The 144179-nt window shown below is 40.9% G+C and overlaps 1 long non-coding RNA gene and 2 pseudogenes across 1 annotated transcript; 2 read left to right on the forward strand and 1 right to left on the reverse strand.

The window, feature by feature from the left end:
* Positions 1-46806: 46806 nt before the first annotated feature.
* LOC129543030 (uncharacterized) lies at positions 46807-105174 on the reverse strand. The gene is made up of 3 exons (XR_016038951.1): positions 105070-105174; positions 92898-93425; positions 46807-46956 (listed from the first exon to the last, which is right to left on the reverse strand). It is a non-coding gene; the product is annotated as an uncharacterized LOC129543030 (long non-coding RNA).
* On the forward strand, positions 71873-72388 carry LOC148775886 (large ribosomal subunit protein eL21 pseudogene; annotated as a pseudogene).
* Positions 94283-95063, forward strand: LOC148775887 (acidic leucine-rich nuclear phosphoprotein 32 family member D-like; annotated as a pseudogene).
* Positions 105175-144179: the final 39005 nt, after the last annotated feature.

Consider the following 144179-nt stretch of genomic DNA (forward strand, 5'->3'; position numbering starts at 1 on the left):
GCCGTAAAAAAATTTCCCTTATATTTTCTTCTAAGAATCTGATAATATTAGCTCTTAAATTTAGGTCTTTGGTTAATTTTGAATTAATTTTTATATATGGTATAAGGCAAGGATCAACTTCATTCTTTTGCACATGGTATTTAGTTTTCCCAGTACCATTTACGGAAGAGACTGTTCTTTCCTTATTTATTGGTCTTGGCCCCTTGTTAAAATCAATGGACTAAGAATGTGAAGGTTTATTTATGGATTCTAAATTTTATTCCATTGCTCTATATGTCTCTTGTTATACCAGTCTCTTCGTCTTGATTACTCTATGTTTATAATAAGTTTTAAAATCAGGCAATGTGAATCCTCCCCTTTGTTCTTCTTTTTCAAGATTATTTTGGTTATTGTGGATCCCTTGAAATTCCATATGAATTTCAGTATGGATTTTTCACTTTTGCAAAAAAAAAAAAAAAAAAAAACAGAAAAAAACAAACACATCCTTGGGATTTTGCTGGTGATTTCATTGAATCTATATGTCGATTTGGGTAGTATTGTCATCTCAACAACATTAAATCTTCCAATCTGTGAACACAGGATTCTTTCCATTTATTTAGATGTTCTTTAATTTCTTTCAGCAATGTTTTATATTTTTCTCACTTATCACATTTTATGTTGGTTGTTTGTGGATAGTAGGAAGATAGTGGCACATTTCTAGAATGCAAATAAGAGGTTTCAGATATAGATTCTTATAAAATTTACCTGTAAATGGAGAAAGCAACATAGTATTTAATTTTAGTACCAGAATCGGTGTCCCTAGTCATGATCTTTTAGGATCCTTGAATTAGGAAAAAAATAAGAAACGTGTCTGGGTTACAGAGTCTCAGATTTTGTTGACCTCATTATGCTCAATAGGTCACAGTGAGATTTACCCTATGTTGAATTTGACTTAAAAAAATTCACAAATAATTTATTGCTGAATCCATGTTTAAGATTGCATTAACTTTTCTAATTCCATCTTTATCAGCATATTCATATTACAATCTGTGTCATAAAATCATTCAGGGAAAATAGGTATTTGACTTTCTGAATTCCTGTCTGTCTTTCTCATACCCTAGTTTAGTCATAATCCTTCAAACATTCAAATTTACTGGCACGTGCCACTTCCCCCTCCCCTGCCATCATTAAGTTAAACAATGTTCTGGGAAGACGACTTAAGTTACTCAGATTTTACTAAAAAATTCAGGGAATTAACATTCTCAGATTTTTCTGTCTCTTTAAATACAGCGTCTGGCTGTACTCCATCCCAAGAAAGAATGACTCCAAACCTTTTTCTTTAGATGATGGTTCTGCATCAAAACAGTCCTTAATAAAGAAAATGAAGAACTATTATTTATACAGTCTTTTCAGGCTTAGAGGGGAAAAAAGGCAGATATTTGGGAACCAAAGCAAGACAGTAAGAGGGGTGCAGATTTAACTTCCTAGCCATCTGCAGTTCACTTTGTTGACCTTTGTAATGTTAGCAAGAGTCTTCTAATATTATCCCATATATTGACGTCCCTTACTATCTTGGCACCTAAAAATCTGTCACCTGATTTAATCTTCATAATAAGTCTGTAAGACAATATTATGTCTATTTGATAAGAAAATCAGCCCCAGATGTATTGTATAACATGAATAATTCCCGTGGTCATGCAGAGAGTAAGTAACAGGGCTAGATTCAAACTAGAGTTATCTGGTTCCAGAATCCTTGCGCTTGTCTTGTCATTTTCCTAATCTTGGCTTCATTAATCCTATATTTTGGGACTAAAAATCCTTCATTCCTTGATAAGTATTTGGCACACAAGATCCGTGGCATCTATTTCTCTTTCTACTATGTACCAGTGATTCAGCCTGGTCAGTGGGGTTCTGAACCACCAGGACAGCACTAGATGGAGGGAAAGAGACTAAATGGAGGGTTGCTGTTGACAGAAACAATAGGAGTTGGTTGGCCATTGAGTGGGTGGTGCAGGAGCAGGAGGTGTCAAGAAGAGTCAGCTTGCAGGCTCACTGACAACCATTTTGCCTTTTACATAGTGCCCTCCAGGGTCCTCTGTCCGTGGGATTCTCTGGACAAGAATACTGGAGTGGGTAGCCATTCCCTTTGGGGATCTTCCCCACCCAGGGATCGAACTGGGGTCTCCTGCTTTGAAGGCAGATTCTTTACCATCTAAACCTCCAAAGAAGCCCCCTTTCCATAGTAAATCTTTTCATTTCAGAGAAGCATGTGCCATCAAAAATGCCCTTTTCAGAGGTATTCTGACCCTCAGTTGTTTATAATTATAGTCTGGGAGCAATTGGAGGGCAGCGACACATAACACTTCGGATTTTGCTAGAGCGGAACAATCTTGAATTGCGTGTGCCCTGAAGGAGGGAAGTCTTGGCTCTGAGAGCACTCAGCGTCTTTGACTTACTGCATCGTTGCTTCATAAAAACTTGAATAAATGACTCACATAAAAGTCTAAAATGCCATTTACATTTTCCAGTTTTACGTTGTTCCTTTCTACTGGAGTGTAGTAGCCTTTTCTTTGTTTTCTTAATTATTTTGATCTACCCGTCACCCAATGTGTTCTGAGAACCGAGGTGCCTCCACTTCAACCACGTGATTCAGCCTGGCCATCACTGGCCAGTCAGAGACTTGTTTCGGGATTTTTGCATTTACAAGTGGAAACAGATGGAAGTTTATTGTCAGTGGAGATTCTTAACGTCAATGTGGCCGTATCTCCTGTCATGTGGGGTAGGCAATGAAAATGGCTTGTAGTGAGATGCATGAATGAGAGACAGGCAGAGTACTGATAGTGTATATATTCTCGGTCTTGTTTTCAGGGAAGCTTACTTCACCTCTTTCTGAATTTGGTTGTACAACCATTCCTTGAATTCTGTCCCCTTTCTGCCATTTGGGTTTCTATTAATATAATTTACAGTCAAAAGAGTCCTGCCTAAAAGGGGGAAAGTTTTGTGCAGTAGTGCTGTTCCCAAGTTTGGGGCTCCAGAAGACTTTAGGATAGATTCCTTGCAAATATCGAAGTCTTCTATACTGTTTTCAAGCATTAAAGGTTTTCATCTAAGTTTACTGGTGATCTTTTAAATAAAACCGTTTGTGAAATGGTAAGAAACTTAGCCTCAGCTATGCCCAAGCCTATTCGAGTAATTTTAATGTTAGCTTACTTTTCTCAGGATTAACTAAGAACCTGAGAAAAAAGTTGGTTGACTTTCAAAATGTTTTTTTTTTTTTTAAGTTTCTGAGATAAATAGGACTATCATCAGCTTTTGGGTTTAGAGGGTGGAGGCTGGAAAGTGGTTTGACTTGCTAGATGTCAAGGTTCAAACCCAGGAAGAGGAAGACAGTAGGAAGGCATATGACTCTCAGCTGGAGATATATATATATATATATATATATATATATATATATATGTATATATATATATATAGAGAGAGAGAGAGAGTGTGTGTGTGTGTGTGTGTGTGTGCTCAGTCTTGTCGAGTTCTTTTGCAATACCATGGCCTGATGCCTGCCATGCTCCTCTGTCCATGGGATTTCATAGGCAAGAATACTGGAGTAGGTTGCCATTTCCCTGTCCAGGGAATCTTCCCGAGCCGGGGATCGAACCCAAGTCTCCTGCATTGACAGATGGGTTCTTTGCCACTGAGCCACCAGGGAAGCCTAGTTGGCTGGAAAGCATAGGACCAATGCAGGCATCTCTTTAATGACTACACTTTCCTGCCCGGGAACTGTGGACGGTTCCACTGGGCCCATCCTGTCTAGGTAATTCAAAGTGACCTACAGTCATATAGCATCTTCAGCATTATAGAAGAAGTTTTTAAAAAATATAGTATTCTTATATTTCTTGTTTACAACTGTAAAATTCTTATGCTGCCCATCTCAATTTCCATTAGCTTTTTTTTTTTAAATGTGAACCGTTTTAAAAGTTTTTATTGAATTTGTTACAATACTTCTGTTGGTTGTGTTCTGGTACTTTGGCCGTGAGGCATGTTGGATCCTAGCTCCCTGACGAGGGATTAAACCAGGATTCCCTGCCTAGGAATGCCAAGTCTTAACCATTGGGCCACCAGGGAAGTCCCTCCTTTCTTCATCATTCAAAGTTTCTGGATTACATAAGAATAGTGGTTTGACTTGGTTTTTATATTCAAGGTGTATACAACATATACATCTTTCATATTGTATGCAGTAGTTTTTGGTTTTTAAAAGTAGTCTATACTCATTAAAAAAAATCGTAATGCACATCAAAGCGTAAAGAGTAGGGAAAAAAAAAAAAAACACCCATGATTATACAACTTGAAGCCGGCCAAATTCACAATTGGGCATATTTCTCAGTGGTGTCTCGGGGGAGTAGTTTCCAAGCTTAACTTGGCAACCAGCCAGGTATCTGTTCCAGACTGTTTGACCTCCTGGGCTTCACTAATCCTTTAATAGAAGTTTACTTAATCAACTCTGTCCTCCCTTTTCTGCCCTCCCATAGTGAAAATTAAAGCCAGCTGCTGCAATGGCAAGCCACTCCAGTACTCTTGCCTAGAAAATCCCATGGATGGAGGAGCCTGGTAGGCTGTAGTCCGTAGGGTCGCTAAGGGTCGGACACGACTGAGCGACTTCACTTTCACTTTTCACTTTCACACATTGGAGAAGGAAATGGCAATCCACTCCAGTGTTCTTGCCTGGAGAATCCCAGGGACGGGGGAGCCTGGTGGGCTTCCGTCTATGGGGTCACACAGAGTCGGACACGACTGGAGTGACTTAGCAGCAGCTGGAAGATTCTGGTAACTGATGAGGATGGGGGGGTCATGAGCATCCTGGCCCCTGTGGGGAGGCAGAGCAGTGGGCTCTGGCCTTGGTGAAGGATGGGCACCTGGTGAGGACGTGGTTCATCTGGCAGTGGCTCAGAAGCCCTGGGTGCTGCCAGTGCATGAGCTGTGGGCTCTCTACTCTCCCAGTGTCCCTGTGTTCACTGAGCTACCCAGAGCTTAAGTCCACGCTCCACCCAGGGCAGGGAGGCTTCCTGCAGAAGCCAGGTTCCTCCTCATCCTGCTCTACCTTGTTGGGGGATGTTTTGCATCATTTTCTTCATTGTTTTGAATAGGAAGACATTCTCGTGGTTCAGAATATGTCTATGCCTTTTAGACAGCAATTCTCCCAGCTGCCCTGAGACCTTCAGCCTCTTTTTACCCTCCCCTATTCACTGCAGGTAATCAGCTTGTTTTTAAATTTTTTCTTTTATTGGTGTAGAGTTTCTTTACAGTGTTGTGTTAATTTCTGCTGTGCAGCAAAGTGAATCAGCCATATGTATACACATGTCCCCTTGTTGGATTTTTGTTCCATTTAGGTCACTGCAGAGCACTGAGGAGAGTACCCTGTGCTATCCAGTTGAGTTCAGTCATCTGTCAAGTCTGACTCTTTGTGACCCCATGGACTGCAGCACACCAAGCTTCCCTGTCCTTCACCAATTCCCGGAGCTTGCTCAAACTCATGTCCATCGAGTTGGTGATGCCATCAAACCGCCTTATCCTCTGTCGTCCCCTTCTCTTCCTGCCTTCAATCTTTCCCAGCATCAGGATCTTTTCCAGTGAGTCAGTTCTTCGCATCAGCTGGCCAAAGTGTTGCAGTTTCAGCTTCAACATCAGTCCTTCCAATGAATATTCAGGACTGATTTCCTTTAGGATTGACTGACTTGATCTTGCAGTCCAAGGGACTCTCAAGAATCTCCTCCAACAGCACAGTTCAAAAGCACTGTACTATGTGGTAAGGTTCTCATTAGTGTATATATGTCAATCCTGGTCTCCCAGTTCTTCCCACCCTCTTTTCCCCCTTGGCGTCCAGACATTTATTCTCTGTCTGTGTCTCTGTTTCTGCTTTGCTGGTAGGTTCGTCTGTATCATTTTTCTATGTGATATTTATCACTTTCTGACTTCACTCCGTGTGACAGCTATTAGTTTTTGTGTGTATTCATTCAGAGTTAACGAATATTAAAGCAAATACAGATATACGCTTTTAATTTTTTTAATTGGAGGATAATTGCTTTACAGTATTGTGCTGGTTTCAGCTGTAAAACAACAGTGAATCAGCTATAAGGATATACACATCCCCTCCAATATATTCTGTATTTTCATTTTCCCCTTCTCACAAACAAAAGGATGCATTGTATACACATTTTCTATACCTTGCTGGTTTTTTTTTCCTCACCACTTAATATATCTTGGAAACTTTCAAAAATATCGGTGCATTGAAAGCTTCCTCAAGCATTTTTTGTACCTTCAAAATCTTTCACTGTTTATAAGGAGCATAATTTATTTAGCCAGTCCTCTGTTCAAGGATACTTGAGTTCTTTCCAGTCTTTTGTTATTTTGAATAACGCTGTAATGAATAACTGCATATATATATATATATATATATATATATATATATATATATATATGTTATTTCTTAAGTATGGCTAAAGGATAAATTCCCAGAAGCTACATAACTGGGTCAAAAGAAATAATTCAGTTGTCATTTTGATCTCTGTGCCCACATTCCTTCCATAGGGGCTTTTACCGATTTTTCTTTCCACTGGGAAATTCTGAGAGTACTTGTTTCTCTTGGGGAATTATTACACACTGCTTACATGTTATTTTGGAGTGTTCTTCAGTTGTATTAATTTGGATATTGTCCTCCCAATTAGATGGCAAGTTTATTGAGAGCAAGGGCCAAGCATTTTATTGCTTTTGAATTGCCTGCATTTATAAAAAATACAGTACGGACTCCAGTGTTCTTGCCTGGAGAATCCCAGGGACAGGAGAGCCTGGTGGGTTGCTGTCTATAGGGTCGCACAGAGTCGGACACGACTGAAGTGACTTAGCAGCAGCAGCAGCAGCAGCAGGAGTACAATAAATTGGTGTCTAGTGTAATTTGGGAGAAGAAGCCAATTATACCTTAATGATAAAAAGATTTCTATACTTGGTTAGAATTAAGCTGAACTGATTTCTCTCCCTAAAGTAATTATGAGGTCTTGTTTCAATAATTATGGAATAAATCTTGAGATGAGGTGTTACAGCAGATTCACTTGCTGACACGTGGGTTTCTCTCCTGGATCTGTGTCATTTTTTGTTTGTTGTTTTTAATACTTATTTGGCTGTGTTGGGTCTTAGTTGTAGCATGCAAACTGTTAGTTGCAGCATATGGGATCTAGTTCCCTGAGCAGAGATCAAATCCAGGCCCCCTGCACTGGGAACATGGAGTCTTAAGCCCTGGACCACCAGGGAAGTCCCCGGAGTGTCATTTTACCAGATTCAATCCAGTGGTGACTTGGCATCAGCCAGTCTAATTGAGAGCCTGTCCTGTCACTTCTTTTCCTCTCTGTGTGCCAGTGCCTGCCCCATGATAAGCAGGAGAACAAAGAGCTGCTTTCTAACTTTGTATATCAATTATACAAATTATAATGACACAAGGTAAACACTGGCTTCCCAGTGGTAAAGAATCTGATTGCCAATGTGGGAGACGTGGGTTCGATCCCTGGGTTGGGAAGATCCCCTGGAGAAGGAAATGACAACCCACTCCAGTATTCTTGCCTGGGGAATCCTATGGAGAGAGGAGCCTGGTGGGCTACAGTCCATGGGGTGACAGAGACTAAGACACAACTGAGTGACTGAACGACCAAGAGTGTAAACACTGCGCCATTGCAACTTCATCTCCCTGCATCCTAGCAGCAAACATGTCCTAATGGAGTTTCTGTCCTCTCAGTTTTTAACATGTTGGATTCCCCCACACGTATGATTCTATACTGGTATACAGTGGCCTTCCAGCTTTTGCTTGCATAGCATCCAGGGGAATTTTGTGAGATTACATGCCCCCTCACACATTTATAGCCTACATCTAAAACTTTATTACTGGTTTAAATAGCTTGTAAAGGATATATTTTATAGTATATTGTCAGTATTGACCTTAAAAAATAATTGTTCAGCATACCTGTACACATCTGTGTATCTACGTGTGTTAAGCTTGTATACACACAAATGATACTTATCCATCATACTAAGGAAATATCCCTCTATTCTTTTTTTTTTTTTTTTGCTTTTTTTTTCAATTTTTATTTTAATGGGGCAAGTTTTCCTCTCTTTATTTTCTTGGGTTTTTTCTTTAACATGCAATAAAATCTGTCAATTTAAAGTGTAGGATTTGATAAGTTTTGGCTATTGTATGTAATTGCATAATCTCACCACAAAGTATATTCATGTTGATGCTGTATTATCACATATATATCACACATGACACATATTATATAAATTGATGCCAGAACCCCCTGGCAGATACCAAAATCCAAAGATGCTCAAGTTCCTTACATAAAGTGGTGTCATATTTGCATATAACCTATACACAGCCTCTCTTTAAGTCATCTCTCAATTACTTATAAATACCTAGTACAATGTAAATACTATGCAAATAGTTTTAAATTCAATGTAAATGATATACAAAAGGTATTTGTCAGTGTGCAGCAAATTTAAATTTTGTCTTTTGGAACTTTCTGGAAAATTTTTTTCCCATGTATTGTTTTTTCAGTTTGCAGTCAGTTGAATCCACAGATTCAAACTTGAGCATGTGGAAGGCTGACTGTATATATCCAGATTTGTGCATATACATATGTGTGACGTGCATACTCAGAACTGTTATGTAATTCTTCTAAATGTATTCAGAGGAGTCTGACAGTGTTTGATACCCAGCATCATCCACTAGAACAATACAGGAACAAACTCTCCTTAACATCAGACCTTTTTATCATTCCTTTTGCCCCTTGAACTTGAATTTCCATTCCACTTGTCACAGAAACTTTTCTTACATACATTTCTATGCTTGAAATCCTTTACTGGTAGTCTTATTTACTAATAAGCAAAAATATTAATATTTTTATTAATATTAATATTAACTCATTGATATTAATATATATTTGTTTCCTATGCTTTACCTCCTGTGCTGCTGCTACTGCTGCTAAGTCGCTTCAGGCGTGTCCGACTCTGTGCGAACCCATAGATGGCAGCCCACCAGGCTCCTCTGTCCCTGAGATTCTCCAGCCAAGAACACTGGAGCGGGCTGCCATTTCCTTCTCCTTACCTCCCATGACCATTGAATAATTTCTTCTGATGGAGCTGTCATTATAGTAATACATTTGGTAAAAATAACAATTTATTTCAAATTCAGTTCAGTTCAGTTCAGTCGCTCAGTCGTGTCCGACTCTCCGCGACCCCATGTATCACAGCACGCCAGGCCTCCCTGTCCATCACCAACTACCGGAGTTCACTCAAACTCATGTCCACAGAGTCGGTGATGCCATCCAGCCATCTCATTCTCCGTCGTCCCCTTCTCCTCTCGCCCCAAACCTTTCCCAGCATCAGAGTCTTTTCCAGTGAGTCAACTCGTCGCATGAGGTGGCCAAAGTATTGAAATTTCAGCATGAGTCCTTCCAATGAACACCCAGGATTGATCTCCCTTAGAATGGACTGGTTGGATCTCCTTGCGGTACAAGGGACTCTCAAGAGTCTTCTCCAACACCGCAGTTCAAATTAGCAAATAGTAAATATAAAGTTACATTTTAGTGGAAATACATTCCTTAAATGACTGTGATGGGCTTTTTATCACAGTTGTTCAGTTGCTAACTCATACTCAACTCTGTGACCCATTGACTGCAGCATGCCAGGCTTCCCTGTCTTTCACTATCTCCTGGAGTTTGTTCAAACTAGTGTCCATTGGGTTGGTGATGCCATCCAGACATCTCATCCTCTGCTGCCCCTTCTGCCTTCAATCTTTCCCAGCATCAGGGTCTTTTCCAATGAGTTGTTTCTTCTCATCAGGTGGTCAAAGTATTGGAGCTTCAGCATGTATTATTCCATTAGTATTCAGGGTTAATTTCCTTTAGGACTGACTGGTTTGATCTCCTTACAGTCCAAGGGACTCTCCAGAGTCTTCTCCAGCACCACAATTTGAAAGCATCAGTTCTTTGGCACTCAGCCTTTTTTAAGGTCCAACTCTTACCGTACATGACTACTGGAAAAAACCATAGCTTTGACTATATGGATGTTTGTTGGTGAAGTGATGTCTCTGTTAATAAACTGCCTCGTTTTGTCATAGCTTTTCTTCCAAGGAGCAAGCATCTTTTAATTCCATGACTGCAGTCACCATCTGCAGTGATTTTGGAGACCAAGAAAATAAAGTCTGCCAGTATTTGGGGTTGGTAAGTAGTCTTTGCTGAAGCGAGTCAGAGGTCACCATCGATTTTATGTCTTAATGAAATTACAGAAGATTTTTGTTCATATAAAAAATAGCTTGGGATGGAAAGCATTTTGTTACAACACTCTCAGTTAATTCTTTAAACTCATTCTGAGTCCCAAATTTTATTTCGGTCTATCTATCATCAAGAATTATTTTTTGGAAACTTCCTTGGCAGTCCAGTGGTTAAGGCTCCAGACTTCGATGCAGGAGGCACAGGTTCGGTTCCTGGTCAGGGAACTAAGATCCCACATGCTACAGAGAATGACCCTGATGCTGGGAAAGATTGAGGGCAGGAGAGGGGGCAACTGAGGATGAGATAGTTGGATGGCATCACTGACTCAATGAACGTAAGTTTGAGCAAACTCCAGGAGATAGTGAAGGACAGGAAGGCCTGGAATGCTGCAGTTCAAGTAGTTGCAGAGTTGGACATAACTTAGCAACTGAACAAAAAATACCGCACATGATAAATAAATAAATGAATACTTTTCACGTTCTGCCTGTTTGTAACTCTAATGAGCCTCCTCTGGTTCTGTTGAACCTCCTGGTTCGCACAACCACATTTAATCTATCCTTATAGTTGTTCACTGCTTCTGCACCGGCACTGGTTGTTCCCGTCTTTCTTTCTGTTTGACTCCCAAGAAAACATGCCCTCGTAAGATTAGGGTGGGTGAGAGGGGTCCTGGAGAATGGAAAAATTTGTTTATCACAGTCAGGATCTCAGACATTGTTGAATTTATCTCGAATACCTAGAAATTGATTTTCTGAAACCACCACTGCCTGAAACGGAGAGAAAGTTTGCTTGCTCCCACTTGCAGCCCACTATTCCCTGAAATCCTGATGGTGACTGTAGCCCACCAGGCTCCTCTCTCCATGGGATTTTCCAGGCAAGAATACTGCAGTGGGTTGCCATGCCCTCCTCCAGGGGATCTTCCCGACTCAGGGATTGAAACTGAGTGTCTTACATCTCTTGCATTGGCTGGCAGGTTCTTTGCCATTAGTGCCACCTGGGAAGCCCATTATTTCTCGAGTTGTTAATTGTTATTATAGTGATCATTAACTGTTACTGTCAAGGGGATATTGAAGGACAGGGAAGCCTGGCGTGCTACAGACTGTGGGGTCGGAAAGAGTCCGACACAACTGAGTGACTAAACAACAACTTTAATGATCAGAAAGCATCACTACTAACAAAGCTAGTGGAGGTGATGGAATTCCAGTTGAGCTGTTTCAAGTCTTGAAAGATGATGCGGTGAAAGTGCTGCACTCAATATGCCAGAAGATTTGGAAAACTCAGTGATGGCCACAGGACTGGAAGAGGTCAGTCTTCATTCCAATCCCAAAGAAAGGCAATGCCAAAGAATGCTCAAACTACCACACAATTGCACTCATCTCACACGCTAGTGCAGTCATGCTCAAAATTCTCCAAGCCAGGCTTCAGCAGTATGTAAACCGTGAACTCCCAGATGTTCAAGCAGGTTTTAGAAAAGGCAGAGGCACCAGAGATCAAATTGCCAACATCCGCTGGATCATGGAGAAAGCAAGAGAGTTTCAGAAAAACATCTATTTCTGCTTCATTGACTATGCCAAAGCCTTTGACTGCGTGGATCACAATAAACTGTGGAACATTCTGAAAGAGATGGGAATCCCAGACCACCTGACCTGCCTCTTGAGAAACCTGTATGCAGGTCAGGAAGCAACAGTTAGAACTGGACATGGAACAACAGAACTGGTTCCAAATAGGAAAAGGAGTATGTCAAGGTTGTATATTGTCACCTTGCTTATTTAACTTATATGCAGAATACATCATGAGGAACGCCGGGCTGGAAGAAGCACAAGCTGGAATCAAGATTGCTGAGAGAAATATCAATAACCTCAGGTATGCAGATGACACTACCCTTATGGCAGAAAGTGAAGAGGAACTCAAAGGCCTCTTGATGAAAGTGAAAGAGGAGAGTGAAAAGGTTGGCTTGAAACTCAACATTCAGAAAACAAAGATCATGGCATCTGGCTCCATCACTTCATGGGAAATAGATGGAAAAACAGTGGAAACAGTGTCAGACTTTATTTTTTGGGGCTCCAAAATCACTGCAGATGCTGATTGCAGCCATGAAATTAAAAGACGCTTACTCCTTGGAAGGAAAGTTATGACCAACCTTGATAGTATATTAAAAAGCAGAGACATTACTTTGCCAACCAAGGTCCGTCTAGTCAAGGCAATGGTTTTTGCCGTGGTCATGTATGGATGTGAGAGTTGGACTGTGAAGAAAGCTGATCGCCGAAGAATCGATGCTTTTGAACTGTGGTGTTGGAGAAGACTCTTGAGAGTCCCTTATACTGCACGGAGATCCAACCAGTGCATTCTAAAGGAGATCAATCCTGGATGTTCATTGGAGGGACTGATGCTAAAGCTGAAACTGCAATATTTTGGCCACCTCATGCGACGAGTTGACTCACTGGAAAAGACTCTGATGCTGGCAAAGGTTGGGGGCGGGAGGAGAAGGTGACGACAGAGAATGAGATGGCTGGATGGCATCACCGACTCTATGGTCATGAGTTTGAGTGAACTCCGGGAGTTGGTGATGGACAGGGAGGCCTGGCGTGCTGTAATTCATGGGGTCGCGGAGAGTCGGACACGACTGAGCGACTGAACTGAACTGACTCATTAAATGGAAACTAGGTCATTAATATTATTAAAAAGCAGAGACATTACTTTACCAACAAAGGTTCATCAATCAAAGCTATGGTTTTTCCAGTAGTCATGTATGGATGTGAGAGTTGGACTATAAAGAGTACTGAAGAATTAATGATTTTGAACTGTGGTGTTGGAGAAGACTCTTGAGAGTCCCTTGGACAGCAGGGAGATACAAGCAGCCCATCCTAATGGAAATCAATCCTGAATATTCATTGGTAGGACTGATGCTAAACCTGAAACTCCAATACTTTGGTCACCTGATGAGATGAACTGATTCATTGTAAAAGACCCTGATGATGGGAAAGATTGAAGGTGGGAGGAGAAGGGTACGACAGAGGATTAGATGGTTGGATGGCATCACCAACTCGATGGACATGAGTTTGAGTAAACTCTGGGGGTTGGTGATAGACAGAGAGGCCTGGCATGCTGCAGTCTGTAGGATCACAAGGAGTTGGACAGGACTGAGTGACTGAACTGAATTGACCATTATTATTAGTATTATTTTGACCCAGATTCAAATCATCTGAATCTTCTCAAGTCAATTCCAACAGTATTCCCTATATCATGACTAATATCCATATCTCCCTGGGTCTGTCAGATTGGCAAACATCTCATAAGTACCAGTAATGTATAGAGTAGCCTTGCCTGCTCTCAGAGAAGCCGAGTCCCCGAGGCCCTCTATGGTTAGCTCTCTTGCTCTGAATGGCAATTCAACCTTCACTACAGTAACTATAAGGCAAGCTAACGTGATTGCGATTATATGGTGCATCAGGGCATTGGGACGTTCTTTTTTATGACATCATTGTTCAAGTAGTTACCTGCATCAGTACTTAAAGTGGAGTGGGTGTTAATATCATTGAGCTTGTCAACTCTTGCTTTTTTTTTTTTTTTTTAAAGATATTTTGATGTGGACCAATTTTGAAGTCTTTACTGAATTTGTTACAAGATTGCTTCTGTTCTGTGTTTTGGTTTTTTGGCCGGGAGACATGCGGGCTCTTAGCTCCCCCACCAGGGAGGGAACTGGCACCCCTCTATTGGAAGGCAAACTCTTAACCACTGAACCACCAGGGGAGTCCCTGCTCTTCCCACCTTAGCAAATGCTTCTCTCTGCGTTACTTTTGTTAACTGATATGTCCTCCATTACCTCTTGACTTTAAAAAGTACACCTACAAGCTTTCAAGAGTTTGAGAAGAGGTGTGTGTGTTCCACAAATTCAGGGGACAGTGGAGAGGAGAAAAGAGGTAACCTTGTCATTTTTGTAGAGAACATGGAGAAGATTCAAGACAATGGACAGACATGGAAGAGGATCCTGCAAATCATAGAGTGTGTGTGCTGTTTCTGCTTCTGATATCACCTCTAAAGTTTTTTACTCTCAGATAATAACAGAGAGGATCCAACATTACAGTAGATTATAAGTTTCCTTTCTGGCAAATCTCCACCCTGACATCTCTTCCTGGGCTGACAGTGAAACAGGGCTTAAATCACTGGTGAACCATTGGATCTGAATCACCTCTACCAAGATGTCAAGGTACAGACATCCTGTAAAAGGGGTTTAGTACTGGTTTCTAGGAGTAGTGCTGATTTTTAATGAAGTATTGAATTAAAAAAGTAGTGAGTTAGAAACTTTTGTCCAGTGCTGTATGAGCTAGGAGTCTCCAGAGAAACAGAACCAATATGTGGTGTGTGTGTGTGTTTATATATGAAGATATTTAGTGTAAGGAATTGGCTCATGTGATTACAAAGGCTGAAAAGTCCTAAGATCAGCAGTCAGCAAGCCAGAGACCCTGGAGAGCTGATTTTTTTTTTTTTTTTCTAACCTGAGCCCAAAGACCCAGGAAAACTGATGGTATAAGTTCTAGTCCAAAAGCTGGCAGGTTTGAGACTCGGAAAGAGCCAATGTTTCAGTTTTGAATCTGAAGGTGGGAAAAAGCCTGATGTCCCAGCTAAACAGTCAGGCAGAAAGAGTTCCCTCTGACTCAGCTGGTTTGTTCAATTCAGGCGTTTGTCTGATTGGACACGGTCCACCAACATTAGAGATGGCAATTGCTTTACTTAGTCTACCAATTCAAGTGTGACTGTCATTCAAAAAGACTGTCCCAGACACACCCAGAACCATGAGTGACCAAATGTCTGGGCCCTGTGCACCACCACCCCTGCTTAGCCCAGTCAAGCTGACACAAATTTAACCATCAGAGATGCTTCTTTCTCCACATTATTTGGTCTTTGGATAATCACTTCAACTTTTACGAAAAGAAAGAAGGAGAGAATAGGATGAGAGCAAATTGTTTTCCTGACAACCCCACAGCTCCTGCTTTAAACGTTGGGTGGATCCTTTACTCAGATTCACCTGATGTGAACACATCAGTCACTGCATTACGATAAAAGTACTAGCTACTCAGATTTTTCTTTCCACTGGCACCACTCTAAGGAGAAGGTAGCCTCAGGAAAGGAGGATTACAGAAGTGATTTCTTAACTTTGAAAAAAATCTTTTGACCACACCACATGGCATGTGGGGCTTTAAAGTTCCCTGGCCAGGGTTTAAACCTGTACCTCCTGCATTGGCAGCATGGAGTCTCAACCACTGGACTTCTACGGAAGTCCCGGAAGTGATTTCTTTATTGTAGGTGTGCTCTGCCTTTGCTGCAGTTATTTTTCAGATAATAGATTGTGTCTTAGAACCTTAGTTTTTTATACCCAGTTTGTGTTTTCCCTTAAGTAATATGGAGGCACTGGAGGCTTTGAAGTGGGTCATTGTAATGAGTATTTGCTTTCCTTAAGATACTTCTGTTGTTCAGTCATGTCTGACTCTTTGTGACCCCACATGTCAGGCTTCCTGGTGTTTCACTATCTTCCAAAGTTTGCTCTGACTCGTGTCCATTGAGTCAGTGATGCCATCCAACCATCTCATCCTCTGTCGTGCCTTCTTCTCCTCCTGCCTTCAATCTTTCCAAGCATCAGGATCTTTTCCAATGAGTAGGCGCTTTGCATCAGGTGGCCAATATTTTGGAGCTTCAGCATCCGTCCTTCCACTGAATATTCAGGGCTTATTTCCTTTAAGATTGACTGGTTTCATATCCTTGCAGCCCAAGGGACTCTCAAGAGTCTCCTACAGCACCATAGTTCAAAAGCATCAATTCTTCCTTATGCTATGGTTTTCTCATTTATTTGTTTGTTTATTTTTGGCTGTGCTGGATCTTCGTTGTTGCTCACGGGCTGTCTCTGGTTACAGAGAATAGGGGTGGCTCTTCGTTGTGGTGTGTGGGCTTCTCATGCAGTGGCTTCTCTTGTTGCAGAGCAGGCACTCTAGAGTCTGCAGGCTTCAGTAGTTGTGGCATATGGGCTTAGTTGCCCTGAGACATTTGGAATCGTCCTGGACCAGGAATTGAGCCCATGTGCCCAGGACTGGCAGGTAGACTCTTAACCACTGGACCACCAGCGAAGTCCACAATATGGTTTTCTTAAGGCAGATCAAATTAGTCTCTGTTGGTGGTAATGATCATTGGATATAGCAGTTATATCAACCTGACTTTACCAGTTCTCAAAGTATGTTTCCTGAGGCAGCAGCAGCATCTGGGAATTTGTTAGAACTAGAAATCTCAGTCTCACCCCAGACCTACTGAATCAGAAACTCTAGAGGTGGGACCCAGAGATCTGCATTATAATAAGCCTTCTCGGTAAATCTGATGTTTACTCAAGTTTGAGAACACCTGACCCAGTATATTTGCAGTTAAGTTGCTTGCTAATGATGTATGTAATCTTAAGATTGGGCAAAAAGCTAGAGAGACAGCCAATTATAACTCCAGAGAACTGCAAAACTATCCAGATCACATTCTTCCTTTGAGCGGATATTTTCATCACAGTATGGTAAATGTAAGGCTTGCTCAGTTTGGCCAGATGTCCTTTGATGTGTTTTCGTTGGTTGAAAGAAGGCAGGCTCACCCACTAATGACTGTGTCATACCTCAGTGTCCTTTCATAGTGCAGTAAAGAGGATCCGGGGTTCCTCTCTGAAAAGTCTAGGACAGGCAGACCTAGTTTGCTCAATGGTTAAAACACAAGTTGTGCTTCCTGTGGTCCAAATGGGGAGAAATGGATGAGGGGGATGAGACCTCTGCAGGTAAATTTCGTATTGAAGTCCTGCCTCTCAGCATTTTCTTCTGTAGGCTTACAGAGCTTCTGAAGATTAAAGAAGTTCATTTAAAGTGGACGGTGATTAAGCAAACTTATTGTTACTGTCAGCAACTGCAGGACTTACTGCTTCCAGCTCTGCTCAAAGAAAAGTCTTTTAGGGCCTGCTGCTTACCTGGGCAGCAACTACTGCGGAGAGAGTTATTGTCACAGCTTTTCTTCTCAGAATTGAGTAGGGGGGGACAATTACTCAGGAGGGACAAATATTCCTGTTGCTGGTGGTAATAACAATTTGATATTGATGTTCTTTAAAGACACATGTAACATGTACAGCACAGGGAACTCTGCTCAATGTTATGTGGCAGCCTGGAAGGGAGAGGAGTCTGCGGGAGAATGGATACCGGTATATGTATGGCTGAGTCCCTTTGCTAAGCACCTGAAACTATCACAACATTGCTAATCAGCTGTACTCTAGTATAAATAAAAAGTTAAAATACATGTAACAATTTTTCCTTGCAGATTCCAAAGACTGCATATATCGCTAAAGGCACAACAAATTACTTCCAAACTGAATTAGGTATTTCTGCATGTAACTCCCTAAGCTTTTCCCTTTCATAGAATTGAGTACAGTGTTCAGATTATCTGCCTACTTGCTAGTCTCCTTATTAGAAGAAGAATTCTAAGAGGGCAGAAGTGGGTTTTTTGTTTTTTTTTTTTGACCTTGCTCATTATATCTGTGATGCTCCTCGCATCATATGTGTTCATTGAATTTTTGTTTAGTGAATGAATTTTGTGATCACCCCTAGGTGTCACAGCCTATGTGTGGTGCTGGCTATAGAGAGGCACATAAGGCAGGCTCCTGGCCATCAAGATATTACAGTCTTGGGACTTCCCTGGTGGCCCAGTAGTTAAGCATCCACCTTGCAATGCAGGGGCCACAGGTTTGATCCCTGATAATGGTGCTAAGGGTCTTCCCAGATAGTACTAGTGGTAAAGAACCTGCCCACCAATGCAGGAGACATAAGAGACGCAGGTTCGATCCCTGGGTTGGGAAGATCCCCTAGAGGAGGGCATGGCAACCCACTCCAGTATTCTTGCCTGGAGAATCCCCATGGACAGAGGAGCCTGGAGGGCTACAGTCCATGGGGTAGCAAAGAGTCAGACATGACATGCTAAGTCAGAAGCGACTTAGCATGCACGTCTGGGCGCTAAGATCCCACATGCCACAAGACAGCTAAGCCTGTGTGTGGCAACTACTGAACCCTCGTGCCACAACTGGAGCGTGGGCTGCAAGGAAATAATAAATAATTTTTTAAAAAGATACTATGCTCTTGTAGAAAAGACAGACAAGAGTGGGTACTTCATAGGATAAGGAAGACTTCACTGAGGAACTGGCATCTAGTGGGCTTTTGTAGGTTGAATAGAAATTTGCCAGGAGGACAGCTGAAGTGGGAAGGCGTGAGGAAGGCGTCAGAGTCAGGCACCAGGATGGGTCAGGACACACAGTTGTGAAGCTGCATGGGCCATTCCCAGGAGTTGATTCAGTGCTAGTGAAATGCCAGCTGTGAATTTACAGAGGGAAGAATGGATGGGAAATACACTCCAACGCGAGGCCAGTTAAGGGGCTTAGAAGTTAGCCTAAGGACCATGGGATTCATTAAAGGGATTTAACCACGGAGTTCATGAGGTGGCCGCTGAAGGGTGAACTGCTTAGGAAAGATGAGAGTTGACAGGGTCTGCCCCAGGGTGGTGGCGGACACAGAACCGTCTGTAGACTGGAACTGACCAGAAGGAGGGGAGAGGAGAGTTGAAATGACCACACTGGGGACAGAGCTGCCCTACTGTCCAGATTTCAAAGAATTTTTTTTACAGTTTATACATTTCTTTCTTTGCCTGCACTGGATCTTAGTTGTGGCGCTCAGGCCCTTTAATGGTGGCATGTGAATTCTTAATTGTGGCATGTGGGACGGATTGAACCCATTCCCCTGCATTGGGATGGTTGTGTCTCAGCCACTGGACCACCAGGCAAGTCCCTGTCCAGATTGCTCAAATCGATGCACAGTGGGTGTACGAGGAGATATTTGGCTCATTCTCAACATACAGAGTTAAGAAAACTGTGCACCATTATGATAGAAAGGTCCAGAAAGACGCTGGACACTCTGGAGGCTCAGAGAAGAGACCAGGGATGGGGTGATCCTCAAATTTATTCACACCTGTGTTTGAGCAGATACATAACCAAAGCAGCCTGTGAGTGGCTGAGATCACTTAGAGAAAGGATGATGCTCAAGAGAAAAAAAGAGGCTAAGACAGAGCCTTGGGGAGTCAGACATGAAAGGGACAGAGGAAGGCAACCCAAGATGGTGAGGAAGTGGAGGTGTGGAACATAGGCATTGTGCCAGGCTTATGTGCTTAGTCATGCCCGACTCTCTGCAACCCCATGGACAGTAGCCCGCCAATTTCCTCTATCCATGGAATTCCCCAGACAAGAATACTGGAGAGGATTGCCATTTCCTCCTCTAGCAATTCTTCCCAGCCCAGGGATCAAATCTGTCTCTTGTATCTCCTGCACTGCAAGTAGATTCTTTACCTGCTGAGCCGTCAGGGAAGCAGTGCTTCTCAAAAGTGCTTCAGAATCACCCGTGGAGCATGTTACAGCACAGATCTTGGGACCCCTCCACCCCCCACCCCACCCGCAACACACACACACACAGAGGAATTCTGATTCAGTAGGTCTGGTGTGGGCGTTAGAACTGCATGTCAGATATTTGAGGGGAGCTTTTGTTATCATACTGTACACATGTTGTATTTATTGGCATTTAAAAAATAAAACATTTTTCTGTAAAAAAAAAAAAAAAAGAACTGCATGTCAGATGTGCTCCGATGCGGTGCTGAAGATGTTGGTCCACAGACCACCTTCTGGGCGGCAGATTGTGAGGAGAAGGCAAAGAGCTGGTGGGTGCAGGGTGGCTTGAGGTTTATGGGGCTGTGAGGATGTGGGAATATTTGTAGGTGGAGGTGAAGGATGTAGCTGAGACAGGGAGATGTTGGACACCCTGGAGAGAAAGGGATGGTCAAGGAAAGAAATTCAAGGACGAGAGAAGAGGAACTGCCCTGAGAAGGTGGAGGTGCCAGTGATCATGGTCCCAGTGAAACTTTGCGCAGGCCGTCATGTCCCTTGTGAGCCAAAACCCCCTTGAGGAAAGGGTTTGCCTGTGCCCCCCCTTATCTCCCACCTGCTCCAGTTGCTGTTCACCTTCACCCCTCTGGCTCTCCCACTGCGCCCAGGGCCCTTTGTCTCTCTGCCAACATCCTCCTGCGTACAGATGTCACTTCCGCGTACAGATCCATAAAGAGGTACCTTGCTACAGAGGAACGCTCAGTAATGAATAAACTTTCTGCAACATAAGGCATTTCAAGGATACATGAAAATTTCAAAAAATGTTTGATCATTGTTCTTAAAATTGTGTTTCTAACACCTTCTTACTAGACTGTCGTGAAGCTGTTTGAGAGCACCCCTGGTGTGTCAGTCCTTGGCACCGCAACCAGAGCAAAGCAAAAAACCCTGGCTCTCTCCCCTCTGCTAACCAAAGCTCGCTTCCTCGTAGCCTCAGAGCCTGCATCCAAACTAGAAAGGCTTCAAAAGTCACTTCATATGATAAAAACAAAAACAAAAAACAGCTATCACCCTGACGATAGCTGTGAGCAGCTACTTGCCAGTGTGTGTCACACTGTCTGAGTTCAAGACAACAAAAACTTTTTGAAGGCTGGTCCTAGAACAAGCACCAGGAGAGGCACCGAGACCCAAAGATTAGAAAAATACTGTTCAGTTTCTGAGAGGCCCTTCATGTCCCTCTTTTTTCTGAGTCCTGAACCAGGTGATAGAGGAAGCAGACTGAGATGAAATTATCTCCTTCCTTGCTGCTAACGCTGGTCTGGAGGATATAGCTTGGACCTGGGGGAAACATGGGCATCTCATCTTCCTCTATGAACTGAACTTCCCCCACACAAGTAGGCGAAGCTATGGGAAAGCAAAGGAAACTTCTTTTTTAATTTAATTTTTTTTTTTAATTGGAGGCTAATTACTTTATAATATTGTATTGGCTTTGCCTTACATTGACATGAATCTGCCCCGGGTGTACCTGTGGTCCCCATCTTGAACCCCCCTACCACCTCCTCCCCATATCATCCCTCAGGGTCATCCCAGTGCACCAGCCCCAAGCATCTTGTATTATGCATAGAACCTGGACTGGCGATTCATTTCACATATGATAATATGCATGTTTCATTGCCATTCTCCCAAATCATCCCACCCTCGCCCTCTCCCACAGAGTCCAAAAGTCTGTTCTATACATCTGTGTCTCTTTTGCTGTCTTGCATACAGGGTTATGGTTACCATCTTTCTAAATTCCATATATATGCGTTAGTATACTGTATGGATGTATTTCTTTCTGGCTTACTTCACTCTGTATAATAGGCTCCAGTTTCATCCACTTCATTAGAACTGATTCAAATGTATTCTTTTTAATGGCTGAGTAATATTCCATTGTGTATATGTACCACAGCTTTCTTATCCATTCGTCTGCAGATGGACATCTAGGTTGCTTCCATGTCCTGGCTATTATAAACAGTGGTACCATGAACATTGGGGTACACGTGTCTCTTTCAATTCTGGTTTCCTCGGTGTGTATGCCCAGAAGTGGGATTTCTGGATCGTATGGCAGCTATATTTCCAGTTTTTTAAGGAATCTCCACACTGTTCTCCATAGTGGCTATACTAGTTTGTATTCCCACCAACGGTGTAAGAGGGTTCCCTTTTCTCCACACCCTCTCCAGCATTTATTGCTTGTAGACTTTTAGATAAGGAAACGTCTTTGTCATTACTGCATGAGCAGAGATGAAGGTATATGGTCTGTGGGACAGATATCTCCAAGAGAGAAGCTCAGAAGGAGCATGGGCAGTGTGTGTGTGTAGTGACCCTGTGTGTGTATGCGCACTCAGTCATGAGCGACCCCGTGGACTGTAGCCTGCTAGGCTCCTCTGTCCATGGGATCTCCCAGGCAGGAATACCAGAGTGGGCTGCTATTTCCTGCTCCAGGGGATTTTCCCAACCCAGAGATCAAACCCAAGTCTCTTGCATTGCAGTCAGATTCTTTACTGTCTGAGCCACCAGGGTAGCCCTATACCTAGTCTTATTAATCATACAAGTACTTTTTTCTTCCTGGAGGAGGAAGAAATAAGGGAAGCGAGCAGAGAGAAGAGTAGAAGTTGTCTTTTCAGTACTGTGGACAGAGACTATTTCCTATGTTTTTTAACAATGCTCAGTTTCTTTTTTTTCTTTTCTTTTTTTAAAATATGTATTTTGACGGTGCTGGGTCTTAGTAGTGACTCACAGTGTCTTCATTGTGGCACGTGGGCTTCTTAATTGGGGCATGTGGGATCGAGTTTCCCGAGCAGGGATCAAAGCTGGTCACTCCCTGTATTGGAAATGCAGAGTCTTAGCCACTGGACCACCAGGGAAGTCCCTATTCTAAGTTCTCAGTCAAAGAAGACTAGAGGGATGGGAAGAGCATGGTTTCTCCATCACCCTCCAACTATATAATCTCTCTCTCTCTCAGTTTCTAAATAACTTTATTTATTCTTGGCTGTACTGGGACTTCATTGCTGACGGGCTTTTCTCTAGTTGTGGTGAGCAGGGGCTACTCTCTAGTTAATGTGGCTTCTCATTGCAGTGGGACACGTCTCTTGTTGTGGGACACGGGCTCGAGGTCTTCAGTAGCTGTTGCAGCTCCCGGGCTCTAGAGTGCAGGCTCTATAGTTGTGACACATGGGCATAGTTGCTTTTCTGCTGTATTAGCAGGCAGATTCTTTACTACTGAGCCACCTGGGAAGCCAACCATAGCACTATTAGCCCATGAGTTTTATAATTAGACCTCTGGCCAACTGAGGATGGGGCCGCCCTCCTGAGATACATGTCTTGGAAGTGATAAGACAGAAATGTCAGGGGTTATATTCCAAGCATCAAGGGCAAGTGGTTCAATTTTAGATACCTTTCCCTCGTGTAGTGCTTCTGTGCCTGGCAGCCAGTGGTGGGCTTTCCAGTTATGCCTGCACAGGGGTCCATAAAGGGACAGAAAGAGTCATTTATCAGATTAACTCCACCAGTGTGCTTTGCTCCGAACCAAAAACTTAGTTTTCTATTCTAGTTCTCAGCTCAAGAATGTCCAGCCGTGTTTTGTGGGAGCCCAAAATTTAGCATCAGAATATTACAGTAAAACCATGCCAGCAACATAAAAATTGCCTTGAATTAGAATACCGCTCCCATGATTAAATTCCAAAAGGAATTTAAGTTCCTACCTCAAGAAGCTTCAACAAATAATTACAACCCAGTCTAAGCATTCGCTTCCCCAGTGGCTCAGTGGTAAAGAATCCACCTGCAATACAGGAGATGTAAGAGATGCATGTTCAATCCTTGGGTCAGGAGGATCTCCTGAAGGAGGGCATGGCAACCCACTCCAGTATTCTTACCTAGATAATCCCCTGGACAGAGGAGCCTGGCAGGCTATAGTCCATAGGGTTGCAAAGAGTCGGACACGACTAAAGCAACTGAGCACACACACTGAGCATTTTAGGTTAAAAATAAAAACACAAAATCTTAGAGGAGGCAGGGTTAATTCTGTCTGAGAGAGTGGGAAAAATATTTCATGTAAGTAATAGCTTTTTAAAAATATTTTATTTTAAAAACATTTCAAACATACAGAAATGCTGCAAGAATAGTAAGCGCTAACTCAGATTCACCGATATTAATATTTTGCTGTATTTGTTCTTTCTTTCTCTAGGTAGACACATACACACCGTTTTAATCCCCCAGCGGTGCTGGGAGGCATATGGTGATCTTCATTCCTGGACCAGGGATGGAACACTTGTTCTCTGCAGTGAAAGAATGGAGTTTTAACCACTGGACCACCAGGGAAGTTCCCCTTAACATACAAACACACACACACTATTATTTTTATTAATTTTTCTGAAGCACCTTAAAGTTGCAGACATCATCATACTCTGCCTCTAGATACCTCAGGATGCCTCTCTTAAGAACAAGGACCTTTTGGGGCTTCTTTGGTGATCCAATGCTTAAGACTCTGACCTTTCAATGCAGAGAGTGTGAGTTTGATCCCTGCTTGGGGAACACTAAGATCCCACATACCTCGTGCCATGGATTCACAACATGTTATACTGTTTTAATGCTATTATTATATGGTAAAGGATCTTTTTTTCTAAGTTCATCGCTTGTTCAGAAAATGTATTTTATAGCACATTTTTTCCAATCTATGAAGAGCATCTAACCCAGGGTTTCACATTACATTTACTTGAGTCTCCTTTAATCTAGGACATTTCCTCAGCCCACCCCTCCCTCGTTCCTTTTTTTCCCCCTATGATATTGACATTTTTAGAATATAGGTCAGTGTTCTGGTGAAATGTACCTCAGCATGGGTTTATTGGATTGTTACCTTGTGGTTAGATTGTCTCATACTTTCTTTTTCCCTTTGAAATAATTTCAAACTTACATAAAAGTCAGAATTATACAGAGTTTTGCAACTTCTTTTTTGTAAGTTCCAAATGATTCTTCTCCAGATTCACCAATTTTTAGCACTTTATCACATCTACACTTGTCTTACCATTTTCTCTTTCTCTTCCTCTCCCTGTGTATGTGTTTTTATGTGTGTGTATAGAGAGTAGAGAGCCTGAACCAGTTAAAATAGTGTCACCCTGTAAATAACAGCTTTTATATTTTTAAGTTTTTAAAAAATATTTATTAGGCTGTGTTGATCCTTAGTTGTAGCACTTGGGATTTTCACTGTGCCATACCCGAGCTTCCATTGTGATGCACAGACTCTCTAGTTGTGGATTGTGGATTCCAGAGCATGGGGGCTCAGTAGTTGTGGCGATCTGGCTTAGTTGCTCCATGGTATGTGGATTCTAGTTCCCTGACCAGGAATTGAAACTGCGTCCCCTGCATTACAAGAAAGATTCTTAACCAACGGACCACCAGGGAAGTCCCAATTTTTAACTTTTAAATTAAAATTGCATGTGTATATTTAAGGTGTACAACATGATCTGGTATTCAGATACATAGTAAAATGGTTATAATAGTCAAGCTAATCAACATATTCATTTAATCACCCTGGAATTGTTAACCTTTTATTGTGGTAAAATCTAACCTCTTAGAAAATTTCCAGTATTCAGTCCAGTATTCATTTCCATGATGAAGCCATCATGCTGTACACTAGATCCACAGACTTAGTCATCTTACAACTTTGTAACTTTTGACATCTCCTTGTTTTCCCCACCTCCACACCTCTGGAAACAACCATTTCACTCTCTGTTTCTCCATATTTGATATCATTAGCGTTCACTATGGATGGCTATTTATGACATTGAATAGCAGACATGGATGAAGACCATCCCCAAGAAAAAGAATTGAAAAAAAGGAAAATGGCTCTCTTAAGAGGCCTTACAAATACCTGTGAAAAGAAGAGAAGGGAAAAGCAAAGGAGAAAAGGAAAGATATAAGCATCTGAATGCAGAGTTCCAAAGAATAGCAAGGAGAGATAAGAAAGCCTTCCTGAGCGATCAATGCAAAGAAATAGAGGAAAACAACAGAATGGGAATGACTAGAGATCTCTTCAAGAAAATTAGAGATACCAAGGGAACATTTCATGCAAAGATGGGCTCGATAAAGGACAGAAATGGTATGGACCTAACAGAAGCAGAAGTTATTAAGAAGAGATGGCAAGAATACACAGAAGAACTCTACAAAAAGATCTTCATGACCAAGATAATCACGATAGTGTGATCACTCACCTAGAGCCAGACATCTTGGAATGTGAAGTCAAGTGGGCCTTAGAAAGCATCACTACGAACAAAGCTAGTGAAGGTGATGGATTCCAATTGACCTATTTCAAATCCTGAAAGATGATGCTGTGAAACTGCTGTACTCAATATGCCAGCAAATTTGGAAAACTCAGCAGTGGCCACAGGACTGGAAAAGGTCAGGCTTCATTCCAATCCCAAAGAAAGGGAATGCCAAAGAATGCTCAAACTACCGCACAATTGGACTCATCTCACACGCTAGTAAAGTCATGCTCAAAATTCTCCAAGCCAGGCTTCAGCAATACGTGAACCGTGAACTTCCAGATGTTCAAGCTGGTTTTAGAAAAGGCAGAGGCACCAGAGATCAAATTGCCAACATCCGCTGGATCATGGAGAAAGCAAGAGAGTTCCAGAAAAGCATCTATTTCTGCTTCATTGACTATGCCAATGCCTTTGACTATGTAGATCACAACAAACTGTGGAAAATACTGAAAGAGATGGGAATGCCAGACCACCTGACCTGCCTCTTGAGAAACCTGTATGCAGGTCAGGAAGCAACAGTTAGAACTGGACATGGAACAATGGACTGGTTCCAAATAGGAAAAGGAGTACATCAAGGCTGTATATTGTCACCCTGCTTATTTAACTTCTATGCAGAGTACATCATGAGGATCACTGGGCTGGAAGAAGCACAACCTGGAATCAAGATTGCCGGGAGAAATATCAATAACCTCAGATATTCAGATGACACCAAAGTGAAGAGAAACTAAAAAGCCTCTTGATGAAAGTGAAAGAGGAGAGTGAAAAAGTTGGCTTGAAGCTCAACATTCAGAAAACCAAGATCATGGCATCTGGTCCCATCACTTCATGGCAAATAGATGGAAAAACAGTGGAAAGAGTGTCAGACTTTATTTTTGGGGGCTCCAAAATCACTGCGGATGCTGACTGCAGCCATGAAATTAAAAGACGCTTACTCCTTGGAAGGAAAGTTATGACCAACCTAGATAGTATATTAAAAAGCAGAGACATTACTTTGCCAACCAAGGTCCGTCTAGTCAAGGCTATGGTTTTTCAAGTGGTCATGTATGGATGTGAGAGTTGGACTGTGAAGAAATCTGATCGCCGAAGAATTGATGCTTTTGTACTCTGGTGCTCGAGAAGACTGTTGAGAGTCCCTTGGACTGCAAGGAGACCCAACCAGTCCATTCTAAAGGAGATCGGTCCTAAGTGTTCATTGGAAGGACTGATTGTAAAGCTGAAACTCCAATACTTTGGCCACCGCATGTGACGAGTTGACTCACTGGAAAAGACTCTGATGCTGGGAAGATTGGGGGCAGGAGAAGGGGACGACAGAGAATGAGATGGATGGATGGCATCAAGGACTCGATGGACATGAGTTTGAGTGAACTCCAGGAGTTGGTGATGGACAGGGAGGCCTGGTGTGCTGTGATTCATGGGGTCGCAAAGAGTTGGGCACGACTGTGCGACTGAACTGAACTGAACTGAATGCCCCTACTAATCCCTGTTATCACCATATTGATGCTGCCTATCATTGCTCCATGTATTATTGATTATTTAACCCTTTTTGTCTCTGCTCAGGTCAACAAAATGCAACATGCAGTGCCAATTCAACAAGGATATATAAAACTACACCCAACCATGGAAAACATCACTCACTCTTAGATGGATACCACTATAAGGACTCTGAGGCTTCAGAATAGCAAGAGGGGGAGGCCCATTGCCCCTCACCGACCCAACTCATCAGGAAGTATCCAGAGAGAGCTTGATGCCTTTATTCCTAAAGAAATGGGCCTCCCATCTTTTGAGGTGGGAATGTTAGTTAGAATAGGAAAAAGGAGTCCAAAATGGTGGTGGCTAAAAGACAAAGTAAGGAAGAAGCACGCAAAAATGGAACAAAAGAAAATCTGAGGACCAGAATAACAACCTCAGGTGAAACAAATAGCCCCCCTGGCTAGCCCAATTTCCATAGGGCAGGCTCAGGGGCAAGAGACAAATGACTAACAAGAGGAAACCGAGATGGTTCAAGGCCTCCCCTTTGTGGTGGGCCCACTCTCACACCTCGAGGGTGTATATTCCTTTGCTTGCTGAATAAAACTCTGAGCTGTAAGCGAGCTGTAACACTGGTCCACTGTGTTTCAAATCTTTCCTGTGGAAAGACAGAACCAAGGAAATTACATACTCCCCAGACATATCTATACATTATATTTATTATCACAATAAAACATTTTTTAGAGTTGTCTAATAAAATTATTTTACCTATTCAGTTCAGTTCAGTTCAGTCGCTCAGTCGTGTCTGACTCTCCGCGACCCCATGAATCACAGCACGCCAGGCCTCCCTGTCCATCACCAACTCCCGGAGTACACTCCAACTCATGTCCACAGAGTCGGTGATGCCATCCAGCCATCTCATTCTCCGTCGTCCCCTTCTCCTTCAGCCCCCAAACTTTCCCAGCATCAGAGTCTTTTCCAGTGAGTCAACTCGTCGCATGAGGTGGCCAAAGTATTGCAGTTTCAGCTTTAGCATCAGTCCTTCCAATGAACACCCAGGATTGATCTCCTCTAGAATGGACTGGTTGGATCTCCTTGCAGTCCAATGGACTCTCAAGAGTCTTCTCCAGCACCACAGTTCAAAAGCATCAATTCTGTGGCGATCAGCTTTCTTCACAGTCCAAATCTCACATCCATACATGACCACTTGAAAAACCATAGCCTTGACTAGACGGACCTTGGTTGGCAAAGTAATGTCTCTGCTTTTTAATATGCTATCTAGGTTGGTCATAACTTTCCTTCCAAGGAGTAAGCGTCTTTTAATTTCATGTCTGCAATCAGCATCTTCAGTGATTTTGGGGCCCCAAAAAATTAAAGTCTGACACTGTTTCCACTGTTTCCCATCTATTTTCCATGAAGTGATGGGACAGATGCCATGATCTTTGTTTTCTGAATGCTGAGCTTCAAGCCAAACTTTTCACTCTCCTCTTTTACTTTCCTCAAGAGGCTTTTGAGTTCCTCTTCACTTTCTGCCATAAGGGCGGTGTCATCTTCGTATCTGAGGTTATTGATATTTCTCCCGGAAATCTTGAATCCAGCTTGTGCTTCTTCCAGCCCAGCATTCCTCATGATGTCTTCTGCATATAAGTTAAATAAGCAGGGTGACAATATACAACTTTGATGCACACCTTTTCCTGTTTGGAACCAGTCTGTTGCTCCATGTCCAGTTCTAACTGTTGCTTCCTGACCTGCACACAGGTTTCTCAAGAGGCAAGTCAGGTGGTCTGGGATTCCCATCTCTTTCAGAATGTTCCACAGTTTATTGTGATCGACACAGTCAAAGGCTTTGGCATAGTCAATGAAGCAGAAATAGATTTTTTTTTCTGGAACTCTCTTGCTTTCTCCATGGTTCAGCGGATGTTGGCAATTTGATCTCTGGTGCCTCTGCCTTTTCTAAAACCTGCTTGGACATCTGGAAGTTCATGGTTCACATATTGCTCAAGCCTGGCTTGGAGAATTTTGAGCATGACTTTACTATCGTGTGGGATGACTGCAACTGTTTGGTAGTTTGAGCATTCTTTGGCATTGCCTTTCTTTGGGATTGGAATGAAAACTGACCTTTTCCAATCCTATAGCCACTGCTGAGTTTTCCAAATTTGCTGGCATATTGAGTGCAGCACTTTCACAGTATCATCTTTCAGGATTTGAAAGAGCTCTACTGGAATTCCATCACCTCCACTAGCTTTGTTCGTAGTGATGCGTTCTAAGTCCCACTTGACTTCACATTTCAGGATGTCTGGCTCTAGGTGAATGATCACACCATTGTGGTTGTCTGGGTCATGAAGATCTTTTTTGTACAGTTCTTCTGTGTATTCTTGCCACCTCTTCCTAATCTCTTCTTCTTTTGTTAGGTCCATACCATTTCTGTCCTTTATCGAGCCCATCTTGGCATAAAATATTCCCTTGGTATCTCTAATTTTCTTCAAGAGATCTCGTCTTTCCTATTGTGTTGTTTTCGTCTATTTCTTTGCATTGATCACTGAGGAAGGCTTTCTGAGCTCTCCTTGCTATTCTTTGGAACTCTGCATTCAGATGATTATATCTTTCCTTTTCTCCTTTGCTTTTTGCATCTCTTCTTTCCACAGCTATTTGTAAGGCCTCCCCCGACAGCCATTTTGCTTTTTTGCATTTCTTTTCCATGGGGATGTTCTTGATCCCTGTCTCCTATACAATGTCACAAACCTCCGTCTGGCACTCTATCTATCAGATCTACTCCCTTAAATCTATTTCTCAATTACACTGTATAATCATAAGGGATTTTATTTAGGTCATATCTGAATGGTCTAGTGGTTTTCCCTACTTTCTTCAATTTAAGTCTGAATTTGTCTATAAGGACTCCATGATTAGAGCCACAGTCAGTTCCTGGTCTTGTTTTTGCTAACTGTATACAGCTTCTCCATCTTTGGCTGCAAATAATATAATCAATCTGATTTCAGTATTGACCATCTGGTGATGTCCATGTGTACAGTCTTCTCTTGTATTGTTGGAAGTGGCTGTTTGCTATGACCAGTGTATTCTCTTGGCAAAACTCTGTTAGCCTTTGCCCTGCTTCATTCCGTGCTCCAAGGCCAAATTTTCCTGTTACTCCAGGTGTTTCTTGACTTCCTACTTGTGCATTCCAGTCCCCTATAATGAAAAGGACATCTTTTTGGCGTATTAGTTCTAAAAGGTTTTGTAGGTCTTCATAGAACCGTTCAACTTCGGCTTCTTCACTGTTACTAGTTGGGGCACAGGCTTGGATCACTGTAATACTGAATGGTTTGTATCGGGGACCAGCCTCGATATGGCCCAGGGTATCCTCAGGATGAATGGCGTCGGCGTCAGAGAGAGAGAGAGAGACAGGGGCTGATGATTCCTTGGTTTACGCAGGAAACCAATAAAACCCCAGCACAGGGTTTGCTCTGTTTACGTAGGCCGCAGGCCGCCTCTCGATTCACTGGGGGTACCTCACCAGGGCACCCCCTCGAGTGGGTCTTAGAAGCCCAGGCAGATAAGTAAACTCAGAGGGCCCAGCGCTCCAAGGATCTCAACCAGAAAAAGGAGAATAGAGAAAAGGACGGAAAAAGAGAAAGAACGACACGGAGAGACCAAGCTTCAGTGAGCAAGGCCCAAAACTTTATTTTCTAGTGCTGTTTTTATACCCTAAGTTGTGCACATAAAAAATAGAGAAAGAGAGGTATAGAGTCACGCCAAAATCACGCGGGGTCAGCAGTCTTGACCGTTATCAGGATCAGGGCTCATTTTTGTATGTCTCGTGATATACAAAAGTTTTAGGTGGTTTACATCATCTTCTGGCCAGGTGGCCTGCTAACAGTTTATGGCCCTCTCTCCTAACAAAGGTTAGTTAGCTAGAAAAAGTCTTATATTCTTTTAAGATGATTTTCCTGAAGTCAGGTGCTAGACACATGACAAAGTCACATTCCTGTAAGGCACAGGTGTAGTGAGCTACAAGAAAGGAATTGATTAACTTAAGATCTGATGTGGTTAAATCAAAGGTTACTACTTATATTCTCTATATGTGATTAATATATTTCCAAGGATACAATAGATATAGGAAACTTTGCAGCAAGCATTGATTCAACAATGAAATCTTTTTTAGTACTAGTCTAATGATTTTAACTTCTTCAACAAATTCCTGTATTTTAGAATATTAGGCTTTCTGTCCTTGCATGGCTGGGAGGCTGTAAACAGTCACACTCATAGTTGTAAGAGCCCGGAAAAACTTGTCATGCAAGTTAGAAAGCTATCAGAGGGGCTTGGATTGGAACACTCCTATTAATCCGAGGAGAGGAGAACTTTTTAACTACAGCTCTGAATTAATATTTTCAGAGAAAGGTGGTTGGGGGGAAGCCCCCGTAAGTATTAGAGGACTTGGTAAGAGGCATAAGATAGTAAGGCAGTCAGACTCCGGTTTTCTTTGGGGTAGATGCTCAGGTAAGTCCAGGGGGTTCCTCGAGTCCTGATTAGCCTTTGGCCGTCAGGCCTCTTCCCCAATTGACCTTTGCCAAGGGTAGGATTTCCCTCGCTGGCTCCCGGCAGGTTTGCCTTGGAAATGAACAGCGATCATTCTGTCATTTTTGAGATTGCATCCAAGTACTGCATTTCGGACTCTTTTGATGACTATGATGGCTACTCCATTTCTTCTAAGGGATTCCTGCCCACAGTAGTAGATACAATGATCATTCGAGTTAAATTCACCCATTCCAGTCCATCTTAGTTGACTGATTCCTAGAATGTATACGTTCACTCTTGCCATCTCCTGTTTGACCACTTCCAATTTGCCTTGATTCATGGACCTAACATTCCAGGTTCCTATGCAATACTGCTCTTTACAGCATCGGACCTTGCTTCTATCACCAGTCACCTCCACAACTGGTTATTATTTTTGCTTTGGCTCCATCCCTTCATTCTTTCTGGAGTTATTTCTCCCCTGATCTCCAGTAGTATATTGGGAACCTACCGACCTGGGGAGTTCCTCATTCAGTATCCTATCATTTTGCCTTTTGATACTGTTCATAGGGTTCTCAAGGCAAGTATACTGAAGTGGTTTGCCATTCCCTTCTCCCATGGACCACATTCTGTCAGACCTCTTCACCATGACCCGCTCATCTTGGGTGGCCCCACACGGCATGGCTTAGTTTCATTGAGTTCGACAAGGCTGTGGTCCATATGATCTGTCAGGTCCAATTCTTTGCAACCCCATGGACTGCAGCACACCAGGCTTCCCTGTCCTTCAACAACTCCCGGAGCTTGCTCAAACTCACGTCCATCGCATCGGTGATGCCATCCAGCCATCTCATCCTCTGTCATTCCCTTCTCCTCCCGCCTTCAATCTTTGCTGGCATTGCGGTCTTTTCCAGTGAGTCTGTTCTTTGCTTCAAGTGACCAAAGTATTGGAGCTTCAGCTTCAGCATCAGTCCTTCCAATGTATATTCAGGGCTGATTTCCTTTAGGATTAACCGGTTTGATCTCCTTGCCGTTGAAGGGACTCTCAAGAGTCTTCTCCAAAAGCACAGTTCAAAAGCATCAATTCCTAAGCTTCCTTTATATTCCAACTTGCACACCCATACATGGCTCTAGGAAAAACCATAGCTTTGAGCAGTGACCCCACAAGAGAGTTGACCCAGACTTGTCTGTGAGTGTCCAGGAGGCTCTGGTGGAGGTGTGAGTCAGCAGGGGCCTGCTGCAGGATGGCGGGGCGGGCACTGAGTGTGCCTCTGCATGTAGGAGACCTGTTGAAGGAGGTTTCCATTGTCTTCATTACCTCCACCATGGTTTGGTCTCAGGTGAAACAACAGTGAGGGAACACAGCCCCACTCATCAACAGAAAATTGGATTAAAGATTTACTGAGTATGACCCCACCAATCTGAACAAGACCCAGTTTCCCCCACAGTCAGTCTCTCCCATCAGGAAGCTTCCATAAGCCTCTTATCCTTAAATGTCAGGGGCTGGACATAATGGAAACCACAATCACAGAAAAGCAGCCATAGACAATACATAAACAACTGGAAGTGAGTCAGTAAAACTTTGTTCCCAGGGACATAACTGGGGCAGATTTGCTCTGTAGGTTGTAGTCTGCAGCTTCTGAACTATAGCAAGCATTATTCTCTATCACCTTTGATAATTCTTTCATTACAGTGGTTGGTGACCTATGGCACATTTTTGTCCCATGGAAACCGTCACTGTTTCATTCTCGTTACTGCTTTCGAGGATCATCATTTTACACTATCACACAATGGTATTAAAAATACTCAATAAAGTAAATTCTAGTACATCACTATAGTAAAGTTATGCCAATAAACCTTGTTTCCCGTTGTCTTTGAAGTCATACCACACAGTTCAGTTCAGTTCAGTCGCTCAGTCATGTCCGACTCTCCGCTACCCCATGAATTACAGCACGCCAGGCCTCCCTGTCCATCACCAACTCCCGGAGTGCACCCAAATTCATGTCCATTGAGTCGGTGATGCCATCCAGCCATCTCATTCTCCGTCGTCCCCTTCTCCTCCCACCCCCAACCTTTCCCAGCATCAGTCTTTTCCAGTGAGTCAACTCGTCGCATGAGGTGGCCAAAGTATTGCAGTGTCAGCTTTAGCATCAGTCCCTCCAATGAACATCCAGGATTGATCTCCTTTAGAATGGACTGGTTGGATCTCCGTGCAGTATAAGGGACTCTCAAGAGTCTTCTCCAACACCACAGTTCAAAAGCATCGATTCTTCGGCGATCAGCTTTCTTCACAGTCCAACTCTCACATCCATACATGACCACGGGAAAAACCATTGCCTTGATTAGATGGACCTTGGTTGGCAAAGTAATGTCTCTGCTTTTTAATATACTATCTAGGTTGGTCATAACTTTCCTTCCAAGGAGCAAGCGTCTTTTAATTTCATGGCTGCAATCAGCATCTGCAGTGATTTTGGAGCCCAAAAAAATAAAGTCTGACACTGTTTCCACTGTTTTTCCATCTATTCCCCATGAAGTGATGGGACCATATGCCATGATCTTTGTTTTCTGAATGTTGAGCTTCAAGCCAACCTTTTCACTCTCCTCTTTCACTTTCATCAAGAGGCTTTTGAGTTCCTCTTCACTTTCTGCCATAAGGGTAGTGTCATCTGCATATCTGAGGTTATTGATATTTCTCCCAGCAATCTTGATTCCAGCTTGTGCTTCTTCCAGCCCAGCGCTCCTCATGATGTACTCTGCATATAAGTTAAATAAGAAGGTGACAATATACAACCTTGACGTACACCTATTCCTATTTGGAACCAGTCTGTTGTTCCATGTCCAGTTCTAACTGTTGCTTCCTGACCTGCACACAGGTTTCTCAAGAGGCAGGTCAGGTGGTCTGGGATTCCCATCTCTTTCAGAATGTTATACAGTTTATTGTGATCGACACAGTCAAAGGCTTTGGCATAGTCACAAGTTCAAGGAAAAAATTGAGTAGTTTATGGGAATAGTAAAATAGAAACAACATAATGTAATAGTCACAGAAGCTTCTAGTTACTAACTATGTACTGTGCATCAGGTTCTGTCCTCAGTGAATGTATACACATCATCTCCTTTATTTCTCAAAATAACACAATAAGTTGTATTCTGCTTTACAAATGAGGAACTGAGTCATATAATGAAATACAATTTGTCTAGATTCTTACAGTAAGTGATAAACCTAAGGTGTGAACTGTACTTATGATTCCAAAAACTACTAACCACCTACCTGATCATGTCGAATATGAAATCTTCCATTTTATTTCACCTGCCTTCCCGGCTGCTCAGTTGCTTCAGTTGTGTCTGACTCTTTGTGACCCCATGGACCACAGCCCACCAGACTCCTGTATCCATGGGAGTCTTCAGGTAAGAATGCTGGAGTGGGTTGGGAATCTTCCCAAAGCAGGGATTGAACCTGGGTCTCTTGCATCTTCTGAATTGCAGGCAGATTCTTTACTGCTGAGCCACTGGGGAAACCCCTCTGCTGCTGCTAAGTCCCTTCAGTCGTGTCCAACTCTGTGTGACCCCATAGACGGCAGCCCACCAGGCTCCCCCGCCCCTGGGATTCTCCAGGCAAGAACACTGGAGTGGGTTACCATTTCCTTCTCCAATGCATGAAAGTGAAGTGAAGTCACTCAGTCGTGTCCGACTCCTAGCGATCCCATGGGCTGCAGCCTACCAGGCTCCTCCGTCCATGGGATTTTCCAGGCAAGAGTACCGGAGTGGGTTGTCATTTCCTTCTCCAGAAACCTCTCTAGTGGATCACAAATATTTTATCAGTGATTTTATAAAATGTGTTAAGGTAATTTGGCTTCCCAGGTGGCACTAGTGGTAAAGAATCCACCTGCAGTGCAGGAGACGCAAGAGATATGGGTTCAGTCCCTGGATCGGGAAGATTCCCTGGAGGAGGAAATGGCAACTCACTCCAGGATTCGTTCCTGAAAATTTCCATGGACAGAGGTGCCTGACAGGCTACAGCCCATGGGGTGGCAAAGAGTTTGACATGACTGCACGCACTGTAACTGGTTAAGGTCATTGAGTTCATTAATATTGTTCAGGCTGTTAAAGAGCTAAGCAGTTTGTCTTACAGTAGAGGATTAGGAAAACAAATATGCTCAGGTTTCTTCCGACAGTATGACTTCCAACAATAAGTCTGAGTAGGAGCGTCAGCATAGTCTGAACCAGTTAAATCTAGAAAGAACTCACTATTTGAGTTATCACAGATCTTACATGATTGAGGGGAGATCTCCAAAGAGTCCCCCACTTAAAAATTATTATAAATTGGGACCAGCCCAATAAGGAGCTAGGGCTCGTCAAGCAGGGGCTATTAGGTCGATGAGATGGGAAAGGGCACACAAGTGTGGTTGCTATTTATTGGGGAAAGGTGAGCCTTGGGCCAGTTGGTAAGTTGAGAAAGGGAGCCAGGAACTCCCTTGCTAGCCTAAATCACCAGGCCCATAGGCTGAAGTGTTTGCAGGTTAGCTGTGCCTCCTATCAATCAGCTAGAACAATACTTTTTCCAGGATTCCTACTAACTGATTCACCAAAGAGCTCAAAATATAAAGCCACCAAACACATGAGAAAACAAGCCACTATGACCGAGTCACAGCATCAAACTTAGAACTGCAGATACTGAAATTGTCAATACTGAATGATAGAATAGGTAAGTATGTAATGTTTATAGAAATAGGAAAGATAGTCACAGGTAACCAATCTACAAGAAATTACTTGAAATAATAGATTAAAAAAACCTACAAACATAATTTTTGAAATGGAAACTCATTCGATAGAATTCCTAAAATATTTAATATGAAACAGCAATTCAGGCTGCTGTTTGAAGAGAAATTTAATGAACTGGTAGTAGGTAAAAATAAAACTATCCAGAATGTCATGAGAGAGACAAGGAACATGTGAAAGGGATGTCAAGAGCAATGGAGGGAAGAATGAGAAGGTCGAATAGGAGTATACTGGGTTGGCCGAAACATGGTATGGGTTTTCTGCACCTGAGTGAACTTTGTGGCCAACCCAATAATTAGATTCCCAGGAGGGAGGGAATTGAGAGAATCTAGGAGAGACAATATTTAAAGAGAGAATGACTACAAGTTTTCCACAACTGCTAAACACGTGAATTCACAGACCACGGAGGTACTGTATACCACTAGCAGGAGAAGTACAAAGAAATACACACTTCAATGAAACTGCAGAACTCCAAAGTCAGGAGTCATGAAAAACAGTTTCAGAAAAGGGGACAGATCTAAAGAAGACCAACGGTTAGAATGACAGCAGAGTCCTTAACAATACCAAAAGCCAGAAAACGATATATTTTAAATGTTGAGAGAAAAGAAACTTTTCAACCAGAATTCTGTACCATGTAAAACTCTTGTGGGGATGCACAGCCAGACCCCCTTCACAGAAGGATGAGCCTCTCAGCTGCAGGGAACGGGGTCAATAGACACCCTTCAGGTGGAGAGCTGCCTTATCTGAGGTGGGTAATTAGGACTTGACTACACAGTAAAATGTCACCCACATACCAAACTGACCACTCATTCTCTAATTCCACCCAGTGACTCATCCATTTCCTTTTCTATATCCTCTCATCTAACTACCAATTGCTTCTTTGAAGTCGATATATATGTGTAGGTATATTTACCTAAGTCTATTTTATTTTACATAGCACTGAGATCAGTAACGATCCATCAAGGAATCTGGACTAGAGTGAGTACTGAGAAGCAGATATGTGTGCATATGTGTAATCTTACAGCCAAGATAACATGAGATGATGAGAAAACCATGGCCAAAATATAGTGCTAACGTGTACACTTAAACACTGATGCAGAAAGAAATATCCATGAGATGGCATGCCCAAATTATTTCTAAAGTTGCTTAACAGATTTATTTGTTTCCTCCCTCGTGGTTCAGTGATTAAAAAATCTGACTGCCTGCCAATGCAGAAGACGTGGGTTCAATCCCCGGGTGTTGAAGATTCTCTGGAGAAGGACATGGCAACCCACTCCAGTATTCTTGCCTGGGAAATCACACAGACAGGAGCCTGGCAGGCTACAGTCCATGGGGTCACAAAGACCCCACACGACTTAGCACCTAAAGAACAACAGAGGGCCAGATACTGTCAAGGGATATACAGATATCTGTCAGCAAGTTCACATTCTCCAGAAACTGCAAACTTAGCTGAGGGAAAAACAAACTGTACTGAAGCTAGGTCAAACTCAAAGAATGTTTAAAAAGCAATTAATTAGTTGCCATGGTGTGGGAATTAAGCAGGACTTCAAGGATGAGTGTGATTTTAATTAAGCAGAGAGATAAGAAAGGTCATCACAGGAGGTCATACGCTATCCCCTAGTTTCCATGACACTAAACTTTCATAGAGACCCTCATGTGTTTATAAGCATTTTCTCTGAATCACATGCTAGGCTATTCTTACTGTATTGTTTTCATTACTGTATCTTGTTCTTCTCTTAGAAGGGGACGACAGAGGATCAGATGGTTGGATGGCATCCCTGACTCGATGGACATGAGTTTGAGCAAGCTCCAGGAGTCGGTGATGGACAGGGAGGCCTGGCATGCTGTGGTCCATGGGGGTCACAAAGAGCTGGATATGACTGAGCAACTGAACTGATGATGACTGATGATCTTGTTCTTGGTATGTCCTTTTTTATTCGGCTTCAAGGAATTCCATCTCACAGCTTTTTAATTACCACTACCTTATATTAAAGATTATAAGCTTTCTTACCTAAACTGGAATTTAATTTAGATGACAGAAGCTAAAATTCTCCTACATTTAACTCCCTTCAGAAACTCTCTGCTCAATAGGAACTCATTATTTGTATACCATTTGCTCACCCTATTTATCTCCTGAGATATTTTCAGAGGAGCCAATCCAATAATTTGAAGTTCTATAACACTGATCATCTCTGACAAGCAGAGTTTTAATTATATGTTAGCTTGAACTATTTTTAATTGGCTATCATGTGTATGTCCTACCTTTCCCGTAAGGTTCTATTCTTCTGGAAAGCAGAAATTATACATTAGCTTTCTTCTATATATCTCTAAATACACAGAATGCCACATGCATAAGAGCTGTAGTATAACTGTTCATTCCTTATTGAAAAGGATGAGGCTAATAATGTCAAATATCAAATACTGCTGAAAGTCAGTTCATGGAACCATGCTATGCTGTCACGTCAGTCATGTCCAATTCTTTGTGACCCCATGGCAGGCTCCTCTGTCCATGGGATTCTCCAGGCAAGAATGGGTTGCCATTTCGTCCTCCAGGGAATGTTCTCAACCCAGGGATCGAACTCATGTCTCTTACATCTCCTGCATTGGCAGGTGGGTTCTTTACCACTAGTGCCAACTGGAGCTAGCAATTCATGGAGGCAGGGATTCTGAAAGATTCTCTGGTTTCCTCTCTCTCTATGAGTGTTTTAATGTAAGAGCTCTAGTTTTACTCTAGAAACTTCCCAACTGGGCTTCCTTAAAACCTCCTCTCCTATGCTGTTGTCAAAGTGATCTTCCTAAAACACAAATCTGATTTTATCACCCCAATGCTCAAAGTCTTTTAATAGTTTCTCACTGCTCTAGGGAAAAAACCCCCAAACTCCTCAGCATGTTTCATCTCCTACGGTGGCCCTGGTACCTAAATGCCTTTTCGTCCTCCTTGCCTCTGCATGTGCTGTTTCCTTGTCTGAGATTTCCAACAGCCACCTCTGTACCCTAGTCAAATCAAAGTACTACCTTGTTTGTGAACAAGACTTTCCACAGTGACTTAAAGGGCTTTCTTCTTTGGAATTCCAAAGCACACTGTGTATGATTTTATCATACCTACTACTCTTTTGTATTCCATCTCTGTGTTCCTAGCACCTAGAAGAACGCTTTTCACTTAGGAGTGCTGAATGAAAGGAAAAGGCAGGATCTTTGATGGTGGTTTAAAAACAGGTCACTGGTTATGTTAGAAGTTGGGGAAGAAGGTGAAAAAGACCAGAAATACAAAGAATGAAGGATGGAACTGGTAGAAAGGAAATATTCAAAATATTTCAAAAATCTCACAACGAAAATAAAAGGAAATGGATACAAGAGAGAAAACACGTCAAAGTTAGCAAACATGCAAAGGTAACTGATACAAGATAGAAAACATGTCAAAGCCGTCTCCTTTTCAAAACCTAGAGTCGCTGACCAAGTTAGAAAGCAAAAGCAGGCAAGTTGAGAGGACAAATAAGAAGGTCTAAAAAGAGAGTACGTAGAGGAATCGTATCCTACATGACAAGGATAGGGAAGACTGAAAGAAAGGCTGGAATGAGCTTGGAAGGATACAGGACAGCCACGAAAACACAGAACAGAGAATTTCGGGCATGATAATTTTCATTCTTTCAGTTTCCCAGGCTTAGAAATCTTTAAAAAAAAAAATTTCTTTTGGCACATTCCTTCTCTCCAACTGCTTTGAATCCATCACCAACTCCTATCTTTTCATTTCTTCTTTTTGAATATCTTTCAGATCAGCTATTACTCTCTTGACACTGTCACTGTTCTTTCATAAACCTCCATCATATCTTAACTGAATCACTGCAGAGCTCCTAAGAGGTTTCTAATTCTAGTGTCTCTACCATCAAATATAACAAGAAGGCACATCCTGCCCACCCTCAGACAGTCTCTGTGAAGCTTTCTCCCACCTCCTCCCCACCAGATTTAATCACCCCCTCCTCGTCCATGCTACAACAAGGGTTGGCCAACTGTGGCCAGCTGGTCAAATCGGGCCCCTTCCTATTTTTGTAAACAGTTTTACTGGAACACAGCCACTCCTATTTGACTGCATACTGTTGATGGCTGCTTTCATGGTATTAACAGCAGAAATGAATGGTGGCAACAAAGACCATGTGGCCCACAAAGCCTAAAGTTATTTATTATGTTATTTCATTTATAATACAATATTTATTATATTATTTTTCTCTTTATAGAAGAATTTGACAACCTCTGGACTATACCATGATATTTGCATTTTACTTTAATTATTACCTTATCCTATTGATAATACAAGTTGATAACAGGCATTTACTGAGATGGGCACTGTTCTGAGCAATTAGGTATATTATCTCATGTAGTTTTTACAACATTGCTAAGGAAAAGATATTATTACTATTTCCATTTTACAGATGAGGAAACTGAGGCTTATTACTCTAGACCCCATGCTTTCAACTACAACACAAATAATGACTACCCTATTTTTCTTGAACTTATTAAGAACAAAGATCATGTGTAAATCAGTTTTGTATCCCCAGAGACTCACACAGTGTCTGACATAGTAGGTGTTCCATAATTGTTTAATCTTACTAAAATAACCACTTTTACTCTGCCTTCTCTCTGATGAACAATGACTCCACGTTGCTCACTGTATTGCGTCTAAACTCCTCTGGCTGGCATTAAGGCTGACCATAATCTGGGACAACTGAACCTAGCAAAGTTCAGAAAGGTCAATAAAGATCAACTCCTGTTTCAGAATTGGCTGCTTTTCCTTTGGACACCGTATGACTCTAACTCAGCACATGATATAAACTAAGCTGTCGATAAAACACCTGCCATCACGGGACCTGTGGAGGCTGCCATGGTAGCTGCTCACTTTGCTGTGGACACTCCCTGCTGTGTTTCTCTGGTCATCCGCCACGGCCAGTTGAGTTGAAGGAGCATGTGTGGATGTCCCTTGAGTGGAAGTTCCTCTTGATTTCCTTATGGTAGGACTATCTGGATCGCTCAGGAGGGACTGAGCAAAATCAGGTTCCTGTCGTTCACTATCCTAGATAACAAAATACTAACTGTAAGATAGCAACCCTACAGACCAAAAACAATACTTTGAGAGACTGATGTTATTCGTCAAAAAAGAAAGCTCTCCAAACAATGTCTTTAGGACAGATATAAGGTAACACTGTTGACAAAAGAGAGACTAACACAAAAATCTGTGTCAATCTGTCCCCTAAACTTGTATGATGGAAAGAGGTTCGTATTAGAATATGGGACTCAGGATTTTAGTTCCAATTCTATCCATAAACATGTGATCTTAGGCAAGTCATTATCCCCTTTACTTAATTTTCCTCATCTATAAAATGAACGCATGCAATTTCATCATTTTTCAAAAGCCCCTTTCGGCTAAAGAAATGTATCTATCATTCTTGAAGACACTGAAATATTGCAAAGGTACTACTGTAAAGTAAAAATATTATTTTCTTGGATGGTTTATAGAAGTAGTGGAGGTCTCATCATGGCATAGACTCATTTTTTAATTTGTAAGAGCAGTTGTTTTTAGGTTACAAGTTGATTTTATGACAGAATCTGTTGTCTAGTGCTTGAATAAACCTGACTGTAACTAGAACAAAACATATGAAAAATTAATTTAAGCAAACAGACAACGAAGTCCCAGACATAATAAAGGCTTAGGAGAAAAAGAATTAAGGGGACAAATTATGTCCAGAGCTCAAGTTTTTAACTGCTATGAAACGACTAAAAGCAGATAGGTGTTTACATTGATGAACAAAATGTTAATTAAAGAGTCAATTAAATAGGTGCAAAGGTCAGTGTATCAGTTTGGGTAAATAAGTGATCATAAGAATCATAAAGTTAAAATGAGACAATATTATTTAAAAAAAAGCTCTGACACGTGAAGATTAGATCATAAATTGACAAAGTGCATACATTCTAAGTTTTCAAATTAGAAAAGAATCACTGCTGTTATTGCCATTGTTATTTTTAGTGCTGGGGTAGAAGAACTCAAAGACTAGTATTCGTTGAGTACCTGCATAATGCCAAGCGTTTTACGTATATTCTCTATTAATCTTTCTTAACATGGTTTTATTATGGAGAATAATTCCTGAACAGACACTTCTATGGGGGTGGAGATCCATCAAGAGTAAATACTGTGATCCCCATTTCATAGATGAAGAAACTGAGGTCACAAGGGATTAAGGAACTTTTCAAAAATCATACAGCAGAACAACAGCTGGGATCAAACTGACGTTTAAATGTTTCAAAGTGAATCATAAAGTAATGATACAACATAATGTTTACATATGTCCTGAAAGTATCAAAAACTAGACAGAAAAAAGAACAACTCAAACAAAGTTATTACCACATTTATTCTTCTATCATCAATGGCCCTGTGAACATGTACACACATCCAAAGTTGCTCTGGACTCCTGAATTTATTTTCTAAACTTATGTTTTAAAATTGGAATAAACTGATTTCTGGTCATTCCAAACATTTAATCTACCTTAAAATGGTGAAGGTCTGTCTCCTCATTTTACAAATAAGAAAACAGGGGTCTAAAAAAATTAAGTGATGTGACCCAGATAATTCCAAAACAAGATTTCTAAAAATATTTCAACCAGTGTCAGAATTATTAGCATCAGTTCAGTTCAGTCGCTCAGTCGAGTCCGACTCTTTGCGACCCCATGAATCACAGCACGCCAGGCCTCCCTGTCCATCACCAACTCCCGGAGTTCACTGAAACTCATGTCCATAGAGTCGGTGATGCCATCCAGCCATCTCATCCTCTGTCGTCCCCTTCTCCTCCTGCCCCCAATCCCTCCCAGCATCGGAGTCTTTTCCAGTGAGTCAACTCTTCGCATGAGGTGGCCAAAGTATTGCAGTTTCAGCTTTGGCTTCAGTCCTTCCAATGAACACCCAGGACTGATCTCCTTTAGGATGGACTGGTTGGATCTCCTTGCATATGTGGTTCACTGAGAGAAGGACCACTAACTTGACTGCCATAATTTTAGAAGCCAGTCTTTCAACAGCACAGTATAACAGAGGGGTTACCGGTAAAGACTAGAGGCTAGAATTAGACTGTTTGGGTGTGAATCTCAGTTCTACCACTCACCAGCTACTGAAACTTGGTTCTGTGTTCTGATCTGTAAAACGACAATCTTCCTCACAAGGTTGTCTAGAGTATTAAATGATTTCGTGCTTGGAACAATGCTTGGAGTATTAAGTGGACTCAATTGATAGGAAACCAATATTATGGTTACTCTCTAGTCATGTCTCAAAGGCTCAACAAGACAAACACTAGAAATTACTGTAGGCTGTTCACACTCTGGAGTGACTCTCTAACCCAGAGCACAGTCCCAGCAGGGAGGGTCACAATGACTTTGTGGAGTCAGCGAAGTGGGTGGTCCATGGTTCCAGAAAACCAAATGGCAGGGTTTTGGGGAGGCAGACCACCTGACCTGCCTCTTGAGAAACCTGTATGCAGGTCAGGAAGCAACAGTTAGAACTGGACATGGAGCAACAGACTGGTTCCAAATAGGAAAAGGAGTATGTCAAGGTTGCATATTGTCACCCTGCTTATTTAACTTCTATGCAGAGGACATCATGAGGAAGCCTGGGCTGGAAGAAACACAAGCTGGAATCAAGATTGCCAGGAGAAATATCAATAACCTCAGATATGCAGATGACACCACCCTTATGACAGAAAGTGAAGAGGAACTCAAAAGCCTCTTGATGAAAGTGAAAGAGGAGAGTGAAAAGGTTGGTTTGAAGCTCAGCATTCAGAAAACAAAGATCATGGCATTTGTCCCATCACTTCATGGGAAATAGATGGGAAACAGTGGAAACAGTGTCAGACTTTATTTTTTGGGGCCCTAAAATCACTTCAGATGCTGTTTGCATCCATGAAATTAAAAGACACTTACTCCTTGGAAGGAAAGCTATGACCAACCTAGACAGCATATTAAAAAGCAGAGACATTACTTTGCCAACCAAGGTCCGTCTAGTTGAGGCTATGATTTTTCCAGTGTTCATGTATGGATGTGAGAGTTGGACTGTAAAGAAAGCTGATCGCCGAAGAATTGATGCTTTTGAACTGTGGTGTTGGAGAAGACTCTTGAGAGTCCCTTGGACTGCAAGCAGATCCAACAAGTCCATTCTAAAGGAGATCAATCCTGGGTGTTCATTGGAAGGACTGATGCCAAAGCTGAAACTCCAATACTTTGGCCACCTCATGCGAAGAGTTGACTCACTGGAAAAGACTCTGACACTGGGAGGGATTGGGGGCGGAAGGAGAAGGGGACGACAGAGAATGAGATGGCTAGATGGCATCACCGACTCTACGGACATGAGTTTGTGTGAACTCCGGGAGTTGGTGATGGAGGGAGGCCTGGCGTGCTGTGATTCATGGGGTCGCAAAGAGTTGGATACGACTGAGCGACTGAACTGACCTGAACTGAACCAGTTTCAAAAGGATTCTGGCCCAGTCAGGATCCCCCAAACAACTGGGATGAATCCCCAAAAGGGCAGTGCTGGTTTAGTTTAGCCCCATCTGGAGTTTCTAACACAACAGAATCGCTGTGTGACAGAATGGCTTGTGTGTGGCCCACAGGTGACCAGGAATGCCAATTCAAACCCTCTCCTTAGAATTATGTTTCACTGTGATTGAAATACATTTTAAAATTTTAAGGAATACACAAATAAATCTCCCAAGTAAGGCTGTTCCAGAGAAATCAAGGACTTGGTTTGTTTTTTTTGCTATTGACCCTGTGACATCACCCAATAGTTGATGGCACACAGTAACCACTCATTAACGACTTTCTCAAAGGATGGATTCCCAGAAAAGACATTTTTGTCATTGTTGAATTAACCTTTCCCCTTCTCTCCTTCTCGGCCCAATGAAATTGCATTTAAAGGACAAATGCATTGTCCGATAACACCAGCAGTAGTCTCAGATATGGTAATAAGGAATGTATATTTTTAAATTGTGATCTTTATAGATTTCAATCTAATCTGTGTAACAGAAGCTGCTAATTAGTGATAACTGAAAAAACACAAGATTCTGATAATGTGGTAATTTAAGATCTATTTTAAAAGTACATTAACCCATACAAAACACAATAACATTTTACATATAATCTTAAGATTTTGATAGAAATTCATTTTCCCAAAATTTATTTTCCATGTAACTTAGGTTAAATAAAATCATAAGAATATGGATTCCACTCACTTAGAATTTGAGAAAATTCAAGTAAGTATAAATATAAGCTTTATACTTTGTAAAAAGTCTGAAGTCATCTGTTCTTTTGTGAATACTTTAGGGTCTTATTTTATTCTATTAAGTAAGTGGTCACAAAATGAAAGATTCCTCAAATATGGCCAAATCTTATATTTTACCATGACTCTCTAATATGCAATTTGGCCAACTATGAATTAAAATAACATCTTTAACATATTTTATTTTATCTGCTCATATCATTTCACTATTTCAACTTTAATGTATCTGGCTTAGAATAAAATAACATGCTAATCCCTTTAAATAATTTATGGTGTAACTTGGAAGAAAAATGGACAATTGGAAATGGAAATCTAATTCTTTGTGACTTAAGCCAAGGCACCGAGCCTCTCTGTGCATGTTTTCATATCTTTAACACAGAGATGATAATACTAGTCATCACAGAAATGTCAAAAAGATCAAAGAATAATATATATATGCATATATGTATATATATATATACATACATTCATTTGTTTTTAATTTTAAGATTATGATTTCGAGTTTTTTTAGAAAAAGATTGGCTGTCCCTCAAATATTCTGAATTAGTAAGGAACAGGCCTTAAGCTTGGTTCTACTTGGCTATCTTTTCTGAGTAAGTTTTTAGGTTTAAGATTTAATCATACCTGGTGGCAGCTGAGGTTATAATCTTATTGGAATATTTCCTCCAAATCCATATTGTTTCAACATATGAAACACACACAATTATGTAAATGTGAAGCCTGTGAACACCACGATAATTTACAACAACTTACTTTCTTTTCCTACGACCGTGAAGAAAAACTGGCCAATTCAAAGCAAGTCTTTTTGCTTCCAACGCAAAAAATGGAAGGAATACCAACCGTGAGAGCCATCAGATATTTAATCAGAAACAGAATCAGATCTGGACGACTCATTTGAGTAACCTACAAGAAGGGAATGAAGAATACCTTAAATATATAAACAGAAATTTCTCTTCAAGATCACTGTAAAATCTTTAAATAAATAGTAAAATAATTATACAAGTCTGATGTCTGCACTTACACCCTGCTATATTTTTCTCGTTATATGGAAAAGATATACTGCTGAAAATCTGACAATGACTATATATTCTATATTCTACAGCCTGAGTTCTATACTTTTCTTGCTAGCCCATGGTCAGTTCAGTTCAGTTCAGTCACTCAGTCGAGTCCGACTCATTGCAACCTCATGAATCACAGCATGCCAGGCCTCCCTGTCCATCACCAACTCCCGGAGTTCACTCAAACTCATGTCCATCGAGTCGGTGATGCCATCCAGCCATCTCATTCTCTGTCGTCCCCTTCTCCTCCCGCCCCCAATCCCTCCCAGAATCAGAGTCTTTTCCAGTGAGTCAACTCTTCGCACGAGGTGGCCAAAGTATTGGAGTTTCAGCTTTGGCATCAGTCCTTCCAATGAACACCCAGGATTGATCTCCTTTAGGATGGACTGGTTGGATCTGCTTGCAGTCCAAGGGACTCTCAAGAGTCTTCTCCAACACCACAGTTCAAAAGCATCAATTCTTCGGCCTGTATTAGATACTGTCTAAAGAAAAAGATTACTAGTATAGAAAATACACTATGAATAGGAATAGAGGCGAAATAATACCTATATTCTTCTTGACCAATTCTATTCATCTGATCATTGGTTATCACAATATATAATTAGGAAAGTGTTAATCATTTGCCCCCTTTTTATTAGTTTCTGTTCTTTTATCTAAATATGCTCCTCCTTTCACTTCTGCTTTGCTGGCTGTTTTCAAGCTTCCTTTTTAACCCATGGGTTATTTATAAGTACATTATTTAGGTTTTATTCAGGTGAGCTTTTTTAAAGATTTCTTTTCATTGTTGATTTCAAGTTAAATTATTATAGTCACAGAATGTAGTCTATTTGATTCTGGTTACTTTATATTTTGGAAACTTCTTTTGTGACTTAGGACACAGTCCATTTTCTAAAGTACTCCTTCTGTGCTCAGAAATAACGCTTACTTTCTATTTGTTAGGTACAAGATTTTCTACATGTATCAGAACAACTTTATTAGTTGTGTTGTTCACACCTTATATACAGTTCAGTTCAGTCCAGTCGCTCAGTCTTGTCCGACTCCTTGCGACCCCATGAATCACAGCACGCCAGGCCTCCCTGTCCATCACCAACTCCCGGAGTTCACTCAAACTCATGTTCTTCGAGTCGGTGATGCCATGTAGCCATCTCATTCTCTGTCATCCCCTTCTCCTCCTGTCCCCAATCTCTTCCAGCATCAGAGTCTTTTCCACTGAATCAGCGCTTTGCATGAGGTGGCCCAAGTATTGGAGTTTCAGCTTCAGCATCAGTCCTTCCACTGAACACCCAGAACTGATCTCCTTTAGGATGGACTAGTTGGATCTCCTTGCAGTCCAAGGGACTCTCAAGAGTCTTCTCCAACACCACAGTTCAAGAGCATCAATTCTTCGCCGATCAGCTTTCTTCACAGTCCAACTCTCACATCCATACCTGACCCCTGGAAAAACCATAGCCTTGAATAGACGGACTTTTGTCTCTGCTTTTTAATATGCTCTCTAGGTTGGTCATAGCTTTCCTTCCAAGGATTAAGCGGCTTTTAATTTCATGGCTGCAATCAGCATCCGCAGTGATTTTGAAATCCAAAAAAAAAATAGAATAAAATAAAGTCTGACACTGTTTCCACTGTTTCTCCATCTATTTCCCATGAAGTGATGGGACAAGATGCCATGATCTTAGTTTTCTGAATGCTGAGCTTCAAGCCAACTTTTTCACTCTCTTCTCTCACTTTCATCAAGAGAATTTTTAGTTCCTCTTCACTTTCTGCCATAAGGGTGGTGTCATCTGCATATCTGAGGTTATTGATATTTCTCCCGGCAATCTTGATTCCAGCTTGTGCTTCTTCCAGCCCAGCATTCCTCATGATGTCCTCTGCATAGAAATTAAATAAGCAGGGTGACAATATACAGCCTTGACGTACTCCTTTTCATATTTGGAAGCAGCCCGCTGTTCCATGTCCAATTCTAACTGTTGCTTCCTGACCTGCATACAGGTTTCTCAAGAGGCAGGTCAGGTGGTCTGGTATTCCTATCTCTTTCAGAATTTTCCATAGTTTATTGTGATTCACACAGTCAATGGCTTTGGCATAGTCAAGAAAGCAGAAATAGATGTTTTTCTGGAACTCTCTTGCCTTTTCCATGATCCAGCGGATCTTGGCAATTTGGTCTCTGGTTCCTCTGCCTTTTCTAAAACCAGATTGAACATCTGGAAGTTCACGGTTCACGTATTGCTGAAGCCTATCTTGGAGAATCTTCTATACAGGCATTCTCAAAGATACTTTAGTCTGGTTCCATACCACCACAAGAAACAAATACCACAATATTGTGAGTCATGGGAATTATTTTGTTTCCCAGTACATACAAAACTTACATTTATATTATAATGTAGAATGTAGTATCTACTCCTGAGAGTCTAAATAACAATGCTTATATCTAAGTTAAAAAATAGTTTATTGCTAAAAAATGCTACCCATCACCGGAGCCTTCAAGTGACTCATACTGTTTTCGTTGTGGAGGGTCTTGCCTCGATGCTGAAGGCTGCTGACTGATCGGGGTGGTTTCTGTAGGCTAGGATGACTGTGGCAACTTCTTAAAATGAGATAATAATGAGGTTTGCCGCATCCTCCTTTGACTCTTACTTTCATGAAAAATTTCTTTGCAGCGAATTACTATTTGGTAACATTTTACCCAAAGTAGAATGTCTTTCAAAACTGAAGTCAATCCTCTCAAAACCTGCTTCTGCTTTATCAACTAAGTTTATGTAATATTCTAAATCCTCTGTTATCATTTCATCAATCCTCACAGCATCTTCACCAGGAGTAGATTCCATGTCTAGAAATCATTTTCTTAATGCTCACCCATGAGAAGCAACTATTCATCCGTTAAAAAGTTTTATCATAATATTGAGGAAATTTAGTCACATCTTCAGGTTCCACTTCTAGTTCTAGTTCTCTTGCTATTTTTCTACCATACTGGGTATTATTTCCTCCACCAAAGGCTTACAGCCCCGCAAGGCACCATGAGGGTTGGAATCAACTTTTTTCAAACTCCTGCTAATATTTATATTTTGACCTCTTCCCTTGAATCACGAATGTCCTCAATGGCATCCAGAGTGGTGAATCCTTTCCAGGTTTTCATTTAACCACCCAAATCCATCAGAGGAGTCACTACGGTAGTTATAGCCTAAAAATGTATTTCTTATGGGACTTCTCTGGCAGTCCAGTGGTTAGAATTAGGCACTTTCACTGTGGTGGCCCAGGTTCAATCCCTGGTCAGGAAACTAAGATCCTGCAAGCTGTGAGGTGTGCCACTCCCAAAATATATTTCTTAACTAATAAAACCTTGAAAGTTCAAATGACTCCTTGATCTGTGGGCTGCAGAATGGATGTTGAGAAGGTAGGCATTAAAAAACGTTAGTCTGGTACGTCTCCATCAGAGTGCTTGGGTGACCAAACGCATTGTCAATAAGCAGTAATATTTTCAAGGGAATCTCTTTTTTCTGAGAAGTAGATCTCCACAGTGGGCTTCAAATATTTAGTAAACCATGTTGTAAACAGATGTGCTGTCACCCATGCTTTGTTGTTCCATTTACGGAGCACAGGAAGAGAAGATTTAGCATAATTCAGAATGGCAAATGAGCATTTTGTTACCGTTCACCTGCCATGTCATATCCTACTCTCTTGAAACCCCAATGGACTGTAGCCCACTAGACTCATCTGTCCATGGGATTTCCCAGGCAAGAATACTGGAGTGGCTTGCCGTTTCCTTCTCCAGGGGATTTTCCCGACTCAGGGATCAAACCCACATCTCCTGCATTGACAGGTAGATTCTTTACCACTGAGCCGCCAGACCAGCTGCATTAGCCCCTAACAAGAGAGTCATCCTGCCCTGTGAAGCTCTCAAGCCAGGCACTGACCTCTCCTCTCTATCTATGAAAGTCCTGGTGATATCGTCTTCCAATAGAAGACTGTTCTGTCTACACTGAAAATCTGTTGTTTAGAGCAGCCACCTTCATGAATGACCTTAGCTAGATCTTCTGGATAACTTGCTGAAGCTTCTACATCAGCACTTGCTGCTCTGCCATGAACTCTAATGCTACATAGATGATATCTTTCCTTAAACTTCATGAAATCGACCCCTGCTAGCTTCAAACCTTTCTTCTGCAGCTTTGTCATCTCTCTAAGCCCTCACAGAATTAGAGTTAGGGCCTTGTCTCAGATTAGGCTTGGGCTTAAGGGAATCCTATGGCTGGCTGACCTATGCAGATTCCAAAACCTTCTTCATATCAGCAATAAGGCTGTTTTGTTTTCCTTTCATTCATGAATTCACTAGAGTTATCATTTTTTATTTTCTTTAAAAACCTTCCCTTTGGATTCACAACTTGGCTGCTGGGCTCAAAAGGCCTAACTTTCAGCCTGTTTCACCTTTCAACATGACTTTCTCACTAACCTTAATCATGTCTAACTTTTTATTTAAAGTGAGAGGTATGCAACTCCTTTCACTTGAACCCTTAGTGGCCACTGTAAGGTTAGTTGGCCTGATTTCAATATCGTTGTGTCTAAGTGAATAGGGAGGCCCATGGAGAACTTTTCTACGTAAACCCACCCCCAAAACTTGTGTGACTTGCTTCATGGGAATATTTGCTTTATTTCAGTGGTCTGGAACCAAACCTGCAATATCTCAGAGATAAGCCTGCTATGCAAGTGTTACCAAAATGTGACACAGGGATATGAAGTGAGCAAAGATGTGGGATAAAAAGGCACCAACAGATTTGCTCAACACAGGGTTGCCACGAACCTTCAATTTGTATAAACTGTGGTGTCTGCAAAACAAGAGTCCGAAATGCAGTACCTGGATGCAATGTCAAAAATGACAGAACGACCTATTCGTTTACAAGGCAAACCCTTCAATATCACAGTAATCCAAGTCTATGCCTTGACCAGTAATGCTGAAGAAGCTGAGGTTGCACGGTTCTAGGAAGACCTACAAGACCTTCTAGAAGGCACACCCAAAAAAGATGTCCTTTTCATTAAAGGGGACTGGAATCCAAAAGGAGGAAGTCAAGAAACACCTGGAGTAACAGGCAAATTTGGCCTTGGAGTACAGAATGAAGCAGGACAAAGGCTCCTAGAGTTTTGTAAGAAAATGCACTGGTCATAGCAAACACCCTCGTCCAATAACACAAGAGAAGACTCCACACATGGACATCACCAGATGTACAATACTGAAATCAGATTGATTATATTCTTTGCAGCCAAAGATAGAGAAGCTCTATAAGTCAGCAAAAACAAGACAGGGAGTTGACTGTGGCTCAGATCATGAACTCCTTATCGCCAAATTCAGATTAAATTGAAGAAAGTAGGAAAAACCACTAGACCATTCAGGTATGACCTAAATCAAATCCCTTACGATTATACAGTGGAAGTGACGAAGAGATTCAAGGGATTAGATCTGACAGACGGAGTGCCTGATGAACTGTCGATGGAGGTTCATGATTCTATACAGGAGACAAGAATCAAGAACATTTCCAAGAAAAAGAAATGCAAAAAAGCAAAATGGGTTTCTGAGGAGGCCTTACAAACACCTGTGAAAAGAGGAGAAGCGAAAAGGAAAGACACACTCATTTGAATGCAGAGGTCCAAAGAATAGTAAGTAGAGATAAGAAAGCCTTCCTCAGTGATCAATGCAAAGAAATAGAGGAAAACAGCAGAATAGAAAAGACCAGAGATCTCTTCAAGAAAATCAGAGATAATAAGGGAACATTTCATCCAAAGAAGGGCTCAATAAAGGACAGAAATGGAAGGGACCTAAGAGAAGCAGAAGATATTAAGAAGAGGTGGCAAGAATACACAGAAGAACTATACAAAAAAGATCTTCACGACCCAGATAATCACGATGGGATGATCACTCACATAGAGCCAGACATCCTGAAATGTGAAGTCAAGTGGGCCTTGGGAAGCATCACTACGAACAAAATTAGTGGAGGTGATGGGATTCCAGTTGAGCTACTTCAAATTTAAAAGATGATGTGTGAAAGTGCTGCAAATTTGGAAAACTCAGCCATGGCCATAGGACTGGAAAAGGTCACTTTTCATTCCAATCCCAAAGAAAGGCAATGACAAAGAATGCTTAAACTATCACACAATTGCACTCATCTCACATGCCAGTAAAGTAATGCTCAAAATTCTCCAAGCCAGGCTTCAACAGTCCGTGAACAGAGAACTCTCAGATCCTCAAGCTGGATTTATAAAAGGGAGAGGAACCAGAGATCAAATTGCCAACATCCGTTGGATCATGGAAAAAGCAAGAGAGTTCCAGAAAAACATCTATTTCTGCTTTCTTGACTATGCCAAACCTTTGTGTGGATCATAACAAACTCTGGAAAATTGTTAAAGAGATGGGAATACCAGATCACCTGACCTCCCTCTTGAGAAATCTGTATGCAGGTCAGGAAGCAACAGTTAGAAATGGACATGGAACAACAGACTGGTTCCAAATAGGAAAAGGAGTACGTCAAGGCTGTATATTGTCACCCTGCTTATTTAACTTCTATGCAGAGGACATCATGAGAAACGCTGGGCTACAGGAAGCACAAGCTGGAATCAAGATTGCAGGGAGAAATATCAATAGCCTCAGATAGGCAGATGACACCAACTTTATGGCAGAAAACGAAGAACTAAGCAGTCTCTTGATGAAAGTGAAAAAGGAGAGTGAAAAAGTTTGCTGAAAACTCAAGATTCAGAAAATTAAGATCACGGCATCTGGTCCTATCACTTCATTTCAAATAGATGGGGAAACAGTGGAAACAGTGACAGACTTTATTTTGGGGAGCTCCAAAAATCACTGCAGATGGTGACTGCAGCCATGAAATTAAAAACACTTGCTCCTTGAATAAAAGTTATGACTTATCTAGATAGCATATTAAAAACCAGTGACATTACTTTGTCAACAAGGCCCGTCTAGTCAAACCTATGGTTTTTCCAGTAGTCATGCATGGATGTGAGAATTCGACTATAAAGAAAGCTAAGCCTTGAACATTTGATGCTTTTCAACTGTGGTGTTGGAGAAGACACTTGAGAGTCCTTTGGACAGCAAGGAGATCCAACCAATCCACTCTAAAGGAAATCAGTCCTGAATATTCATTGGAAGGACTGATGCTGAAGTTGAAACTCTAATATTCTGGCTACCTGATGCAAAGAACTGACTCATCGGAAAAGACCCTGATGCTGGGAAATATTGAAGGTGGGAGGAGAAGGGGACGACAGAGGATAAGGTGGTTGGATGGCATCACCAACTCAATGGACATGAGTTGGAGTAAACTCTGGAGTTGGTGATGGACAGAGAGGCCTGGCGGGCTGTAGTCCATGGGGTCACAGAGAACTGGACATGACTGAGCAACTGAAGTGACTGAAGTGAAGTGTCTGCAAAGCACAATAAAAGGAAGTGCAATAAAACAAGGTATATGTGCTTTCTTGACTAATTTTCTGTTTACCTATTCATTTTTGTTTTTAAGGATATGTATTTCTTTGGCTCCATCGAGTCTTAGCTGCGGTGTGTGGGCTTGGTTGCCCTGCAGCACGTGGGATCTTAGTTCCCTGACCAAGGATCAAACACATGTCCCCTGCACTGCGAGGCGACTCCTAACCACTGGACCACCAGGTAAGTCCCTACCTATCTGTTTTAATAGAGATATGCTAATCTGTGGGCTCCTCCGTTTTCCTTCTGATCCTGTCATTTTTCACTTTTAAGGCTGTGTTAGGTGTTATATCAATGTTCCAGCTGCCCAATGCACTTCAGTGCTCACTGTCAACAGTATTCTATCTGACGTCACTGTTGCCACACCAGTGTGTTTCCTCATCATACCATCACATTTGTCAAGCCTATCTTTTCCTATTTACCAATGTATTTCTTTCAAGCCTGTCTGTGCTATACTACTGTTTTTAAACAATATATCGTTTCCTCCAACTAAAGTATAAACTCAACGAGGAGTTTTTTCACCCAGTGGTCTTATTCCCAGAGTTTAGATCAGTGTCTGGCACATAGCAGGTGCTCATTAAATACATATATACATTTTCAATATGTACTTATACTTGGCTTTATGAGAAAAAGTTCTAGTTAAAAGTATTCAGCACTTCCATCTTCTTGAACAAGACTATGCTCCTAGCACACTTGAGCTACCTAATACTCCTTGTTATTATTTTCCAGAGAATCAGAATAACCTTTATAAAAATAACTGGTCTTGTTATTATCATTGTTAAGTGACTTTGTCAAAAACTACACCCTCATCCTATCTTGGGGTTCTCTTTTCTTTCTGCTAAAGAATGCTCTTTAGAAATTCTTATAGATAGGGTATGCCAGAGATAAATTATTTTATCCTTGACCCAAAATGTCTTTCTCTCATCCTCAATCTTCAGGGGTGCTTTAGATGGATAAAGTTATCATCACTCAGCATTTTAAAGATATTAGTTCATTATCTTCCAGCTGCGATTGTTGCTGTTGAGAAGCCTGCACAGTTGATAATCTTTTGGAGATTTCTTCTCTCTGGTAGCTTTTAAATGTCTCTAGCATTCTAGTTGCTCTATCCTTATAGTTGCAAAGAATGTTTCTCATTGTGATTGGTTTTTACTTGTCCTGCTTAGTATGCAGAGTGTACTTTTAATGTGAGGTTTCAAGTTTTAAGTTCTGATAAATTCAGGAAGTAGTTCTTTAGTTATCATTTCTTAGTCATTCTTACAGCCCCTTGTTCTAGAACTCCCATTCGATGTATACTGAAGCTTCTCAACCCATTTTTAATATCTCTTAATGGCATAATTAGGTAATTTTGAGTCTTTTATGTCTTTATTATGCATCCTGGGTGATCTAGAGTTAGAACAATTTTCCACTTTACTAGTTCTCTCTTTAATCATGTCTACTTTAGAATTCATTCCATCTATTGACCTAATTCCTATAACTACATTTCTAGGCAAATTGACTTTTATGTTCTATTCTTATTTCATTTCTGCTAATTTATCATAAGTTCTTATTCTTTAAAGTGCTTTTTTTTAATCTATTGAAGAATCCTAAACATACATATTTTTAAAAGAAGTCTTTAGAAAATTATTACTTTCTATTTCCTACTTTTATTACATTTGGGGGTGAATCCATCTCCTGACTTGATTTTATTGAATGACTTTTTAGGTTTAGCTCTTTTTTCTTTAATTTTGCTTTGGAATTTCTGTTTACTCACTCCCTCTATTTATCCACCATATTTCATTCATTTTTGTCTTTACCAGTACCCATGGGGCCCTGGACTTCCCTGGGGGCTCAGGCGGTGGACCCAGGTTTGATCCCTGGGTTGGGAAGATCCTCTGGAGAAGGAAATGGCAATCCACTCCAGTACTCCTGCCGGCAAATTCCTGTGGACGGAGGAGTCTGGTAGGCTACAGTCCATGGAGTCCCAGAGTCAGTCATGACTGAGCGACTTCACTTTACTTTATGGGGCCCTAGTTAAAAACCAGGTCAAATAATGATGAGTGCACACTCCAGGCATTATCAGCTACCATAGACTCAGCTACTGAGTCATTCAAGTTTGGCCCTCTCACATCTCTAGATAAATATTTTAAGTGTTTTTATGCTAAATGCAGCTTCAGGAAAGAGCTGGTTCTACCTTTCTTGTAAACTTTCTTCTAGGAGCAGGAGAGTCCCATTTATGACTCCTACTTTTAACTGATAAGTCTAGTCAGAGGACTCTCTGACTCCCATGTAACACTTTTACTTCTGTATACCCATAGAAACTGAATGCCTAGCCACCCCAGCCACTTCAGACTTGGATTCTAGTAGCCCACGCTTTTATCTCCAGTCATCATTTTACATTTCTAGTCTACAAGTTAGCTTATTTTGTCTTTTAGGCTGACTCTGTTTAAAAATTCCCTTATTACACTTTAGCTCTAACCGGCGCATGATTATAGCTGGACTGGTCCATACAGTCAAAGGTATGATCTTTCCAGTACTCATGTATAGCTGTTAGAGTTGGACCATATATAAGTTTGAGTGCCAAAGAATTGATGCTGAAGAAACCTCTTGAGAGTCCCCTGGACTTCAAGGACATCAAACCAGTCAATCCTAAAGGAAATCAACCCTGAGTATTCAATGGAAGGACTGATGTTGAAGCTCCAATACTTTGGACACTTGATGTGAAGAACCGACTCACTGGCAAAGATCCTGATGTTGACAAAGACTGAAGAGAAAAAAAGAAGCAGGTAGTAGAGGATGAGACGGTTAGACAGCATCACTGACTTCATGGATATGAAGGTAAGCAAACTCGATGAGATGGGGAGCCTGGTAGGCTGCAGTCCACAGGGTTGCAAAGAGTCAGACACGACTTAGCAAATGAACAACTACTCACAGATGATAATACCATTTACTGAATGGAAATAATTGGAGATGGAATGCAGGAACAGGGACAGGGTTTAAGAAGAAAAATTAATAATTGTATTTCAGACATGTTGAGTTGGAGATGTCATATAAACAGATATACGTCTGCAGTTCAGAAGAAAAGTTGACCTATAAAATCCAAAGTATGGGATTGAATATGTTTACCCAGAAAAGGAAGAGAGGAGAAAAAGGGAACTTGGGGGAGAAACCACATCCGATGACTCCTTCATTACTTTTTACCTGCATTGTCTTATCTTTCATCAATTAGAAATACTGTCCATATATCGAAAATGCTTGTATTAAAGGAGTGCTAAAAAAACAAAATCAGTAATAACAGCAACAACCAAAACCTTCAACTGGGCAAGACAGTAAAGAGGAGAATTGGAGGAAAGAGGGTTGTAACGTGGGACATTGTGTATTACACGGTTCTGGTTAAAGCCAAATCCCCAGGGAAGACAAGTCAGTATCTGCCATGATAACGATACAGTGAGAAAGCAACTCAAGCTAAACAGAAAGAGACTCATAGACTTTGAAAATAAACTTACAGTTACAAAAGGGGAAAAGTGGAAATGAGGGATAAATTGGGTTTGGGATTAACAGATACACATTACTGTATATAAAACAGAGAATCAACAAGGACTCACTGTGTAGAGAACTGTACTCAATATTCTGTAATAACCTATATGGGGAAAGAATAGAAGAAAAATGGATATCTGTACATATATAATTGAATCACCTTGAGGTACACCTGAAACTAGCACAGTATCATAAGTCAACATTACTCCAATATAAAATAAAGTTAAATTTAAAAAATGCCACCTTAATAGTGGAAAAGCCTCATCTGATGTATTTCTTCGGTCTCTTTACTGGGAACTGATGGAGAATCCCCACAGAAAAGGCAGACAATCCGCCTCCACCTCTATCCCTATATCTTGGTCATCGTCCTTTTTCTACAACTGCCTGCCTCACTGTGAAGAGCCTACTTTTCCTATCTTTTCAGTAACCAGTCTCCACTAACAACACTCTAATGTAAATCAACAGAATTTTGCAACGTGACTTTATTTGAACACAATATGGAAAATATTTTCGCAATTTAGATCCATCATCTACCAAAGACCCTGGGACTTAAATTCTTTTTAATTAAATAGAAAAAATTATTCACGCTAAAGTGGGAAAAAACCTCACAGAAGAAGAAAAACACCAAGGATATATGTATCGTTATTGTGTTGGCCTAAGTCCAATTATTGTTTCTGAGACTTTGGCTCTGAATCAGGTAGGCAGACTCTTTGGCTTCTCTCCCGATCAAGTGGAATCCATTCAAGTGGAGTCACGGGTAGGGGATGGAGCCATCACCATAGCCTCTCTCTCCCCACACGCCAGCATCGGCAGCTGGACAATAGAGAGTCTGGCCCATCAAACACCTGACGCACTGAACTACAGAGTAGGACCCCACCCAGGGTGCCACTTAAGTGCCAGAGGCGCTAACCTATAGACTAGGATCCTAGCCAGGGGGGCCTCTCTATGTGCCTGACACACCGAACAACAGAGAAGGACCCCAGGCAAGGTAGCCCTCTAAGTGCTCGAGCAGGCGGAGCTACAGGTAGAATGGCCAAAGAGGCCTTTTGATCACCAGCTACAGGAGGCTCTGATAGGGATGTAACTCTGGCAGAGGAGGGAGTCTGTATCCTTGCACATTAGGCACTGCCAGGGTCCCTGCAAGCAGAGCAGCTGAGCCACCTTCAAGCTCAACTCTCACTGGGGCAGAGCTGCCACAGGCAGCTGTCCGCTATCTTGCGTCTACGCCCACAGGGTCGCTTCAGTCCTGTCCAACTCTTTGCTGTCCTGTAAACTGTGACCTGCCAGGCATCTCTGTCAGGGAGGAGGGGCGTTCTCCAGACAAGAATACTGGAGCGTATTGGCCAATACTGGTTGCCATACCCTTCTAGAGCACTGTATGTCCTGCTGCCCTCGTCGCCAACTCCCCTGAGTACCTGGTGCTGCCAGAACCCCTGCAACCCAAGCAGCTGAACCACCTCCACACCTGGCCTTCACAGGGGCAAACCCAAATCCTCCAGGGCAGCCGCAGGAGCAAACACCAGTGGAGGACCCACATGTATAGGTGGAAATAAAACCACAACTGGAATCCAGGAGCAGTGTGGCTAAGGAAGAAGACCTAAAACCTTCCCACCAGCTGTACAAGTTGCAGATTAAATCCACATGGTCAACTAGGCAGACTCTGTGTCTATGGAATATATAAAAGGTCATTGAGAACTCCCACAAAAGAAAACTCACTAGTTCTGATAGCTTTGGACACTGGAGGCAAGAACACACAGGAGTTGGACCAGATTAGAATCTAAACTGCCCCCACAGCAGGTCCAGAGATCAACACAGTGCTGGAGGGCATCCTAGGGAGGTAAAGTGGACTGTGACTCCCAGCAAGGGAAAGGACGCTGATAGCAATGACTCAAGAAAAACATTTATTATTCTTATTTTTTGACTTGTTCTGTAAATTCCTTTGGCTTTTTTCTACTTTTTTCTACTTTGTTCCCTCCTCTGTTGGAGCTGTCCATTTTACTGGCACTATGAAATCCAATGGATGCATAAAAAGCCTTTGACAAAATGTAGCACCCATTTATGATTAAAACTCTTCAAAAAATGGGCACAGAAGGAACCTTCCTGAAACTAGTAAAGGGCATATATGATTAGTCTACAGCAAACATTACTCTCAATGGTGAAAAACTGAAAGCATTCCCGCTAAGATCAGGGACAACATAAGGGTGTCCACTTTCACCACTATTATTCAAAATAGTTCTGGAAGTCCTGGCTACAGCAATCAGAGCAGAAAAAGAAATAAAAGTAATTCAGATCAGAAAAAAGAAGTACGGCTCTCACTCTTTACAGATGACATGATGCTGTACATAGAAAACCCTAAAGACAGTATCAGAAAATGACTAGAACTAATCAGTGAATTTAGCAAAGTTGCAGGACACAAAATCAATACACAGAAATCACTTGCATTTCTATATACTAACAATGAACAATCAGAAACAGAAACTAAGGAATCAATCCCATTCACCACTGCAACAAAAACAATTAAATATCTAGGAATAAACTTACCTAAGCAGACAAAAACTGTACACAGAAAAGTATAAGATACTGATGAAAGAAATTAAAGATGACACAAACAGATGGAGAGATATTCCATGTTTCTGGGTAGGAAGAATCAATACTGTGAAAATGACTATACTACCAAACACAATCTACAGACTCAATGTGATCCCTATCAAATTACCAGTGGCATTTTTTTTTCACAGAACTAGCACAAAAAATTGCACAATTCATATGGAAACACAAAAGATCCCAAACAGTCAAAGCAGTCCTGACAAAGAATGGAGTTGGAGGAATCAACCTTCCTGACTTCAGATTATACTACAAAGCTACAGTCATCAAGATAGTATGGTAGTGGCACAAAAATAGAAATATAGACTGATGGAACAAGAGAGAAAGCCTGAAATAAACCCATGCACCTATGGGTACCTTATTTTTGACAAAGGAGGCAAGAATTTACGATGGGGCAAAGACGGGCTCTTCAATAAACTGTGCTGGGAAAACTGGACAGCTACATGTAAAATAATGAAATTAGAACACTTCTAACACCTACAAAAAGACAAACTCAAAATGGAATAAAGACCTAAATGTAAGATCAGAAACTATAAAACTCTTAGAAGAAAACATAGGCAGAACACTCAATAATGTAAATCAAAGCAAGATACTCTATGACCCACCTCCTAGAGTAATGGAAGTTAAAAGAAAAGTGAACAAGTGGGACCTGATTAAACTTGAAATCTTTTGCACAGCAAAGGAAACGATAAGCAAGGTGAAAAGACAGCCCTCAGAATGGGAGAAAATAATAGCAAATGAAACAACAATGAGATATCACCTCACAGCTTCCAGAATGGCCATCATCAAAAACATCTACAAACAATAAATGCGGAGAGTGAGTGGAGGAAAGGGAACACTCTTGTACTGTTGATGGGAATGTAAATTGATACAGCCACTATGGAAGACGGTATGGAGATTTCTTAAAAATTAGGAATAAAACCGCCATATGACCCAGCAATCCCACTCCTAGGCATATACCCTGAGGAAACCAAAGTTGAAAGAGACCCATGTATCCCATTGTTCACTGCAGCAACCTAGTTGTCCATTGACAGATGATTGGATAAAGAAGTTGTGGTACATATGCACAATGGAATATGACTCAGCCATCAAAAGGAAAGCATTTGAGTCAGTTCTGATGAGGTGGATGAACCTAGAAGCTATCACACAGAATGAAGTGAGTAAGAAAGACAAAGATAAATACTGTATTCAAATGCATATATATGGAATCTAGAAAAGCAGCACTGAAGAATCTATTTATAGGGAAACAATGGAGAAACAGACGTGGAGAAGAAACTTATGGACATGGGGAGAGGGTAGGAGAGGATGAGACATTCTTCAGCACCTCAAATTCTATTTTATTATGCCTATGTTAGGGCCCAAGAAATCTGCATTTTGACAGTTTTCCAGACTTGAGAAAGCATCACACACACAGTACAGAAAAAATCAGGGACGTGCTGCAGACATTCTCACATGATCGCAAGTACTGTTCTCATGAACTTCCTTCATTTTCAGTTTTCTTGGCAGCACCAGTTTCTAAGTCTTCAGACTCCCACCAACTAGATATTCAGTAGTTACATGGATCAAATAGTTTCCAAGAAACTGTCAGTGATATTAAGTTTGCCAAATACATGTATAAGCTTATACTGAAGCTGATTAATACAAACCATTTTCTTCACAAGGCTTGGATTATAAAGAGAAATGACAGAAACTTACTGCACAGAGGCATTTATTAGAACTCTGCAGTAAGCCAGGGCTTTAAGAGAAAAATACCTAAAAAACACTCTATCCTTGAGTTCAAAAGAAGACACAAACTTGTAAACACAATACAAGATACAGCAGCATGACATCTGAAGCAATCAAAATTATGAAAGACTTCATTTCAATCCCTCAACACAGGATTTTTGAATCAGTATTTGCCAGTACTGGCAGTATGGCAATCAGTATTCTAACAAAAAATGCGAGCAAAGACACAGAGGTTCGAATAGGGTGTGTGTAGTATTGCTGGGGCACGAAGAGCGCATGAACTGTAAGCACAAGAGGTAAGCACTTTCAGAAACATGTGTATGCATGTGTGTGTAAACACTGACATAAACATATCAATGGGCACATCTGTACATCCAACCACCGATTCACCACAGACACACTCCTTACTTTCCAATCCTTCCAAAACCAAAATCTTGATTTCCACTCCTTAGTTTCTCCATTTTCACGAATGGTAATCCCACTCTTCTAGTTGCTCAGGCCAAAACCCTTGGGGTCCTCCTTGAAACTACTTCTGGGTATCCACCTCACAACCTACCAGCACTTCTTGTCATTCGACTTTGCAACGTATCTAGAATCTGACCACTTTCCACGTTCTCCACAGTGTCCACCCAGTTTGAGCGATTAGTACCTCATCCTTGGATTTCTGGAGTGGCTTCCACTTCATCTCCATTTGTACACAAGAACCAGGGTGATCCTTTAAAGACATGCCACCCCTGTGCTCATGATCATGTCTCTTCCGCTCAACATCTTCTGGCTCACTCAGAATCAAATCCAAATTCCATAAAGGAGCTCTAAAGACACCTCCCAACCCCAGTGCTTTCTGATCGAATTTCCCTTCCCTTCCCTTCTCCCTTACTCACACGGCTCAAGCCTCTGTGGTGTCCCCGTTGTTCTGTGAATATAGCCAGCATGCTTCCACTTCAGAGTCTCTGCACTTGTTGCTCTGCTTCCTCTGCCTGGACTGATCTTCCCTAGATATCTGTATCATTTGTTCTCTCATTTCATTCACGTCCCTGTCACACTGTCTCCTTATTAAAAAGGACTTCCCTAATGTCTCCATACTGTATCACTGTCACCTAACTCTATTCTTTCTTATAGGCAGTCACTGCTATCTGACATTATCTCCTTATCTATATCCTACCATTACAGCCATCACTAGAACTGTAGCTCCATAAGAACAGACGAAGTTTTGTTCACTACTCATCTCCACTATCTGGAATAGTGTCTAGCACATGCTGCTGCTGCTGCTGCTAAATCACTTCAGTCATGTCACACTGTGTGTGACTCCACAGATGGCAGCCCACTAGGGTTACCCCATCCCTGGGATTCTCCAGGCAAGAACTCTGGAGTGGGTTGCCATTTCCTTCTCCAATGCATGAAAGTCAAAAGTGAAAATGAAGTCGCTCAGCTGTGTCCGACTCTTAGTGACCCCATGGACTGCAGCCCACCAGGCTCCTCCGCCCATGGGATTTTCCAGGCAAGAGTACTGGAGTGGGTTGCCACTGCCTTCTCTAGTCAAGCACAGGGAAGACATCCAATTGATATTTGCTGAATGGATGACTGTTGAGTAAATATATTCATATAGCCCTTACCCAACTTAACAGCTTCGCTGGTGGCTCAACTGGTAAAAAACCTGCCTGCTACTGCAGGAGACACAAGAGATGTGGGTTCGATCCTGGGGTCAGAAAGATCCCCTGGAGAAGGAAATGGCAACCCACTCCAATACTCTTGCCTGTAAAATTTCATGCATGGACAGACGAGTCTGGTGGGCTATATATTTAGTCCACGGGGTCTCAAAGAGTTCTACATTACTGAGCGTTCACTCCACATACAAGTTAATTAGAAAGATGACTAGAAGGAGAATGGAAGACATTTGAGCTGTACAAAATTGAGAGCAGAGATATCTGATGAGCCGTAACTAAAACCAGATCAGGCAGTGAGAATGAGACAGTTGTGAAATTAGTTAAATAAAAGCAGCAGAATCTACAACTGACTGGATGTGGGAGCTTGGGTCAATGAAGGAGGAATATGCCTTCTAGGAATTAAAAAAAAAATGAGCAAAGAGTAAGATCAATTTTAGATATGTTGAAGTTGAGGTACTTGAGACAAATTCAGGTTAGGATATCCAATGGCTGCTTGTTAGGCAGATTTGGAACTTACCAGAAAGATGACAAGGCTATAGATTTGGATTTAGGAGGCATCAGCATGTGACAGTTAAAACCAGTGAGATGAAATTATCCAATGTGTGGCAAAACCAACCAATATAATATTGTAAAATAATTTGCCTCCAATAAAAAATAAATTAATTACAAAAAAAAAAAGAAATTATCCAGAGGAATCATGTAGAATCAAAAAGAACAGAAACAGATTGCTAAGAAGCACCAGGAAGAAGAAGATGCAAGAAAGGAAATTGAGAAGGACTGGACTGAGATTGAGCAGATTAGCAGACCACAATAGTTTGCACAAAATGCTAAAGTGATTTTCAGGAAAGGAGGACAGACTGAAGTTGAAGGGAGTAAGGGTCACATACGGAATGACTGTGAAATAAACTATAGGTTTGAAGTGAGTGACGTAGATTTGGCATAAGTGCTGAGGAGAATGAATAGAAACTTTCCCGTTGACCACACTGGAAACTGACTAAAGACAAAGAGCCAACAGAGCGGCTATGCTTTAAACTGTCTAGCAATAGGAGAATGGATAAACAAAATACAGTAATCTATACAATGGAAGACAAGAAAAAGGAAAGAACTGTTAATGAACACAAAACCATTAATGAGTCTTGAAAACAGAGCAAAGAAGAGCACTCTTCACTCAAGCACAATGAGAGTTATACACGTATGGCTTCATTTCTATGAAGCTCTAGAATACACACAGTGATCATCTAGGAAGGATGCTAAACAGCAGTTGCCTCCAGAGGATGGCACAGACATGGGCTGACTAGCTAGGAACATGAGAGCGTGAGGCAATGGTAATGATCAGGTTCTACAACCTTATAAGGATTTGGTTTTCTAAGCTGCAGGTTTTTTATCAAAACTCAGGTGCTGTCTTTAGATCCGTGCATTTCCTTGTGAAGTTTTAAACGGTAGAAAAAAAAAAAAAAACTACAAACAAATGTTTGGTGACGGACCTGATAAAGTATTTGTGAGGACAGTAACTGTTGTCTCTAATTTATTTTTAAATACACTCAAAGAGTAATGTAGATTAGTAGATCAGTAGAGGGATGGACAGATGTGATAAAGCAAATATAATAAAACAATGATAAAATTTGGACTGTAATAAAAAAAAGGTGTTGCTATGATTTAAATAATTAAATATGCAGCATAATTAATTTGTAATTAATTAGTTAAATTGGTCCAGCTAGAGATCTGAACTAGCACAGTAGATGGAATAAGTTGAAATTGTTAGCAAAAGTACTATTTTATGTGACAGACAACAAAGTTTAACCTAAGTAAGAAAAGAAATGAGATCAGGAAGGGAGCTATTAGGAAAGGTGAGATCAAACCCCATAACTTTGGGGTATCCATAAAACTGAAGAAGAGGTACAGTATGAACAAGGATATGAGAGATGTGGAAGAATGAAAGTTTATTATGAGAGATCAGTTTGTCAGAAGTTAAGGAAGAATTCAGAGTTAGGCAACTCCAGGCAAAATACTGAGGACATAAAACAGATTTAATACTAACAAAACAGAGATCATAATGATATTTCTATAACTGTACATAATCTATTAAAATAAAAAGACCACTAAACAATTGTAGTTAGACACAAAACTTAAAATAGGATTTCTGCCGAGGTAATTCATAACTGTTTTTATAAATATCAATAAATTTATATTTCTAAAAGAGGAACGATAAATATTATAAGGTTTTGGGGAGATAGTGGATGAATGGTTTGATAGGTCTAGACAAGAGATTATGTCAAATAGGTGAAAAACAGAGCAGACAAATAAAAGAAAGCCAACTGTCAGTGAACTGACTACAAGTAACTAATACATGTTTTAAGTTTCTCCATCTATCAAATGACAGTAACAACGTGGGCTTTTTACCTATCTCCAAGGGCTATTGACAGATGATAAATAAAATTAATTTTAAAAATGAAGCAGAAATAAGTGTTCTGTGCAGCACTGCCCATAATAGCAAACCCTTGGAAATAACTTAAATGACCATCAGTAGAAGATGGCTAAGTAACTACAGATAGTAGTATTAACACAATTGGCCATTACACAGCAATTAAGAGGATAGAACCAGGCTAACAAATATAAACAACAGATACAGATATAAACACAGGTACATGTACAACATATATATATATATATATATATATATGTTTATATGTATATATAAAACGTAAAAAAGCATAGAATGTTGCTTATGGATATGCTTGTGATGTACACTCAGAGTATAAAAACAAACACAAGAAGAATTAATGACAAATTAAACACAATGATGATCTCATCTCTGGGGAGAAAAGAAGGAAATGAAATCAAGATGGATACTAACGAAGGAAACTTCAACTCTACCTGTACTGTTTTATTTCTTTAAAAAAGAAATCTGGGGCATTCCCTGGTGGTCCAATGGTTAGGACTTGGTATTCTCATTGTCTGGGCCCCAGGTTCCATCCTTAGTTGGGGGAACTAAGATCCTGCAAGCCATGTGGGATCTTGGGTGTGGCCAAAAAAAAAAAAAGTCTGAAGCAAAGACTGCAAAATATTATTGGACAAAGCTAGACAGTAAGAGTTTTATAGGTATTCATCTATGCTTTATCCTTGAAACATTTAAGAACACGAAAAGGCACAACATTATAGTATAAAAAAATGCAGTATTATTACCATACACGTTATTACTAACAATTATGTTCTCTTAAACAAATCTATAAGACTGTCAGGTAAATGTCCTCAAACCTTTAGGAAATGCTTACAATCTATATATTGGAAGTGATTTGAAAAGTATCTGACATTTTCTGTGTCTAGGTATGGTAATACATGATAGTAAAACAGAACAAAGGGACTTTCCTGTCAGTCCAGTGGTTGACTCTGTGCTTCCAGTGCAGAAGCCACGGGCTCTATCTCTGATCAGGGAACTAAGATCCCACATGTTGCATGGTCAAAAAAACAAAATTGAAAAAAAGGAAGAAAAACAGAAATGACAGAACTACTGTAGTCAATAACACCGAAATCATAAAGATATTCGAGTCCCATTAAGTCATTAGAGATATTTAATAATGAGGCAACAATTGATTATGTTCACTATATCTTCTAATCCTTTATAAATGGCATTACTTTTATAACCAGAAAAAAAAAAAAAAAACTAAGGGAAGGATATCAAACAATCAATATCTTGATTATGTTTTTCTTAATTACTTTAAAATTTTCTTCACTGAAATGTTTTTCTTTTTCCACTTTTTTCATTTCATTCCAAATTCCTAAGGAAATGAACAGCTCTGAGGCATGAAACTTCTGTTCAAAATTATAAGTAATATACACACTTCGAAAAGTTCATAAAAACTGATGAACTAGAAGACAAATAATTTTAAATATGCTGCAAAAGAAGCAATGGTCCATGAAAAATCTATGATTTTTGCACCTACTGCATTCCATATCTTCAGGCCAAGGAACACCAAACAGCTCCATGAGCCTCGAGCATTCACTGTGAGCCCGCTGACAGAGCCTGCGGCAGGGAAGTATGACACTTCCGTACTCCACACAGATAGGAGAACAGAGCGTACAGAGAGATGGCGGAAATCCCGACAGCAGTCCAGATTCACCCCAGGGCAGAATGGCTGGGAAAAAGTCCAGACCAAATCATTAGATGGAGAGTTGTATACAAGTCAAAGTTTTCTTCACAAATAATGTGGCAATATTCTTGGTTTTTTCTGTTTTAGAAGATTTCTGAAGGCAATTAAAATTTTCTGAAGGGAAGTTTTTGTTTTTCTCAACAAAACCCTCTTCACCCTACCCCTAGAGATTCTGATTTGGTTAAGTATGAGGTGTATTGCAGAATCTATACGGATATTTTAATTATTACAGGTGATATTAATGAAAAGGCCTGGCTGAGTACGACAAATAACAATACATACAGTCCATTTTACATAGAAAAACCCACAAAAGATAAGTGTCAAATGCTCAGAAACCTGATTACTGCTTGGTAATGGGATTACAAGAGATTTCAAATTTGTTTTTCTTAAGTACTTCAATTTCTGTATTTTTGTCAACTAACATATATCAATAGGAGAGGAGGACAAAAAATGAAAGGAGAGGGTAGGAGAGGAAGAGCAGTCGTTTTACACAGTGGGACGCATTTTGAGGTGGCAGGTAAAGGAAGAGATATCACTTTGGTCTCATATTTTCCTGTTCTTTTTACATTAAAAGCAAAATTTTAAAACACACACTAGAGTTCTTTGAACTCTGAAATCACATGATGTAAACAGAGCTAACACTGTAAGCTGATATTAAGGAAACAAAAAGAAAAAATAGTGGCCCCAAACATAAAACCATACTAAAATTATCATCATAACCACAGGAAGGTATCAATTATCCCAAGAAATGTACATCTGGGCTTTTGACTACCAAATATTTTTTTCACGTTTATATAATCAGTTCCAGAGTCATTGCTGACTTTTACCTCGTATCATATTCTCACCACAAGGCCTTTCCACTAAGACTCAATCAATTTATTTCTACATTGATATAAAACATTTTCCAGAAGCCTTCTATACACAACGCAGTCACAAAACCGAGCGTCACTTAGAGAAACTGGTGTTCAAAGAAGTTAACTGTGTAAGAGATGTGATAACTGACACATAACTATATGGGACAATAACTTTACCACTTATTATCACTATTACTACATAGTATATAGTAATATATAAAATAACACTACATATAATAGTATATATATATACACTATATGTAATAATATAGCATATATTTATATATAATAACATATAACAAACTATATGCAACCAGCACTTCCAAGCATGAAGAAATCATTTAAAATGAATAACTTTAAATTAAATCAATGTTCCCATCAAGAACAACTTCAAAATATAGGAAAAGTTTTAAAGTATCTCTTGAAGGCTACTAGAGAACTACTGAAGGAAAAGAACTAGACAGACCAGGGATCAGACAGCAGGGAAGCATGCAGAGGTGGCCCGATAAGTGTGGCCACTTCTCCAAGGAGGTATCTGCTGAACCTGGGTGTAAGGCAAGAGACTGAGATGCAACTTTTGCCCAGGCTGATGCTAGAGAACCAAGAAACCAGCAGGGCTCTGGTAGTCATGCAAGACCGTAGACAGTACATGCATATATATAACTGAATCACCTTGCTGTACCCCCTGAAACTAACACAACATTGTGAATCGATGATGCTCCAATATAAAATAAAAATTAGAAGGAAAAAAAAAGACAACAGACAAAATTCAAAACAAAAGGGACAAATGAGTGAACAGGGAAGTTCCGAGGTTTGGGCCTGACACAGGGCTAATTTTCCCTTCAAGAGATTTAAAAATTCTGGAAATGCATAGGGCAGGAGGTTAGGAAGCTAAGCACAATGCCTCTGAAAAGCAGAGTGGAGATTTTGGCAGTGTTATCAGTATGAGGAAACATAATTTAGAGGCTCAAGTCCAGCTAGGGGAAATGGGCATAACTCACTCGCAGCTGGAAGCCTCTCCCCTGAGTGACCACATGTCAGCAGTGGGGGAAAATGACAGGGAGGCAGAGGCTGGTCAAAACTGAAACCCAGCCTCAACTCAGCTCAGTCCCAAGACAGTAAATGAGAAATATGTTTGAGAAAATAAAAGATGAAGGATTCCAGAAATTGGAATCAAGCATAAGAAGGACCAAGTGGAAATTCTGTAAGTGAAATACACAAATGATGATGTAAAGAGCTCATTAGATATACCAGAAGAAAGAAAGTGACAAAATGGAAAACAAGGCAATAGAAAATATCCAAACCAGAAGCACACAGACCAAAACCTACTGAAAAATATAGAAAAAAAAAATAGTAGATGTGTAAAACACATGAAAATATTTAGGATATACATAACTGCAACCTCAAAAGAGGGAAGAAAGAAGGAACAGAGGCAATATATAACAAGATGATGGTCAAGAATTTGTCAAAACTGATTAAAGACAACCAATAGATCTGGCAACCCGCTCCAGTACTCTTGCCTGGAAAATCCCATGGACAGAGGAACCTGGTAGGCTACAGTCCATGGGGTCACAATGAGTCGGACAGACTGAATTACTTCATTTTCACTTTTCTATAGATTCAAAAAGTTATGCAAATTCCAAGAAGAATACAAACAAAAAATACACCTAAGCATATCACATTTAAACTGTGGGAAAACCACTGGTGGGGGTGGGCTGGGGAACATACCTTACCTTCAATAGAACATCTACTGCTGGACTTTGGAATGCTAGAAAACAACAGAATGACTTATTCAGAGAACTAAGAGAAAACAACTGCTCACCATAATACTATGGTAAGTAGAAATACCCTTTAATAAGTGAAGGCAAAGTAAAGACATTTTCAGATAGTCAAAAACAGAAAAATTACTGGCCCAAACCTACACTAAAAGATAAAAGTAATCCAAGATTAAAATTCAAAAGGAATTAAAAGCCACAAAAGAGGTGAATGTGTGGGAAAATAGAAATGAATATTCTCTGTAAAAACAAAACATAATGCCTTAAAGACATAGAAAATACAAAATAATTATGTGTAACAATAAAATGATAAAGGCAGGGGTCAGAGGAACACTAATGGGAGAGTGACCAAAGTTGTTATTTTTATTTGAATATTGTAAGTCAAGACTACATACCATAATTTCTGGGGTAAGCAATGAAAGAATGCACAACTAACTAGGTAATCAGAGAGAGAAACACAGCAATACAAAAGAACTGAAGATAGGAGAGAGAAAAAGAAAGAGTTTGGAAACACTGAAATCGAATAATAAAATGGCAGATTTAACCCAAGTACCTCACCAATTGCATTATATATAAATGAACTACCGACTCCATAAGAGAGGAAGATTGCTGGACTAGGTACAAAAAAAGTTTGCTGACAGGAATGCAAAATGAGGCAACCACTATGGAAAACAGTTTGGCGACTATTCAAGCAGTTAAACATAAAACTCTCACATGACCCTGCAATTCCACTCCTAGGAATTACTCCAAATAACTTTAAATCATGTCTAAGGAAAAATAATCCTGCTTATTTAACTTCTATGCAGAGTACATCATGCGAAATGCTAGACTGGACAAAGCACAAGCCAGACTCAAGATTGCAGGGAGAAATATCAATAACCTCAGATGCGCAGATGACAAGACCCTTATGGCAGAAAGCAAAGAACCAAAGAGCCTCTGCATGACAGTGAAAGAGGACAGTGAAAAAGTCGGCTTATCCTGCCACCTTCTATCTCTCCCCTGGCCCCTCAGGCTAATTCGCCAAAATGACCAACACAAAGGGAAAGAGGAGGGGCACCTGCTACATGTTCTCTAGGCCTTTTAGAAAACACGGAGTTGTTCCTTTGGCCACATATATGCCAATCTTCAAGAAGGGGCATATTGTAGATATCAAGGGAATGGGTAGTGTTCAACAAGGAATGCCCCACAAATGTTACCATGGCAAACCTGGGAGAGTCTACAGTGTCACCCAGCATGCTGTTGGCATCACTGTAAACAAACAAGTTAAGGGCAAGATTCTTGCCAAGAGAATTAATGTGCGTATCGAGCATATTAAGCACTCTAAGAGCCGAGGTAGCTTTCTGAAACGTGTGAAGGAAAATGATCAGAAAAAGAAGGAAGCCAAAGAGAAAGGGACTTGGGTTCAGCTGAAGCGCCAGCCTGCTCCACCCAGAGAAGCACACTTTGTGAGGACCCATGGAAAGGAACCTGAAATGTTGGAGCCCATTCCCTATGAATTCATGGCCTGATGGGTGTAAAAATAAAGACCTGGACCGTAAAAAAAAAAAAAAAAAAAAACTTGGCTTAAAACACAACATTCAGAAAACTAAGACCACGACATCCAGTCCCATCACTTCATGGCAAATAGACAGGGAAACATTGGAAACCGTGAGAGACTATTTTGGGGGGCTCCCAAATCACTGCAGATGGTGACAGCAGCCACGAAATTAAGATCACTTGCTCCTTGGAAGAAAAGTTATGACCATCCTAGATGGCATATTTTAAAAAGCAGAGACATCACTGCCAACAAAGGTCCATCTAGTCAAAGCTATGGGTTTTATGGTAGTCATGTATGGATGCGAGAGTTGAACTATAAAGAAAGCTGAGTGCCGAAGAATTGATGCTTTTGAACTGTGGTGTTGGAGAAGACTCTTGAGAGTCTCTTGGACAGAAAGGAGATCAAACCACTCTATCATAAAGGAAATCCGTCCTGAATACTCACTGGAAGGACTGATGCTGAAGCTGAAACTCCAATACTTTGGCCACCTGATGGGAAGAACTGACACATTGGGGAAGACCCTGATGCTGGGAAAGACTGAAGGCGGGAGGAGAAGGGGATGACAGAGGATGAGATGGTTGGATGGTGTCACCGAATAAATGCACAGGACTTTGAGAAAGCTCTGGGATTTGCTGATGGACAGGGAGGCCTGGCAAGCTGCAGTCCATGGGGTTGCAAAGAGTCAGACACGACTGAGCAACTGACCTGAACTGAAGCACAAATGTGCATATGAATGTTCATAACAGGGTAGTGTTATTCATAATAACCAAAAAGAGCTAAATAATGCAAAAGCAAGCAAAGGAAAGGAAATAATAAAGAGAAGTCAATGATACTAAAATCAGAAAATCAATTTAAAAAAATAATAACACTCAACCCAAGAGATGATTCTTTGAAAACTTCAGTACAATTGATAGGGCTCTAAAAAGACAGAGAAACACAACTTAACCAATATGAAGAATGAAAAAGAGGATATCACTAGAGACTGTACGGACATTAAAAATAGAATAAGGAAGGACTTCCCTAGTGCCCAGTGGTTAAGAATCCGCCTGCCAATGCAGGGGACACAGGTTCGATCCCTGGTCCAGGAAGATCCCTCATGCTTCAGAGTGACATGCCCATGACAACTACTGAAGCCCACACTCAAAAGCCCAGGCTCTCCAACAAGAGAAGCCAGCACAATGAAAAGCCTAAAACAAAGAGTAGCCCCGACACTCTGCAACTAGTGAAAGATTGCACGCAACAATGACAATCCAGCACAGCCAAAACTACTTTCACTTTCCTATAAAAATGCTAAAAATATATAAGTAATATTACAAACAAGTCTATGCATATAAACCAGACAATTTAGATGAAGTAGACCAATTCTTCATAAGTCAAACTACCAAAACTCACCCAGGATGAAACTGATAATCTGAACAGTCCTATAACTATTCAACAAATTGAATTTGTAGTTTAAAGTCTCCTGAAAAATGATATTCAGGCATGATGCTTTCATTGGTAAAAATCTAACAATTTTAAAAGAATACCAATTCTACAAAATCTCTTCCAGAAAACAGCAGAGAACTAATGCGAACAAATTCTGTGAACTTCGGATTACTTAATATTCAGTTCAGTTCAGTTGCTCAGTTGTGTCCAACTCTTTGAGACCCCATAGATTGCAGCAAGCCAGGTATCCCTGTCCATCACCAACTCTCAGAGTTTACTTAAACTCATGTCCACTGAGTTGGTGATGCCATCCAACCATCTCATCCTCTTTCGTTCCCTTCTCCTCCCACCTTCGATCTTTCCCAGTATTAGGGTCTTTCTCAATGAGTCAGTTCTTCCCATCAGGTGGCCAAACAATCTTGCTATGGAGCCAAACAATCTTGCTATTCCAAAGAACAGCAAGGAGAGATAAGAGATCACTTCCTCGGTGATCAGTGCAAAGAAATTGAGGAAAACATTAGAATGGGAAAGACTAGAGATCTCTTCAAGAAAACTAGAGATACCAAGGGAACATTTCATCCAAAGATGGGCTCAATAAAGCACAGAAATGGTACGGACCTAACAGAAGCAGAAGAAATTAAGAAGAGGTGGCAAGAATACACAGAAGAATTCTTTAATATTAAAGCAAAACAAGTGTGTCAGTCGCTCAGTCATATCTGACCCTTTGCGATCTCATGGACTGCAGCCCAACAGTCTCCTCTGTCCATGGAAAGCTCCAGGCAAGAATACTGGAGTGGGATGCCATTCCCTTCTCCAGGGGATCTTTCTGACCCAGGGATTGAACCTGTGTCTCCTGCATTGCAGGCAGAGTCTTTACTTTCTGAGTCACCAAGGAAGCCCAACAAAGATAATACAAAAGATGAAAACTGTAGACTAATACCACCCCCTTAAAAAATGCAAAAATCCTTCATAAAATAGTAGGAAATCAAGTCCAAAAATATATTAAAACCATTATACAACACCATAACTTAGTAGGATTTGTTCCAGAAATCCAAAGCTGGTTCAATATTCCAACATCAATGTAATCCACCAAATCAACAGGCTAACATAACAAAGAGAAAAATCACACGATCATACCAAATGATGCCAAAAAATCATTCATGATTTTAAAAGTTTTCAGCAGACTAGATATAGAAAGTAACTTCTTCACCTTAACAAAGTATATATACAAAAACCCTATGGTAAACATCAGACTTTGTGGTGAAACACTGGATTTCTATCTTCAACATTGGAAACAAGGGAAGAATGCCTAGTCCCACCACTCATATTCAGCAGAGTCCTAGAAGTCCCATCAGCACAAAACAAGAAAAGGAAAGAAAAAGTGTAGAGACTGGAAAGAGAAAACTGTCCCTATTTTCATGTGACATTACTGCCTACGTAGAACATCCCAAGGAATCTTCAAAAAACATTTTTAAATTAGTAACAACAACAAAAATCTAATAAAATTTATTAGTCCTAGAATAAGTTCAACAAGGTTGCAGAATACAAGAAAAACTTACCTAAAAAATGAATTTCTGTATACAATTGTGCTTTTATATATATTGAACATGCAGAAACAAAATTAAAACAACATATTTATGATCCCATTTATTTTTTAAAAAAGAAACAGCTGGGTATACTTAACAAAACACATATGGCTTGTGTGCTGAAAGGAAGATATAAATAAATGAACAGATATATGTTTTATTAGTCTGCTAGGGCTGCTGTAACAAAGTCCCTCAAACTCAGTGGCTTAAAGAACAGAAATTGATTGTGTCACATTTCTGGAAGCTAAAAGTCCGAGACCAAGGTGCTAAGCAGAGCCACACTCCCTCTAAGGGTGACAGGGAAAGATATGTTCCAGGTATGTTTCTCAGCTTCTAGCTTCTCCTTGGCTCGTGGCAGCACATGTCTAAGCTTCACACAGCATTCTTTCCATGCTTCTACACGCATCGACCCTCTATGTTCACCTGTGTAAAAAATGGCCTTTTCTATGGACACCTGTCATATTGGAACAGGAGTCCCTCACTACTTCAGTATACATCTGTCTTAACTAATAACATTGAGAATGACCCTATTTTCAGATAAGGTCACATTCTGAGGTCCAGGAGGTTAGGGCTTATTAGGGGCACTCAAGGGACTCTGCTGATGGCTCAGACAGTAAAGGATCTGCCTGCAATGCGGGAGACCCAGGTGCAATCCCTGGATCGGGAAGATCCCTTGGACAAGGGAATGGTTACCCACTCCAGTATTCTACCCTGGAGAGAATTCCATGGAGAGAGGAGCCTGACGGGCTACAGTCTATGGGGTCACAGAGAGTCAGACACGACTAACACTTTCACTTTTCACTTTTCAGGGGGACTCAAGTCAATCCACAACAACACTGTTCATGGACTGGAGATTCAACATCTGACCTCTAGATTTAGTAACATTTCTGTCACAATCCAGTAACACTTTTAGTAGTTAAAGACAAGCTTATTCTAGATTTTATATGACAAAAAAAAAAAAAAATAAGTAAAATAAATGAAACAATTTTGGGGAAAAAAAAGTGGGAAAAATCTTACTATCCAGTTTTAAGATTTACTATATAGCTAACAAAAATCAAGACACTGTGGTACTGGTGGTGAAATAGACGCAAAGATCAACAGGACAGAATAGACAACCCAAATATAAATCTATACAAGGACAGATAACGGATTTTTGAGGAAGAAGCAAAAACAGTTCAATAGTGTAAGGATAGATAGCCTTTTCAACTAATAGCGCTGAAGCTAGTGACAAAAAAAATGAAACTTACTTTATACAAATTAACTCAAAATTGATCATAGATTTAGATGTGAGACATAAAGGTATAAAACTTCAGAGAATTTTCAGACCAACTGAAGAGTTCTTATAAACGACACCAAACACGCAGTCTCTAAAAGGAAAAAAAACTTGGTAAACTGGACTTTGTTAAAATTTAAGACTTCTATTCTCCTAGGCTTTGTTAAAAGGATGAAAAAGCAAGCTATAGACGAGAATAATCTATTTAAAAACTACATTTCCAACAAAGGATTTGTATCTAGAATATATAAAGAACTCTCAAAGCTCAAAAGTCAAAAACAATTCAACTGAAAATGAACAACAGACATGAACAGACATTTGATCAAAGAAGATATATGAATGGCACATGAAAAGATGTCCAATATTATTAGCCATAAGGGAAATACAAATTGAAATCACGTAAGAGACCCCATCATCTGAGAAAACCTGAATAAAAAAGTGCAAATACCAAATAGTGGTAAGAATGCTGAGAACGTACGTCTCTCATACACTGCTGGTAGAATGTAAAATGGTAGAACTTCTATGGAAAATAATTGAGTAGTTTCTTAAAAATTCAAAGACATGCTTATTATCTAACCCAGCAATCACACTCCTGGGCATTTATTTACCCAAAAGGAAAATTTATGTCTGCACAAAAGCCTGTATATGATTGTTCATAGCAGCTTTATTTGTAATAGCAAAAAGTTGGAAACAACTCAGTATCCTTCAGTGGATGATTAAACAAACTGTGGAACATCTCTATACCGGAATAGTACTCAGCAATTAAAAACAGTCACGACTGGTACATGAAACAACCTGGGTGGATCTCAAGGATATTATGCTAAATGAAAACAGTCAATCTCAAAAGATTATATACTGTATGATTCTATTTATATAACATTCTTGAAATGACAAAATTATAGGGACAGAGAACAAATTAGTCATTGCCTGGGAATAGGAAAGTGTCATAGGGAGAAAGGAAGCACAAGAAAGATGTGGTGATAAAAACAGTTCTGTATTGTTTTTGGTGTTTTGTTTTCTTTTTGCCACACTGCGGGTCTTGTGGGATCTCAGTTCCCCCACGAGGGATCTGAACTCCTGCCCCCTGCAGTGTAAGCACAGTATCCTAACCACTGGACTGCCAGAGAATTTCCACAGTATCTTAACCAAAGTGATGGCTACATGAACATATACATGTGATAAAAATGCACAGACAATAAATATACATGTACATGTGCATAAACAGACACAAAAATGAGTACATGTAAAAACTGGTGAAATGTGATAAAGGGTTAAATAGTACACAAATGATAACTTTCCTTTTTTTTTTTAGATCACCCGTGCCTTTAAAATTATTTATTTATTTATTTGGCTGTCCTGGGTCTTCATTGCTGAGTGCAGGCTTTCTCTAGCTGCAGTGAGTGGGGGCTACTCTCCAGTTGCATTGTGCAGGCTTCTCATTGCAGTGGCTTCTCTTGTTGCGGAACACAGGCTCTAGGGCATAGAAGCTTCAGTAGTTGTGGTACATGGGCTTAGCTGTCCCGAGGCATGTGGGATCGCCCTGGATCAGGGATCAAACTGGTGTCCCCTGTACTGGCAAGAGGATTCTTAGCCACTTGACCACTAGGGAAGTCCAATGACCAAGTTTTGATACTAATAGCTACATAAGATAGCAAGACACTGCGCCCTCCAAGCCCCTGGTGAAACTAGCTACAGTATATAGAATTTCTACACTACTTTAACTTCCTGAGCTGCTGCTGCTGCTAAGTTGCTTCAGTCGTGTCCAACCCTGTGCAACCCCATAGATGGCAGCACACCAGACTCCCCCGTCCCTGGGATTCTCCAGGCAAGAACACTGGAGTGGGTTGCCATTTCCTTCTCCAATGCATGAAAGTGAAAAGGGAAGTCACTCAGTCATGTCTGACTCTTAGCCACCCCATGGCCTGCAGCCTACCAGGCCCTTCCGTCCATGGGATTTTTCAGGCAAGAGTACTGGAGTGGGTTGCCATTGCCTTCTCCCTGTGAGTCTATAACTATTTTAAAGTTTAAGGATTCCCTGGTCATCCAGTGGTTAAGAATCCACCTTGAAATGCAAGGGACACCAGTTCAATCCCTGGTCTGGGAAGATCCCACATGCCACAGGGCTACTGAGCCAGTGGGCCACAACTAATGAGCCCGAGCTCTGGAGACTGCAAGTTGCAACTATTAAGCCCATGCTCCACGACTACTGAAGCCTATGCACTTTAGAGCCTGTGCCCTGAAACAAGAGAAGCCAATGCATCGAAGAAGCTCTTAAACCACAACTAGAGAAAGACTGTGCACAGCAACGAAGACCCAGTGCCACCAAAAAAAAAAAAAAAAACTTCAAAGCTGATACATGTGTAGACATCATGCATGCAAGCATGTGCATGCCCTAAGGCAGCCTCAGACCCGCTCAGTCCCCAACCATACAACGCCAACTAAACTGATACTGACATGTCACCATGGTAGTAAAACCTCCATTTGTGAGCCCCATCATGAATTATAAAATTGACTTGAATCACTATTTTGTGCTGCCAGCACTGAGTATAAGGCTTTAAGTTTATGCTTCTGTCACTCACTAGCTAGAAGTATATTGTGCTGTATGTCAGCTAGCATTTAGGGACACTTACTACAGGCTGGGCAGTGTTGTAAGTGCTTCATACGCCTAACTTAATCTTCTCAACAATCCCATAAGGGAGGTACTATAATCAGTCACACCATTTTATAATAATTGTGAAGAAAAGAAGACATAGAAAGTTAAGTACCTCGCCAAAGATCACATAGTTACAAAGACAGTCCCAAGAGTTAAACCCTGGCATTCTTATCTAGAGCCCTTGAGCTTATTAAACAGTTTGTTCTCTGTAACCTCTCTAAATTTCAGCTTTTCCTCTATAAAATGGTGTTAATATATATAGATGCATTAAGGAGATCAAACCAGTCTAGTCCATCCTAAAGGGAACCAACCCTGAATATTCACCGCAAGGACTAACGCTGAAGCTGAAGCTCCAACACTTTGGCCACCTGATGTGAAGAGCCGACTCACTGGAAAAGACCCTGATGCTGGGCCAATCTGAGGGGAGGAGGAGAAGGAGATGACAGAGGATGAGACGATTGAATGGCATCACAGACTCAATGGAGATGAGTTTGAGCAAATTCCGGGAGATGGCGAAGGACAGGGAAGCCTGGCATGCTGCAGTCCGTGGGGTTGCAAAGAGTCGGATGCAACTTAGCGACCGAACAACAACAATATAGACAAATAAGAATATATAAAATAGGATACAGCACCTAGTAAATGACAGCTTAAAAAGAGATTAGGAAAGAGGTACAAATTAATAAAGCTGCAGAAGGCCTATTTGATGGGCACGAGGAACCCTGCTCAATTCCCTGTGCTCAACTACCAAGTGAAAAAGTCAACTGTCAATTGGAATGGTGTTTTTCAAAAAGCAAAAGAAAACATGCATTAATCTCTACATCAAGACTCTGGGTGAAAGAAACCAGACATAAAAAAGTAGATACTACAGGTACATTCATATAAAACTCTAGAAAATGAACACTAACCCACAGTGACAGAAAGCAGATCAGTGGTTGCTTACAGCAGGGAGTCAACTCAGAGGAGTGGACTACAATGGGCACAGGGAAGTTTTTGTAGTGTAATACTGTTAGTCGCTTAGTCGTGTCAGACTGTGCGACCCCACGGACTGTGGCCCACCAGGCTCTGTCCACGGGATTCTCCATGCAACAATACTGGAGTGGATTCTCACTCCCTTCTCCAGAGGATCTTCCCGATCCAGGGATCGAACCTGGGTCTCCTGCATTGCAGGCAGATTCTTTACTGTCTGAGCCACAGGGACGATCCCCAGGAAGCTTTTGAGGTGATGGACATGTATGATATCTTGATAGTGATGATGGTTTCACAGATATATACTTCTGTCAAAACTCAAGCTGAACACTGATAAATGGGTACAGTTAACTGTATACAAATCATACCTCAACAGAGTTATGCAAAAACAAAAAGCATTCATCTTTTTCAAATAAGCAAACTGCCCTGATTATAACTCTAACAATTTTTAACTTCAGCAAAGTAAAAATTAAATGAGTTAGCCAGCATACTGCCAAGTTGAGAATATATATAAGGAACACAGACTATCAAAGCTCTATCAAGGAGGAAAAAAGAATCTTCAACTGATAAAATTTTTAAAAGATTCTTACTGAGTACTCCCTTAAGCTGCAGTACTTTTATTCAATAAATTAAGATCAGGGTATACGAAGTTTACAAACTGAAAAATAACTTTCTAAAATTAACTTTCTGGCATCTTCAACAAAGGTGCAAGACAGGGAACCTTCTATTCTTTGTTCAAATTCAAATCAACCAAGCCTTTGTGCTCCGATTCTCTTTCTTGTTTGAAATTTCCATTCCTGCTGACAAGCCTTCAAGCACAGCAACAGCCCAAGCTTAGCAAGGAATATGAAAGGGGAACAGAGTCAAAGGCCAAAATTTGATTCATGAGAATCAGAATGCCAATCTCTGTCACTCTACAAAGGGTCTGATAACCATAGAAACTGTATCCTACTGGGTTTGGGAATATTATGACTAAATTCACTAAATGTGAAACCAAATGTGGAATGGCCTTGAAAATTCAAAAGTGGTATTCATTCCACTTTAGATCCAAATTAGAGTAAGAAATTATTTTTAAATAGAATAATTTTAAGTGATGTAAAAGAAGATCTTTAAAAACTTTTTTCTAAGAATAAAATTCTAAAGAGAAAAAGTCTAAAACTTTAAGAATTACTTTATATTATATATATATATATATAAATTCTACGTTTGTAAAATACCTTTAGTCCCATAGATTTGCTTTTCTTTTACAAATTTATTTTGTTAACGTATTATGACAGCATATTAAATATTTCCCAATATTAGTTCAGTGAGCTACTGCTAAGTCGCTTCAGTCGTGTCCGACTCTGTGTGACCCCATAGACGGCAGCCCACCAAGCTCCCCCATCCCTGGGACTTTCTAGGCAAGAACGCTGGAGTGGGTTGCCATTTCCTTCTCCAATGTGTGGAAGTGAAGTCACTCAGTCGCGTCTGACTCTTAGCGACCCCACGGACTGCAGCCCACCAGGCTCCCCCGTCCGTGGGGTTTTCTAGGCAAGAACACTGGAGTGGGTTGCCATTTCAGTGAGCTAGTTTGCAGAAATATGACTTTATCACAGGAGTATATTTATCTTAGGTCAAAGGGGAGTTCCTGAAGCAGCCCATAAAGTTTGACTTTTCTTCAGGAATTAAACTTTTAGCATTTCAAGTATCATGAATGGTTTTGAATTATAGTCTGTCTCAAAAGACAAAACTTTACAAACCAAACTCATCAGAATTAATACTTTAATTTAAAATAAGCATTTTAAGGCATTCTTTTTTTTTTCTTTTATTTATTTCAATTGGAGGCTAATTACTTTACATTATTGTATTGGTTTTGCCATACATTGACGTGAATCTGCCCCCGGTGTAGTGATCTAAAATGCAAGAAAATCAAACTGTTAAAAGTTTATTTTTTTCCTAAAGTCAGAAATAACTAAATGCAATTAATTCTCCACTACGTGTGTATTATTCACGTTTTTCAATTTAGAAGTTTCCTAGTTCCTGGCTCAATTCCCTGTCACACGATAGGCTCTTCAATCCACTTCACCAGGCTGCTGCTTGCTTAGGGAAAACCACCTTATTAATACTAACCTAAATAGAAGATAATAAGTCAGTCTGACTGATAATGCATGTATCCTAAAAATATAAGCCATGAATTTAAAGAATAAATACAATCAAAGAAATTTCGTTTCCTTAAATGCCTATCCACAAAATGTTAATCACTGGTACAAAGGGGTATTAAATTATAGTATCCTCCCTAAAAAAACAAACAAACAAAAAAAACACACAACAACAAAACCCTGCCTTTCAAGGTCAATTCAAACATAATCTGCAACTGATCCTTTCCACACATGATCCTTTCTCTTTTGAATCCTCTGAGCACTATATGCCTATTTATGGCATTTACCAAGTTCTTCCTTAAGTTTCATTCGGATAAAAACATATTTAATAAATACTAAGTCTGAGACACTGCAACTGGGAGCTAGACAAAAAAGGACAGCTGGGATTTTTAAAAATAAAGTTTCCGTACTAATTTTACTATTTTGTTTCTTACAAAAAAATCAGAAAACACAAACATTAAATGAAAAACACAGAAAACACAAATAAATCATGTTAATTCAAGAACAATCACTGCTGGTCTTGACAAAAATCTTTCCAGATCACTTACTCTACATGAACATGAATACACTTCTTTTCTTCAACAAAAACAGGATGATACCACATACATTATTTTATTATCTATTCCTATTTTTTTCCTATTAATTAATGGATCAAATTTGGCTTTCCTGGTGGCTCAGTAGTAAAGAATCCACCTGCAAAGTAGGAGACGCTGGTTCAATCCCTGGGTCGGGGAGGTTCCCTCGAGGAGGAAATGGCAAACAGACTCCAGTATTCTTGCCTGGGAAATACCACGGACAGAGGAGCCTGGAGGGATACATCACATACAACCATTAGAATTTGACAGGCAAAGATGGAGATGAGATTATTTAGGCAGAAAGAGAATGAGAGGTCTAGAAATAAGAAAGTTGGTTTGTTTTATTCCTTTACTTTACTATACTACTTACAAGTGTAAATACATAATGTTGAAAGCTTCAAGTCACTTTGACCTTTTCCCACTCCAAAAAAAAAAAAAAAGGGCAAAGGCAAACACTGGTGTACACAGGAAAGTGGTATCTTTGGTACTCCTGTCAGGACTACCATTACTAACCCCAACAAACCCACAACTACTGACAATTCCAGGAGATCATGTGCTGAGTACACCTCTATAACACAACCACGACTGACTACCACCCCTTCCGGAATTCAGTTTATGAAGTTCATTAACTCACTCAAACATTTATTCAGCAGTTATTATGTGTGAGGTACCATGATTGCAGCCATGAAATTAAAAGAGGCTTGCTCCTTGGAAGGAAAGTTATGACCAACCTAGATAGTATATTAAAAAGCAGAGACGTTACTTTGCCAACCAAGGTCCGTCTAGTCAAGGCAATGGTTTTTCCCGTGGTCATGTATGGATGTGAGAGTTGGACAGTGAGGAAGGCTGATCGCCGAAGAATCGATGCTTTTGAACTGTGGTGTTGGAGAAGACTCTTGAGAGTCCCTTATACTGCAAGGAGATCCAACCAGTCCATTCTAAAGGAGATCAATCCTGGATATTCATTGGAGGGACTGATGCTAAAGCTGAAACTGCAATACTTTGGCCACTTCATGCGACGAGTTGACTCACTGGAAAAGACTCTGATGCTGGGAAAGGTTGGGGGCGGGAGGAGAAGGCTGGATGGCATCACCGACTCAATGGACATGAGTTTGAGTGTACTCCGGGAGTTGGTGATGGACAGGGAGGCCTGGCGTGCTGTGATTCATGGGGTCGCGGAGAGTCGGACACGACTGAGCGACTGAACTGAACTGAACTGACCATGTTAGCTGCTGGCCCTACAAAGATGAATAAGGACCTCAACAGCAAGTTCTGCTTTCAAAAGCAAATGTCCTTCAGCAGGACCTGAACTAAAAAATGAGGACAAGTTCGTACCCAATACAGCAGCTATTATTCCAAAACCAAAACCCAGAAAATAACTAATGTTGGTGAGGATGTAGAGATACTGGAACGCTTGTGCATCGCTATCAAAAATGTAAAATGGAGCAGCTGCTATACAAAACAGTTCATCGGTTCCTCAAAAAATTAAACAGGATTATCGTGCTATCCTAAAATTTCACTTCTGGGAATACCCAAAAAAAACTTAAATCAAAGACTGGAACAAATATTTATATATCTGTACTCAGAGCAGCTATATTCATAATAGTCAAAAGGTGGAAGGAACTCAAGAGTCTGATGAATCAATGATTAAACTAAACGTTGAGCATAAATATACAATGAAATATTATTCAGCCTTAAAAAGGAAGGAAATTCCGACACTTGTTACAACATGGATGAATCGTGAAGACAGTGTGCTAAGTGAAATAAGCCAATCACAAATGGACAAATATTTTATGATCTCACTTAAATGAGGTACTTGAGTCATAAAATTCAGAGAGAAAGAAAAAAAGTAGAACGGTGGCCGCCAAAGGTTGAGGGGAGGGGAGAACAGGGAATTATTGTTTAGCAGGTATAGTGTTTCAGTTGCAGAGGCTGAAAAAGTGCTCAAGAAGGATAGTGGTAATGACATAGCAAGGTGACTGTACTTAACGCCACTGAACTGCACACTTAAAAATGATTGGAATGGGGGAATTCCTTGGTGGTCTCATGGTTAGGGCTCCGAACTTTCAGTGCCGGGAACTGGGTTCAATCCCTGGTTGAGGAATTAAGATACCACAAGCTGCACGGTATGCCAAAAAACAAACAAGAAAAGATTCCAGTGGTAAATTTTATGTTATATATATTTTGTGTACATGCATGCTCAGTCACTTCAGTCATCTCCAACTCTTTGCAACATTATGGATTGTAGCCTGTCACACTCCTCTGTCCATTGGATTCTCCAGGCAAGAATACTTGATTGGGAAGCCATGTCCTCCTCCAGGGGATCTCCCCCACCCTAGGATTGAACCCACACCTCTTACATTGGCAGGCGGTTTCTTTACCACTAGTGCAACATGTATATTTTGCCACAATTTAAAAAAAAATGCTGAGGAACATTATCTATAAGTGCTACTATGAAATAGCCAGGATATATTGTTAAGTGAAAAAACAAGGTAGAGAAAACAAACAGTATGACACTATATCAAAAGAGCGTGAAACAATATATAGCTAGATAGAGATATTATACAGACATTTTCTATAATTACTATAATTTTTAATGGAAGGATAAACAAAAAGCTTTAAAAAAAAAAAAACAACTACCCCCAAGGGAAGGAAAGAATAAGGTTAGGATTCAGCTGGTAAAGAATCCACCTGCAGACTCCGGTGCATATCCTGGGTCGGGAAGATCCCTTGGAGAAAGGATAGGCTATCCACTCCGGTATTCGTGGGCTTCCCTGGTGGCTCAGATGGTAAATAATTTGCCTGAAATTCGGGAGACCTGAGTTCGATCCCTGGATTGGGAAGATCCCTTGAAGGAGGGCATGACTAACCACTCCAGTATTCTTGTCTGGAGAATCCCCATGGACAGAGGAGCCTAACAGGCTACAGTCCATTGGGTCTCAAAGAGCCAGACACAATGAGTGACTGAGCACAAACACAGTCCAGAAACTAGACTCCTCTGAATGTACCTTGTCATATATACCAAGTTTTTAAAACCGATTATAAAATAAATTTAAACAAAAAAAATTTTAAGTCGTTCCTCAAAATCAAAATGAAACACACACCTAAAATTATGTATTGAGTTAAACCAAACAGAGGAGTACTTAACTCTAAAACATAGTAATTTGACTGCACATCCTTGGTGAAATACATCCTAAGGACATAAGAAATACAAAGAAACCTTACAGGGCTTTCAGTAACGATACTGATATGATTCTGAAATTAAGCACTGCCTGTATATAATAAGCTTTCGGCACGAGAAGAAACAAAAATTCTAAAATAATAAATAAAAACTCTCCAATATTATTTAATTACAAGTTATCAGTATAAACTCATGCTGCACTGTCTTTTTTAAAAAAAGTAATTTCCTAGCTCCATCTTTGACGAGACCTATAAATTACTAACCAAGTATCAATAAGCATAGCACCCAGATAGCAGTCTGCAAAAATCCGTGAAAATTCTCTCCAACTAAAAGGAAGCAGCACTCCCTAAAGAAAGTGATAATTCAAGTTCTGAGGCAGAATTTTATGAAATAAGGTTGGATCATACCAGAAAGCAAGGAAGCTATCAGAAACCACTAGGGTAGTATCAAAAACACTTAAGAGCTATCTTGAAGATGTGCTCACTACCAAAAACAGAACAGACTCAGCCACAACAAAGTAACAACTGCAGTGGACTCAAATGCATAAAATATGGTAAAAATCCATGAGTTCACAATGATACTTGAAAGGAGAACAATGATATTTGAAAGGAGAAAGATCTCATTAGTCACTTTTGAAAGATTCTTGTGAATCAATTTATTATCCTAAAAACTAACAAAGGAGAACAGTTGCATATTTACTGTCTTTTTAAATATAAACTGAACATAAGAGTAATTCAGTTCAGTTCAGTTCAGTTCAGTCGCTCAGTCGTGTCCGACTCTCCGCGACCCCATGAATCACAGCACGCCAGGCCTCCCTGTCCATCACCAACTCCCGGAGTTCACTCAAACTCATGTCCATCGAGTCGGTGATGCCATCCAGCCATCTCATTCTCCGTCGTCCCCTTCTCCTCCCGCCCCCAACCTTTCCCAGCATCAGAGTCTTTTCCAGTGAGTCAACTTGTCGCATGAGGTGGCCAAAGTATTGCAGTTTCAGCTTTAGCATCAGTCCCTCCAATGAACATCCAGGATTGATCTCCTCTAGAATGGACTGGTTGGATCTCCTTGCAGTATAAGGGACTCTCAAGAGTCTTCTCCAACACCACAGTTCAAAAGCATCGATTCTTCGGTGATCAGCCTTCCTCACTGTCCAACTCTCACATCCATACATGACCACGGGAAAAACCATTGCCTTGACTAGACGGACCTTGGTTGGCAAAGTAATGTCTCTGCTTTTTAATATACTATCAAGGTTGGTCATAACTTTCCTTCCAAGGAGCAAGCGTCTTTTAATTTCCTGGCTGCAATCAGCATCTGCAGTGATTTTGGAGCCCAAAAAAACAAAGTCTGACACTGTTTCCACTGTTTTTCCATCTATTTCCCATGAAGTGATGGGACCAGATGCCATGATCTTAGTTTTAGTAATTCAACAGTCCAATAATCAAAATGAGCAAGTTTCTGTTTAAAGTATTCTAGCTGAGAAATGAAGAATGACAGAATATCACCATTTTGCTGCTGCTGCTAAGTCGCGTCAGTCGTGTGCCACTCTGTGCGACCCCATGAACCGCAGCAGGTCAGGCCTCCCTGTCCATCACCAACTCCCGGAGTCCACCCAAATCCATGTCCATCAAGTCGAGGATGTCATCCAACCGTCTCATCCTCTGTCGTCCCCTTCTCTTCCTGCCCTCAATCTTTCCCAGCATCAGGGTCTTTTCCAATGAGTCATCTCTTCGCATCAGGTGGCCAAAGTACTGGAGTTCCAGCTGCAACATCAGTCCGTCCAGTGAACACCCATGACTGATCTCCTTTAGGACGGACTGGTTCGATCTCCTTGCAGTCCAAGGGACTCTCAAGAGCCTTCTCCAACACCACAGGTCAAAAGCATCAATTCTTCTGTGCTCAGCTTTCTTCACAGTCCAACTCTCACATCCATACATGACCACTGGAAAAGTCACAACCTTGACTAGATGGACCTTTGTTGTCAAAGTAATGTCTCTTGCTTTTGAATATGCTGTCGAGGTTGGTCATAACTTTCCTTCCAAGGACTAAACCTCGTTTACTTTCATGGCTGCAGTCACCATCTGCAGTGATTTTGGAGCCCAGAAAAATAAAGTCAGCCACTGTTTCCACTGTTTCTCCATCGTTTTGCCATGACATGATGGGACCGGATGCCATGATCTTAGTTTTCTGAATGCTCAGCTTCAAGCCAACTTTTTCACTCTCCTCTTTCACTTTCATCAAGAGGCTTTTGAGTTCCTCTTCACTTTCTGCCATAAGGGTGGTGTCATCTGCATATCAGAGGTTATTTATATTTCTCCTGGCAATCTTGATTCCAGCTTGTGATTCCTCCAGTCCAGTGTTTCTCATGATGTACTCTGAATAGAAGTTAAATAAGCAGGGTGACAATATACAGCCTTGATGTACTCCTTTTCCTATTTGGAAGCAGTCTGTTGTTCCATGTCCAGTTCTAACTGTTGCTTCCTGACCTGCATGTATGTTTCCCAAGAGGCAGGTAGGGGGTCTGGTATTCCTGTCTCTTTCAGTTTCCACAGTTTACTGTGGTCCCCAGAGTCAGAGGCTTTGGCATAGTCAATAAAGCAGAAATAGAAGTTTTTATGGAAGTCTCTTGCTTTCTCCATAATCCAGCGGATGTTGGCAATTTGATCTCTGGTTGCTCTGCCTTGTCTAAAACCAGCTTGAACATCTGGAAGCTCACAGTTCAAGCATTGCTGAAGCCTGGCTTGGAGAATTTTAAGCATTATTTTACTAGCGTGTGAGATGAGTGCAATTGTGCGGTAGTCTGAGCATTCTTTGGCATTGCCTTTCTTTGGGATTGGAATGAAGACTGACCTTTTCTGGTCCTGTGGCCACTGCTGAATTTTCCATATTTGCTGGCATACTGAGTGCAGCACTTTCACAGTGTCTTCTTTCAGGATTTGAAATAGCTCAACTGGAATTCCATCACCTCCACTAGCTTTGTTCGTAGTGATGTTTCCTAAGGCCCACTTGACTTCACATTCCAGGTTGTCTGGCTCTAGGTGAGTGATCACACCATCGTGATTATCTGGTTCATGAAGATCTATTTGTACAGTTCTGTGTATTCTTGCCACCTCTTCTTAACATCCTCTGCTTCTGTTAGTTCCCTACCATTTCTGTCCTTTATTGAGTCCATCTTTGCAAGAAAGGTTCCCTTGGTATCTCTAATTTTCTTGAAGAGATCTCTGCCGCTGCTGCTAAGTCACTTCAGTCGTGTCCGACTCTGTGCGACCCCATAGACGGCAGCCCACCAGGCTCCCCCGTCCCTGGGATTCTACAGGCAAGAACACTGGAGTCGGTTGCCATTTCCTTCTCCGATGCAAGAAAGTGAAAAGTGAAAGTGAAGCCGTTCAGTCGTGTCCAACTCCAAGCGACCCGATGAACTGCAGCCTACCAGGCTCCTCCCATGGGATTCTCCAGCAAGCGTGCTGCAGTGGGCCGCCATTCCCTTCTCCGAAGAGATCTCTAGTCTTTCCATTCTATTGTTTTCCTCTATTTCTTTACACTGATCACTGAGGAAGGCTTTCTTATCTCTCCTTGCTATTGTTTGGAACTCTGCATTCAAATGGGTATATCTTTCCTTTTCTCCTTTGCTTTTCACCTCCCGTCTTTTCACAGCTATTCGTAAGGCCTCCTCAGACAGCCATTTTGCTTTTTTGCATTTCTTTTCTTGGGGATGGTCTTGATTCCTGCCTCCTGTACAATGTCAGTTGTACATTGGAGACAACTGTACTGCATCCTGTACTTGGCAATTTAGACAGTTCAAAATGGTGTGGGAAACTGAGGAATTAGCAATCTTGTTACTATCAAAAGCCACAATACTCAGGGAAAAGACAGACATCAAGTTAAGAACTTAAGAAATGTGTGTGTTTATGTTTAATGTGTGTGTTTATGTAGAAACGCACGTTTTGTAAAGTAAGAAAAACATACATACTAACAAGGATCTTTTCTCCAATTTAATAAATGGACATTCACCCCATTTATTTGAACATGTTACAATTTCAATCAAAGTATTGAGGAGGAATTCTCCATACACAATGAAAGAACACCCAACTTGTTGACTGTGAACAATAATAAGCAAAGTTGAAATAACCCACATTCTGCAATTTCTCTCCTGGCACCCTTAGCTCAATACCATATATTATTTCATTCGAAACATTCATTTTGATTTCACCAAACATCAGTACAGGAATGAACCTGAGGCAGGCTTGAAGCCTGGGTCTGCTGAACGATGCTATTACCTAGGAAATGTCTTTCAACTCATCCAGTCCCACAAAGAACACTCAAGAATGTGCTGGGGTTACCTGCTCCAATTATTTGCTCCCACTAAAAGCTGGCAAGTTGATCCAAAGGTCCTGGGTCAGAGAAAGGAGCGTGTCATTAGCAGACAAGTTCTTGTAAAGATCTAAGAATCCTTACTTCTATTTGCAAGTGTGCTGTGTTGATTGCTGAAATTCCATATCCTTCGCTATTATAGAAACTTTACACTCTCAGACTGTCAGGAGACTCTGTCAGTGGCATCATTATCCTGATATGACAGACAACCAAGCCAACTATCCCCGACATCACTTCACATCACCAAATCTTTCTCTTTCTCATCTAGGTGCTCTCCCTAGAATGAGTGAAATTCAAAAAGATGCAGTCTCACTGCCAACAAAATGTCTAGCCTATATGGGCATGTTTGAAGAGAGGACAGAGACAGCTCACCATGCCACCATTATGAAAGCTCCAGGAGCCCACAATGAGAGATGCAAATTCATGTGAAACAAATACATCGTCTTTCTTGGACTTTTGCTCTAGTGTCACTTACAAATGAAATTCTGCATTATGCACTGTGCTAGCTACATAAATCTCTCATTTAATCCTAATAGCCATTCAAAGTATTTTTGTTATCAGTGCCTTTTCACAAATGATTTTCACAAAGATGCTGAAGTGAAGTCAAGTGACTCAGTCGTGTCCCACTCTTTGCGACCCCATAGACTGTAGCCTACCGGGCTCCTCTGTCCATGGGATTTTCCAGGCAAGAGTACTGGAGTGGGTTGCCGTTTCCTTCTCCAGATCACAGAGGCGTTAGGTGACTTAATTTCAAAGTCTGAAAGCTACTACATGAAAGAGGCAAAAGTTAAATCCAAATCAGTACATAAATCTTTATGACTTATTTCTTACAACCCTATTTGCTGTCCAAAGGAGTTATACTGACTTAAAATCATACCAGAACCAAAGATATTCCTCCTTCATTTTCTTGGTGAGAGAACTGGGTAGTTTTAATACCCGACAGGGACTACCATGCCTGAACCAAATTCCTATATGAAACCAATACCCATTTTCATATACCCAATCTGACAGTCTATACCAAATCTCTCCTTACCAGTTAGACTGTGTGTAGTCAATGGAAGAGCAGAAATATTTCATTCAACCTCTACAATATTTTCAAGTATTTGGACTATACAAGTTGCCCTCTACATTTCAAAATCTATGAATAATAATCTTTCCCAGATTTATGTTCATTTACTTGGAAGTACTAAGCCTTTAAATTTTACTATAAAATGAAGATTCCAAAACACGTAGTATTCAATTTGCTGAAAGCACTGTAACAAAGGATTAAAAACTAAAATAAAAAAACTTTAAATTCTATGTACTATGTAGCTACATTAGTATTAGAATAAGAGAAAATGGTAAAAGCTATCACTTTCAGAGAACTTACTCTAAAAGTACTGTGCCAAGTACTTTAGAAACACTTCATTTTGTATCTTCCAAAGTGTTAACACTAGTTTACAAGCAAATTGACAATGGTAAGAAAACTCAAGTAACTTGCCCAAAGTAATACAGATAGAAAGTGGTAGCTGCTGCTGTAGTTTATACAACTCCAAAGCTTTTACCTCTTACTGTCACGGTTTTCTGCCCCCTAATTCCTATGTGGTCAACATATCTTTGTCCACAACTCTAAAACCATTATTGAAACACATACGAAATTATCTAAACCTATTTTTAACTATATCCATTAATTGGTCATAGCTTCTAAAGTTAAAGAATTAAAAAGTGCCTAAAGAATTACCATTAGAAAAATTCAAGTAAGGCAACAGATTTTCATGAAGTCCTGAGAGGTCAAGAACAGATAATTCACACAACAAAACCTTTATCACTGCTTGGGAGTTGCTGTTCTTAAATCGATGTGAAGATAGTAAGACCAGGATAACGTCTTAATTATTTAAAACAATGTAAATACTGTAAACCCACGAGCCTGAAGGCTGAACCAAAGAACCCATTTTCAAAATCATGTTACCTTCAATATTTACTAAGTGAATCATGAATATTATTATTATTATAGTCTGCTCTTTAAAGTCTTATTATCAAATAGCAGAAAAGATGTAACCATAACTTGGACAATTTAAACTTCTGAAAGGCTATTACTTCCCCAGTTCCAAACTTTCAAATTTCTTCACAAAAGAATAATATCTGAAAACTAAGATGAGTAACATTCCCCAAACATGAAATCTTCAATCGATCAGAGTCTGAACCTAAATACATATCTTTTCAATGTACACGATGCAGTTCAAAATAACATATTAGTTTTTCCTGTTGTTTATCAAACACATTCATTAGACTGATTAAAAGGGCAATACAAGAACAATTTTCTACGACATGCCAAATAATAGATGAAGTCTTACCTCCATTGCTAAAGCTGCCGTCTGTTGGTCATAATGATTCAGAAGATTTGGCATGAGGGCAGTGTTACAAGGCAAATCTTGGCACATCCTCAAGGTAATAGGCTCAAAGAAAACAAACTGTGCCCATCTATAAGGCCCACAAACATAGTCAAGGGCCACAGATAGAAGACGATCCAACTCATAGCCATGCTTTCTCGATTGAATGAGATTCAGATGATCAGGCCTACTCAATATGTATTTTAGATCTTTGTACACCTGCAGGTCTCAGCTTGAAAGTACTTCTTCTATCTTGCTGTTAAGTTCTTCAAACAGAGTTACTCTTTGCACTGTCAGAGGTTTGTTAGCTTGGTCTCACGAAAGGCATTTGTTTTTGGTTTCACAATATGGGAAAATGACATCATCTTGCCTCTTCTTTTCATTTTATTACACCGGGCACCATCTGGCCAACGTGTCAAGTGGATCAACCACATTCCAAAACAACAGACTCCATCTTAGGAGAAGAGCTCTTTCTGCCTTTGGCTGAAATATCTGAAAAATAATTGTTTTTTAAAAATGGGAGAAATTAGCAATTTCCTCTTCAAATATTACAGACTTGATATTAAAACTTTGATTAGCTCAGTAAAGTTGCAGGATACACAATCAGTATACAAAAGTCAGTTGGGATTCTACACACTAACAATCAGTTCTAGGAAGAGAAATTTTAAAATACTGCCTTTGGGACCTTCCGGTGGTCCAGTGATTAAAGCTGCACACATCCACTACTGGGGCACCAGTGCACTCCCTGGTGGAGAACTAAAATTCCAAATGCCGGGCGTGTGGCTAACAACAACAAAAATCACAGACTTTGACTGAGAGACACAATACTGCCTTACAGATAAAACACATGGGTATTTCATAAACAAATCCTATAGCTTTTGTACCTTAGTATTCTTGCTGTAGATATACCAGAGAATCCATAAATAGCATTTAAAGGCACTGTTTCCTCCCTCAGTTGTTTATATACCATACAGCTTAATTTCCCATCTATAATGGAAGTTTTTCATTTGTCACAAGACATAATTGATCCATTTTGAAGAACTTGCATGCTGTAGTCCTAAATTTTATTTAAATATCTGCCACACTTAATAACAAGTTATTTACATTTTATTATAAATGTTTTAATCATTAAATGATTCAGCTTTTCCCTCCATGGTTTCTCTCTGCTCCCACGAGTAACTTGGCTCTGGGGGCTCCGCTCGCCTGCCCGCACGCCGCCTGCCACCCAGGACCATGCCGTCGGCCTCTGCCTCGAGCAGACCCCTTCCGAAGGCCCTCGCTGTGCAGGTTGGGATGCCTCTCCCCCCTCCGCGGAAAGTTAAGTTTGAAGAGGGGGAAGAGAGAAAAACATGGACATGAAGAGGAGGATACACCTGGAACTGAGGAACTGGACCCCAGCAGCTGTTCGAGAACTTGTCCTGGAAAATTGCAAATCAAATGATGGGAAAATTGAGGGCTTAACAGCTGAATTTGTGAACTTAAGAGTTCCTCAGTTTATTAAATGTAGGTTTGATTTCAGTTTCAAATCTTCCCAAACTATCTAAATTGAAAAAGCTTGAGCTCGGTGACAACAGAATCTGTGGAGGTCTGGATATGTTAGCAGAAAAACTTCCAAATCTTACACATCTCAACTTAAGTGTAAATAAACTGAAAGATATCAACACCCCGGAACCTTTGAAAAAGTTGGAATGTCTGAAGAGCCTGGATCTATTTAACTGTGAGGTTACTAACCTGAACGACTACGGAGAGAATGTCTTCAAGCTCCTGCCCCAGCTGACCTATCTGGATGGCTATGACCGAGAGGATCGTGAAGCCCCAGATTCAGATGCCAAGGTGGATGGTGCGGATGAAGAAGAGGATGATGAAAAAGGAGAAGATGAGGATAAGGAGGAGGATGAAGATGGTGAGGAAGAAGAGTTTGATGATGAAGAGGATGACGATGAAGATGTAGACGGGGAGGAGGATGAAGATGAAGTCAGTGGGAAGGAAGAAGAATTTGGACATGATGGAGCAGTTGATGAAGATGATGAAGATGAGGATGAAGACAAAGATGAGGATGAAGAAGAGGAAGAAAGCGGGAAAGGTGAAAAGAGGAAGAGAGAAACAGATGACGAAGGAGAAGATGATTAATAAGACCCCAATATCCTGCAAAAAAGAACTTTTCAGTATTGGCTGGACTGCTGACATGGATCGGGTAGCTGTTTTTTTGTTTTTTAAAGAAAAAAACAAAAGTAGCTGTGATACAAACCCCAGGAGACCCACCCACCCAAAGAGCCAAAGAATATTTCCTGTGACATTCCACCTTCCTCCATTTAGTCCCTCTTGGAAATCCACCACCAAGCTTGGGGACTTCACCCCAACAAAATTGTAAGCGTTGTTAGGTTTTTGTGTAAGACTTGCTGTAGTGTGGATAGCTGTGATTGGTGAGTCAACTGTCCGTGGCTACCAGTTCACACCAAGATTGTAACAGCATTTTTACTTTCTGTACAACAAAGAAGCTTTGTAAATAAAATCTTAACATTTAAAAATAAATAAATAAATAAATGATTCAGCAGATGGTATCTGTGAAAGGTGTAAAATATAAAGAAATCAATAGATATGCATTCAAGCCTCTTCCCAACTATGTGAATCACTTAACTTCTCTGAGCTCAGAATTTTCCTTTCTAAACATTGCACCTCCCTATCAAAGATGGTACATGAGTGAATTATAAAATAATGTACTCATGAAAGATCAACCAATACTGAACTGGCAAACAGAAGATTCTAAGAGTAGTATCAGGACATTTTCCCAAAAATGCTTCCATCCTTTGAGACAGTACAAAAATTCAGTACATAAAAAAACGTTTGACCAACAAATGCTTCATTACACACAGTCAGGCTGCAGAGAAGAGTCAACCCTATAAAGTTACAGCGTGGGATATGAATGATTTCCAGTTAAGAGTTTCTACCAAGTTTCAGAGTCTAATTTGACCCTGCCTTTGCTGGGGGCTTCCCTGGTGGCTCAGACGGTAAAGACTCCGCCTGCAATGCTGGAGACATGCGTTTGATCCCTGGGTTGGGAAGATTCCTTGGAGGAGGAAATGGCAACCCACACCAGTATTCTTGCCTGGAGAACTCCATGGACAGAGGAGCCCGGCAGGCTACAGTCCATGGGGTCACAGAGAGTTGGATGCAACTTTCACTTTCACTTTTTTCTAGGGACAAAAATATGCATCTCTCTGGGGGCTGGAAGGGTAGGTAGAGTGGAAGACAGGACTGGTAGGAAAAAAGCATATTCTAAAACTATCATACTTCCATTTGGTTTTGTAATGATGTTAAGTCTGCTTTTACTTTAGTTTCGTTTCACAGATGGCAAATATTTCTGTTTGAAGTACACAACCTCGGTTGGGAAAACATGAAAAAGTCAGGTTCAGAAATTCTCAGAGACCCAGGTTAACAGGAAAATTCAAATAGATATTAGGGCCCGTGACAGCTTAGACCTTGAAAACTTGAACTGGCTTGGCTAAAGCAGGGAAAGAAACTGTCCTTTGTGCACTACCAATGACAGGGACCTCTGCATCCCAAGCTTTAATTACTGGGCAGAAAAAACGATTTGGAGAAAGTAAAGCCATGGCTGAATCTTCCCAATTTTTCCCTCAAGCATATGGTCTTCAGTAGAAGAAGGGAAAAGGAAAGTCTACAACCTTAGGAATTAGGAACACCAAAGTTATAAGCGACCTCTGCCCCAAACGTCTAATCTCTCTAATACTGAAATCTGTAAGTCAGAAATATTTGTTAAAGCTTTTTGGCCTGCAGTATTGTTTCCTCCTTCAAGCTGGGCCCAGAAATGTGATGTCTGGCTATGGAAAAGTGATATTAAACACAGTCATATATATGGAAGCTTAATTATCATGCAACACGGTAAAAATTATGCATATCATTAAATATGTCAAATAAGCCCTGAAAGCTTTACTTCGCTACAGTATCAAAACATCCATATAAGTTCCATGGTTGTAGTTTGCTGCTTATGCAGCATGTTCACCTGCTTGCAACTTAAAAAAAAAAAAACTAAAGGGAACACTGCTGCTGCTGCTAAGTCACTTCAGTCGTGTCCGACTCTGTGTGACCCCATAGGCTGAAGCCCACCAGGCTCCCCCGTCCCTGGGATTCTCCAGGCAAGAACACTGGAGTGGGTTGCCATTTCCTTCTCCAATGTGTGAAAGTGAAAAGTGAAAGTGAAGTCGCTCAGTCGTGTCCGACCCTTAGAGACCCCATGGACTGCAGCCTACCAGGCTCCTTCATCCATGGGATTTTCTAGGCAAAAGTACTGGAGTGGCTTGCCATTGCCTTCTCCAAAGGGAACACTGCTCCCTACTGAATATGTATATAACAATGAGAATTCAAAAATTTTCATTTAGACTATTTTTCAAGCAGTATGGGTTCCAAATTTAGGGTTCAAAGAAGATTACCACACAAAACATGAGGAAGAAACAAAGTAATATTGAGTTTTTTAAACTAGATGAGAAACCCCCTCATACTTCTGTCTACTCTATTTTACTTGTTTTTCTCTCAGTTATTCCTTTGGCCTCATTTACAAACAATGCTTCTCACAGACTTACAAAAGTGCTTTCCTTTGTGGACTTTAACATTCAAATTTCCATATATCAAAACATTTTTGTAAAATTATTGTTAGGCTGGGGTAGGATAAAACCTTAATACATTAGGACTGTATTTTATGATTATTAAGATAAATTAAAAAAAAAAAAAACAGTAGAACGCCTTGAGACAAGAAGAAAAATAGGAACAGTAAAAATATTAAGGAATTTATATTTCTTCCAAATCAGAGGTTCCCTAATTTTAATGGGCAGCAGATGCATAGAAACCCCATAGGTCTAAGAAATCCAAACCTCTGGGAAATGAATGATATACATGCATTCTAATGATTATCTCGGTACTGTTACAAGTGATCTATAAGTCATATTTTGAGAAATGCTATCCTAAAATAGAATAACTAAACATGGTACAGGATATTTGCACATAATTATGTGCTTGCTGCTAAGTCACTTCAGTCGTGTCCGACTCTGTGTGATCCCATAGACGGAAGCCCACCAGGCTCCCCTGTCCCTGGGATTCTCCAGGCAAGAACACTGGAGTGGGTTGCCATTTCCTTCTCCAATGTGTGAAAGTGAAAAGTGAAAGTGAAGTCGCTCAGTCGTGTCCGACCCTTAGTGACCCCACGGACTGCAACCTACCAGGCTCCTCCATCCCTGGGATTTTCTAGGCAAGAGTACTGGAGTGGCTTGCCATTGCCTTCTCCGAATTATGTGCTGAGCAAAAGTAATATATAAAATGAATTTTTTAAAAAAAGCAGATAAAGAATACCTCTTTAATAGAAAAAGTGGAAAAAGGACATATATTTACAAAAGAAATACAAATGGCCAACAAACATATGAAACGATATTCAACTACAAACATGATATATAACATTTTTTGCCAATCAGATGAGCAAAAAGAATAACAGAACACAGCATAGGAGAGGGTGCAGAAAAAAGAATATCTTTAACATTCCCACACTTGGAGATACATTTTTCTTTTTTTTTTTGGCTGTCCTTCACGGCTTGCAGAGTCTTAGTTACCCAAACAAGGACTGAACCCAGACCAAGGCAGTGAAGTGTCTAACCAGTAGACTGCCAGGAAATTCTCCATTTTCAAATACTACTGGAGGAAAAGTAAACTAGTTGGTATTTCAAAAAAATAGCTATGGACATCAAAAGCTCTTAAAATGAATATACTTTGATTCAGCAGACCTATTCTACAATTTATTCTAAGCAAGTAAACACAAGTACACATGATGTATAACTGAAATGTCAGTACAACATTGTTTATAAAATAAAAACCCAGAGACAACCTGAAAGTCTACCAATAAGGAATTGGTTAAACTACAGCACAACCAACACATAACACACTCACTAAAAATGATGAGCAGGATCTGTATATGCTGACTTGAGAAAAGACAGTATCAATACAGTAAGTGAAAAATAAAAATTTAAATGGTTTACAAAACAGCATATAGTCTCCCACTTTTGTCAAAAATATACATACATGAAACAGAATAAAACCACCTGAATTGTTTAAAAATACAATATTATAGGGACTTCCCAGGACTCCACACTTCTACTTCACAGGGCTCGAGTTTGATCCCTGGTCAGAGAATTAAGGTGCCACAAGATGCAGAGCGTGGTCAAAAAACAAAAACAAAACAAAAAAGGAGTAAAGTATTATAAATGCTGAAATGTTATTTTAAAATCTGTCACATGTTATTTGTGTATGGGAAAATTAAGTCTGTTAAATCTGTAAATGTGTGCTGACTGAATCAATGTTTACTGACTGTTGATTAAGTAACAAGCCAAGGGACACAAAAATGCCCTACTACAGGCAGCAAGAAAAGCAAAAAAAAAAAAAAAGATGATAAACTCAGAATGGGTCAAAAATTGATTTTCAATACTGAAAAAGAAATCAGATCATCTCCCAGCTGAACCAAATATTACACACAGTTTAAAAAAAAAGTTGATATATATTCTAAATTGTTTTTCAATAATATAATGAAATAAATGCTTCTAATCAGGATCACGTGAGTATGGATAGCAACAATCCTTTTTCCTAAGAGAACCATCCTTGAAGAAGCTGTAAGTTTCAGACAGCAGGACACAGAAGATTGAGCAAACCAAGAAATACTGACAAAATACAGCAACTGATTACATAAAGGTTAAAAGATTTTTTGCATTCTTTTTGATATTATATCTTTGACTACAGAAATCTGCAGAATCTCAGCTGGATAAGGGAATTGCTGGATTAACTGGAGGGAACAGTCTCAGGCGCCAAGGACCAATAGAAAATGAGGGGTCTGTAAATAGTTTTCCATGCCCTAACCCTGAGAAAAGAGACACTCACTTCTTTACAGAGCAATATAAGATATGTGGGAAAACTAATTTCAGATTAAGTGACCTGATGATTATTTCATTAGAAAACAAAAAGGACTAGATACACTTAACCCTACACTTTAATTTTTATCAATGTGTAACATCAGGAATCTGATATTCCCCAATTTACCAGTTCTCTTTTGAAGATAAGAAGTAAAAGCACCTAAAATAAGGTGAGTATTTGTCCTGAAGAACAGCAATAAAGGGGATGCAGTCTTGGAACTGTCTTCAGAAGCTGGCTACAAAGCCAGACCCAAAGTACTCAGGTGGGAAAAGCAGGAAATGACAACTGTGAAGAGGAAAGAAAGCAGGCTGAATCCCAGAAGAGACAATGACAAAAGTGGGCCTTTGGAGCTTGTCAGCAAGGCCCTGCAACAAAAGATGTTAGCAATTCTATTCCAATTCACACTTCCTGTACAGAAAGTGATTCCTTTCATCTTTCTCAGCTTAGATTTACTTATCTTGACACACTATAAATGTATGTAACATTTTGCGTTTCCTATTCAGAAATTAAAGATTGCCTCAAACACACTGGCTACCATGGGAACAGGAGGATATTCTTTTGTCTTCTTTCAGAGTTTTTCAAGACTGCATTATAAGGATTAGCAATCACTACCTCTGAAGCTTCTTCTTTCAAGGAACATAAACAGCAAAGTACACACTGAGAGCATATCACTGCTCAAAGTGCTCGATTCCTTTTCCTAAAACTCATGTGGGTTTTGGCCTTTTGTTTTCCATATCTTATTTTAGAAAAAAATAAATTCACTCTCAGGATACTGTTTTCTGGTTGCTAAAGTTTATATAGCTCCATATTTAATTCTTAGGGCCTAGATTCTTACTAATCTCAAGGTATCACTTTGCTACTTTATCTAATTTTTAAAGTCCATCTAGTCATCTACTGATTACAAAAAATAATCTAATCTTCCAGTGTGCTGAGTGATGGGGCTTAAAAAAATACAGGGAAAACAAATACATTCAAGTTCAAGATTAAAATGAACAGTAGGCATCAAAATCCAGTCCATTTTACAAATTATACATTACATTTAAGACTAGAGAAAGCAGAAGCAGAAGATCTTTTAAGACTAAAAGCAAAACTGCAAAGTTGAAAGATGGCCAGAATCTGGACTTTAAAAAAAAAAAAAAAAATCAGGTTGAAATTCCAGCCTGGTTTCCCTGTTTCATTAAAATGTGTTCAGAAAATGCTCTAATATCAAGCTCCTGAATCCCCCCACCTTTAGCATGGTTGCATGTTTTGACTATAAAATTAGTTTAATGAGATAAACTTTGGGGACCAAGATTTTTTTTTACCTACTAGCCTAGTTGTTTTTTCTTAAACTTCATTCACAGTGCATTCCTTGGATCCACCAAAACTGTTGCTAGTTCTCAGCATAACTCAAAGATTGTAACTCAAAGATAGATTCATCATTTCTGATGCAACAGTCAGTTAAAACTGTTTTACTGTTCAAACATTCATTCCTAACCTTCTGGAAATGCCACTATTAAAAACCTTCACTTCTTTCCTCAAGACGCTGTGACCCTTCTCACAAATCTATACTGAACAATTCTACTCATACATATTTCAAAGTCTTGCTTTTCATTTGCACTACTGCTCTTTTTGTGGCCAACTGCAGCTTTAAATGTATCTAATTCTAGAGATTTAGGGGTTAAAAAACACTTGAGGCCAACACTGCTCTTCCCTGTGAAAGAAGGTAAAGATGCAGTAAGAACTGTTTCCTATCACAAGTCTCCTGAAGAAAATAAAGTCAACAGCAGTCTAACATCAACAAACAAACATGCTCAGGGTAAGTTTTCAATATGAAATCTCATAGTTTTACTAACACATACGAAACTTAAGTTGGAGAGAGAGATTCTTTGCCTGTGAAGTGGGCAACAGAGGACTTACAGGGAATTTAAAAGCCCCTCTCTCTGCCCAATGATGATGCTCTCACAGCACTTTGCTATACAAAGAAAGATCGTGCACTTTACTGTTTATCTTCCCCGCAAGGCTCCCTACTTCAAATATCTCAATCATGGCTGGGGATCTCTCTACAAAAATCCACCTCAATGTTCAAAGCACAAAACAAAGTTCAGAGCAATACAGTACCTAAGATGAAAAAGGGATGAAAGAACCTACAGTCATTTCTTTTTCTATTAATAGGGCACTGGTAGATTCTGGAGAGATGTAGAGGCAGGGAATATCAGTGGATGAGAAAAAAAATAAATAAATAACGGAGGAGGAGGAAAGAGAAGGTAGGAAGGTAGGGTTTACTAATTACCTTACTTTCCTGACAGTTTCAAAGCATTTGAGGGGAGGGGGGAAGAGGAAGAATCTGTTATTTCACTAAAGAAAAAGCAACACTGTAAGAAGAATTGCATCTCAATTATCTTTTATTTTCAGCTCTGTCTTTGCAAGCGAGGCCACTTAAGCTTTTACATCACTTTCCTATCTTATTACCTCTATGTTGTGGTTTGGTACTTCAAACAAACATTTTTTGTTATTTTCCTTCTTCTTCTGGAGGAAAAAGATGGCACTGATTTGCTTAAAAGTGCGGATGGGAAAAAAAAGTACGGATGGAAAGTATTACCTTGAGGAGTAAATGGTTCTTAATAACAGAACTATGGATTTCTCTATCCCTTTGACTGTCAGCACACCACTAAAGGCTAAAAGAAGGCTCAAGAGGGAGGTAACATCCCCCTTGTCAAGTCTCTGTTTCCTTGCTCCTGCGATATTGGCTTTGCCAAATAACCCAATTCCCATAAATAAACATTATAGGTTTCTCCAAACTACCTCTATAAAATAATATCTTGTTTGACCAACCTTATAGACCAGTCATTTATTTCTATAGCTGCTGAGCTGCTCTGATGTTCTGTCTGCCTACATTCAGAAGGGAATCAAAATTCAAAATTTCATTTATTCTGGGCGAAAAACCAGACGTTTTGTCCTCCTTCCTAGATATGCTGCAACTTCAAGTTGACTGCTCTGCCTAAATTAGTGGCATATGCTTTTGTTCTTTTAAGAAAGAAAGAAAAAACACCCCTTTTTCTCCTATTAAGGAAGGCACCTAACTCTGATAAAGGTCTCTAGGAAGATGCTACAATGCCTTGACATGTTTCAGTTCAGTTCAGTCTCAGTTGTGTCCGACTTTCCGCGACCCCATGAATCACAGCACGCCAGGCCTCCCTGTCCATTACTAACTCCCGGAGTTCACTCAAACTCATGTCCATCGAGTCGGTGATGCCATCCAGCCATCTCATTCTCAGTTGTCCCCTTCTCCTCCCGCCCCCAACCTTTCCCAGCATCAGAGTCTTTTCCAGTGAGTCAACTCGTCGCATGAGGTGGCCAAAGTATTGCAGTTTCAGCTTTAGCATCAGTCCTTCCAATGAACACCCAGGATCAATTTCCCTTAGAATGGACTGGTTGCATCTCCTTGCGGTACAAGGGACTCTCAAGAGTCTTCTCCAACACTACAGTTCATAAGCATCAATTTTTCGGTGATCACCTTTCTTCACAGTCCAACTCTCACATCCATACACGACCACGGGAAAAACCATTGCCTTGATTAGACGGACCTTGGTTGGCAAAGTAATGTCTCTGCTTTTTAATATATTATCAAGGTTGATCATAACTTTCCTTCCAAGGAGTAAGCGTCTTTTAATTTCATGGCTGCAATCAGCATCTGCAGTGAGTTTGGAGCCCAGAAAAATAAAGTCTGACACTGTTTCCCTATCTATTTTCCATGAAGTGATGGGACCAGATTCCATCACCTTTGTTTTCTGAATGTTGAGCTTCAAGCCAACCTTTTCACTCTCCTCTTTCACTTTCATCAAGAGGCCTTTGAGTTCCTCTTCACTTTCTGCCATAAGGGTAGTGTCATCTGCATACCTGAGGTTATTGATATTTCTCCCGGCAATCTTGATTCCAGCTTGTGCTTCTTCCAGCCCAGCGCTCCTCATGATGTACTCTGCATATAAGTTAAATAAGAAAGGTGACAATATACAGCCTTGACGCACTCCTTTTCCTATCTGGAACCAGTCTGTTGTTTCATGTACAGTTCTGACTGTTGCTTCCTGACCTGCATACAGGTTTCTCAAGAGGCAGGTCAGGTGGTCTGGGATTCCCATCTCTTTCAGAATGTTTCACAGTTTATTGTGATCAACACAGTCAAAGGCTTTGGCATAGTCAATGAAGCAGAAATAGATGCTCTTCTGGAACTCTCTTACTTTCTCCATGATCCAGCAGATGTTGGCAATTTGATCTCTGGTGCCTCTGCCTTTTCTAAAACCTGCTTGAACATCTGGGAGTTCACGGTTCACATATTGCTGAAGCCTGGCTTGGAGAATTTTGAGCATGACTTTACTAGCATGTGAGATGAGTGCAATTGTGCGGTAGTTTGAGCATTCTTTGGCATTGCCTTTCTTTGGGATTGGAATGAAGACTGACCTTTAACAGCACCTTATTTCAGAGGCTACGGATGTATCTCACTGCCCTACCCCAGGGCAAACACACGGAGCGTCCAAGGGGACAGAGGGGGAAGCCTCGAGGAGGAATATGCAGACTTTGCAAAACTGACGGGAGGGATGAGAGGGGAAAACGTTCAGGACTAGAAACAGGAGGCAGTCCAGATGCTGCGACGCCGCCCGGACCCGGGAAGCGCCGACGCCCCCCACGCCTCAGCACCAGCCCTCGGCTCATTGTCCTCCCGCCAGTGGCCGCGTCCTCCCCCCACAGCCCCCAGCGGCCTGGGAGGGCCACACGCCCCAGCGGCGCCGACCGAGCCCCAGGGCTGGCCCAGGGAGCGCGGCGTGGAGGGAGCGCGGGCCACCCTCCAACAGGCTGCTCGGCGCGGGCTCGAGACCCAGAGTGTCAACCCCGTCCGCGGGCATCGGCCTGCCGCGGCGCCCAGCCCCAAACTCGGGCTCCCTCGCACCCCGCCGGCCCGCCGCCCACCCCGAGAAAGCCTGGAGACACCCCTCCACCGCGCGGCGCCCACAGCTTTTCTTTTGGCGGCGACGCGAATAACGCTCCCTGAGGAGGAGGGGCCGCGGCTGCTGGTGCCTCCTCGGCACAGGGTCAGACCGAGGAGCGGGCAGCCCCTGCGGCACCTTCTCAGTCCCCACTCCCGACTCCTTTTTCCCCTGCGCAGGACGGGAAGGGGCCTGCAAGACCCGGGGCTAACCTCACACCTCGGGGCTGGGATCCCGGGAGGCTGCGGTGCTGGCCGGAAGCGGCCGCGGGTCCCTCAGGTAAGCGGAATCAGCGAGGAGCACCGGCGAGCTTTCGCGACTGACAGGGCGCGGGGGCGGACAGGGGCGGGGAGCATGCGCGCGCACGTACTGCGAAGGCGCGCTGCGCTCGCTCGGCTGCGCGCTCTCATTTTGAGCCCAGTTTCTGGGTAGCCAGCTTCTGGGTAGCCGCATTTTAGCCCAGCTTCTGGGTAGCAGTTAAATCAGAGAAGGCATTGGCAACCCACTGCAGTACTCTTGCCTGGAAAATCCCATGGCCGAAGGAGCCCGGTAGGCTGCAGTACATGGGGTTGCGAAGAGTCAGACAGGACTGAGCGACTTCACTTTCCCTTTTCACTTTCATGCATTGGAGAAGGAAATGGCAACGCACTCCAGTGTTCTTGCCTGGAGAATGCCAGGGATCGGGGAGCCTGGCGGGCTGCCGTCTCGGGTTGCATAGAGTTGGACAGGACTGAAGTGACTTAGCAGCAGAAGCAGCAGCATTTTATACAAAGAAAAGTGGAAGTGTTAGTCCCTCTGTCGTGTCCGACTCTTTGCGATCCAATGGACTGTAGCCCACCGGGCTCCTCTGTCCATGGCCTTCTCCAGGCAAGAATACTGGAGTGGATCGCCATTCCCTTCTCCAGGGAATCGTCCCAACCGACCCAGGGATGGAACCCAGGTCTCCTGCACTGCAGTCAGATTCTTTACTTATTGTGAAACAATCTTTTTTTAAAGGTGCTCCCTAAATGATAATAAATACTGAGCTTCAGTTCAGTTCAGTTCAGTAGCTCAGTCGTGTCCGACCCCTTGCCACCCCATGAATCACAGCACGCCAGGCCTCCCTGTCCATCACCAACTCCTGGAGTTCACTTAAACTCTTGTCCATCCAGACATCTCATTCTCTGTCGTCCCCTTCTCCCGCCCCTAATCCTTCCCAGCATCAGAGTCTTTTCCAGTGAGTGGAAAAGACTTTTTCAGTCTTTTTGCATGAGGTGGCCAAAGTATTGGAGTTTCAGCTTTAGCATCAGTCCTTCCAATGAACACCCAGGATTGATCTCCTTTAGAATGGACTGGTTGGATCTGCTTGCAGTCCAAGGGAGTCTCAAGAGTCTTCTCCAGCACCAGAGTTCAAAAGCATCAATTCTTCGGCGATCAGCTTTCTTCACAGTCCAATTCTCACATCCATACATGACCACGGGAAAAACCATAGCCTTGACTAGACGGACCTTGGTTGGCAAAGTAATGTCTCTGCTTTTTAATATACTATCTAGGTTGGTCATAACTTTCCTTCAAAGGAGCAAGCGTCTTATAATTTCATGGCTGCAATCAGCATCCACAGTGACTTTGCAGTCCAAAAAAATAAAGTCTGACACTGTTTCCACTGTTTCCCCATCTATTTCCCATGAAGTGATGGGACCAGATGCCATGATCTTTGTTTTCTGAATGTTGAGCTTCAAGCCAACCTTTTCACTCTCCTCTTTCACTTTCCTCAAGAGTCTTTTTAGTTCCTCTTCACTTTCTGCCATAAGGGTGGTGTCATCTGCATATCTGAGATTATTGATATTTCTCCAGTGATAAATATAGGTTAACTTCAGAAGATGAGCTATGGGAATTGCATCATAAGAGATCTCAAATGACATTTTCCATTGCATTAATAAATACTAATGCAGTAATACTATTTTTTTAAAAAAATAGTTCTTATCAAGTCATTGTGTCTGGTGGAGTCAACACTTCCTTTACTGAGGATGAGTGAAGCCACTAAGATCGTTTATGAAAATCAGTGTGGACCTGCTTCAGGTACTTCTAGATCCCTTGTACCTTCAGAGCCTCTTGAGATGTGCTGCTGTCACATTTTTATGCAATTTACACATGGTCTTGTGAAAACTGTCATGCATAGAACAGCTCTTGGCTCCTAGTGGAAGGTGGGAATGATGTAGAAATTATCACTGAATGTATCAACATGCTCACATCTCAAAAATAGACCACTGAGTGAAAGAAGCGAACTACAAAGTATGTAAATTATGATAGCTCTTTAAAACAGTCACACTGTTTATGAGGCCAAACATGTACATATACTAAGCATAAAAAGTGGACAAGTGCGCAGCACCCTAATTTCATGACACTGGATGCCTCTCTATTTAGGCAGGGTAGAAAATGAGATCTGGGCAGCATGTAAAAGAGGCTTCAACTGTTAATCACACACACGAAGCAAATGTTAACATTTTAAAAAATCTCTGCAGGGAGAAAAGGCTGTTTCTTAGGCAAGTCTGCAAACTTGTCTTTATGGTTGAAATGTTTCCTTTAAAAATAATGTTGAGGAACTTCCCTGGTGGTCCAGTAACGAAGATTCCACCCTCCCAACGCAGAGGACCTAGTTTTAATCCCTGGTCTGGGAACTAGTGAAAGACAGGAAAGCCTGGCGTGCTGCAGTTCATGAGGTTGCAGAGTCAAACACGACTTAGCGACTGAAGAACAACTGGGTAATAGATCGCACATACTGCAACTATAAGATCAAAGATCTTGTGTGCTGCAGCTAAGATCCAGTGCAGCCAAATAAATAAATGTTTTCAAAAGGAATTTTTAAAAATTTTAAATGAAAGTAATGTTAAATTTTCAAGGACATTGAGCCAATGTGCTCACGGTGAAGACAATGTGAAGGGTGTTTTTCATCGTGAGATCAGCCGTCACACTGATGAAGGGCTGAACAAGGAGAGGTCCAGAGATGCTAGTTGAGAGGATCAATGAAACGGACCTTATTTTCAGGGATAAAAATATTCAGATCTAGCAGGGATAAAGTGTCAGGCTCTCTTTAATCCCATCTTTCTTTCATTCAATGTTATAACCACCAATAGAAAGTCTTTAATGAGCAGGCACTTCACCGAGACACAACACTCTCCTCAGTTCAGTTCAGTTCAATCTTTCAGTCGTGTCCGACTCTTTGCGACCCCATGAATCACAGCACGCCAGGCCTCCCTGTTCATCACCAGCTCCTGGAGTTCACTCAAACCCATGTCCATCGAGTCGGTGATGCCATCCAGCTATCTCATTCTCTGTCGGCTCCGTCTCCTCCCACCCCCAATCCCTCCTAGTATCAGACTCTTTTCCAGTGAGTCAACTCGTCGCATGAGGTGGACAAACTATTGGAGTTTCAGTTTTAGCATCAGTCCTTCCAATGAACACCCAGGATTGATCTCCTTTAGAATGGACTGGTTGGATCTCCTTGCAGTCCAAGGGACTCTCAAGAGTCTTCTCCAGCACCACAGTTCAAAAGCATCAATTCTTCGGCAATCAGCTTTCTTCACAGCCCTAGGGAGTTGTTAAAACTGGTCTTTTTCTGGGTGAACCTGTTTTGACACCATCCATGTTAACTGGTAATACATGGTAACTTAGTATTGCATCTACTTACCTCCCCTAGGCCTCCACCCTTGCAAAAGTCTTTGTTTATTCATTATAGGTACAACCTAATCATAAAACATACAACCATACTTAAAACCACTGGGCTGGAATTCAGACAACATAAGGTCTCATATCAGTTTGGACACTCACTGATCCTTTGTTAACCCTAAAGAAAGCAGCGACCTCTGTGAGCTTTACTTTTCATTTTCTTTGTAAATGGGAGATATACAAATACTGCCTATTTCAAAACAATGAAACAATATAAACATAAGGTTTACATTTATTTACCTTGGAAAAGAGTACATTTTTATTTATTTTAGGAACCATGAGATAATGAGAAAAGTCTTTTTTTTTTTAAGTTTGGTTAGCTGCTGCCCATAAGAACTGTTGTACACTTCCCAGATGTCCCTTCTGAAATGTTGTTTTTCTCCAGCATTAGTTTACAGTTCTATCACAGTAGATATTTCTACATTGCATTTTCAAATCCTCCTCATTAGATTTCTTTTTTTATTCTTGCATTCTCTCTCTGCCTCTCATTACATGGTAGATGCTTCATAAATTTAATTAACTTAATTAGACCAGATCATAAAATTTCCATAATTTGGAGTTATCCTTACTCAGGCATGCCATCTACTGGTTCCCTGGTGTATGTGTTGCTGCTGCTGCTAAGTCACTTTAGTCGTATCCGACTCTGTGTGACCCCGTAGATGGAAACCCACCAGGATCCCCCATCCCTGGGATTCTCCAGGCAAGAACACTGGAGTGGGTTGCCATTTCCCTCTTCAAGGCATGAAAGTAAAAGTGAAGTCGCTCAGTCGTGTCTGACTCTTCGCGATCCCATGGACTGCAGCCTACCAGGCTCCTCCATCCATGAGATTTTCCAGACAAGAGTACTGAAGTGGGGTGCCATTGCCTTCTACCGGTGTATCTGTTAGTCGGCCTGAATTCCTTAATCCAATACATTACAATTCATATTGAAGCATTGCTGAGTTTGTGTGTTGGGCAATTATCCCACGTTCTTCAACTTCCTGTGTGCAGGTGCTATTCTTTCATTGAACCTCTCCAGAACTGTTTTTCCTGCAACCTTCTTTTACCTGTTGGCCACTCTAAAAACCCGGATAAACGGGATTAACCTTTCAGAACCCTGGAGTGACCAGAACGATGTAACTGGGCATGCTCAGTAGGTTGGCCTGATTTGGAACATACTTACGGCTTGAATGGGGGCATTTAACTTAATGCTGTTTGTTTCACGATAGGCTGCATCTTCGTCCTAGCATTATATTGAGAGATGGCAGCCTTTCCCACCCTCTGGGAGCTCACACTTTTCCGTTTTGTCCTTGGGCCCAATTTTGGAGCCAGCCCTGTAGGATCTCCCGGCCAATCAAGAGGCCACACATTGTTGCCTAAGAGACCCTGGATGCTAGCGAAAAAATCTACAGGTAGTGATTGGACTACTGGAAGAGGTGGGGGCTAGATGGAGTCACACAAACAGGAGCTATGGCAACACCAGCGCTAGAGGCTTGAGGAGAAAAACTTGAAGACAATGATTTAAAGAGACGAGAACAGTGATCACTGCATGAAAAAGACGGAGACTCTTTTGAGAGCGCTTCTCTCAGGTCCTCCTGGGCTTCTCACAGCCTTGGCAGTGACCCCGGGAATGACATTTTGCTCTGTGTTAGCAGTTAAATCAGAGAAGGCAATGGCAACACACTCCAGTATTCTTGCCTGGAAAACCCCATGGATGGAGGAGCCTGGTGGGCTGCAGTCTGTGGGGTCGCAAAGAGTCGGACACGACTAAGCGACTTCACTTTCACTTTTCACTTTCATGCATTGGAGAAGGAAAAGGCAACCCACGCCAGTGTCTTTGCCTGGAGAATCCCAGCGACGGGGGAGCCTGGTGGGCTGCCGTCTATGGGGTCGCACAGAGTCGGACACGACTGAAGCGACTTAGCAGCAGCAGCAGTTAGATTACCAGATGCATCATATATATGAAATTAACAACCAACAAATAATTATTTCCGTGCTTATCAAAGCACTAGCTCTTTGCATTGTTTTATAGTTTCTCTTTGTTTCCACCTAGTTGAGTATAAGATGAATTCATATTTAAATTGAACCATACCCTATTTCCTGATCATTTTCTGGTAATCTCTATTTCCTTCTCTGATGATACTGCAGTGTACAATGGGTGAGCTGTGTGTTAGTGGAGAAACTCAACCGTGTTCTGCTCTGCAAACGCCAAATAAGAAAATGATTATCCTGAGTCTAACCCCAATGCTCAGTTCCTAATGTTGAGTTTTACCTTCTTTGCCACCAGCTTTAATCGTTAAACCACCTCACCTCCACTATTGTGCTCATTCATTCAGCTGATTTAGGCAAGTTTTTGTTTAGCATCTACTGTGTACTACTGAGTTTAGGATTCAAGTGAGCACATTCAGAAAACCACATTAGCAAAGAAGCACTGGTTTTACACCACATTCTCTGATTGAAGTTCAGTGTGTCTGTACATGAAGGGACAGACAGGAGGATGAACCAAAAAAGGTAAATTCATGGTGTACCTAGATTAGTATGCTAAGGATTCTGTAGCCATTATCGAGTCTCTGAAGATTTTTGAGCTGAAAAATGACTAACAGACCTTTTAAAAACTACTTCCCAGAATAGAGTAGTGGTTAGCCAAAGTTGGGGAGTAGGGAAATGTGGAGATATTGATCAAAGGGTATAAACCTTCAGGTATAAAATTATATACTGCATAGTGACTATGTGGCGATGGTGGTGGTAGTTTAGTTGCTAACTTGTGTCCCACTCCTGCAACCCCATGGACTGTAGCCCACCAGGTTCCTCTGTCCATGGGATTCTCCAGGCAAGAATACTGGACTGGGTTGCCATTTACTTCTTCAGGGGATCTTCCTGCTCAGGGATCATGGCGACTATAGTGAATAATGATATATTATATACTTGAAATTTGCTAGAAGAGTAGATCTCAAGGGTAATCACATGTACAGAAGCTCACACATGCACACACACAGAAGCTCACACATGCACACACACACACAGTGACTATGGCAGGTGATGGATATATTACATAGTTTGATTGTGGTAAGCGTCCCACAATGTGCACATATATTAAAACATCACCTTAAACATATACATTTTTATTTGTTAAACAATGCCCTCTTGTAATAGACTATAACCTCCATTATAGTCCAGACTGTCTGTATACCTCTAATACAGACCTCATAGGTCTTTAGTGAAGTTGTGCAATGGGGACAGTGTGGAGAATGGCTTTGAAGATGGGATTGGAGGTGTGTAACCACTGGAACTTTACCAGAGGACCTATTCTTGCCTTTAAACATGACACTAGAAGCACACATTGGGGTAAGGGCCATAAGCCCTTTTTCTTCCCCTTTTCCAAGGAAAAATTAAAGGGGAACATGCTAGGACAGCCATTAAGGGGGAAAGAGGTTATGAAAAAACAACAGCAAGCTTTGTATGTAGAAAGAGGGAAGGCAACTTGCTTTGTCTTGTATTTTTTTGTATGTTGTATGAAAGAGTCTGAGTGGTCTATGCTGTGAACCAGTGTGGGCATGCAGATATGCACACTGCCTGTCTTCTAGAATGGACGGAGGAGAAAACTGTAAAAGGATGATGACAGAAACCAGGGCAGGATGCCTCCACTTGCCTGCTTCAGTGAGACTGTTACCAAGAGGGCTCTGTTTCTCAGCCAGGTCCACCTCCTGAAAATCAAACTTTATTCAAGTTGATTTGAAAAAAAGCCTAATTCAAATAATTTCTAGCTCTGAAGAACCAGAAAAAAGAAAAAAAAAAAATCAAAACCTTGGGGATGCCCTGGAAAAGCTACTTTGTCCTAATCAGAAGACATGCTTAGAATCAATCAGATTGTTTTCTACTCAAACTGAGAAAAGAGAGTTTCTCAGCTTAGAACAGAAGTTTTAACCCGGTATAAGCAAGATGTAATGTTAATATGCATTTTTCTAGGGAGAAGATTCATAGTTTTCATCATATCCTCAAAGAGTTTTATGGACCTGAAAAAAATAAAATAAAACATTAAAAACAATTGGTTTAAGGAATTTTCTGGCGGTCCAGTGGTTAGGACTCTGTATTTTCATTGCAGAGGGCCAGGGTCAATCCCTGGTTGGGGACTAAGATTCTGCAAGCTGAGTGGCTTGGCCTAAACAGATAAATAAAAATTAAACACTCTCTCTCACACACACACACAACTTCAATCAGTTTAAATAGAAGAAACATCAAACATGAATAAATAGCAATAAAAAAGGAAATATGTGATTTTTTTTATTTATTTTTTTTATTTCTAAAAAAGAATTTTATTAAAAAAGCACAAATGCAAAGAAATGAACAGAGGAAAATTTATGCGTCGAACCTGGACTGGTCACTTATGATAATATACATGCTACAATTCCATTCTCTCCAATCATTCCACCTTCACCCTCTCCCACAGAGTCCCAAAGACTGTTCTAAATGCCTATGTCTCTTTTGCAGTCTCTTATACAGGGTTCAGATTACCATTTTTCTAAATTCCATATATATGCGTTAATATACGGTATTGATGTTCTTCTTTCTGGCTTACTTCACTCTGTATAATTGGCTCCAATTTCATCCACCTCATTAGAACTGATTCAAATGCATTCTTTTTGATGGCTGAGAAATACTCCATTGTGTATATGTACCAAAGCTTTCTTATCCATTCATCTGCAGATGGACATCTAGGTTGCTTCCATGTCCTGGCTATTATAAACAGTGCTGCAATGAACATTGGAGTACATGTGTCTCTTTCAATTCTGGTTTCCTCGGTGTGTATGCCCAGGAGTGCGATCGCTGGATCATATGGCAGTTCTATTTCCAGTTTTCTGAGGAATCTCCACACTGTTCTCCATAGTGGCTGTACTAGTTTGCATTCCCACCAACAGTGTAAGAGGGTTCCCTTCTCTCCACACCCTCTCCAGCACTTATTGCATGTAGACTTTTGGATAGCAGCCATTCTGACTGGTGTGAAATGGTATCTCATTGTGGTTTTGATTTGCATTTCTCTGATGATGAGGGATGTTGAGCATTTTTTCATGTGTTTATTAGCCATCTTTATGTCTTCTTTGGAGAAATGTCTGTTTAGTTCTTTGGCCCATTTTTTGATTGGGTCACTTAGTTTTCTGGAATTAAGCTGCAGGAGCTGCTTGTATAATTTGGAGATTAATCCTTTATCAGTTGCTTCATTTGCTATTATTTTCTCCCATTCTGAAGGCTGTCTTCTCACCTTGCTTAGAGTTTCCTTTGCTGTGCAGAAGCTTTTGATTTTAATTAGGTCCCATTTGTTTATTTTTGCTTTTATTTCCAATATTCTGGGAGGTGGGTCTTGGAGGATCCTGCTATGATTTATGTCGGAGAGTGTTTTGCCTACGTTCTCCTCTAGGAGTTTTATAGTTTCTGGTCTTACATTTAGATCTTTAATCCATTTTGAGTTTATTTTGGTGTATGGTGTTAGGAAGTGTTCTAGTTTCATTCTTTTACAAGTGGCTGACCAGTTTTCCCAGCACCACTTGTTAAAGAGACTGTCTTTTCTCCATTTTATATTCTTGCCTCCTTTGTCGAAGATAAGGTGTCCATAGGAGCGTGGGTTTATCTCTGGGCTTTCTATTTTGTTCCACTGATCTATATTTCTGTCTTTATGCCAGTACCATACTGTCTTGATGACTGTGGCTTTGTAATAGAGCCTGAAGTCCGGCAGGTTAATTCCCCCAGTTCCATTCTTCTTCCTCAAGATTGCTTTGGCTATTCGAGGTTTTTTGTATTTCCATACAAATTGTGAGATTATTTGTTCTAGTTCTGTGAAAAATATTGTTGGTAGCTTGATAGGGATTGCATTGAATGTATAAATTACTTTGGGTAGTATACTCATTTTTACAATATTTATTCTTCCAATCCACGAACACGGTATATTTCTCCATCTATTCGTGTCCTCTTTGATTACTTTCACTAGTGTTTTATAGTTTTCTATGTACAAGTCTTTTGTTTCCTTAGGTAGATATATTCCTAAGTATTTAATTGTTTTCATTGCAACAGTGAATGGAATAGTTTCCTTAATTTCTCTTTCTATTTTCTCATTATTAGTGTATAGGAATGCAAGGGATTTCTGTGTGTTGATTTTATATCCTGCAACTTTGCTGTAATCATTGATTAGCTCTAATAGTTTTCTGGTAGAGTCTTTAGGGTTTTCTGTGTAGAGGATCATGTCATCAGCGAACAGTGAAAGCTTTACTTCTTCTTTTCCAATTTGTATTCCTTTTATGTCTTTTTCTGCTCTGATTGCTGTGGCCAAAACTTCCAGAACTATGTTGAATAGTAGTGGTGAGAGTGGGCACCCTTGTCTTGTTCCTGACTTTAGGGGAAATGCTTTCAGTTTTTCACCATTGAGGATAATGTTTGCTGTGGGTTTGTCATATATAGCTTTTATTATGTTGAGGTATGTCCCTTCAATTCCCACTTTCTGGAGAGTTTTTATCAAAAATGGATGTTGAATTTTGTCGAAGGCTTTCTCTGCATCTATTGAGATAATCATATGATTTTTATTTTTCAGTTTGTTAATGTGGTGTATTACGTTGATTGATTTGCGTATATTGAAGAATCCTTGCATTCCTGGGATAAAGCCCACTTGGTCATGATGTATGATCTTCTTAATGTGTTGTTGGATTCTGATTGCTAGAATTTTGTTAAGGATTTTTGCATCTATGTTCATCAGTGATATTGGCCTGTAGTTTTCTTTTTTTGTGGGGTCTTTACCAGGTTTAGGGATTAGGGTGATGGTGGCCTCATAGAATGAGTTTGGAAGTTTCCCTTCCTCAGCTGTTTTCTGGAAGAGTTTGAGTAGAATAGGTGTTAGCTCTTCTCTAAATTTTTGGTAGAATTCAGCTGTGAAGCCGTCTGGACCTGGGCTTTTGTTTGCTGGGAGATTTTTGATTACAGCCTCTAGTTCCTTGCTTGTGATGGGTCTGTTCAGATTTTCTATTTCTTCCTGGTTCAGTTTTGGAAAGTTGTACTTTTCTAGGAATTTGTCCATTTCTTCCAGGTTATTCATTTTATTGCCATATAATTGCTGATAGTATTCTCTAATAATCCTTTGTATTTCTGTGTTGTCAGTTGTGATCTCTCCATTTTCATTTCTAATTTTATTGATTTGGTTCTTCTCCCTTTGTTTCTTGATGAGTCTGGTTAGTGGTTTGTCAATTTTATTCACCTTCTCAAAGAACCAGCTTTTGGCTTTGTTGATTTTTGCTATGGTCATTTTGTTTCTTTTGCATTTATCTCTGCCCTAATTTTTATGATTTCTTTCCTTCTACTGACCCTGGGGTTCTTCATTTCTTCCTTTTCTAGTTGCTTTAGATGTAGAGTTAGGTTATTTAGTTGACTTTTTTCTTGTTTCTTGAGGTATGCCTATATTGTTATGAACTTCCCCCTTAGCACTGCTTTTACAGTGTCCCAGAGGTTTTGGGTTGTTGTGTTTTCATTTTCATTCATTTCTATGCATATTTTGATGTCTCTTTTGATTTCTTCTATGATTAGTTCATTATTCAGCAGCGTGTTGTTCAGTCTCCATATGTTGGCACTTTTAACAGTTATTCTCCTGTAATTGAGATCTAATCTTACTGCATTGTGGTCAGAAAAGATGCTTGGAATGATTTCAATTTTTTTGAATTTACCAAGGCTAGATTTATGTCCCAGGATGTGATCTATCCTGGAAAAGGTTCCGTGTGCGCTTGAGAAAAAGGTGAAATTCATTGTTTTGGGGTGAAATGTCCTATAGATATCTATTAGGTCTAACTCTTCTATTATATCATTTAAAGATTGTGTTTCCTTGTTAATTTTCTGTTTAGTTGATCTATCCATAGATGTAAGTGGGGTGTTAAAATCTCCCACTATTATTGTGTTATTGTTAATTTCCCCTTTCATACTTGTTAGTAATTGTCTTACATATTGCGGTGCTCCTATGTTAGGTGCATAAATATTTATAATTGTTATATCTTCTTCTTGGATTGATCCTTTGATCATTATGTAGTTTCCTTCTTTGTCTCGTTTCACAGCCTTTGTTTTAAAATCTATTTTATCTGATATGAGTATTGCTACTCCTGCTTTCTTTTGGTCTCTATTTGCATGGACTATCTTTTTCCAGCCCTTCACTTTCAGTCTGTATGCGTCCCTCGTTTTGAGGTGGGTCTCTTGTAGACAACATATATGGGGGTTTTGTTTTTATATCCATTCAGCCAGCCTTTGTCTTTTGGTTGGGGCATTCAACCCATTTAAATTTAAGGTAATTATTGAAAAGTAGGATCCCGTAGCCATTTTCTTTATTGCTTTGGGTTCAAGTTTATACACTCTTTCTGTGATTCCTGTCTATAGAAGATCCTTTAGCATTTGTTGGGGAGCTGGTTTGGTGATGCTGAATTCCCTCAGCTTTTGCTTGTCTGTAAAGCTTTTGATTTCTCCTTCATATTTGAATGAGATCCTTGCTGGGTATAGTAATCTGGGCTGTAGGTTATTTTCTTTCATCACTTTAAGTATATCTTGCCACTCCCTTCTGGCCTGAAGAGTCTCTGTTGAAAGATCAGCTGTTATCCTTATGGGAATCCCCTTGAGTGTTATTTGCTGCTTTTCCCTTGCTGCTTTTAATATTTGTTCTTTGTGTTTGATCTTTGTTAATTTGATTAATATGTGTCTTGGAGTATTTCGCCTTGGGTTTATCCTGTTGGGGACTCTCTGGATTTCTTGGACTTGGGTGATTATTTATTTCCCTATTTTAGGGAAGTTTTCAACTATTATCTCCTCAAGTATTCTCTCATGGTCTTTCTTTTTGTCTTCTTCTTCTGGGACTCCTATGATTCGAATGTTGGAGCGTTTAACATTGTCCCAGAGGTCTCTAATATTGTCCTCATTTCTTTTAATTCGTTTTTCTTTTTTCCTCTCTGTTTCATTTATTTCTACAATTCTATCTTCTAGTTCGCTTATCCTGTCTTCTGCCTCTGTTATTCTACTGTTTGTTCCCTCCAGAGTGTTTCTGATCTCATCTATTGCATTATTCATTGTATATTGACTCTTTTTTATTTCCTCTAAGTCCTTATTAAATCTTTCTTCCATCTTCTCAATCCTTTTCTCCAGGTTATTTATCTGTAACTCAATTTTACTTTCAAGATTTTGAATCATTTTCATCATCAAAATTCGAAATTCTTTATCAGGTAGATTCCCTATATCTTCTTCTTTTGTTTGTGTTGGTGGGCAATTATCTTGTTCCTTTACTTGCTGGGTATTCCTCTGCCTCTTCATCTTGCTTATATTGCTTTGCTTGGGGTGTCCTTTCCCTCTTCTTGCAGTTTGTGGAGTTCTCTTTATTATGTAGTTTCTTCGCTGTGTGTGGGGTTGGACAGGTGACTTGTCCGGGTTCCCTGGTTAGGGAAGCATGTGTCAGTGTTCTGGTGGGTGGAGCTGGATTTCTTCTCTTTCCTTTAGAAGACAATGGGCTACTTTTCTGGGAGCCTGATGTCCTCTGCCAGTATTCAGAAGTTGTTTTGTGGACTTTACTCCACGTTCAAATGTTCTTCTGATGAATTTGTGGGGAAGAAAGTGGTCTCGCCGTCTTGTTCCTTCCTCCCCAGAACACTGGATTCTTATATTCCACTTGGTCGTGGAGTATCTCTTCCCAGCTGCTCCAGCAAGGCGCAGCCGCTGCAGCTTACCTTGGACGAGGGGTATCTCCTCAAGGCCGCCCCTCCTGCTTTGAATGTGGATCAGCTCCTCCCGGCCCTCCGGTGCCCAAGCAGCCACCGCCTCCTGGACGTGGTACAGCTCCTCTCGGCCACCGCCCTAACCCTGGGCGCGGGGCAGCTCCTCTCAGCCACGATTCTGCACGTGGTCGGTAGCGCCGGGAGCCGGGCGTCTCTCGCGTCTGCGCCGCCGGGAGCCGGGCGTCTCTCGCGTCTGCGCCGCCGGGAGCCGGGCGTCTCTCGCGTCTGCGCCGCCGGGAGCCGGGCGTCTCTCGCGTCTGCGCCTCCGGGAGCCGGGCGTCTCTCGCGTCTGCGCCGCCGGGAGCCGGGCGTCTCTCGCGTCTGCGCCGCCGGGAGCCGGGCGTCTCTCGCGTCTGCGCCGCCGGGAGCCGGGCGTCTCTCGCGTCTGCGCCGCCGGGAGCCGGGCGTCTCTCGCCAAATATGTGATTTTTAACTGAGCAGATGTAGATTCAGTGACCGTGCTTTCTATATTTGCCCGCTCATGTGTATTTTTATAGCAGCCAATTAATAATACTGTTATGAAATAATTTATTACACCTTTGCAACTTAGCTGTTAGGAGCTAAGAATGTGAGGGCTCATCTGAACCTCCTTAATTTCTCCTTATTCCAGTGGAGTGGTATCAGCAGGCAACTACAGGAAGATATTATCTATGGTTTAAAACCCTGAGGTTTTAAAACATTGGCTTTATCTTCAACTCTAATTTAAACCTGAGTGGGAATATTACATGTCAAGTGAGAGTCACAAAATTTCAGATCTAGCATTTGGGGAAATCCTCTGTAAGTCAAAAACTTATGTTTTTTTAATTTACAAAATATTTATTTTTATTTATTTATTTGGCTGTGCCAGGTCTTAGTTGTGGCGTGTGGATCAAAAAATTGTCCAGGTGAATTCCCTGGTGGTCCAGGGGACCTGGGTTCTACCCGTGGTCAGGAAACTAGATCCCACATGCCCTAAAGAAGACCTGGCTCAGCCAGATAAATAAATAAAAATAAATATTTTTTTAACCTTCTTATATTTGCTGCTATAATTTTTGGAGCTCTAGATCAGGCAGGCAAATCCTGTGCAGTCCCCAACTCAGCACCACTGCTTTGGATATGAAACAGACCTTCAGAGAGGAAGAAGGCACAAACAAACAAAAACACTGAGGATATATACTGAAAATGCCATCAATCTGCTTGAAATATTTTTTACCTTGAAATATTTTGTTGTGCCCCCTTCCAGGACAGGCTTTGAAGAACTCTGTAAATAACAGGGAGTTTTAAGAAAGTCTGCGGTGATGCTATTTTATTTTTTTAACTTTTTATTTTGTATTGGAGTATAACCGATTAAGAGTGTTGTAGTAGTTTCACATGAACAATGAAGGGTCTCACCCACACATATACATGTATCCATTCTCCCCCAGACTCCCCTCCCAGCCAGGCTGCCATCGAGCACAGTTCCCTGTGCTATGTCGTGGGTCCCTGTTGGTCATCCATTTTAAATATAGCAGTGTGTACCCGTCCAAGTCAATCCTAAAGGAAATCAGTCCTGAATATTCACTGGAAGGATTGATGCTGTAGCTGAAGCTCTAAAACTTTGGCCAACTGATGCGAAGAGCCAACTCCGTAAAAAAGACCCTGATGCTGGGAAAGATTGAAGGCAGGAGGAGAAGGGAGGCAACAGAGGTTGAGATGGTGGGATGACATCACCAACTCAGTGGACATGAGTCTGAGCAAACTCTGGGAGATAGCGAAGGACAGGGAAACCTGGTGTACTTCAGTCCATGGAGTTTCGAAGAGTTAGACACAACTTAGTGACTGAACAACAGCTGTCATGGCTAAGACTCAACGTTTCCAATACAAGAGATGTGAGTTCCATCTCCTGTTGGGGAACTGAGATCCCACATGCTGGGAGACCACAAAAATGAAAGCAGACATATTAGTACTGGCCATCTAAAACCAGTGTATTTTCCCCAATAAACCCAAATCTGTCCATATGTAAATTCTTGGCCTTGTCCATTGTACTATTCTACATCTTAAATATGGTAGCAAGCTAGAGCCCTTGTTAGCTAGACGTCAGAAAGTTAACAGAGGAAGAAGGAGGTCACAAGGGACAAAGATGGAGTAGTTCAGATTGAACGGTGATTCTATAAATACTTCTTTCTGACCCATATGGTATGTTCTTAGCTACGGGTGATTCTGATTTTTTCCCCTTGGTCCAGTGAAAATCAAACTGAGTTAAACAGACCTGGGTCTGGTTCCCTGTTTCACCACCTACTGTCTGTATAACTCTGGGCAAAGCATGTAACTTCAGTGAGCCTCATTTTCTTCATCTGTAAAATAATCTAAAACCCACCACCTTACCATATTGTTATGGGTTTTAATTGAGTAAACCTGTTAAGTGCCTGACATATAAAATGTTCTCAATAAATGTTACTTTCTCCCTAGTCCCTCTCCCAGTGTACTAAAAAAGATTATATGGTATTAGTATTTTTAGTATTCTGAAGATTGTATGATTCATTTCTTCCGCAGGTGTAGTTTTTCTTACAGAAGCATATCCAGTTATTTGATGATGGCATTTGCACCTCCTAAAAACACAGATGGTCCCAAAATGCAGACAAAGATAAGCACCTGGACACCCCTAAACCTTCAGCTTTTGAATGATGGGGTAAGCAATAAGAACTATTTTATTGGTTGAAATCAGGCTTTAAAGGGAAAAAGCATTAAATATTTGGTGATCAAAACATGAACAGGAATTGCTTAGGATTGTGTAGTAGATACAAAAAAAAAAAAGAAAAGAAGGATTTCTTAAAATTTTTTAATTGAAAAAAATTGAAATAAATTTAGAACAAAAAGAAAGAAAACTTTCATTGAGCCCCAGTTACATGGCCAGATTTGGCAGGAGATACAGAGTTCCTGCTTAGAAAGAAAGATCTTAGGGACTTCCCTGGTGGCCCAGTGGTGAAGACTCTCTGCTTCCAGGGCTGGGGCCCAGGTTCCATCACTGGCCAGGGAATTCAGTCCCACATACTGCAACTAAAGACATTGTGTGCTGAAACTAAGACCAGCACAGCCAAATAAATTAATACATATTTTTAAAAGATTCAGGAGATGAGAAGGCGGAGTGTCTGTCAGCTCCCCTTCCCCTCCATATCCAGCGGGCTCTCAGGCTTTGTGCGTCTCCTCTGGGGTCTCAGGCTCTGTGCGTCTTCCTCCTGACTGTCAGGCTCTGTGCATCTCCTCCCGTGTCTCTTCATCCAGACCCCTCTTCCCCTGTGACTTGTGCGCATCCAGCCCCATGTTCTCAGTTCACACACTCAGGGGTGCCCTGGCATGTTGCAGTAACCCCTCAACTGGTTTTTCTTTCTCTAATCCATCCTCTATTCTGGTCCCAGAACGATCTTTCTAAAACACTAAGTTAGCGGGAAGGAACAAGATGGCAGAGGGATAAGACAGCAAGACCACACTCTCCCCCACAAATTCATCAAAAGAACATTTAAACGTGGAGTAAAGTCCACAAAACAACTTCTGAATGCTGCCAGAGGACATCAGGCACCCAGAAAAGCAGCCCATTGTCTTCGAAAGGAGGTAGGAAAAAACATAAAAGATAAAAAGAGAGACAAAAGAAGTAAGGATGGAGCTCCATCCCGGAAAGGGAAGCTTTAAAAAGAAAGAAGTTTCCAAACACCAGGAAACACTCTCACTGGCGAATCTGTGGCGAGCCTTGGAAACTCAGAGGGCCACATAACCCTCTTTTTTTTTTTAAGATTTAAAAAAACCCACAGATTACCCGCCAAACAGTAACTCCCAGTGGAGAAGCAGCGGAGAAGCAGCATAGACGCCTGCAGACACCATTAGCAAGCGGGGGCTGGGCAGGGAGGAGCCGGCTGAACTGCTTAGAGAAAGGACTGGGCTTGAATGCCGCGAGGGCAATCTGAGAGAACTGGGGGTAGCAAAGCAGACTGTGGGACAGCTTCCCCGCAAAAAGCCGGAAAGCTCTAACCTAAGACTCCACCAGCCCTGCTCACAGAACAAAGGACTGAGCAGAGTGAGCCGGCTGCAGTCGGCCCATCGCCCATCCCCCACCGAGACAGGCAGGGAGGGCAGCCAGAGCCGGAGGGGGCACCCGCAGCCCAGAAAGGCATCTGATACAAACTGCTGGCAGGTTTGTTGCTAATCAAGACTTCTTGGGCTCGGGCCGGTCGATATCCACCTGAGAAGGTGCGCCGGTTATACACCCAGAAAACCGAGTCACAGGGACTTGGGAGGCGATAAGTCGCAGCAACCGTGCTCGCCAAACACCTGGTCACCTGAGCTGCCCAGGCTGGGGAAGGCACAAAACGCAGACCCAACCAATTCTGCGTCTTTGTGGAGTACCCAAGAACATGAACTTGAGCCGCTCAGACCTGGGAAGTGCATACAACCCAGCGCCGGCCTCTGACAGTTCCTGGCAGAGCAACCTAGAGCCTGTGCAGTGTAGACTGGGACAGCACCTGCGCTGTGAGTGGGGGCAAACTCAGTGTGGCCGAGACCCTGGAAGCACTCCCCACAGACGCCAGAGATATTTGTCTGCAGCGTTCCTCCCTTTCCAGAACAGGACTGAACAACTGAGCCTTTAAAAAGTGTCCACCGCACCCTAGTGTCAGGGCAGAAATTAGACACTGAAGAGACCAGCAAACAGAAGTTAAAACAGAGGGAACCACCTGGGAAATGACAGATAGAGTAATCTAGAGGCTACTCCAAGAATAAGGCCAAAAACCAGAGTCAAGAGGCTTAAGCCCGAAACCTGAGAACACCAGAGATCTCCTGACTCCAGGGAATATTAATTGATAGGAGCTCATCAAATGCCTCCATACCTACACTAAAACCAAGCACCACCCAAGGGTCAACAAGTTCCAGAGCAAGACAGACCACGCAAATTCTCCAGCAACACAGGAAAATAGCCCTGAGCTTCAATATACAGGCTGCCCAAAGTCACTCCAAACCACTGACATCTCATAACTCATTACTGGACACTTCATTACACTCCAGAGAGAAGAAATCCAGCTCCACCCACCAGAACACCGACACAAGCTTCCCTAACCAGGGAACCCGGGCAAGTCACCCGTCCAACCCCACACACAGCGAAGAAACTACATAATAAAGAGAACTCCACAAACTGCCAGAAGAGGGAAAGGCCACCCCAAGCAAAGCAATATAAGCAAGATGAAGAGGCAGAGAAATACCCAGCAAGTAAAGGAAAAAGATAAATGCCCACCAACACAAACAAAAGAGGAAGATATAGGGAATCTACCTGATAAAGAATTTCGAATTTTGATGGTGAAAATGATTCAAAATCTTGAAAGCAAAATGGAGTTACAGATAAATAACCTGGAGAAAAGGATTGAGAAGATGGAAGAAAGGTTTAATAAGGACTTAGAGGAAATAAAAAAGAGTCAATATACACTGAATAATGCAATAGATGAGATCAGAAACACTCTGGAGAAAACAAACAGTAGAATAACAGAGGCAGAAGACAGGATAAGTGAGCTAGAATTGTAGAAATAAATGAAACAGAGAGGAAAAAAGAAAAATGAATTAAAAGAAATGAGGAAAATATTAGAGACCTCTGGGACAATGTTAAACGCTCCAACATTCGAATCATAGGAGTCCCAGAAGAAGAAGACAAAAAGAAAGACCATGAGAGAATACTTGAGGATATAATAGTTGAAAACTTCCCTAAAATAGGGAAAGAAATAATCACCCAAGTCCAAGAAACCCAGAGAGTCCCCAACAGGATAAAGCCAAGGCGAAATACTCCAAGACACATATTAATCAAATTAACAAAGATCAAACACAAAGAACAAATATTAAAAGCAGCAAGGGAAAAGCACCAAATAACACACAAGGGGATTCCCAGAAGGATAACAGCTGATCTTTCAACAGAAACTCTTCAGGCCAGAAGGGAATGGCAAGACATACTTAAAGTGATGAAAGAAAATACCCTACAGCCCAGATTACTGTACCCAGCAAGGATCTCATTATCTCATTCAAATATGAAGGAGAAATCAAAAGCTTTACAGACAAGCAAAAATTCAGGATCACCAAACCAGCTCTCCAACAAATGCTAAAGGATCTTCTCTAGACAGGAAACACAGAAAGAGTGTATAAACTCGAACCCAAAGCAATAAAGAAAATGGCTACGGGATCGTACTTATCAATAATTACCTTAAACGTAAATGGGTTGAATGCCCCAACCAAAAGACAAAGGCTGGCTGAATGGATACAAAAACAAGACCCCCATATATGTTGTCTACAAGAGACCCACCTCAAAACGAGGGACACATACAGACTGAAAGTGAAGGGCTGGAAAAATATATTCCATGCAAATAGAGACCAAAAGAAAGCAGGAGTAGTAATATTCATATCAGATAAAATAGACTTCAAAACAAAGGCTGTGAAAAGAGACAAAGAAGGAAACTACATAATGATCAAAGGATCAATCCAAGAAGAAGATATAACAATTATAAATATTTATGCACCCAACATAGGAGCACTGCAATATGTAAGGCAATTATGAACAAGTATGAAAGGGGAAATTAACAATAACACAATAATAGTGGGATATTTTAACTTACATCTATGGATAGATTAACTAAATAGAAAATTAACAAGGAAACACAAACTTTAAATGATACAATAGACCAGTTAGACCTAATAGATATCTATATGACATTTCACCCCAAAACAGTGAATTTCAACTTTTTCTCAAGTGCACATGGAACATTTTCCAGGATAGATCACATCCTGGGACATAAATCTAGCCTTGGTAAATTCAAAAAAATTGAAATCATACCAAGCATCTTTTCTGACCACAATGCAGTAAGATTAGATCTCAATTACAGGAGAAAAACTATTAAAAATGCCAACATATGGAGACTGAACAACACGCTGCTGAATAACGAACAAATCATACAAGAAATCAAAAGAGAAATCAAAATATGCATAGAAATTAATGAAAATGAAAACACAACAACCGAAAACCTCTGGGACACTGTAAAAGCAGAGCTAAGGGGGAAGTTCATAGCAATACAGGCACACCTCAAGAAACAAGAAAAAAGTCAACTAAATAACCTAACTCTACATCTAAAGCAACTAGAAAAGGAAGAAATGAAGAACCCCAGGGTCAGTAGAAGGAAAGAAATCATAAAAATTAGGGCAGAAATAAATGCAAAAGGAACAAAAGAGATCATAGCAAAAATCAAGAAAGCCAAAAGCTGGTTCTTTGACAAGGTAAATAAAATTGACAAATCACTATCCAGACTCATCAAGAAACAAAGGGAGAAGAACCAAATCAATAAAATTAGAAATGAAAATGGAGAGATCACAACCGACAACACAGAAATACAAAGGAATATTAGAGAATACTATCAGAAATTATATGGCAATAAAATGAATAACCTGGAAGAAATGGACAAATTCCTAGAAAAGTACACCTTTCAAAAAATGAACCAGGAAGAAATAGAAAATACGAACAAACCCATCACAAGCACGGAAATTGAAACTGTAATCAGAAATCTTCCAGCAAACAAAAGCCCAGGTCCAGACGGCTTCAGAGCTGAATTCTACCAAAAATTTAGAGAAGAGCTAACACCTATTCTACTCAAACTCTTCCAGAAAATTGCTGAGGAAGGGAAACTTCCAAACTCATTCTATGAGGCCACCATCAGCCTAATCCAAAAACCTGGTAAAGACCATACGAAAAAAAAGAAAACTACAGGCCAATATCACTGATGAACATAGATGCAAAAATCCTTAAAAAAATTCTAGCAATCAGAATCCAACAACACATTAAGAAGATCATACATCATGACCAAGTGGGCTTTATCCCAGGAATGAAAGGATTCTTCAGTATCCACAAATCAATCAACGTAATACACCACATTAACAAACTGAAAAATAAAAATCATATGATTATCTCAATAGATGCAGAGAAAGCCTTCGACAAAATTCAACATCAATTTATGATAAAAACCCTCTAGAAAGTGGGAATAGAAGGGATATATCTCAAAATAATAAAAGCTATATATGACAAACCCACAGCAAACATTATCCTCAATGGTGAAAAACTGAAAGCATTTCCCCTAAAGTCAAGAACAAGACAAGGGTGCCCACTCTCACCACTACTCTTCAATTTGGTTCTGGAAGTTTTGGCCACAGCAATCAGAGCAGAAAAAGACATAAAAGGAATACAAATTGGAAAAGAAGAAATAAAACTTTCACTGTTTGCTGATGACATGATCCTCTACACAGAAAACCCTAAAGACTCTACCAGAAAACTACTAGAGCTAATCAATGACTACAGTAAAGTTGCAGGATATAAAATCAACACACAGAAATCCCTTGCATTCCTATACACTAATAATGAGAAAATAGAAAGAGAAATTAAGGAAACTATTCCATTCACTGTTGCAACGAAGAGAATTAAATACTTAGGAATATATCTACCTAAGGAAACAAAAGACTTGTACATAGAAAACTATAAAACACTAGTGAAAGTAATTAAAGAGGACACTAATAGATGGAGAAATATACCGTGTTCGTGGACTGGAAGAACAAATATTGTACAAATGAGTATACTACCCAAAGTAATTTATACATTCAATGCAATCCCTATCAAGCTACCAACAATATTTTTCACATAACTAGAACAAATAATCTCACAATTTTTATGGAAATACAAAAAACCTCGAATAGCCAAAGCAATCTTGAGGAAAAAGAATGGAACTGGGGGAATTAACCTGCCAGACTTCAGGCTCTACTACAAAGCCACAGTCATCAAGACAGCATGGTACTGGCATAAAGACAGAAATATAGATAAATGGAACAAAACAGAAAGCCCAGAGATAAGTCCGTGCACCTATGGACACCTTATCTTTGACAAAGGAGGCAAGAATATAAAATGGAGAAAAGACAGTCTCTTTAACAAGTGGTGCTGGGAAAACTGGTCAGCCACTTGTAAAAGAATGAAACTAGGACACTTCCTCACACCATGCACCAAAATAAACTCAAAATGGATTAGAGAGCTAAATGTAAGACCAGAAACTATAAAACTCCTAGAGGAGAACGTAGGGAAAACACTCTCTGACATAAATCACAGCAGGATCCTCCAAGACCCACCTCCCAGAATATTGGAAATAAAAGCAAAAATAAACAAATGGGACCTAATTAAAATCAAAAGCTTCTGCACAGCAAAGGAAACTATAAGTAATGTGAAAAGACAGCCTTCAGAATGGGAGAAAATAATAGCAAATGAAGCAACTGATAAAGGATTAATCTCCAAAATATATAAGCAGCTCCTACAGCTCAATTCCAGAAAATAAATGACCCAGTCAAAAAATGGGCCAAATAACTAAACAGACATTTCTCCAGAGAAGACATAAAGATGGCTAACAAGCACATGAAAAAATGCTCAACATCCCTCATAATCAGAGAAATGCAAATCAAAACCACAATGAGATACCATTTCACACCAGTCAGAATGGCTGCTATCCAAAAGTCTACATGCAATAAATGCTGGAGACGGTGTGGAGAGAAGGGAACTCTCTTACATTGTTGGTGGGAATGCAAACTAGTACAGCCACTGTGGAGAACAGTGTGGAGATTCCTCAAAAAACTGGAAATAGAACTGCCATATGATCCAGGAATTGCACTCCTGGGCATACACACCGAGGAAACCAGAACTGAAAGAGACACATGTACTCCAATGTTCATTGCAGCACTGTTTATAATAGCGAGGACATGGAAGCAACCTAGATGTCCATCTGCAGATGAGTGGATAAGAAAGCTTTGGTACATATACACAATGGAGTATTACTCAGCCCTTAAAAAGAATGCATTTGAATCAGTTCTAATGAGGTGGATGAAACTGGAGCCTATTATACAGAGTGAATAAGCCAGAAAGAAAAATACCAATATAGTATACTAACACATATATATGGAATTTAGAAAGATGGAAATATAACCCTGTATACAAGACAGCAAAAGAGACACAGATGAATCGAACAGTCTTTGGGACTCTGTGGGAAAGGGTGAGGGTGGGATGATTTGAGAGAATGACATTGAAACATGTATGTTGTCATATGTGAAATGAATCAGCAGTTCAGGGTCGATGCATGTTACAGGATACTCGGGGCTGGTGTGCGAGGATGACCCAGAGGGAGGATAAAGGGAGGAGGGAGGTGGGAGGGGGGTTCAGGAGGGGGAACTCATGTACACCCGGGGTGGATTCATGTCAATGTATGGCAAAACCAACCAATATAATATTGTAAAATAATTAGCCTCCAATAAAAAATAAATTAATTATTAAAAAAGACAAAAATAAAACACCAAGCTAACCCTATGAAGCAAAACCAGTAACAGACTGCTCCCAAGCATAAATTCCACCCTACCCCCCATGCATAGCACTGAGGACCCTTCATGTGTGCCAGCCACTGAGTTGTGTCTGACTCTTGGAGACCCCATGGACTATAGCCCGCCAGGCTCCTCTGACTGTGGGATTCTCCAGGCAAGAATACTGGAGTAGGTTGCCATCACCTCCTCCAAGGCATCTTCACGACCCACGGATCAAACACAGTGTCCTTTATATCACCTGCATTAGCAGGTGAGTTTTCTTTTTTAAATTTATTTGGCTGTAAATTTTGTTGAAGCATGTGAACCCTTAGTTGCAGCATGTGGGATCTAGTTCCCTGACCAGAACTCAAACCCAGGCCCCCTGCATTGGGAGCATGGAGTCTTAGCCCCTGGACCACCAGGGAAGTCCCAGCAGGTGAGTTCTTTAACACTGGTGCCACCTGGGAAGCCTGAATAGCTTTTGTCAAATTTTATGAGAATTTCTATGGAATTCCCTGGTGGCCCAGTAGCTCAGAGTCTGTGCTCCCCATGCAGGGGGCTTGGGTTCCATCTGTGTTTAGGAAACTAGATCCCACATGCTGCAACAGTTTGCATGCTGCAGCTAAAGAACCCACATGGCACAACTAAGACCCAGTGCAGTCAAATAAATAAAAATGTTTAAAAATTTCATGATAATTTCTAGATGAGCAATGATAAGAGAAATAACAATTTCTATTAGAAATGATATTTATTTTGTTGTTCAGAACTCCCATGTTATCCCGCCCCCCCCCTCCCGTTTTTATTTTGGTTTAGTTAGGTTCTAGTTTGGAGTAAAAGTAGTTTCAAAAATCTTAGCCTGCCATATGTAAAATAGATAGGCAATGGGAATTTGCTGTATGGCTCAGGAAACTCAAACAGGGGCACTGTATCAACCTAGAGGGGTGGGGTGGGGAGGGAGAGGGGAGAGAGGTTCAAAAGTGAGAGGATATATGCATGCCTATGGCTGATTCATGTTAAGGTTTGACAGAAAACAACAAAATTCTATAAAGCAAAATCCTTCAATTAAAAAATTAAAATTAAAAAACAGTCAAATCACTATGTTGTACACCTGAAATTAACATTATATGTCAATTATAATTCAATAAAAATTAAATATAATACAAATACCAAAAGTCTTGGCCAGTGTATGTACCCATATGTATGTGAATGAATGTATCAGCACTTAGACACAGACATGGAATTTGCATATGTATACAGCAAACAGTTAATAGTGTGTGCACATGTGCTCAGTCTTGTCCGACTCTTTGCAACTCCGCAGACTGTAGCCCTCCAGGCTCCTCTGTCCATGGAATTTTCCAGCCAAGAATATTCGAGTGGGTTGCCATGCCCTCTTCCAGGGAATCTTCCCATCCCAGGCATTAAACCCACGTCTCTTTATGTCTCCTGTATTGGCACCTGGGTTCTTTACTGGTTGAGCCAACAGAGAAGCCCAATTATCAATAGTGGTTTTCCCTAAAAAGTTGGACGACATGGAAGAGTGGGAGGGAAGTCTGTTAGAAGAGAGAGTTTTTGTTTTTTACCGTATACAGTGCAATGATATTTAACAATTTAAAAAACAAATATAAGTAAAAGTGAGCAAAGAACAGTAATGCTGAGAATTGAAAAACACAGGTTCCAGATCAGCTGCACTAAATAATCTCCTGCTTGACTTCAGCGAGTCTCTTATGCCTCTGATCTTTACTACCTGCCTTTGGAAATTGAGTGGCTTGGATCAGATGACCTCAACTGTCCCTTCCAGGTCTAACATTCTGACTGTGTGAAATGGGTTAAAAATAGATGCCCAGGTTTACAGCTGGGCAGACCGTGTGCATACGATGACTTCAAGGGCTTTTCTGAAACAGGACACTTGCCAATGATCAGCGTGATTTTTCGGTCCTCTTTTTTTATTTTGGCCCACACTGCTGAGAAGGAAATGGCAACCCACTCCAGTGTTCTTCCTGGAGAATCCCAGGGAACGTGGAGCCTGGTCGGCTGCCGTCTATGGGGTCGCATAGAGTCCGACACGACTGAAGCAACTTAGCAGCAGCAGCAGCAGCAGCAGTACAGCAGATGGGATTTTAGTTTGCTGGCCAGGGGTAGAAGCCATGCACCCTGCATTGCAAGCGCAGTCTTCAACACTGTACCACTAGGGAAGTCCCTGGTGGTGTTTTAATTTTGCCTTTTTTCTATTCTGTAGTACAATGAAAAATATGAAACTGTTTAAGTCTAAAATAAATCTCATAGGAGTTTAACTTCACAAGAGGCTTTAAGCAGAGAGATTGAAATCAAATGTAGATGCCAAAATTATAGCATCCTCAGATTACAAGATAATTCAGGCCTTGTGACAATTCTGAGAGGAGGAATGTTTTATAAGCATGTATTTCTTTGCTGTCTAGTGTAGGTTTTTTTTTTTTCCATCTAGTGTTTTAATTGAAAGTGATCAACGTTTCTTTTTTATTTAAGTATGGTTCACACATGAAGTACAGTACTGCTGCTGCTGCTGCTAAGTTGCTTCAGTCGTGTCCAACTCTGTGCGACCCCACAGACGGCAGCCCACCAGGCTCCCCCGTCCCTGGGATTCTCCAGGCAAGAACACTGGAGTGGGTTGCCATTTCCTTCTCCAGTAGTACAGTACACCTGTAGTTAAAAGGATATTCTGAGAAAAAGCACCTAACCACCATCCATCGGTCATAATTTAGGAGCCCCAAAATGTCTTACACCTCCATGGTAATGATGTCACATGGTGAAATATGCAACCACAGTGTCAACAGACTAAAATAACAACCATGGGATTTTGACTTAACAACAGGCTCTGAATAAACTGTGATATAAACAAACTGCAGCATTCTGCAAGGAAAGACTGTTCTCTCTAATGTTTTCCACTTGAAGTGGTACTGTTTCCAGGCTCTTTTTTAATTTTAATTGAAATATGGCTGATTGAAAATGTTGTGTTAGTTTCAAAGTGAAGTCGTGAAGTCGCTCAGTCGTGTCCAACTCTTTGCGATCCCATGGACTGTAGTCTACCAGGCTTCTCTGTCCATGGGATTTTCCAGGCAACGGTACTGGAGTGGGTTGCCATTTCCTTCTCCAGGGGATATTCCAGACCCAGGGATAGAACCCAGCTCTCCTGCATTGCAGGCAGACCCTTTACCCTCTGAGCAACCAGTTTCAAGTGTACAGCAAAGTGACTGTTATGCATATATATATCTATTCTTTTTCATGTTCTTTCCCTTATGGGTGATTACACAGAATTGAGTAGTGTATGCACTATAAGTAGGTCCTTGTTGGTTATTTATTTTATATATAGCAGTTTGTATATGTTAATCCCAAACTCCCAATTTATCCTTCCAACCCTCTTCCAGCTTTTTAAGATCAAAAATCTGATTGCAAATCCTTGGAATGAAGACTTGCTCCCAACCAGAGACTATAAGATTCTGAGTCTTCCTGAGGACCTGACAGTTAAATAATTTTTTCCAAATTATACTTCTTGTCAAGGGTAGAGTCAGAACCAGATCTGAGTTTGTCTAATGTTTCTGTTTTTGCCCCTCTTGCCTATCAGTTCCTACCTGACTCTAATCGTCTTTTGGTGAAGAACTGGATTTGCTTGGACTCTGCTTAGACTTCGTCATTGACCCTCTAAAGACCCTACCTCCCACCCTCTGTATTATCAATGACTGACTTTATTTATTATCTAAATATTAATTTTATTTATTTATTTGACTGCGCTGGGTCTTCATTACTGAATGCAGGATCTCTAGATGTGGTGTGTGGAATCTTTTTAGTTGCAGCATGTGGAATCTAGTTCCCTGACCAGAGATGGAACTTGGGCCCCCTACATAGGGAGTTTGGAGTCTTAGCCACTAGACCACCAGAGAAATTCCTCCTCCACTTTCTTGCTGACTCTCCATACACCTTCAAGTCAGTGCCCCTTTCTTTCTGATGCCTTCTGTTGTCATTGGACACCACGATGGTCCTCCCAACCTCCTTTGGAAAGGAGGTTGTCATCCTGGGACCAACTGTTTTTTTTTTTTTTCCCAATGTCAGGTCAAACCATGGGCAACAATTCATTGAGAATGTAGGGCTTGAGGTCAGAATAGGGAAGATCAAGGTTGGGGGTCAGAATAGAAAGACCATGGTTCTAGCCGGGTTTTCTAAGTGTTAATGATAAACAATCTGCCTGTCAATGCAGGACATGCAAGAGATGTGGGTGTGATCCCTGGGTCAGGAAGATTCCCCTATAGTCCAGTATTCTTGCCTGGGAAATCCCATGGACAGAGGAGCCTGTCGGGCTACAGTCCATGGGGTCTCCAAGACTTGGACATGACTAAGCACGCTTGCACTGCATTGCTTTCTAGTGAGGAACCAAGTATATTTATTCAGCTGAACATACAGTCTGAAACCAATGATTTTTCTTTAAAATCTATAGAGGTAACCCTTTGGGCCTCTGCTTATCCTCTCTAAAACAGAAAAATTGAACAAAAAGATCCTAAGATTCCTTTTAGGAATCTAAAATTCTATGACATCTGAATCTCTTGTTGTTGTTCAGTCAGCAAGTGTTTTGTTGACAGCTTCCCCTGGAACCTGTGGATCATATAAGGGAAAGTAGCTGTAATCTTGGAGAAGGCAATGGCACCCCCACTTCAGCCCTCTTGTCTGGAAAATCCCATGGATGGAGGAGCCTGGTAGGCTGCAGTCCATGGGGTCGCAAAGAGTCAGATATGACTGAGCGACTTCACTTTCCCTTTTCACTTTCATGCATTGGAGAAGGAAATGGCAACCCACTCCAGTGTTCTTGCCTGGAGAATCCCAGGGATGGGGGAGCCTGGTGGGCTGCCGTCTATGGGGTCGCACAGAGTCGGATACAACTGAAGTGATTAAGCAGAAGTAGCAGCAGCTGTAATCTACCTGGGAAGAGAAAATGAACTGAATCACCTGGTGGGCAATAACGAATCCTAGAAAGGCCAGGTGGAGCTTGGGCTGCAAGTGGAGGAAGAGTTGGGAAGAGTGAGAGCAGTGGGTGCCAGAAAAATGCTGGTACCCGACACTTGGGAGGGGAATTAGATGCTTGATAGGATTTTGTTAGACACAAGAGAAGGGTTCAGGAAATGTGTGAATCCTGATTTTTCTCTTGTTATTTTGTTATTAGTCTTCGTTGGTGCACGAGGGCTATCTCTGGTTGCAGCGAGTGGGGGCTACTTTCTAGTTGCAGTCCGTGGATTCTAGGACGTGCGGGATCAATAGTTGTGGATCACTGGCTTAGTTGCCCCAAGGCATGTGGAATCTTCCCCGACCAGGAATGGAACCTGTATGTTCTGCATTGGCAGGCACATTCTTAACCCCTGGACCACCATGAAAGCCCTGAATCCTGATTTTTCAGTCTTCTGAAAAATTCTATAGGTTTTTGTTTGTTTTAATAGGCTCTATTCTATTTTCTTTTTCTTTGTTTGCTTGTTTTGACCACTCCATTGGCCTGTGGGACCTTAATTGCCCAACCAGGGATTGAACTCTTGCTTTCTGCAGCGGAAACAGAGTCTTAACCACTGGACTACCAGGGAAATCCCCTCTTCTGTTGTCATCTAGAAATTCTGAGAGTATCTGTCACTGTTATTTGAGGGTCCTAGTAGCCCAGGGGGCAGTTAGTTAGGAGGGAGGAGAAAATGGTATTCTTTTTCTTCTCTAAAGTATAAAAGTGTCTACCTGTGATATATGATATTCCCTGGTTAGTAGCAAAGATGGCATTTTACAGGCCTTGAGGTTGTTGTTGAATCAATTATTTCAGTCTCCATTTTGCCTGCCCTTTGAAAGCAGAATTTGAGAGTCTAAAAAAAGGAAGGAAAACAGACCTGTCGGAAGCATGAAACCAGCTCCTCCTCCTCCTCCTCAAAAGGGAAGAAATAGGCCTGAGCTAGTTTCTAAACAGGCATGTTCTGACAGTGTGAGAGAGTTTAGAAAGTGCCAAGAAGAAGGGGAAACACGGAGCCCAGTTTTGAAGCCTGCAGAGAGCGCAGTGTGGAAGTGAGAGAGGCAGCCACGCCTGTTTCCTGCTGCCTCCTGCTTCCTGGCTTCAGGCTGCCCTCCTCTGCCAAAGCTTCTCACTCTAGAAGTCCCTTCCTCACCCATTCAGATAGATACACAAATGACTGGAGCTCAGGAAAGCACCTCTCCACTGATATGTAAATACACTCACACGGTAGCGACACATCCAAAGGATATTCATTTGTCACAAGCATATTCATTCATTCCTTCCAGCAAGCTTGCTGCTGCTGCTGCTGCTGCTGCTGCTAAGTCACTTCAGTCGTGTCCGACTCTGTGTGACCCCATAGACGGAAGCCCACCAGGCTCCCCCGTCCCTGGGATTCTCCAGGCAAGAACACTGGAGTGGGTTGCCATTTCCTTCTCCAATGTGTGAAAGTGAAAAGTGAAAGTAAAGTCGCCCAGTCGTGTCCGACCCATAGCGACCCCACGGACTGCAGCCTACCAGGCTCCTCCATCCATGGGATTTTCCAGGCAAGAGTACTGGAGTGGCTTGCCATTGCCTTCTCCGTCCAACAAGCTTGAGCACCTGTAATATGCCACTCACAGCACTCTGCAGTGGAGACATCAAGGTGAATAAGACATAATTCCGGTCCTCAATAGTATATAACAACAAACTTATACAGATAAACACTGAGCTATAAGCCCAGAGGCACACACATGCACAGATATGGAATGCACACCCACTGACATGTGAACTCATGAAATAGAAAAACAGAGCTGCTCACTCATAAACTGCACAAGTTCTAATACTAGGAATGCTGAAATAATTGGAGGGAGGCTGTCTGTTTTCCTGTTTCCTTTGTCAGTTTTGTCATTGCCTTTCAAATTCCAAAAATGATTTCACTTTATACTTCTATTCTTTTCTTATTTCTTGCCTTTAAAAAGTTATTTATTCTTTAAAATGTATTGTCTCACATGTAGAAACAGAAAAAAGAAAGTTTGCCCAAGTTATAAATAAAGTAACCCTATCAGGTATAAAATCTGTCTCTTTATACTCAGTTGATAAAATGGAAAAGATTGTCAATATTTAGTGATTCATCCTTTAATGAGGTGTTTTAAAAATTTATTTATTTTATTTTTGACTGTGCTGGGTTTTCATTGCTGTGCGCGAGCTTTCTTTAGTCTCGGCAAGCAGGGGCCACTCTCTGGCTGCAGTGAGCAGGCTTCTCATTATGATGGCTTCTCAAATTGGGGCTCAGGGGCTCTAGGGCATGCAGGCTTCAGTACTTGTAGCACATGTGCTTAGTTGCATCAAGGCATGTGGAATCTTTTGGAACCAAGGATTGAGCCCATGTCCCCTGCATTGGCAGGCAGATACTTAAACACTGGACCATCAGGGAAGTCCTAATGATGTCTTTTTAATGGGTATTTTGAACCACAAAATATGAAATCATTCCATCTTTTTTTTTTTAAATTGTAGGTATTTGAAGAAAGAAGAGCTCTGCTTGGAAAATGGGTAACTATTTAAAGTATGCTTGATGCTACGTCAGAAAGATAAACAGCATATGAATATCACTTATATGTGGAATCTAAACTGTGGCACCAATGAACCTACCCTTGAAACTGAAACAGATTCACAGACGTAGAGATCAGACTTTTGGTTGCCAAATGGGAGGAGAGGAGGGAGACGGAGTTTGGGGTTGGTAGATGCAAGCTGTTCCATTTAGAGCGGCTCAGCAACAAGGTCCTACTGTATAGCACAGGGAGCTATATCTAGTACCCTGGAATAAACTGTAATGAAAACGAACATTAATAAAGGAATGTATATAAATCTATATATCCATATCTAAGTTACTTTCACAATTCCTCAAAGGAAACACAGTCTCAATGACCATTGTCCATTATCAAAGTACAGCAACTCCACTATGTATGAATGAGTTCTGTTCCAAAAGTGAATTCATAGGTCCAATTTGATCGTAAATCCAAGAAAGTTAGCCTCGGTACCCAACTAACACAACTGGCTACATCCCGCTATTTGTAAGCTTGCTTCCAGATATCCTGGGCTTGAAATTTAAAAACTGTCCTACTGTCCTGTAGAGTACACAGAAGCACAGCCACTTGTAGAGGATGGACACACGTGACCGTGCACGCCAGACACATGAACTAATGTGACTGGACCTGCGAACACACATTCGCATCTTTGAAAGTTAGAAACTCAAATGTTTGTATGAGGGGACTTACTCTGTCTTTCTCTGGCTAATGCGTATTACTCATCAGATTCCTCTACAGTCTCATTGAGAGTCTCTTCCACCCAAGAGAACTGGAAACATGGTCATACAAAAATGTGTACACTAATGTTCATAGTGGCATTGTTCATAATCGTCAAAAATGTAAACACCCACACGTCCATTTGGTGAGAAGTGGATAAACAAAATGGGGTCTATGCAAACAATGGAGTAGTGTTCAGCCTTAAACTGAAAGGCAGCTCTGTTTCAATCTACTCACATGACTGAACTGTGAAGACCTTGTGGTACATGAAATAAGCCAGACACAAAAGGATCAATATTGTTCAATTCCACTTTTATGAAGTTCTTAGAATAGGCAAACTCACAGAGAAAGAAAGTAAAATAGAGGTTACGGAGAAATAGGGATGTTATTTAACAGGTAAAGTTTCAGCTTGAGTTTTAAAAACAGTTCTGCAGACGGATGGTGGGGATGTTGCACAACAGTGTCAGTGTGCTTCATGTCACTGAACTGTACACTTAAAAATGATTAAATTTTAAAAAGCAAGGGCAAGAAAAAAGAATGAAGAACTGATATATGCTCCAACATAGATAAACTTTGAACATAGTGTGCTGAGTGAAAGAAACCAGACACCAAAGCCACCTAGTATATGATTCCATTTATATGAAATATTCAAAATAGACAAACCCATACAGACAGAAAAGAGATGAGTGGTTTCTAGGGGCCAGGGAGCAAGGGAGGAGTGACTGACTGTAATGGGTATGGAATTTATTTGGGGGGTAATGAAAGCATTCTGAAATTAGACAGTAGTGATGGCTTTACAGCCTTGGAATATACTAAAATGCTGGGTGCTGTGGTGTATGAATTGTACCTTAATTAAAAAAAAAAAAAACAGGATCCTTTTTAAAAATTATTATTGGATTTCTTTAACTCTAGAGGTATATAATGAACTTGAAATAGTCCATCTTTACAGTCAAAGCCTTCTTTCCTTTGAAGGGAGCATCTTTGCCCCAGAATATAGCAGTAGACAAAATATCCTACCCTGTGAGTTACTGAGATTCATTTCCCCGTATGTCTTAGTCCATTCCAGGTGCTATAACAAAACACTGGTGGCAGCGGGGGCTTATAAACAGCAGAAAATTTATTTCTCGTAGTTCTAGAGGCTGGAAAGTCCAAGGTCAAGGTGCAAGCAGACTCGGTGTCTGCTGGGAACCTCTTTCTGCTCAGAGACTCTCCACATGTCTTCACACGACGAAAGGGATAACAGGTCACTCTGTAGTCTCTTTAACAAAGGGCACTAAACCCATTCATGAGGGCTTCCCTGGTGGCTCAGTGGTAAAGAAACAGCCTGCCAATCAGGAAACTCTGGTTCGCCCTCTGGGTCAGGAAGATCCCCTGGAGTAGGAAGTGGCAACCCACTCCAATATTCTTGCCTGGAAAATCCCATGGACGGAGGAGCCTGGTAGGCTGCAGTCCATGGGGTCTCGAAGAGTCGAACACGACTGAGCGACTTTACTTTCACTTTTCATTCTCATGCATTGGAGAAGGAAATGGCAACCCACTCCAATGTTCTTGCCTGGAGAATCCCAGGGACGGGGGAGCCTGGTGGGCTGCTGTCTATGGGGTCGTACAGAGTCGGACACGACTGAAGCGACTTAGCAGCAGCAGCAGCAGCAAACATTCAATCCATCCCACTAAGACTAAGATAAAGCACTGTATTTTACTGTTCTTGTTTGTCTGATTTAGTCACCACTTCTTTTCTGTGCCGGTGTACAAGCTCCAGTCTAAGGATACTTACTAACCTAAAGAAGAAGAAAAAAAGTCATGTACACAGTATTTCTGGAAGACTTTACACATCCCCTGGAGAAAGAAATGGCAACCCATTCCAGTATTCTTGCCTGGAAAACCCCATGGACAGAGGAGCCTGGCAGGTTACAGTCCGTTGGATCGCAAAGAGTTTTTGGCTCAGAGGGTAAAGCATCTGCCTGCAAAGCAGGAGACCTGGGTTCAATCCCTGGGTCAGGAAGATCTCCTGGAGAAAGAAATGCCAATACACTCTAGTACTCTTGTCTGGAAAATCCCATGGACAAAGAAGCCTGGTAGATTACAGTCCATGGGATCACAAAGAGTCGGACACGACAGAGTGACTTCACTTCAAATGTTTTTAATCATGTGAAGGTAATAGCTATTCAAAATAATAATAAAATTTTATAAAATAAATTCACTAAAAATGGCAAAATGAAAAATACCAAAATTTAGAATCTAGCTAAGTTTTTCTTGTATTTGTGTTTTTAAACTAATTTTGTTACCAACAACTTAAAAAAGAGACTTATTAAAAAAAGCAAATAAATAAAATAGAAAGACATATGTAAATAAATGACTATATTTGCATTTTCATTCTACTTATTATGAATGGAAATCCCTAAATTAATATAACCGGGGCTAATGTTCAGGCAGAATTCATTGGTATGGCTGACCAGCCTCTGTCTATTTTGATTGGTTGGTAACATTGCCAGTTGTTAAACATTTTTAATATCACCCTAGATGAAATTCACAGAGAAGGCAATGGCAAGCCACTCCAGTACTCTTGCCTAGAAAATCCCATGGATGGAGGAGCCTGGTGGGCTGCAGTCCATGGGGTCGCTAGGGGTTGGACATGACTGAGCGACTTTACTTTCACTTTTACATATTGGAGAAGGAAATGGCAACCCACTCCAGTGTTCTTGCCTGGAGAACCCCAGGGACGGGGGACCCTGGTGGGCTTCCGTCTATGGGGTCACACAGAGTCGGACACGACTGAAGTGACTTAGCAGCAGCAGCAGCAGCAGCAGATGAAATTCAAGGTCTTCAAACTTTTAAAAAGATCTTGTTAATTATTTTCTTTTACCATAACTAATAGAAGCATATATTTCAAAGGTCACTGATATTTGCAAAGATCACTAATTATCTCTATACTCCAATCAGCCAAACTACAGGGTCAGCCATGGTTTTACCATGCTCCTTGTTGTACATTGCTTGATGCTATCAGGCATTTAATAAATATTTTCTAAATGAATAAATGGTACTCACTGCTTTTTCTCTTTTGCTCAACAACAAACTTATTCCATAAATTCACTAGATCATATGGTAATCTTTCTTTATACCTCCAGGAAAGCCACAAGAATTAACTTTGAAGGGGATATTTCTAGTTTATTTTTATTCAGTTTTCTCTCTCCATTTTATGTTTCAGGTTTTATTTGTCTGTGTGTTTTATGAACAACGTAACAGATTGATAGCATAAGGAATACATTTTCAATAAAAAGAAAGGAGAGAAGTAAGGATGCAGGTTGTTTTAAATTTTCCTTTATTTATGGTCGTGCTGGGTCTTCCTTGCTGCGCAGGCTTTTATCTAGTTGTGCTGTGCAAGCTCCTCATTGCCACGGCTTCTCTTGTTGCAGAGCATGGACTCTGGAGCCTTCTTGTTTCAGCTGTGGAGTGTGGGGTCAACACAGGCACAGTAGTTGTGGCACACGGGCTTCGTTGCTCCGCTGCATGTAGGATCTCCTAGATCAGGAATCAAACCCGTGTCCACCTGCATTGACAGGTAGATTCTTTACCACTGTGCCACCAGGGAAGCCCAAGGATACTGATTTTTAAACTTAGCATTTACTTGGGATTTTCATTGTAGGAGTCAAGTATTGGCTTTAAAGCTCAATCTCATATTAGAAGTAAAGTCACTTTTAAAAACAATCTGCCATATGATCCAGCAATTGCACTCCTGGGCATACACACCGAGGAAACCAGAATTGAAAGAGACACATGTACACCAATGTTCATTGCAGCACTGTTTATAATAGCCAGGACATGGAAGCAACCTAGATGTCCATCTGCAGATGAATGGATAAGAAAGCTTTGGTACATATACACAATAGAGTATTTTTCAGCCATCAAGAAGAATGCATTTGAATCAGTTTTAATGAGGTGGATGAAACTGGATCCAATTATACAGAGTGAAGTAAGCCAGAAAGAAAAACATCAATACAGTATACTGACGCATATATATGGAATTTAGAAAGATGGAAACCTGAAACCTGTGTACGAGACTGCAAAAGAGACATAGACATATAGAACAGTCTTTGGGACTCTGTGGGAGAGGGTGAAGGTGGGATGATTGGGTAGGATGGCATTGTACCATGTATATTATCAAGTGACCAGTCCAGGTTCGACGCATGATGCAGGATGCCTGGGGCTGGTGCACGGGAATGACATGGAGGGAGGATATGGGGAGGAGGGAGGTGGGAGGGGGGTTCGGGAGGGGGAGCACATGTACACCCGGAGCGGATTCATGTCAATGTATGGCAAAACCAGCCAATATATTAATGTAAGGTAATTTGCCTCCAATAAAATAAATTAAAAAAAAAATAAATATAAAATAAAATATCAAAAAAAAAAAAAAATAAAAACAATCTGGATAGTAAGGGGCAAGATGTAATTTGAAGCATAGTCAATGATAGACAATCCAAAAAATATTTTATATTTACCAAGTGTGGGCGCTGAGTCTTGTCTGACTCTTTTGCGACCCCATGAATTGTACCCCGCCAAGTTCCTCTGTTCATGGGATTTTCCAAGCAAGAATATTGGAGTGGGTTGTCATTTCCTTCTCTGGGGGATCTTTCCAACCCAGAGATCAAATCCAGGTCTCCTGCATTGCAGACACGTTCTTTACCAGCTGAGCCATCACGGAAGCCCAAGATAATATAACCAAAAAACAAAAAAATAACAAGCCTCTTCCTTCATCTTGACCTCACTGCCTGAGAACTTTCCTTGCCTTGCCATTTGATGTGAGATGAGTGGCACTGATGCCCTAGCAATTGTCTTCACACCTTGAAAGTGTAGCAAGAATCCTTGTAATGACTACTCTGAAAATGGGATTTTCACAATCCTATTGTCAAGACATCCCTAAAGGCATTAAAAGTAACTATAAAATATAATTATGATATGATATGATAGTACTGTTGCTGTTTAGTCACTAAGTCATGTCTGAGTCTTTTGTGACCCTGTGGACTGTAAACCTACCAGGCTCCTCTGTCCATGTGATTTCCCAAGCAAGAATACTGGAGCCAGTTACCATTTCCTTCTCCAAGGGATATTCCTGACCCAGGGATTGACCCCCTGTCTCCTGTTTGGCAGGTGTATTCTTTTCCACTGAGTCACCAGTGATGGCCAGATAAGATAGTATAGCATAAAATAATATAGCACAATGTCGTACATTAATTATATATAATATTAATATTTAAAAGGAACTAACTGTAAAATGAGGTATCATACATGGCACCAGGATAAGAAAATGGCCCTAACTGCTCCCCTGTCTCACACATTAGATCCCTGGCTATGATGGTATGGCTCTGTTTTTCCCATCCAAGTACTAACCAGGCCCGACCCTGCTTAGCTTCCGAGATCAGACGAGATCGGGCGCGTTCAGGGTGGTATGGCTGTAGACTGGCTCTGTTTTTCTTGAAGAGCTGGAGAAAGAGATGTAGGACAGATATATATACTGCTGCTGCTGCTGCATCACTTCAGTCGTGTCCGACTCTGTGCGACCCCATAGACAGAAGCCCACCAGGCTCCCCCCTCCCTGGGATTCTCCAGGCAAGAACACTGGAGTGGGTTGCCATTTCCTTCTCCAATGTGTGAAAGTGAAAAGTGAAAGTGAAGTCGCTCAGTCATGTCTGACCCTTAGCGACCCCACAGACTTCAGCCTACCAGGCTCTTCCATCCATGGGATTTTCTAGGCAAGAGTACTGGAGTGGCTTGCCATTGCCTTCTCCAGATATATATACTACAATATATAAAATAGATTTGAAAAAAAAAAAAAAAAACGGGAACCTACTGTATGACACAAGGAGCTATATCCAATATCTTATAATAACCTACAGTGGAAAAGAATCTAAAACAGAATATGTGTGTGTGTGTGTGTGTGTTTGAATCACTATGCTATGTACCTAAAACACTGTAAAATAACAGTGCTTCAATTTAGAATTTTTTTAAAAAAAGAGAAAGATACTGGGCGATTACCAAATTTATGTACAGTTAATTCTTCCATGGATTATCTACTTTTTGGATTATTCCCAGAACCTTTTAAATTCCAAGGGGATTTCCCCAGCTTTTAAGCATTCTTCTTAGTCATCTACCCACCTTCATATGGTAGAAGTTCAAGGAATGCAAATTCATTTTCTATTAGGCTAAATAAACACAGTTAGAAAGGAGAAACCCCCGAGGCAAAGAACACCTATCAAAGCCAAATATAAATTATCTTTGACCGTTTAATCAGGGAAATAAATGAGAAACCAATGTAATTATCTTTTTAATCTCTAGAGGACAAGGTTTGAATGTTTTCTTTTATAGATTTCTTCAGCGCTTTATAATCCTAATGTTCTTTTATATTGATTCTAAATCACTGTTCTTCAATCTGAGCCTGTTCTCTTCTTCTGGGCATCATGAAAATAATTGAGCTGACCTCAATTCTTCAAAATATGCTTCCTGTACTTGTTAATGTACAAACATGGTAACTTTATGTTTTGTAATTTAATTATTGTATATCTAATGATTTATCCCTCATGCTTATTATTTTTAACATCACTAAGATATTTTATAACAGGGGTCCCCAACCTCTGGGCCACAGACCCATTGGTACCTCCCATCAGATCAGCAGTGGCCTCACATTAGAAATAAAGTGCACAATAAATGTAATGCTGTAGTTTTTCCAGTTTCAAGTATGGATGTGAGAGTTGGACTATAGAGAAGGCTGAGCGATGAGGAACTGATGCTTTTGAACTGTGGTGTTGGAGAAAACTCTTGAGAGTCCCTTGAACTGCAAGGGGATCAAACCAGTCCATCCTAAAGGAAGTCAGTCCTGAATATTCATTGGAAGGACTGATGGTGAAGCTGAAACTCCATACTTTGGCCACCAGATGCGAACAGCCGACTCATTAGAAAAGACTGATGCTGGGAAAGATTAAAGGCAGGAGGAGAAGGGGACAAGAGGACCAGATGGTAGGAAAACATCACTGACTCAATGTACATGAGTTTGAGCCAGCTCCAGGAGATGGCGAGGGACAGGAAAGTCTGGCATGCTGCAGCCCATGGAGTTGCAAAGAGTTGGACATGACTGAGCAACTGAACTACAACAAAATATAATGTGCTTGAATCACCCCGAAGACATCCCTCCCTGCCTGTTCCCCCAGTCTGTGGAAAAATTCTCTTCTATGAAACTGGTC

The sequence above is a fragment of the Moschus berezovskii genome, chromosome 13 (genome assembly GCF_049115385.1).
Source record: "Moschus berezovskii isolate FMDL1 chromosome 13, NW_MosBer_1.0, whole genome shotgun sequence".
Lineage (NCBI taxonomy): Eukaryota > Metazoa > Chordata > Mammalia > Artiodactyla > Moschidae > Moschus > Moschus berezovskii.